Here is a 144179-nt window from a genome sequence, read left to right as displayed (position 1 = left end):
TCAGAAAATCCATGCCCATACCCACCCACTGTTCCCACCTTATCCTTCTTTCTCGGGCTCTATCGGCCGCTCACATTCTTCAGCAATGGGAATTGGTGACCCATTCCCAGCCCAGGCTCCTTCTACAGCTGCTCTTGTCAGACATCTCCTCTGCGGGAGGCCTGCTTGGTCCTGGCTTGGAGGTGCTGAGGGAGTGGGGGAGGACAGTCATCACCTCTCCCTCTTACTCAGGCAAGGCAATTTGTCATTAAGAGAGAGACACCTTTAACCTCCTAGAAGTCACCATCTCCCCCGCTCACGGTGTGACAGCTGGAAATCATTCGTTTGGTCAAGCGTGAATGCCAGAACCTGGCTGTGCATTCCCACAGTGCATGTGTGTGTGAGAGAGAGAGACAAAGCTTGCCCTTTCAGGTTTATTTTGCCTTTCAAGTAGTAGGGCAGGCCCAGAGCAGTGGCTCAAGATGGCTCTTTTGCTGTTTCCTTCTGGTTAGAGCCATGGGTGGCTCAGTGCTAGAGTACCTGCTTTGCATTCAGAAGGTCCCAGATTCAATCCCTGGTATCTCCAGGTAGGGCTGGGGAATGTCCCCCCTCCCTAAAAACCTGGGGAACCGCTGCCAGTCAGCGTAGACGATACTATTCTAGATGGACCAATGGTCTGACTTGGCATATGGCAGCTTCCTCTGTTCCTACCACTTATTAGCATCTCTGATTCATAATACTTCATCATTTACAGTACACTGTATAGTGCTTTCGAATGATCAAAGTGCTTCACAAACATTATCTTGTTGGAATCCTTACAACACCCCTGCAAGGTATGGCAGCTTTATTATTCCCATATTACAGATGTGTGGGGTGGGAGAGAGTGGGTTGTTTAAGGGGACTGAGTTCATAAAAGGTCCTTTTTTAAGACTCTGGAAGGTCTGAATGTTCATTTGAGGATGAGGTGAGACATGAACTAAAGGCCACCTGCTGTCTCCTAGTCAACCACATTACACCTACTCTCAAGCATGGATGATATTGGGAGGTGCTCTACAGAACAAAGGAATGACAGACGCTCTGCCCTGGAGCATCACATGTAGATCTGGGTAGGTGAAAAGACAGGCCAAAGGCTAAGAAGCAGAGCCAGCCCTATCGTTAGACAAACTGAGGTGGCTGCCAGAAGTGACAGGTGCTGGTGGCAGCAGCAGCCCCTACAATTTTCCAGGGCTCCCCTAAGGTAGCCTGCTGGCCTGAGGTGTGGTGGAGGATGTTGGATGCAATTAGCAGTTATGAGAATGGCTTTTAAAAAATAAATCGTAGGTGCATAGGGCTGCGTCTGGATCTAAACCCTGGCATGGGTGGGGTAGAGGAGCTTTGACCCCTATTGCCATCCCACTCCAGATCAGGCCCTGTACCTGCTATTTGCATTGGGGGGGGGAGAAACTGTCATTGACTCGAGTGGGTGTCTTTTTCCCTTGCAAATAACAGGTGCTAGGAGTGCAATCTGGGGGGAGGGACAAAGAATTAAAGCCCCCTGCTAACCCCACATCAGGTGTCTAGCTGGACATGGGGTCCTGCACCTACAGTTTACTTTGTAAAAGCCATGTGTGCAATTGATGATGGTGGCTTGAATGGCATCTGGCCTCGTTTGGTCCAAGTGTTCTAAAGTCAAGGCCAAATGATATTGTCAATGTGCTATTGATTACATTGAACGTGGCTACTTTTAAGGCAAACATAGCTGCCATGGAGGAGATGGGAATCAAGATCTGAACCACAGCTTCCTGCCTGGAGCAGGGGGTTGGATTCAATGTCCTTATAGGCCCCTTCCAACTCTACAATTCTATGCGAGGGGGAGTTTATCCTTTCCGCCCCATCACAGCCTCTACAAAAATCACGCCCATCCCCAGAGCTGTCGTTTGCATCAGGAGGTTGATGAGCTTTAGACCTGAGTCACTTACATGTCAGCTGCAGTCACGGAAATCCAGCACATCTGAGGACTTCTTCTCCCCTGCCACCTCCTTCGGCTCTTCTTTTCTGTTTCCCCCCCTGAACATTTCCAAACGTCTAGAATGCCAGGTCTTCTTTGAGAAGGAGACAGCGCCATACGCCAAGCTCATGCAGAATCAGATCCTCTCCCTCCCCCATCCCCAGGCTGGACTTTCTTCTCCAAGCCCAGACCAATCTCTTTGACTCTTGTAAGTTTTCACTGACATCATGTTTCTCTATTGTTAATTTAATGACAATGTATGATCACGTAGAATTACTATTTCCGGCACTAATGAAATGTGCTTGAATTTATCCTTATTTCTCTTTCTTTTCCACTCCCTCCTTCGCACCCATAACCTTAAAGCCACAGGAAACATGAAAATACAGTTTCGGTTCGTTAGAGTGTCCTCTTAGCTAAACAACAGAGAGCAAAAAAAGGGGGGCGTCCTTTTAATTGTGCCAGATGTCCTTTTTATTGCGCATTCTTTATGATTTGTGCTCATGATGCTATCGGAGCAGTCACACGTGATCCCTCTTTCAATACTGCTTGTGCCTGCAAAGGTTTTGAGGTGTCTACACTGCTTCATTTCAAATCAGTGCATCATACTCTGGTTTCTCTCCAGATAGTATAAATTTTAGCCTTTTCCTGCAACATGTTCTTGATGCAATAATAGAGCATTAGTGGTAGATTTTTTTCCTGCTTTATTCATTGTTCTGAGATGCTTTCCCATTGCTATCACATTTTATTGCTGTCTGGAAAGGCTATGGCACAAGAAAAGTGGGATAACTCCCCCCCCAAAAAAACATTTGTGGTATGAAAAGTTATGTGATTTCATCAGGACGTTACAAGATTTGCACTGAAGTTGCCTAATTTGCCTCTAATTTACATCCCTGATCAATATAGATAAGGGCCCCTCCATATGTCATTTTTATTGTACTTTCATGATTAATTGTGCTCATGATAGTGGGGAGGGAGTTTATATGTGATCACACTGTCGATACGTACATTTTGGGGTGGATATTCTGCTTTCTTTCCAAGCAGTGCTTATGTGTTTTTAAATTGTTGTAACCCACCCTGGAATCTTTAGGTGAACAACAACAACAACAACAACAACAATATCCTGTAATTTCCTCCTAAAATCCTGTAATGTTTTATACCACAAATGATCTGGTTTGTTTTATTTTTTGTCCTGATTTTGTTGAGCTATAGTGCCCCTCAAGGCGGCAATAGTGTAATAACATTGGAGGAGCATTGCAGGAAAATTAATAAAGTGGAATGATGTATGGATGGTCCAGTATGAACCCATCAGTAATGGACTATTATTTGTGTCAATGACTGTATACACATGTCAGTTTAAAGTGGATTCGATGCATCCCATGTGTACATGTTTGCATGTCATCCACACAACACTGACCTCATCCGTGTGGCAGCTCACACTCCTCCCCCCATTTAATTTGAATTTTCCTGATCTGTGGTAAGGAAAAAAAATCCAAAAGAAAATCACGTTACCCAACTGTGGATGTACTGAAGTGCATTGGGTGTGTGGGGAGGGGGGGAGTTCAACATGCTTGGTGACATTTTGCTGGGTGTCATCTTTCACCACACTCCCTACTACCGTTGAGGAGGCACTCCTCAGTAGGAAACGTTGAGAAAGCGCTCAACTGAAAGCGCTCATGTGTGAACAAATGTGCACAAAAGCGCCAGTGGAAACATTGGGTCTGTGTCTGCATGAACACTTTGGGGTGTATACAAACGCAGAGCTTGGAAAAGTTACTTTTTTGAACTACAACTCCCATCAGCCCAATCCAGTGGCCATGCTTCAAAAAAGTAACTTTTCCAAGCTCTGTACAAACGACAACATCTTGAGCTACACATCTGCAAAAACGAAACAAAACGCCATCAGTCTGGAGAAGCCCCGAGAAGTGTAGAAATGAAGCATTAAGCAGAACAGGACGCAGGAGGAAGTGTGGACTTCACTAGCTTCCCTGTGCAGGCTTTCAGGTGTGAGTCATGTAAAATTGGCTGATGTAGACATATCCCCTCCTTGCTTTTTTTTTCTTTAGTAAGAAGCTCCATTCTCCTCCACCAGGAAGTGGGGTTTATTTCAGGGCTCATTTTCGTCTGACTTCACCTCCCAGCTGTTGAACCTTATAATGGTTTTTGTCTTCAAGCCCAAAAAGGCCTCCAGTTCTCTCCTGGCTTATTCTACTGCTATCAAATTTCAAATGCACTCTAATATTGAGTGACTCTGTCCTTTTCTGTAATTTGGGGGATGTGGGGGGGCATGGAGACCTGCAGATGGTGAGTCAAGACCAAACAGCCAAGATCCTTTGTATATCTGACAGTCTGGAAAGGGAGTGGGGCATGTCTGGTGGTTGGGGGGGGGCAGAGGGATCTCAGTTTAGTTCTGTCAGTTTGAGGCAAAAGGGGGGAAATCCCCAGCGTTGGGTCCCGGAATCACTTTACAATGAAGTATGCAAACTCATGATAAAAGAAGAGGGTGCCTCAGAGCATGTGAAGAGTTCGTTACCAATACCGCCACAACCAGTTCTGGAATTAAGCAGAGCGCATAACTTGTAAGGGACTCAACCTCAGCACCTCTGATGGTATGACCTACCATCACCCTAGGCTTGCCACCTGTTCCTTATTTGAAGGCGGGAGCGGTGGGCAATCTTTTTTGGCCCAAAGACCACCTTTATCCTTTGTCAGCCCTCTGGGGCCACACGTCAGTGGTGGGATAAGCAAAAATGGATGTGACACACACAACAAACAGTGGAGGCTGATCTTTTAGGGCAGATGGGACACTGCCCTGTCAGTCTCAGTCTGCCGTCAGCCAGCTCCACCTGCCTGCCTTCTTACTTAGAACTAGTCAAGAGATGGTAGTGCCTATTAGCTTCCTCCTCCTTAGTTTCAGTGTTGCCCATGTAGAACTCAGCAGGGAGGAGGATGGGGACAAAACCAGAATTAGTTGGCTCTGCCCATCATTGGCTCAGGCTCCACCTACGGTTGGGTTCCTTACCTTTCCGCCCCACCAGTCCAGTGCACAGCAACCATGACAGCCTCTCCTCATCAGCAGCTCCGTGAAGATCTGCTGAGGAGGGGATGTTATCACTCTCTCTCTGCTCATCAGATGATCACCGTGAGCTCCTTAAATCAGGATTGAGCAGACTTCATGCTTGCAGGATCCACTTGGCTTTTTTCTTAGATCTGCAAGATCCACCTCCTGCTGCCTGCTCTACTGAGCCACTGTGCACTTAGAATGAAAGAAATCTAAAGGGTACCTCTGAGCATATGCTCAACCCCAGGACTGACCCAAGACATCTTGCTGCCCAGGCTGAAGGACAAGATGGCACTCCCTCCCAATTCTATGAACCCCATCAAACATGAGGCAGCAGGTCAGATTAAGGAGCTCAAAATAGGCCAAGTGGCAACACAGAGGAATGGCTGGGTGGTCAGGAAGAATACCCTGGGCTGCAACTGCTGCCCCTGAACATCTGCCCCTGACATGGTTGCCCAGCAGCAGGGCTGGCCCTGCGCACCCTAACAGTAGGGTCAGCCCTGCCCAACCCAGGAATTTTGTTTCAGTGCTAGAGCTAAGCACAACCTTAGCATGCCAAAATCCACTGCTGGCTTTCCCTCCCTCAAATTTTCTTTGTCTCAGCAGCCCAAAAGAGAGCAAGAGAGCTAGTTGTTGCTATTGTTAAACAGTTGAAAATCAGAAACCCTTGCTAGTCTACTGCGCAAGTCACTCAGAAACCTACCAGGAGATCTTACACCACAGATGGGCCATGTTTTTGGACTCCAAATCCCATCATCCCTGATTGTTGGCCATGCCAGCTGGGGCTGATGGGAGTTGGAGTCCGTCAACACATGGAGGTGTCACAGGCTGCCCATTTATTCTGCCTTAGGGAAAATGTGGGATATCAATAAAATCAATAAGAGCCCGTGTGCTGTGCCAGTTTGAGGATTCTAGGACTCGAGCAAGATATGTGCCGTGCTGACAGGCAAGCAAAGAAGCAGGTGGCAATGTCCTCCTCTTCCGGCAACGCAGTTCCTCTCTTTTGGCAATGCATAAGTCACCCTGCTTTTCAGCTTGAACTGGCCCCTCTGACAGCAGTGGAGCCCCCAGCAGCAGCAGTGCTCCAACCGCACTGGGCAATGGACTGCCACTTTCAGTAGGGCTGTGCATTGGATTCGACTGAGGCCCAAGCCAAATCAGGCCCATTTGGATATTTGGGGCCTCAGTGTCTGACAGCCATGGATCGTTACAGGTCAGATTTGATGAACTAGAGAGACCGGGCTATCGGGGTGGGGCATTAGGCAGGAAGAAGAGGCAGCCACAGCCCTCCTTCCTGCCTGATGAGCAGGGGCAGGGATCCTCTGGGGAACCTCTGCAGGAAAGAGCTTGGCAAAACATTATCCCCAGGATCGCTCCCTCCTGGGCAATGTTTGTCTTGCAAAGGGTGGGGAATCATCCTGGAAGCTGTTGTTTTGCAAAACAGCACCTCCCAGGCCCACTCCCTCCTGCATGATGATTGTGAAGGATAAATTGAGGCCGCTCTCAGAGGGGAAGGGGGAGGAGACAGAACATCTTCTTCATCTGTCCTGCCATATGTTTAATTAGGGTTTTAAAATCTAAACGTAAGCCCTGCCCCTGAACTTATTCGGGAGCGGCTCTGACCTGGGCTGGGTGGTCCCCAGGTCGACCCAAGACAGGTCAGCCTGATGTCTGCCCTCCTCTGGATTGGAGCCACAGGGCGGATAGAAATGTCTCTGTGCACAGCCCTAATTTTAAGTTTCCCACTTTCCTAAGGTGTTACTAGATGGGAGCACTGAGGGAGATTAAAATGGTGACTCAGCATCTGCTGAGCAGAACCTCTGGAGCGGGTATCAGCTTCATACTGATAAAGGTGGGCCCTTCCAGGGCTCTGGGGCCTGGCAGCTGCCCGAGGATACCATGTGCTCATGCCAAGCCTTCCCCCTACGCTCCCTTCTCCTTTGCCTCTTCTTACTCCATTTGCCCCGATCCAGGAAATGCGGTCCAGATTTCTGCACACGGATGTGCCCCTCTAGCTATGCAAACCCTGCCATGTGGGCAGCAGCATCCTGTAACCTAGTACCGTTATGCGGAAGCCCACTCAATGATTTCACCATGAGGCAGCTTGTGCACCAGACACCCTGTATCCATGGGTGCTGCACTGTGCACATGGAAGTTCCACTGGCTCACCGCCCCCCACCCTTGATGCACTGGCAGAGAGCATCAGAGGGCAAAATGAGAAAAGAACCATTTGTATCAACGAGATGCAAGTGGAAATCAGAACAGTGGCAGGTGTTCCCTCCCCTTCCCCCCCCCTTTTTAAAAAGAGCATTAACTGTTGGAACATTTGCTAAAAATACGTCTGAGAAGATCATAATGCCGGCAAACCAAATCCAGATATTTTTACAGAATGATGTTAAGTTGATTAACGAGACATATGGGTCACTTCCATTAAAGCCATCACTTCAGAGAAATCATTTGTGCCGTGAGAGCCTTAGATTATCCCTGTGTTTCTAAGCAGAAATGGGGAGGGGGGGAGAGAGAGAGAGAGAGAGAGACATAATGAAATGTCTCATATGAAGCTATGAAGATAATTGATGTGACTTCCTTGCACGTAAACTCCAATCACTTTGGCCTCCAACCTCCAATGAAAACGGTAATGATCTTCAAGGGGGCACATTACAACAGTCAGAAGGGAGACTGGGGAGGTACAAACGGTTGCGAGGTTGCAACCCAGAGGTGTGAGCTAGCCTTTATTCTAACCATAGATTCCATTCTGAATGCAGTTGCTTATGTAGCCAAAACAGCACTATCCACACACCAGAAGGAGGTAACCACAGGCTTGGGGGAACCCCAACATCTGCAGAAGTCCAAGGGTAAAAAACCCTAAAAGAGGCGGGGGGGAAACTCCAAAAATAGCTAATTGAGGACTGAACATGCCCAGTGGCCACAGAACACATAGAACATAGGAATCAAGCCAGTGGCCCATTTAGTCTAGGACTTTGTCCTCACAGTGGCCAACCAGATGCCCACGGGAAGCCCACAAGCAGGACCTGAGTGCAACAGCACTCTCCCCACTTGGAATTCACAGGAACTTGTGTTCAGAGGTGTACTTGGACAGTGGAGGCGGAACATAGCCATCATGGCTGGCAGCCATTGATAGCCATATCCTCCACGGACTTGTATAATCCTCTTTTAAAGGATCCAAGTTGGTGCACATCATTAGAGTAAATTGCATACTTAACTCTGCACTATGTGAAATACTTTCTTTTAGCCTGTCCTGAATCATCCAACATTCAGCTTCAATGGATGTCCACGCATTCTAGCATGATAAAGGATAAAATATTTTCTCTTTCCACTTTCTCCACCTGTTTATCTTCCTGCCTTCCACCTTATCAGTCCCAATGGGCACCAGTTGCCACTAAATATTTGTGCTTATTTAACAAATATGCAGCTTGAACATAAGATGGAGGGTGCAACTTGAAACACTCCAACAGACAGCAGAACTTGCAGCCGAGTTCTAGTCTTATCAGAGAGGGAGAAAAACTTTTCTCTATCCACTAACACTTGGTGTCTGTTGCAGGGGTGGTGGAAAACCAGGGGATGGTGGAATAGAGTATCCTGAAAGAAGGTGTGGCTGGCTCGAACCCTGGACAGGAGTTCTTCACCCTGCAACATTTATTTTGGGAGCTCCAACTTGCAACTTTGAATTCCTTGATGCACCAGGAGACAAAGCAGCCATCGTTCACAACATGTTCCTTCCACAGTCCAATCGTCCTTTTCCCAAAGGGTAGCAGATACCTGCCTTGTCTCCCACTCTGTCCAGGGAATTCAAGGCACTGGCACAGATCAGATTTCCATACTGCAATCTTCATTCTCTCTCCCACCATGGCCGTCCCACACATGAAAGGAGGCAATGCAATAAAGCACACTCCCATTTGGGTCTCAGATTTGATCCTCTAAAACAGCGTTACCCAACCTTTTTTGACCCAACGCCTCTTTGCAAAATCTTTTTGTGCCCAACGCCCCCCTCAGATTAAGTATATGCCAATGCTTCCTATTCTTCCCTTAAAATATGAGTAATGCATAAAAGGTATTTTCAATTATTATTACTGCTCGTTTTTCTCATGCCCTTTTATTGCACTTAGATTACACATTGAATTCTTAGTATGATTTATTAATTTACATACATAAGCAAAAACTAATTAAGTCCACACAGTATGAACCAATAGAATACACTGTGTTACTTAACAACAAACTCATTCAGTTTACCGGTATTGTTTCGTTAAACAAGTTCATTTAAACATCACAGAAACAACGGGTAGCGAGCGTGTCCCATTCCTGAAGAAAACCAGCGAATAACTGACTGTCTGCGTCACCCATTTGCACACGACACTCATCCGTTGGAAGAATGCGCCCTCCACCAATACACCCAGCTTATCAAACACTCTCGTGATTGGTTCCAACATCCCTCAAGACAGCATCGGAACATTACTCTAGTGCCGGGGTGTGGCTAATATCCCCATTCCTTGATATGCCACTGGCTGCTATTCAGAATTTCTTTACTAAAGAGCACACACTATTTATAGTGTTATTTCCATGAATTGAGACTATTAAATACATTCTAACTGTGGACAAAACAGTTTAAAAATTAATGATTTGTGTATTAAATAAAATTAAACTTAAATGCTTCAACTGTCCATCAGACCGCCACATGTCAACACCCCCCTAATGAACCCAAACGCCCCCCCTAAAGTTTGTAGTCACGCCAACGCCCCCCTGAAAGGCTGTAACGCCCCCCAGGGGGATGATACCGCCCACGTTGGGAATCGCTGCTCTAAAACAAGTCAAAAAGCTCATTAGACATTTAGCTCTCCCTTCATCACTGCCAATCACCACTTACTCCAGAACTTACTCCATCTCTCCATGTCTTCCTTGTCTTGCATACAAGGCACCCAGATTTAAAGCTGATCTCTCTCTCTGCTGCTTTAAACGTCCATTGCCTAACTTGTCCTTTCTATAAATCAGTCACACCTTTATGGTTTTCTCTCGTATTTATATTTCTCAAACTTTGTGAACTTGAGACTCATTTCTGAATTACCTTTATATTGCATGCCCAGTCCCACACACCCTTGCTGTTCCATTTGCTCTGCTGCTGAATGCCAAAGATCGGTGGATTGGGGGACTAATCCCATCACGGGCATTGAAAAAGAAATAAAACAGGTTATCTCTGACTGCCACCTAAAACTACACCCAGGGTACTCCCTGATATTAGAACAAATCAGTAGCTTTTCTTGAGCATGGCCGGCTCCAGCAGGTGGCAAGATTGGGCATTTACCAGGGTCCCAAGGCACATGGAAGGTCCACTGTCCTAACAGTCCTACCATTTCCACGTTGCACATAGTGTTTCTCAACCAGGGTGTCATAGGAAGATCTCAGGGTGTGTGTGAGAGTATTTCCAAAAAAGGAAGTACAATATAAGTAAATATTAAAATATAAAAGTATGAAATGTTATGTTCAGAAAATGAAAAGATCATACACAGCTTCATGTGTGATCTGCACATCATCACAAATGTGTAGTAGTCTGACATCTCACAAGCATTATCTTGAAAGCTTGTGAGGAACCCTTTTACCACTGACGTTTAGTCCTTGGCAGAGCATCTCCAAGAAGGAGTTATTGGAACTCAAGTTTGATTGAACTGCCAAAGATAATTTCAAACAATTCACTTTGGAAAAGTTTTGGTTGAAATATCTCCTGGTATACCCCAAAACAGGAGTGCAGGCTCTGTGCAGCATAATTCCATTTTCATCGAGATACCTTTGCAAAGCTGGTTTTTCTACTCTTATGGCTATTAAAACAGAACAGCGCAACAAACCGATGTTGCAAGTGATCTGTTGGAATGTATGAGGTTCAACTCCAACTTGTGGGTTGAGGCTGCATGGGGCTAAAGGCGTAGCTAGAGAGAAGACCTCTTGGTTGCTAGGCTATACCTGTCCTTTGATCTCCTGCTGTCTCTTCCTTCCTGCTAGACTGATATGCAAAGGATGTTGAACTCAGTTCCTTCCCTCCTTCCCAGTTTTTCTTCTTTCTCGAGAGGAGAGCAGACATCTTTCCTTTGTCTCTCCTTTCCACCAGCATGAGGGCAAGTACTGGGCGCAGTGCTCATTGTTCCAACATAACTAGTTAGCTAGATATAGGACTCTTTCCTATCAAACATGTACTTCCAGAATAAAGTAGTTCTTTCTTATTTTAAAGCTTAAAGTTTCTGTCTGACTAATTTGCAGGGAAGGTAGAATCTTAGCAAAGATTCAAACACACACACATAAGCTCGCTCAAAACTCTCCGTTCTGCTACGCAACTCTCTGTAGGGTCCTACAGGACATTGGGCCCAACATCCTATAGGTTATTGGGCCCAGCCTCCTATATGATCTAAGATGTGCTCTGTCTTCCATGGTGCCCAGAATCCAAAAGTATGCAGCATCAGTGCTCACATTAAAAATAATTGAAGCTGACTCCTTGAAATTTAAAAATTGATGTGGTTGTTTTGCAATTTTAAATGTACATGTTGATTTGTTTATAAGCCCAAATGTTTATTTATAAAGAAAAGTCACATTATTTCAATCCTTTTGAAAATTCAGGTAAATTAGGGGATCCAGGTTTGAAGGGGTGTATGGGATTTTTTTGCTAGCTAAAAGGAGACATGGGTTTAAAAGGGTTGATAAACAATGGCATTAAAGTATCCAAGAAGATCAGACGCAGCATAAGAGAATTCCCTGTTTGCATGTCCCACCTCCTCCAGGTTAAGGAGGCCTGCTGACAATGCCTTGCCTGAGGGCCTGCCACATCCTGAAGACAGCACTATTCTTAAGCATCCTCAAATCAGGCTGGGATGATGGGAGAACATGGGATGAAATTATAGACACTGATCCCACATGGACCAATGAGAGTCCTCTGCATAGGAGATTGTGAGGAGGTTTCACCAGCCTCAGGATCCTACTTTTTAAATCAGTTTGATTTTTGTCCCACCTTTTCTCCAAGATGCTCATGATTATTCATTTTTCCATTTTATTCTGGCAACAACTCTATGAGGTAGGGTCAGGCTGAGAGAAAGAGTGAGCAGCCCAATGTTATGCAGTGGGCTTCAGGGTCGAGCAAGGATTTGAACTCAGCTTTCCCTTGAATGTTGTAGATAGAGGCTCCTGCCTCATAGTTTAAGAAGTGCTGTCCTAAGTGAAGCACTAATCAGTTAGGTTGATGCAAAGTTTCTTAGGCTGAAACAAAACTTTGTAAACTCCAGTTTAGCTCTTCTTAGCAGTTTGTCCAAAGTTAATTAAGATAACTCTCCTACATCTGAGATCATTCAGATCTCAGAACTTGTAAACAGAGCTTCTTGAACCTTCATTAGCTCCTTATTAATGAGTGCCTTTGTGGATCACCCAAGCAAATGCTGGCCACTCATGCACAGCAAAAAAAGGAGGAAATGCATCATTTTATTTTATTTATTTTATTTGTTTCATTTATAAACCGCCCATAGCAAATAGCTCTCTGGGCGGTGTACAAAAAGGTTAAAATACAAAAATACACAGTAAAATCAGATTACAAATGATAAACACAAGCAACAAAACAAAATAATATGTTAAACAAAATATAAAAGTTTAAAAGTTATGAACATTAAACCTTAAAATGCCTGGGAGCATAGCCAGGTCTTAACAGAAGAGACAGACACAGCTTTGTGTAAAATTTGAACGTGCCTTTATATGTATAGATGCAAACTAAGAAATAATTGCAGTCATTTAAAGAGAAATACAATTCATCTCACTATGCGGTACAAGATCTTGACCTGTGTTTCTGCTTACTCTGCTGTTCAGATGCTAACTCAGGTGTGGGAAACCTTTGGCCTTCCAGATGCTGCTGAACTCAACTCCCATCATCCCTGGCCATTGGTCATGCACCATGCTTGCTGGGGCTGATGGGAGTTGTAGTTTAACAACATCTGGAAGGCCAAAAGTTCCCCACTACTGTGCTAACAGTTGATAGGCTACTTCAAGGTCCCTGCTCTCCCTTCTTGGGTATCTTTCCACCAGGCCTGGACCAGGCAGACCTTCAAATTAAAACACCTTGAAAGAGAGCAGGGCTAGGGAACCTTCTTCAGCCCAAGGGCCACAATCCCTTCTGGGCAACCTTCTGGGGGCTACTTGCCATTGCTGGGTGAAGCCAGAGCCAGAAGTGGACAGAACAATAAATGTCACTTTTTACCTTTGAACAGTAGGCTAGTTATTTATCCTTCACTCACGTATTCTTCTCTATCCTCCATCCAGGCAAGCAAGAAGCATTACTGGAGGTCAAGAACACATTCCAGCCAGGCCAAAAAAACCCCTCCTTCAAGGAAGGTGTGAAGCATGGGCTGGTGGCTCGAAGGATATATAGCTTAGGGGAGAGTCCCAAGGGCCAGATAGACCTGGGGGACCTGAGGTTCCCCATCCCTGAAGGAGAGGACTGTCTCTTCCAATAGAGAACTTTCCTAGCACTTCCGGGAAGGGTGACTTCACTTGTGCCTGCTTTTGAGACGGGCTCCCGCCTCAAAAGAAGCTTATTCAGATATAAATCAGTCAGAACATTTTTTTTTTGACTGATGAAATTTCTCCCGGGCAGGGAGAAACGTAGAGATCAACCTCAAAAGCCTGTTTTTGTTGGGAGGACTGGATTTCATTAATTTATGAGAAAAGGTCCAGCCAGCAATGCCGGACGGACTTCCGAACAAGCTCTATCTGATTAATGCAATACGTTTATCTTTTCTTCAAAGAGAAAACGGACTAACAGGCAAGCACCCTTCTTTCTATTATTTTTTTTACTTGGTTTAAATTGTTGCAGCAAAAAGAGATTTGTCAAATGAATCAGCTTTAAAGAACTTCTGGGTGAGCTATAACTCTTCTCTGTTATTCACGAAATTAACAGCTTATCTCTGTTTCTATTGCAAAAAGCTGTCCTGGAAGTGCATTCTAAAGATATAAACAGAAGAGGGATTTCTATTCCGAGGAACATTATATTGTCTGGGACTATTCTCTTTTTGGTCTATTTTATTTTGACGAATCTGCTTCTTCACGACGCCACTAACTGTTTTGATGCTGGGAACTAAATTTGTTTTGTGTTCTTGAACATAGAGAGATAAGGCAGGCTGCTCTGTTTATACTGTGATGTCATCAAGCCTGGAATATTAACCCAATTGTTGCTGAAATAAGAAGTGGTTCTTCTTTATTTTTGTTTTGTTTTGTTTTCGTGGTTTTAAAAATGGCAATCAAGAAAGTGGCTGAGAATCTGGAAGTAATTATGTTTCAGAAAATAATGGATGAGATTGAGATAACGAAACAAACCCTGTGACAGGGCAGTAAGGAGCTGAAAATTGAACTGAGCAAAATGACGCAGGAGCTTAAAGAAATAGGGGATCCTGTGAGAGAGGAGAATGAGATCAGAGATGAGAAAAGAAAAAATAAAGGGGAGATACAAGCCCTGGAGATTGGAACAAATGTGGAATTGGAAAAAGATCTGGAGTTTATGGATATTAGAAATAAAATCTACTGTTTGGAATTTAACGTTATCTCTGAAGAAATTTATGAAGATATTAGAGATAAAGTTATCAATGGCTTGGATAATCTTCTGGACTGGAATGACGTGATGGAGCTTGATATAGAGAAAATCTATGGAATTAACTGCAGCCATGTGACAATGGAAAAACTCTCAAGAGATGAGCCAGTGCATTTTGTAAAAAAGAAGAACACAGATATGACTTTACAACAATATTTCAGCAACTTATTCAGATCGATGGCAAGAAAATATTTGGGATAGAGGAAATTCCCATCAGACTCTTATTATATGACTATGGCTATGACAGCAAGATTATTATGGAATACTGATAATGGAAGATTGGACACTGAAATTACTGGACTTAACAGGACTATTGAAGATGGAAGATGGAATTAATATGGATAATGGAATAATGGCTATTGAAATTATTGGACCTAACAGATTTTGATGAGATGGATTAATCAATATGTTTATTTGGACTATGGTTATGACAATAAGATTATTATTATTATTAACGAGATGGATTAATCGACATGTTTATTTGGAGAAAAATTGATAGATATATTTCTTAAAGAATTGAAACCTCTCTTTGACTTTTTGTGGAAAGAATAAAGTAATGTTTATGAGATTTGATGATTAATTAAGATAACTACTGGAGGAAAGTGATTTTATAATATAATTTAAGAGACAGGATTGTTATATATTGTAGACCTACAACTGATTTGATCTGCGACAAATGGGAAGTCAACATTTTATTTTTTTGTTTAATCATTTTTGTTTTGTTTTGTTTTTTGTCTTTGAATGTTTTATGATTTTGTTTTGTATGTTTTAGGAAAATTTGAATAAAAATTATTGTAAAAAAAAAAAAGAACTTTCCTAGGCAGGCAAGACAGAGGTATATTTCAATGTACCATTTAGAATAATAGTCCAGTCGACTGCTCAGCCTTACTGTGTTGTCACGGGGAGCATCTTTTGTGTATAGCACACATTTAGAGATGAATGGAAATATTTCAAGGTCTGCCCTGGCTTCCTGACTTGCTTATGGGTGAAGTAGCAGGAGGCTTAGATCAGGAGCACAGCACATGCTGTGGTTTGGCTTTGCACTTTAAAGTCCCCGATCGGGAGCTCTGGCATCTCCAGTGAAAGGATCTCAGGTCGTGGGCTGGGAAAGATCTAGTGTTGCCAGTGAACTTCGCCTACAATGAAACTTGAGGAAAAAGTGGGTGTTCCAGCTTGGGCAAGACATCCTAGGAATGTCAAGGGGGTGTTAAGAAATCTCACAAGTGAAGCTCTGCTGGGGAAAGCATTTGAAAAGAAAAGGGTTTTTGCAACTGTAGACAATAATCTCAGCCTTACAGCACAATCTTACGGAAGAATCTGTAAATGTTGGGTTCTCTCACTTTCTCATTTTTCCACTCTTAAGTTCAGTTCGCTCCACTTTTGCAGTTTCCCTATACAAAAATTTATATGTATTTTGTGCACGTTTCTTCTAATATATATGTTTGTGTACATAATTTTGCTTTCTGTATAATTTTTGCAAGCCATGAAGAATGGCGAATTTTGAGGGCTAGCGGCATTTTGGTTTGTGTGGATTAGATGGGATTGTATTAAAATGCAAATAGAAACAAAATTCTCCCCCATCTCTACTTAGAGGTAAGCTGAGTTCAGTGGGCCTTGCTCAGAGGTAAGTACATATAGGATCATCCAGTGCACACTTACCTGGAAGCAAGTGCCATTGAATTCAATGGGATTTACTTCTGAGCAGACACACAGCTGTGTACACACCATACATTTAAAGCACATTATTTCCCCCAAAGAATCCTGGGAATTGTAGTTCATTAAGATTACTGGGAACTGTAGCTCTGTGAGGGGTAAACTACAGCTCCCAGGATTCTTTGGGGGCAAAAAATGTGTGTTAAATGTATGGTGTGATATGCAGATATAATAGTTATAAACATATCTAGGCTAGAGATTTGGGCAGGACCATTGCAGATAAAAATGTGAGGCAGGTTTCCTATGTTAATTAGATTGTTTTTGTGATATTCTGCCTTAAGGGATGCTTAGTACAAGATACTATACCACTTGTAAAATCTTGCTGGATTGAACAGGTTTTTTAATTCTGTTAACACAAGTGAGACCTGCAACAAAATGTTGCAGAGTGGAATGCTCCTTCTTTGGGACTCCAGCCACTTCACTCGCATAACATGTACATAGAGTTTTCTGTTTTTTTCCTCTCAACAGAACATTATGTGGCCACTGAGCACGTTCAGTTCTCCACAAGCTGTTTCTCTAATCTCTTTGCATAGTTCAGAGTTCCCCAAACCCTTCTGATACCTCACTCTTCTACATGGCTGGTGACATTTTGGCTACATAAGCAAAGGCATGAGGGGTGGGCAAATCTGTCCATTTTGGTTTCTCTCATTTCTCATTTTCCACTCTTAAGTTCAGTTCTCCACATTTCCACGTCAGTTTTTTTTTAAATCTTCATATAATTTCATCAGTATTTTAGCCTGAATTTCTCCAAATGCAAACTTTTTGTATGCAATTTTTGCAAAGCAAGTTTCCCTAATACAATGCATGTTTGTATGCTATTTCCACTAATACATGCATTTTACTCTAGTATATGCATTTTTGTATGCATGGATGGAGATGAGAATTGCACTGCAAAGTTCAGAGAAGTGCGAATTTCAAAGAATGGCTATATTTTGGTTCATGTACTGTTTCAGAAAATGCAAATTAGTGTGCATATTGATTCGGAAAGTGCAAACTGAATCAAATTTTTCCCCATCCCTATATGACACTCACAGCTTGAACACTGGAAAATGAGGGACAGTGCAATCCTATGCATATCTGCTTAGAAGTAGCTCCAGGTAAGTAAGTCTACAGTGCAGCTGGAATGATTTGATGCTAAGCAGTGTAATGTTGATCATGCAGATTTTTCTCATGTGTGGGAGATTCACTGAAGTTCAGGCTTTACTTTCTGGAATCAAATTATGGAGATTATCAGCTAACAGGAATAAGGCTGTTGTTTGATTTTTCTTACTTTAATCTCAGATTATTTTGGTGACACCATTCCAGGATCAATGCATTTTTGTGGGTGTACAATAACTTTAGGTGTCTTGAGGGTGGAAAATGGCGGCACTTCCAACACCTAGGAAATGGGTCCTTAAAGTACTGGAAATTACTGAAGTGGATACGTTGACCTATAAAACGGGTGAGGAGCCTCCAGCCCAGGGGCCTAATTAGGTCCAGCAGGGGTTGTAAATCAGCCCATGAGGCCACTGAAGCCCAAACCACCCCCACTTGCCCTATGCATTGTATATCGCATCAGATGACAGGCAGATACAGATATGGCTGCAAAGGAACAATCAAGAGCCTTAAAGTGTGATCCCAATCGTTCCTTGGCAAGCGGGGCTTGTATTCAGCTCCTTTCAAATTTGGCACCAAATGCAAAGCCCGCTGTGACTGGTTCCATTCAGAAGCTCCCAATCAGGAGGTGGAGAAAGCAGCCCTAAGCAAGCCAACTGTCCTGAGGTGCGGCAGAGGATGCTGGCCTGTCACCAACCTTGATTTGATTATCAGTCCAGTCTTCTTCTGTACACATAAAATGAACATAAGAACAGCCCTGCTGGATGAGGCCAGTGGCCCATCTAGTCCAGCATCCTGTCCTCACAGTAGCCAACCAGATGCCTATGGAAAACCCGCAAATGGGACCTGAGTGCAACAGCACTCTCCCCTCTCGCGTTTTCCAGCAACTGGTATTCAGAAGCATACTGTCTCTGACAGCACTGTCTTCTCCTTAAGAAGCCAACTGTCTTGGGATCAGCCCCTAGGCCTGGGCCTAGTTTGGTCCATATGTGCTATAAAACAGCTTTCCTTTTTTCTCTCCCCAAAGCTGATTAAATCTGCACAAATTTTATAAAGGCAATTTACTAATTGCCTGTAGAATAAAAAGAACAGTTGGGGAATTTATGTGTGTGCAGTTGAAGAAACTTGAGAAAACCCGAAGAAAATGTCAGATAATTGGCTTTCTTTGAGGACATAAAGAGATGATTTATAGTACCCTATGGAAGGAATTATCTTGACCCTGACATACACACACACACACACATACACACACACATAAAAGAAAGGGTGAAGGAGAAGGCAATTTCATCAAGATGTGACTTTGTTCACTCAGAAAATGGTTTTGCAATCTGGAATAGATATTGGACCCCTCCATTGGAAGTAGGAGAGGAGAGCACAGGTCTAATACTTGTGTGTGTGTTTGCATTAGAGCAATGTTCCTTAACCAGTGGGCTGGTACCCACCAGTGGGCCTTGGGCACTTTTCAGGCCCAGTGCCTCCTCACTTGCCTGTCCTGCTTGGAATAGAAAGGAAGGGGATAAGAGAGGAAAGCTGTTATAGGAGGAAGAAGTGAATTTAAAAGAACCAGGAAGGAGGGATAAAAGAAACTGGCAGTTTGGGGGGAGGGGAGGGGAGAAAGTGCAAGTTGAGTATGACAATAGAATGGGAGAAGAAATTACAGGAGATGAGTAAAAAATACTTTGTGGGGATGGGAAGGGAAAATTATTTTTAAAAATAAGTCTTCTTCACTTAGCCTCTGAATAAGCAAATTCTACAATGGGGAGGCTGAGTCAGAATTCCTCCAGATTACATCTGACCTTAGCTTGAGGAAAGCTGAACTATGGAACTCCTGGCCACAATGAAAATGATGTAGGAAAGAATATAGCAATTTCCAAAGATGAATTAGATATCAGTAGAATATGATGTCAGTACTCACCAACAGATTATGCCAAACTGTGCCTCCATCTGTGACCATTTTGTGCCTGGATCTGCCCCTGCACCATTTTGTGACGGGTGGGCCTTGGTAATTTTCAGCCATCTCAAGTAAGCCCTGGGGGTAGAATGTTTGAGAACTCCTACACTAGGGAAATTTCACTTGTGAGGTGAATTCAGGTATATTGTGTTAATTTCATATTTATTCTTAACTACATTTATATCCCACCTTTCCTCCAAGCAGCTCAAGGAACTATATGTGGTTCTCCTCCCCATCCCTTTTATCCTCACAGCTACCCTGTGAAGTAGGTCAAGCTGAGAGATAGTCACTGACCTAAGATCACCCAGTGTGCCCCATGGCAAATGGGGATTTGGACCCAGGTCTCTCCAGGTGTTAGTTCAACACTCTGACCATTACATGATTAGAAGTCAGCACAGTCACATAGCAGTTGCAACAAGTTAGTCTGCTAAGATCACTGGTAAAGGTGAGAAAGAAAAGGTAAGGTTTATTACTTGTATAACCATCTGTCTTGTGTTCACAACATGAGGAAGAACAAAATAAAATGTGTGGTCCGGGAAGAAGCAGGAAGAGATGCTCAAAAAGAACACACAAGTTTACAAGGTGTTCAGTGAGAGGAACACAAACACTACTCTTTCTGTCTAGCACCCCCCCACTGGTTCAGGTAACTAACTACAAGCATTGTTGTCTCATTCCAACATACAGTACATCACACTGGCTGTCAACATCCCAAGTAAGTTGCAACATGTGGCAGTGGAAAGTGCTCCTGTTCAGGGATCCAGCCAGCCATGCCCTCTTACAGGATGTTCCATTCTGCCTTACCCCATTTTCCCATCCCCCCCCAGCAATAGACACTTGGCATTCTGTGGCCACTAAGCAATGCTCAGTCTTCACTGGGCTGCTTTCAGGTTCCCCATTACCACCAATTTTTTTGTACTTTACAAACCTTGGAGTCCCCCCAAGCTTGCTGATTTCTCCCTCTTGTGTGTGGATGCTGCCATTTTGGCATCGTAACTATTGGTATTTGGAGGAATGAGTACAAAGTTTATTTTAGTAGTGGCTGGTCCATTAGGGGTGTTGCACAACACCCCAAACTCCACATGGTACGAGACTTCCAGGGATTCTTGCACTGTACCCAGGGTTTGGTTTCTTGGAAAGAAGGTTGGTGGAGTCTGTGGTGTCTTTGTGATTCATGGTTTATTTACCCACATTCACAGCCTGAGCATAAGAAGGAGGGGTTCTCAGCATTATCAGTCCATCAGATCTTGCTTCCCAAGGCCCATAGCAGAGACAGAAACACACTCACTGTTCTGCCAGTTCCAGTGCATCTTTACTTCTCTCTTCTGAAAACTGGGGCACATCTACTGAAACCCTCCCCCTTTTTCCTGTGAAACCTGGTGAAAGCAGCTTGAGTGCATGAGTTTTTTAAAAAAAAATGCTTCTAAGAAATTCCACAACTGATCGGCAGTTCCCGCTCCAAGCCTTTCCTCCAGTTCATTCTTACACAGACACACAAAACTACTTCCTTATTGGGGGGGAGGCCTCTCTCTCCTGAAAAGAGTTCTTAATGGGCCACATTGCTTCCCTGGCAGAATCTTACACTTGTTAATGGGGGCACTTGACAGATGTGGCTGAATCCATTAACTTATGAATGGAACTAGTCTGACCAGTGGAGCATGTTTCTTCCTTGCATCCCCCAAATTCCAGAGGCAAGGCTTGAAGGGGACCCAAATAAATCATCTATCTCAACCCTCAATCCCATAACAAGGGGGAATGACCCCAGAACCTTCAGTCTGCCCTCATCCAATCCTGATCTGCCTGCCTTCTTGCTTACAACCAGTCCAGGATTGGTACTGGCTGTCTCCTCCTTTGTTGTTGTACCATTGCCTTCCTGTAAGCCTACGGCACCCGGTCTTCCCAGGCGGTCTCCCATCCAAGTACTAACCAGGCCTGACCCTGCTTAGCTTCCGAGATCAGACAAGATCTGGCGTGCTCAGGGTAGTAAGGCCATAGATTGCCATCCTAAAACTCAGCAAAGAAGAGGATGGGGGGCAAAACTAGAATGATTTGGCTTTGCTTGTCATTGGCACAGACTCTACTTATTGTTGACCTTCCTGCCTTTTGCCCTACTATTTCCAATGGGCACCAGCAGCTGCCACTGTTTCATTGACAGGATTCTGCCTTGAAATACGAGATATAAAGAGAGCACTCTTATGGTGAAATTGCCCGTTATGTGGGAAATCTGTGATTGGCTTCCTATGTTTGTTTAACTGGAAAGGAGGGGCATGCGGGGAGCGTTTCTTTGAACGGCAGCAAGGTCAATGAAAGGAGGAAAGTTGATAACCCCCCCTTGCCCATGCTGGGGTGGGGAGGAAGCAATTTTTAGGGCAGCTGTGGTTATCACTGGAAAATGGGGGAATGCCCCTTCCCATCTCTGCCATTACTTCTCCAAAGAAACTGGTCGCCGCTGCATTTCATTTGAAACAAAAAAGTTGGGAGATCCAACCATGAATTTTTCTGTATAAAGTGCAGTTTGGTCCTCAGTCCAGGAGTAATTTTGGTGTGATACGTTTAACTACTTTGCCTACTGCATACACAGTCTTCAAAAAGACGGGATGCTCCTTTTGAATTTCTGAGCTGTCTTGGTTGAGCAGGATGGGGGTCAGGGTTTTAAGTCCACCCTGGGTACAGCAATCCCCCCCTACTTTTTTATTTACATTGCCTTATGGTGGCCATGGAAGACTACAGGGACACTGATGTGTATTTAACACATTTTACATTTAAAAATAGTTCTACGCCACTTATAGATGGACTGAAGGCTATGGAAGAGTGACGTTGAAAAGGCCATAACTAAAAGCTGTGTTCCCCCTCCCCCCCTCCCCCGCTCCCCAGAATGCAGTTTCCTTTGGCTGTTCAGGCAATTGGGCTTTAGATGGCGATATTTCACCACAGTGGATAACTTTTCCTTGACCATTCATAGGACACAGAAGAGAATTTTTACAGTCTGCCACTCTGAATACCTGTCTTGCAGTTTGTTTAGGAATGGGTGAGAAATTCAATTCAGTTCACATTTCAAGCCAAATCTATCAACTTTACACTTTTTGAAATATGTGAACCGAAACATAGCCATCCTCTGAAATTCGCACTTATTCCAATTTTGCAAGGCAGTTCCCCAGCCGAACAATGTTTACAAAAATGCGTATGTTAAGGGAAAGTGTCCATAAAAATGAATATATGAGTGAAAATAACATACAAAAATGCAGTATACAACAAGAAATTGCTTGCAAAATATGTACATTAGTCAGGACTGCCTACAAAATGTTTATTAGGAGAAGTTCATACTAAAATGCTGGAGAATTTTCATGGGGATTTTTTAAAAAAACAACAGACACATTGCTACAGAAATACAGAGAACTGAATTTGAGACCGGAAAAATGAGAAATGAAGAGAACCGAAATTGTCAGTTTTCCATCTCTAGTGGACTCAGCTATATAAATTTAACAAACAAAATATACATTATGAGAACTCTGACAGGAAAAAGTCCACAAGGGGTCTGGTTTCTCTCTCTCTCTTCTTACACTTTGAACTCTTGAGTCTCTCTGACTGTTTTGTGTATCACCATGAACATTCAGAAAGTTGTTAAGCAAGCACTTCTGAGTTCAGGACTATACATTTTGTAAGGTTTTGTTTTGAAATGAGCTTATGGGAAGCATCAGAATGGCATGGGGGCATTTTCAATTTAACATTGTGGAATGCGAAAAATCCATGCTGGCTATAGTATATAGTCACACTTGTGGCTGTATAATAAATAAATGTAAATAATGTACAGATGATGTAGTAACAGTAGTGCACTCTGTACATGCCCAAAGATCCTCTTTTCAGTTATTATTACACACCATGTGGCTGACCCTTGGTGAATCCTGATGGCAGTGATTGGAGAGAGAGGAGCTGGGAATCAAGCCTACTGGAGGAGACACTCACTACTGCTGTCTCAGAGGTTTATCCCTAACTGCAGATCTGCAAGGACAAGGTGCTCTTCCAGGCCAGAGTGTTGGCAGTGAAACAGGTTCTGAGACAGAATTAAGCCTCAGGCCCATGCTTCAAAGGGGGGAAAATTAGACTTTCTACTTGGACCCTTGGTGATCACCCGGGGGCATGGGAACCCAGCAAGGGGTGTGGGGATTGGGTGATGGCTGCCAAGAAACAGCTAAAAATTGCTCACCCCATCAATCAACATGACCACAAGGCTCCCCTCAACCTCCAGGCCTTCTGCCTTGGCGTTATTAGTTTGGTGGGAGTCTGGTAAAGCAGAAGCTGTTTTCCCACCAGTAAAATATACTGCAGAATAAGAAAGGAGGAGGAAATGGGTAGCTTCTGGCTCCATCTCCGCTGAGCCGAGGCCTACAAGATCTTCTGCCCCATAGAAAGAAAGGGTAGGATGGGGTTCTTCCTACGGCATGGAAATCTCACACTGAGAAGCAGGTTAAATAAACTGCAGTGAGAGAGAAGGCAGCTGCTCAGCCTTGAAATCTGTATTTAGTACCAAGGCATTATACTTCAGTGTGTGACATCATTATCATTATTACTGTGGTCGTGCAACAAAATGTTGCAGTGTGAAGCACTCATGTCATGTTTAGTGTTCTAGCTGGCTAGTCATGCCCTCTTCCAGGATACTCCATTCCTTCCACCACCACCTAGTATTATGCCCCACCCAACAGTCAGCCAACATTCTGTGCCCACTGAGCGTCCCCAGTACTCATAGGGCTATCATTCCCCACTGCCACATTAGAGTTTTTTAAAAATATAAATATGTTTGTACTTCTGCAAACCTTGTGGGTCCCTGAAACATGCCCCCCCCCTTGTGTGTTGATGATACTGCTCTGGCTACAGAAGGAGAATGAATTCACTATTAGAATAGAGGTTGATTTATTTATTACACACATGCATACAGTGTTGTCAATGTACCTAGTGTCTTATTAAAGCTGAAATCCTATGCATGCTTACCTGGAAGAAGTTTTTAGCTGAACTCAGTGGGGCTTACTTCTGAGTAAACTTATACAGTAGATAGTCTTGCCACCGTCAGTTACATAGACAAAAACAGTCAGGTCTCTGAACCCTAAGAGCTTACAATCTAAAACAGACAATTGTTTTAACTGATTAACTGATGTTAACCTCCTTCACCTCTCTGAAGTTTGCTTTAGGGACAGCGAACATTTTATGGAAATTATTCCAGTGGATTAAAGGGCTCTGTCATCTTAGCACAACAAATCCACTTGTTTCAAATTGAAAGAAAACACACCAGACTTTTTGTAATATGAGAAGTGATGGGGAAATGCGTTGGAAAATATGGGACTGATGAATGACTACATGGGAAGATGTGTAAGCAAATCAGGATGAATGCAGGATAAATGCTTATATAACTGCCATATAACTACCCCATAAACAAATCAGAATTAATGTTTGGTAAGGACCAGGGAGCCAGTGTGGTATAGCGGTTAGGGTGTTGGACTACAACCTGGGAGACCAAGGTTCGAATCCCCACACAGCCATGAAGCTCACTGGGTGACCTTGGGCCACTCACTGCTTCTCAGCCTCATGAAAACCCTGTTCATAGGGTTGCCATAAGTTGGAATCGACTTGAAGGCAGTACATTGAAGGCAGTGAGAGCAGCAAAGAAGCAATACTTTGCTGTCTCTATTCAGTCATCTCTTAACCGCCCAGCGGAACTTTATAAAGTTGTCCGGGGACTTTTACACTCTGGTCCCCAGGACGCAATAACACCATCAATTGCCCGCTGTAATGAGTTTGCGCGACACTTTCGTGATAAGATCATGAACATCCGCCGGGACCTTGACTCCATTATTGTAGCAGTTGATCCTAATGAGGTGTCCAGAGCACAGTCTTGTCCTGTTTTACTGGATGAGTTTCAGTTGGTACAGCTCGAGGATGTGGACAAGGTGCTTGGACAGGTGCGGGCGACCACTTCTGCTCTGGATCCTTGCCCCTCATGGCTAATAAAAGCTAGCAGGAATGGAACAGCCGGCTGGGCCAAGGAGGTGATTAATGCCTCTTTACGAGAGGGAGTGGTCCCACCCTGCCTGAAACAGGCGGTGGTGAGACCGCTCCTAAAAAAACCCTCCTTGGACCCTGATAATTTGGACAACTATAGGCCGGTAGCAAATGTTCCATTCCTGGGCAAGGTCCTAGAGCGTGTGGTCGCTCGCCAACTCCAGGCTCTCTTGGATGAAACTGATTATCTGGACCCATTTCAATCGGGCTTTCGGCCGGGGTTTGGTACAGAAACGGCCTTGGTCGCCCTGTATGATGACCTCTGTCGGGAGAAAGACAGAGGGAGTGTAACTCTGTTGGTTCTCCTTGATCTCTCAGCGGCGTTTGATACCATCGACCATGGTATCCTTCTGGAGCGACTTACGGATTTAGGAGTGGGAGGCACTGCTTGGCGGTGGCTCTGCTCCTATCTCGGGAATCGTCTCCAGAAGGTGATGCTGGGGGAACATTACTCGAGTCCCTGGGTACTCCAATATGGAGTCCCGCAGGGTTCAGTTCTGTCCCCCATGCTTTTCAATATCTATATGAAGCCGCTGGGTGAGGTCATCAGGAGTTTTGGAGTGCGTTTCCAGCAATATGCTGATGATACGCAGCTCTACTACTCCTTTTCATCTTCGTCAGGTGAGGCTGTTGATGTACTAGACCGCTGCCTGGCCGCGATAATGGGCTGGATGAGAGCTAATAAACTGAAACTCAATCCTAACAAGACTGAGATGCTGTTGGTGGGAGGGCCCTCTGCCCAGATGGTTGACGTTCGACCTGCCCTAGATGGGGTTACACTCCCCCTAAAGGAGCAGGTACGTAGTTTGGGGGTCTTATTAGATCCTCTCCTGTCACTTGAGGCTCAGGTAGCCTCGGTGGCACGGAATGCATTCTACCAGCTTCGGCTGGTAGCCCAACTACGACCCTATCTGGACAGGGAGAATCTCGCCTCAGTTATCCATGCTATGGTAACCTCTAGATTGGACTACTGTAATGCACTCTACGTGGGGCTACCTGTGAAGACGGTTCGGAAACTTCAGCTAGTGCAAAATGCTGCGGCCAGAGTTCTCACTGGGACAAAGAAATTTGACCATATAACACCTGTCCTGGCGCAGCTGCACTGGCTACCGATATGTTTCCGGGCCAGATTCAAAGTGTTGGTTCTTACCTATAAAGCCCTAAACGGCATCGGACCGCAATACCTGGTGGAACGCCTCTCTCGCTATGTACCTACCCGTTCACTACGCTCGATGTCGAAGGCCCTTCTCCGGGTCCCAACTCATAAAGAGGCCCGGAGATCAACAACTAGATCTAGGGCCTTCTCGGTGGTGGCCCCCGAACTATGGAATGCCCTCCCAGACGAGATACTCCTGGCGCCTTCTTTGTTATCTTTTCGGCGCCAGGTAAAAACCTACCTTTTCGCCCAGGCTTTTTAAACATTTTAAATTTAATTTTAAACCTAATATGGATTTTAATTTATAAACTCAATGGCAATTCTATTTCGGATTTTTATCATGTTTAATGTTTTTATAATTGTATTATATTTTTCACACTTGCTCATATTTTAATTGTGATTTTATTTGTTGTACACCGCCCTGAGAGCTTTCTGCTATAGGGCGGTCTAGAAATGTAATTAAATAAAAATAAAAAATAAAAAAAATAAATTTACATTTAAGGACCAGGCATAGTCTTTCCCAACCAGTGTGCCTCCAGATGTTGTTGGACCACAATTCCCATCTTTCCTGACCATTGGCAATGCTGGCTGAGGCTGATGGGAGTTGTGGTCCAACAACATCTGGAGGCACACTGGTTGGGAAAGTCTGGTCTAACCACTGTGAAAGATTTGTGTAAAGAGATCAGGATGAATGCTGAATAAATGGAGTGTCTGGAGGAGGCCTTAGAATCTATTTGAGAACAGCATTATCATAAAGTACACTTGCCTGCTCAGAATAACAACAGGCTTGGAATTCCCTTCCATTACTATATCTGTAGAAAGGCTCATATTCCCAGTGTGTCTGGAGGCTGGCTCAAATGTAGGCCTACTCTCCTCAGCCTTAGATACAGTTGCTAGGTTTCATGAATCTGCATACACAACATACATTTAAAGCACATGGGCATGGACTGCCTTCAAGTCAATTCCAACTTATGGCAACCCTATCGATAGGGTTTTCATGGTAAGCAGTATTCAGAGGTTTAGCATTGCCTTCCTCTGAGGCGGAGAGGCAGTGACTGGCCCAAGGTCACCCAGATGATGATTTGAAAAATCCATGCAACCACTCAGACGTCAAAATGGTCTCTCAGGTGTTCTCTTACTTTATTTAGGGAATAGTAAGGTGGTTTACAACCATTTAAAATTGCAGAAGATTTGCAGAAGTATAAAAAAAGTTATTGCGACAAAAAAAAAACCACCCTAAGGGAACGGGAAACCATGAGATAGCTCAATGAGGTCTGAGCATGCTCAGTGGGCATGGAATGCTGATTGATTGCTGGGGGGCGGGGAAATGGAAAACCAGGATAGTAGAATGGAATGGAGTATCCTGGAAAAGGGCATGGCTAGATGAAAGGAACCCTGAACCAAGAGCATTCCACACTGCAACATTTTGTTACAGCCTCGCAGGTCGCACGTGACCATTCTGATACTCGTCTAGATGCCTTTGTTAATGGGAATTCAGATTCACGTCTCAGGCCACTAGCTGTTGCACATGAACAGGTATGAGGAGTTAAGGCCAGGCATGCCTCTACAGCTGGATTGCATAAGCATTTGCTGCGACAGGGCACACAATCTAAGAATGTTATTGGCTATGTTATCATCTCTCAGTCTCAGGTCAAGGAGGTAGAGACTCTGTGGTCAGTAGGAGGTGTTTAAGTGCACCCCATTGGATTTCTCCACTTGGCAGGCCTGGCCAATAAGAGACCGAAGAAATATTTCCAGTGATTGCCTATATGCAAAGGCAGTCAGGGGAGCAGCTTCACATTGGTTGCAAATCCTGCTTGCAAGCCACAAGTGGAGGCCCAAAGTAGCCAAACCTGTAATTTTCGGTTTGACAGGAGCATGGTATGGGACTGCAGTGGTTAGAGAAGAGGTGTCTATTTCCAGCTATGTCACGGACCTGGTGGACAACCTCAAGGGAAGAAAAATCAGATGTTCGAAAAGAATGTGGAGCTAGGCTTTTGAGGGATGGATTTTACAGTGCACATACAAAAGTAGACCAGCCCCATGGGAGGAAAAACTGAAAATAAAGGGTAGGAAATAATGTATGCATGAGCCACTGGTCTCAAGTTCAGAAAAAGAATCTGTCTACTAAAACCATATATAATAAGCAATGCATTTTGCATCACCCACCCACCCTAAAATAGGTGTGAAGGTCTAGTGTGAAGCTCACTGGGTGGCCTTGGGCCAGTGGCTATCTCTAAGCCTTACTTAATTGACAGAAGTGATGTGAGAATAAAATGGGTGTGTGTGTAAGGTAGAACCATCTATGCTGTCTTGATCTTGTTGGAGAAAAGGTAGGATATAAAGTGAAGTGAAATGAAATGAATAAATAAAGCTGCTTTCAAACTTCAAATGGAGAATTATATTGTATGTGTGCATACCAAGGCTCATTGCAATATCTTCATGTTCCTGGGAGATCCTGCATTTCAGTGTTGCAGGCATGGGAGGTCATGCTGGGGTTTTGAACTTGAGAAGAATAATGTTGCCCTAAACATGCACAGCAATTTTCACTCCAATGTCTCAAACTTTGTCAGGTATTACATTACAATATAGCAGGCGTGGGGAACCTGTGGCCTTCCAAATGTTGTTGGACTCTGATTCCCATCATCAGTGAATTGGCCGCTGGCTGGGGGTGATGGAAATTGCAGTCCAACAACATCTGGAAGGCCATAGGTCCCCCCATCCCTGCAATTTAGCTCGCATTTTCCTTCCTCCACTGAAATCGAGACAGAGGCGAAGCTGGTTTTCAATCTGGAAGTGTGGAATTGTGTCTTGAACATGAATCCCAAATGTCATTTCAGTGGTGTTACATTTATTAAAAAGATTTCTAGTAGGCTGTCAGTGGGTGGTTTACCAAATTAAAATTGCAATTCCAAAACAAAGATTTCACAGCCAAAGAGCAATGACCACAAATTTAAAACAACGTACAGCCAGTCATAAATGAACCAAGCAATAAAAAACCATCAGATTAAAACTAATATTTTAAAAATTATCTTAACTAAAAACCGAATGGAACAAATGGGTGTTCAAGGCTTTTGTGATTACTGATCAGGGATGGATAATCTGTTTCCAGTCTGTGTGAATTTTGCATATGTTCAGTCATAGTTCTGTCCTACTTCCTCATTAATCTGTGATTTCTTTCTTTTTACGTCCACATGAAGATTCAAAATGCTTCTGTAAACAGTGTTTTATCCCAAAAATATATGAAATACCTATTTTATTTTGATACTAATGGTGATTTCTAAATGTATTTCTCCTAAAATACACGTCTTTTTATGCATGTTAGAATTTTATTGCAAAAATTGGAGAAATGCAGACTCTGAAGGATAATTATGTTCTTCCCTGTCTATTCGTCTGGGAGGTGTAAATTAGGTTGCTTCACTTAAAACGGCAGACCTAACAAAATTCTCCTCCATCTCTAGGGCTCCCAAATGGAAGATAAGATACCAAACTGATATGAGGGAGAGAGGAAGAGAGAGATCGAAGAGTTAGCAATCCAGAATCCAGAAAGTTTTGCCATAGATGTTGGTCTCAGGAAACGCCCAAGAACTCAACATGCCCGTATTTCGTCATATCCAAAATAGTTCACCCAATGCAATGTATATATTATATATTGTCAAACCAAGAACACTATAAGCAATCATCTCGTATTTATTACAAGCAGACAGAATTCTAATTATGCCAATTCATGTCGCCAAACACCTCCTCTAAATGGGTCTGGAAATGAAGGGATTGGTTTGTACTAGTAATTATGGTTTACCATTAAATTACTTCCCCCCTCCCCCCACCATTTCATCCAGGTTAAATTGGCCATGGCTGAGTTTATATTTATATTTATCCGACCAGGAGCACGCAATCCAAACAACAGGAGACCGGGTGGGGCACTGAGTAGGACTGCAATTAAAGTATGGGAAGGTTTGTGGGTTTTCAGAGGGGCTAATGCTACCAGCTCCCTTTACAGGTGAAAGTTGCAAACGTGGGAAGGAAGTAATAAGAACACACACACATACAGAGAGAGAGAGACTCTGAGCATGTATGGAGTGCCCCTGTTGAATTATCACAGCCTGCCCACACACACATTTCAGATTGGGAAAGAAGTCTTCAAAGCCAGGAGATGTGGCTTTCAGGGGGCTTAATCCATGACATCTGTCTTTTCAGAAATTAGCACTGATTCACACAACCTTTTTAGAGTGGCAAGATGCAGGTTTGGGGCAGGAATAAGAAAACTTCCTCCATTTTGTTCCTTTACTGTTTCATTCTGCCCTGAATCATACTCATAGTCCCCCAAATACATTCACTCATGCACTTACATTCATGCACACACATATATATCTACTCATAATCATGCACACACAGGATCATCCCTAGTTAAACCCTGAAGTGATTGTTCATTGGCCTTACTACAATTCCTTATGTCTGGTTGGCAGATAGTGGCATGGTATTTGCTTATTGATCCAGTCCAGATCTAGCAAACATCAGAAAGCCACTAACATCATATCCTCTTAATTTTGTACAGATAAAACTAACTTGTAACACTCTAAATTGGTTTGGTTACTATTTTAATAGTAAAGCAAGGCATGAATATTAACGAAACTAAAATCATGTCTGTCCCAGTAAATTCACTGATTCATTGAAACATTGATTAAAGCCAGAATTGCTACCTTGCTGAAAAAGAATTAGTATGGCTTCTGCAACAGAACTTCCTGCCTCATGAAGCTTTTAGAATTCTTTGACATTGTTAAAAAAAACCCATGTAGATAGAGGTGACCCAGGAGACATTATATGCTTGGAAGGGTCCTCACCCCAAACTCCTGAATAAGCTGTCATTTAAGGCTCCTCCAGGCTGATTTTTTTTCCAGGTGTATTGCAGGTGTAGATCACTGATGCAGAAATAGTGTATTAGTGGTGGATTTAGGCAGGACGTCCCCGTTATCATTCCACTTTATTAGTCATTCTGTGATGCTTCCCCACTGTTATTGCATTATTGCTGTCTGGAGTGGACAGGCACTCTCGTCTTATAATGCAACAAAAGCAGGAAGTTGTAGGACACTCACCGATTGGAAACGAAATACTATGTTTGCTCAAAAACGTTTGCAGGTGCAAAAAACTGGGATCATATGTAAGTGCTCCAATACCATATAAGCACAAATAATCATGGATAAAAAGGGCATTTGGAGGAACCCAGAGTAAGGGGGCGGATCTTCTTGGAATCAGTAATTCAATAAAGAACTGGAAGTAGAAGGTATGAATGAACAGTCAGTTCTCACAAAGGAGAGAGGTAACAAGTCCCCGTCCCCCCGGCCAGGGGTCTGTACTGGGACTAGGGTGATATTGATTCTCCCTGAAGTCAATTGTGACTTTTTGTGGGAGGGGCACTAGCCATGGTGATGGTTTTTGACATTCCCCCCTCCCCTTTAAACAATTTAGAAGTTACCAAAGCTACCAGCACAGAAAGCAGGTTTTACCTTTTTGTAAAAAAAATATTATTATGGCGCAGGCTAGGGTACTTTGTACATCTTTGTGTTCAGATCTGCATGACTTTAGGAAAAGACAGACCCAGCAATGAGCAGAACCATTCGCTTCATAATTATAAACCTCGTACAAAATATGCCTTAAGCTGGTCAGACTATGGGGGAGGGCGAACAACTCTTCCTGCCCACGCCCTGTGGCCTGGAAGCACGACGGCAGAGGCTCCATGGGACCAATGAAATGAATTTGTTGTGGCTTCACTTATCACTTTGCAAAAACCCACGGAGGCTCTCTGGATACGACATGGTCACGATTTCCTGTTGCTATTTCAGCCTGGCTCCATCCGAACAGGACAAATGACTGCAATGACAAGAACAACAACAGCAACAAAAGGGGGGGGGAGGCACAATTATTATTGTCCCTCAGGGCCACTTCAAACATTTCAATGAGACAGGTTTGCCCAAGCAGGCCTGTGGAGGTGATCTGCATGCAAACTCTGGGCTGAGCATTTTGCAGATTCCTGGCACATATGAGCCCTGTCTGTACCTGTGACAAAACAGGTGTGTGTACAAAGAGATCTATGCATGCTTTCTTCTAAGCAGATGGATTACCCGTGTGTGTGTGTGTGTGTATGTGTTGTGTGTGTGTGACATCTAAATAAAGACTGAAACATCCAAGCTGCTGCCCTTACCCCCTCCTCCCCCCTTGCTGTTTTCTAATCCAGGTACACAGCAGGTGGGGTCAGAAGGTGTACCAAACCATACTCTGTTGTGCTGTTTTTATCACATGGAAAATTTATTCCAGTTGTCCAGATGGGGAACTGAGGCTGAGAGAGAAAGAGACTTGGCCAAGAAGACCACCCAGGGAGTCCATATGGCAGAGGTGCCAGGGTTTTTTAGGTGCTGTTCAGGTTATAAAAGTGGTCACTGTTTAGTTTCTTTAAAAGAGAGCTCAAACTGGCCTGTAAATAGTACTCTAAGTCTGGCCTGAGTAGGGCTGCCATGATTTCCTCACGGCTCTGCCAACATTTTTACCAATTTCCGCTCCTCATTACCTCCAGGGCCCCTAAAAAGCATCACCGGATGCTTCCCCTCCCCAATTTGAAGTATTGTTAAAAGCCCAGTAGCAGACAGGATAGTTTCTCTTGGTCACTTGGCAACCCTAGTACAACACAGACGTCCTGTGGGTTGACAAATTCCCGGCTCTACAAGGAGGTTTACACCTGGTGCTAGTCAGAATAACTCCCCCACTAAAAGACCAAGTCCGCAATTTGTCAGCGCTCCTAGATTCGGTGCTGACTGTGGAAATCCAGGTAACATCGGTAGCCAGGAGCGTATTTTATCAGCATCATGTGGTGTGCCCACTGTGGACCTTTCTGGAGTGGACAGGCTTAGCCATAATGATCCATGCTCAGCTTACGTCCAGACTAGACTACTGTATTGTGCTCTACGTGGGGTTGCCTTCAAAGCTCACCAGAAGGTGAATGGAGTATTGCTATGTTATTAGAGCTCTGACTCTTAACTGATTTTTTTACACTTGTCATTTTTATTGTTGCAAGCCATTCTGGATGGGCTTCGCTAGGAAAAGTTGCATATAAATATGTTAAAATAAAATAAAAAATAGTCGTGTGGAAAAACTGTCTCCAGGTCTTTAAAGCTGTAGATAAATTGGAATGAGTTCAGCGGAAGGCCATGAAGATGGTCAGCAATATGGAAAACAAGTCCTATGACGGAAGGTTGAATGAACTGGGTAGGTTTGCTTACCCTGGGGAAGAGAAGACCCTCTTCAAAGACCTGAAGGGCAGTCCTGCAGAAGAGGGCATCTCTGCTACCCCAGAGGATAGATCGAATGGGATTGTTAGAGGAAGATGGTACATTACATGAAAGTTCTTGAGTGAGGCTGGGGATGGAACCTCAGGCCAGGAGGCCACGTGTGACCCTCTAAGGTTTGAGACTGTCCTCTTGCACCACCACCTCCCTAGCCGCCTCCCTTCTCCCCAGGCCATGCACCTCATTGGCCCTGCTATGCCCTCTCCTTGAGTGTTCTTGCCTGGCTGGAATGTGTCCCGGAACTCTGACCATGCCTCTTGCTGGCCTGGCTGGTGGATGGAGAGGGGCGAGTGAGTATTCTAGAAACTAGCCTGTTGTACAAAAGTCAAATTTACATTTGTTGCTCCACCCATTTTGCCTCTGGCCCCACCCACCATTGGCTTGTGGTGCTTGGAAGGCCATCCAGAAGGGCATGCAGGTGGCCCTTAGGCTGAAAAGGGTGCTCCACCCCTGTTCTTGAAGATAAGAGCAGTTCAGGAATGAATAGCCAGTTAGATGGAGGACTATGGGCCTCTCCTTCACTGGATGTCTTCAACAAAAGGGCACATGTGAGCAGTATCTCACTGCAAATGCACTCCTTTTACCTTTGAATGTGGTTAGAGTGGTCAACACAGCAAGCTCAATTCAAGCGGAAAAGCTGGTTGTTTTCCACACATACCTGTGGGCATTCCAGTGGGTTGGATTAATCCCAATGTTTGCTTGCTGCCCCGCCTTCTGATCTGCTATCCCTTCATTTGCAAATGAGCTGGGCGTGTGTAATTGTGCACTTCTGGAGCAGAGCAGGAGTGGAGGAGAGCAGAGTAGCCAGACCCTCCACCTGATGGGAAATTCTAGCTCTGTATTTCCCGCCTTGAGCAGGAGGCTGGAGTCATAGAATCATAGAACAGTAGAGTTGGAAGGGACCTACAAGGCCATCAAGTCCAACCCTCTGCTCAATGCAGGAATCCAAATCAAAGCAGTCCCGACAGATGGCTGTCCAGCTGCCTCTTGAATGCCTCCAGTGTCAGAGAGCCCACTATGTCTCTAGGTAATTGGTTCCATTGTCGTATGGCTCTAACAGTTTGGAAGTTTTTCCTGATGTCCAGTCGAAATCTGGCTTCCTGCAACTTGAGCCCATTATTTTGTGTCCTGCACTCTGGGATGATTGAGAAGAGATCCTGGCCCTCCTCTGTGTGGCAACCTTTCATGTACTTGAAAAGTGCTATCATATCTCCCCTCAGTCTTCTCTTCTCCAGGCTAAACATGCCCAGTTCTTTCAGTCACTCGTCATAGGGCTTTGTTTCCAGTCCCCTAATCATCTTTGTTGCCCTCCTCTGAACCTGTTCCAGTTTGTCTGCATCCTTCTTGAAGTGCGGAGACCAGAACTGGACACAGTACTCAAGATGAGGCCTAACCAGTGTTGAATAGAGGGGAACTAATACTTCACGTGATTTGGAAACTATACTTCTGTTAATGCAGCCTAAAATAGCATTTGCCTTTTTTGCAGCCACATCGCACTGTTGGCTCATATTCAGCTTGTGATCAATGACAATTCCAAGATCCTTCTCACATGTCGTATTGCTGAGCCAAGTATCCTCCATCTTATAACTGTGCATTTGGTTTCTTTTTCATAAGTGTAGAACTTTGCATTTATCCCTGTTGAATTTCATTCTGTTATTTTCAGCCCAATGCTCCAGCCTATCAAGATCCCTTTGAATTTTGTTTCTGTCTTCCATGGTATTAGCTGTGCCCCCCAGTTTTGTATCATCTGCAAATTTGATAAGCATGCTCTGTACCTCCTCATTCAAGTCGTTAATAAAAATGTTGAAGAGTACTGTGCCCAGGACTGAGCCCTGTGGTACCCCACTCATTGCTTCTGCCCAGTTTGAAAAGGAAGGAGTCGATGGCCTATAGGTCTCCCTTCAACACTATGATTCTACAGCAGGGGAGAATCTGAAGAGTTCCCCCCAATATTACAGGTAACCAGAGAAAGGTGAAGAGAATCAGGTCAGCAATAGTGAATTGACAAACGTTTTCATCCAATCCTGTAATTGTCAGTGAGAACGGAAAGTTGGGGATGCACCATTTAGTTTCAAGTCAGGAGGGGATTACAAGGCCATACAGATCAGCATCTGAGCAAGAGATGTGTTCCTTTACATTGTGTGAGAGACTCGGAAAAGCACGAATTATGTGTGGTGGTAAAGCACATTAACTAAAGCAGGAGTCGGTTTTCAAGTGATCTTTAAAGCGTTTGAAAACACAGATGTCATTTCAACCCTAGTAATGGGAAAAAGCACTGCGTACTGAATTTACCCATGTCAGAGACACCTATCACTTTCTGGTAGGATTCAATCATATCCTGGCAAATTCAGGTTGTGCAATTATAGCTGATTATAAACAAATTGTAGTTTGTCTTGCGTGACAAACCTGCTTCCCCAAAATACTGGACTTCTTGCAACAAGAAAAGTGATAGGAAAATGTGGGATAACTCTTGCTTTGACACAACTTCACCTAACCTCTCCAGAAACAAATCAGGATGAATAAATAAAAAGGCCATTTGGAAGTGCCAAGACTCTGTTAAAGGCACACAAGCAAGAGTGGGGTGGGGAGTGGTGGAGAAATGGTAACTGGACTGTCTTCTGCAGTGGTTAGACTGCCGGGGTCTAACCTGAGAACAACATTCCCTTCTGGGCCACCTTCTGGGAGCCAAATGCTGATGATGGGCAGAGCCAGAGGCAAAAGTGGGTGCAGCAATAAATGTAAATTGTACAGTTGGCTAGTTTACCCAACACACACACACCTCTCTATCCTCCATCCAGGCAAGCAGCAAACATGATCAGAGTTCAAGAATACATTCAAGACATCAAAAAACAATTGTGGAGGGTGCAAAGCAGGCCTGGTGAGGGGGTGGGCAGGGCTGTTATGGTGACAGCACTTACTGGTACAGAGTACCGGCACCTCTGCTTTTTACTGCCCATGCCAGCCATTTTATGCTGGCGCCCACAGTACTTTTATCAAGATATGAGTATCGGCACCACATTCTTACCAAAAAAGGCACTAGGTGTAGCTTGGGAGGGGGGGTGGCCTGGAGAGAGTCTGAAGGCTCAGACAGAGAGGCCTGGAGGGCCACATTTGGACCCTGGGCCTCGGTTTCCCCATCCCTGGGCTAGAGTGTCAGACGAAGACTTTGGACAGCAGGGCTCAAATCCTAACTCAGCCATGAAGCTCATTGGGTGACCTTGGGACAGTCACTCTCTTTCAGCCTAACCCTTTCACAGAGAACCATCTTTGTACACCACCTTGAGCTCCTTGGAGAAAAGGTGGGGTATAAATGTAATAATAATAATACATACAGCTCCTCCTATCCTACTCAATTTTTAAATGTTTTTAGATGTTTTTATTATTTTTAAAAGCTTTTAGATGTTCTTAACTGTTTTTAAATGTCTTAAATATGTTTTTGCTTTATTTTTAATTGTATTGTTTTATTACTTCGCTGCTTGCCACCCTGGGCTCTTTTGGGAGGAAGGGCAGGATTGAAATTTGATAAAATGTAAATATAAATAAATAAATTCCTCTCTGGATTTGAACATCGGACTGCATGTCATTCTGTGAAATGTATCCTCAAGGCTGTGAGATCTGCAGGGCCTGTGGATATTTACCACGGTGGAGAAACTTACCTCTGAATTCCTAGCCCTGACTTGGACACTCCCTCCTCTCTGTTTTGTCATGTGATAGGATGGTAACAGCTGAAGCCACAGAACTGGAGCCCGCTAGGGGCCATCTCCCAGAATACCTCTCAGGACTCAAGACATCTGCCACCACCATAACCTTCTCTATGAATCTGCATGCTTTGTAAAGACCCTGGCCATTCCCCACATCCTGTATCTAAGGGGCTTTCAGGACCTTGGTCTGAAATCTTGGCCAATGCTACCTCACAGACTCCATGTTATGTTTGGCTAGAGAATCGCTGTTTCCCTTACTGGTTCCTCTTAAGGCCTATGTGTGAGGTCTCTCTTTCTCCATCCCCCTTCCCTCTTCCAAAAAGGCAGCTCCAAATGTGTTTTTAGTAGAATCTATGTGGCCCATGAGCCACCTGGCAACTGCCTTCCCTTCCCCGATTTTCTCTTACATATCCTGGCTTCTGATTCAACTTCTTCTCTCCAACATAGTCTCTCTTGGGACAGGGGCTGCTTTCTAAATCTGCTAACAATTTACACATAACAACATCTCCTCGCCTTCCAGAGAGTAACCCAGATGAATTAGGATGCATGGGTGACTCTTTCTTGCCATCTTGTTCTCTCTTCCCCACAAAACCCTAGAGCAGTTTATCATCCTTAAAGAGTAAGGCTGCGTACACAGAATACCATACACTTAACAGCACATTTAAAGCACATGGCTTCCCCCAAACAGCCCTGGGAACGGTGGTTTGTTAAGTGTGCTGGGAATTGTAGCTCTGTGTGGAAAAACTACAGTTCCCAGGATTCTTTGGGGGAAGCCTTGTGTTTTGAAAGTATGGCATGTATGCAGCCTAAGACCTAATGTATGTAGGAGGCGTAGAAGGGCCCCTTGCAAAGTAGGCAAGGCCTCCTATTCTGCAACTTTAAGGCTATAATTCTGCAGGGGTGGGCAAGCTGCAGCCTGGGGGTCGCAAGCAGCCCTCAGCCTAACTTTGTGCAGGTGGCAAGAAGGGGGAAAGGGGGTGCCCTGCCCAATGTGGGCCCTGGCATGCAACCCTCCCAACAAATATGCACGTTGGCATGCATGTACACCATAATTTAAAGCTCTTACTTTCCCCAAAGAATCCTGGGAAATGTTAAGGGTGCTGGGAATGGGACCACTGTCAGGGCTAAATTACAGTTCCCAGGATTCTTTGGGGGAAGCCATGGGCTTTAAATCTATGGTGTGGAGGCAGGCAAGGAGATGATCCCCCTCCCTGCTCTATAGACGTTCCAGTCCCACTGAACTCTGTAGGAATTGCTTCTGAGCAACCGCATGGAGGTCTCGCCTATAAATCTGCAACTGAAATGGGGAGATGTGATGAGATAGCCCTAGTTTCTTCCTCTTGTTCCCAATCCTGACATTGTTTTACCTATCCCCCTCGGAACCCACCTGCTGTACCTTAAAAAGTGTAATTGCTGGATCTTGGAGATTAAAGTACTGGAGGGCTTAGAGGGAGAGAACAGATTTATTCGAGGAAAGGGATGGAAAGCAAATTAATCATGGTAGGCAAATGCAATCAATTTGAGGGCAAAAGCAGGAAAAGGGCAAAATGAACGTACTTCTGGAGCATAAATTAGTTGTTAATCATAGAAAGCAATGAAAGCAATTGAGGGAGGTAAAGGTGGGTGTGGGTTGGTTCTTACTGCTTCTTAATGGATCAGAAAAGAATAAAGTCACAGCTTCTTCATTAAAGGATAAATGTTTATTTATTTATTTATTTGCTTTGGCAATGCCCGTTTTTATACTTTAGCCACACTGACGTGACATGTGGCCCCCGGAGGGTTGGCCATGGGACAATGTGGCCCTTGGCCCAAAGCCACCCCAGTTCTTGGACTTGGGTCAGGAAATATAACTTTTTAAAAAAATGCCAGCTGGCTTCTATTGTGCCTGGTCTTGAGCCTATGAAATTCTAATGGAGCTCTTGCCACCTTTGATGTGCTTAGAGGACTTGCAGCAAACACATCCCTTGCATATTACTCACACTTATTTCTATCCAGAATTTCTTCGTTGTAGAAATGGCAGTATTTACAGTATGGCAGCTTGTCACCAGGAGAACTTGTCCGTACTGAGTAGCGGCTGGTGGGGCAGTGGAATCCACTCTGGGTTTTAGTCCGGATTTAGTAGTGCTGAAACACCTTGAACAGCTCCTTGAAAGTTTACACTAAAACCCGATATGATTTCACTGTCCCACTGATATGAAGCCACCATCCACCACTGGTTGAAAGAAGAGAAGATGCAACTATATAGCTGTCCTCCAGACAGCCTGCTTATTGAGTATTCATCCTGATTTTCTAGCACAACGCTCATATAGAGATAAAGACAATGTCTGGTCTTTCTTGAGCATTCATCCTGATTTTTATAAGGCAGTTATATGGCAATGAGTGTTCATCCTGATTTACTTGCATGGTGGTTAAAGTTCTTCCTATTAATCATTCATTTATCCCACACTCTTTCATGCATTTCCCTGTCACTTTACTAACCGCAAAAAGTCCACATTTCTTTTAAAGTGAATTTGTTGCACCACCAGAGCATGCACACCATATATCGAAAGCTACTGAACGCACATTATTTCCCCCAAAGAATTCTAGAAACTGTCATTTGTTGGGAGTGCTGGGGATTATAGCCCTGTGATGGGGTAAATTACAGTTCCCAGGATTCTTTGGGGGAATTAATGTGCTTTCAGTGTATGATATGTACAGAGAGTGCTTTAATTCTCTTTAACTATGCAAACTTATTATCATGTCCACACCATACATTTAACGCATATGGCTTCCCCCAAAGAATCCTGTAAACTGTAGTTTACCCCTCACAGAGCTACAATTCCCAGCACCCTTAGCAAACTATTTATTTATTTATTTGTTTATTTATTTGTTTATTTATTTATTTATTTTGTATCCCGCCCTTCCTCCCAGCAGGAGCCCAGGGCAGCAAACAAAGCACTAAAACACTTTAAAACATCATAAAACCAGATCTTAAAATACATTAAAACAAAACAGCATTAAAATCATTTTTAAAAAAACAACTTTTAAAAAGGATTAAAAACATTATTAAAAAACATATTAAACAATTCTGACACAGATGCAGACTGGGATAGGTCTCAACTTACAAGGCTTGTTGAAAGAGGAAAGTCTTCAAAAGGCTCTGAAAAGATAGCAGATGGCGCCTGCCTAATATTCAAAGGGAGGGAATTCCACAGGGTAGGTGCCGCCACACTAAAGGTCCATTTCCTATATTGTGCAGAACAAACCTCCTGATAAGATGGTATCTGCAGGAGGCCCTCACCTGCAGAGTGCAGGGATCGGCTGGGCATATAAGGGGTAAGACGGTCTTTCAGGTATCCTGGTCCCAAGCTGAACTACAGTTCTCAGGATTCTTTGGGGGAAGTCAAGACTGTTAAAGTGGTGTAAGTGCACTTTGAATGTATAGCGCGGATCAGTGGAGGCTGGTCCATTAGGGCTAATGGGGCACTACCTCACCAACGTCTGTCTGCCCTTAGCCAGCACATACCTGCATGCTTTCTTACTTACCGGTCCAGGAGGTGGCACTGCCTGTCACCTTCCTCCCTCTCCTTTGTCTCGGTGTTGTCCTTGTAGAACTCAGCAGGGAGGAGGATGGGGACAAAACCAGAATTGGTTGGCTCTGCCTGTCATTGGCTCTGGCTCTGCCTACTGTTGGGCTCCCTGCTTTCCGCCCCACTGGTCCTAATGGTCACCCGCCACTAGTGGTGTGGGTGTGACCCAGGTCTCTACAGGTGGATCTGCTGTACTGGCGGCCATGCGGAAGAAGGAAAGGAGAGAGAAAGGGCCAACATCCAACAGAGGCGTTGCTCCCCTGTTTTTACTTTGAGACTAGAGATGGTACACAGGAAAAAAAAACCTTCCACATTAAGGATCTGAGCAAATTGCACAGTCCAGAAAGAGGATGGGATGGTGGCTGCATTTTTTCCCCATTCCAACCTCCAGTTTTAAAAGCCAGAAGGAGCTCGCCCTTGTCTAAAATGGAGTGCCATGTATAGCTTGCAGAAATCCTGCATGTTAGCTAGCCGATAATTTAGAACCAGTGTGTTTCCTGTGTGGTATAGATGCCTCCCGGACCACAGGAGTTGAAGTTGTGTGTCTGTGTGGTCGCCAGGGCTTAATCTGTGCAAAGGCCTAGTAGCTATGAAACCTGATTTCAGTGTGTGATGTGTCAGCCCTGGACTGGGCTGCTAAAGTATACAGACAGACACCCAAAGAAACAGGACCTCTGAGCATGTGCAGAGTATTCTCCGCACATCCCGAATAATCACAATCAGACTTTATAATCTGGGACTAGAGGGAAGAGGACTTGACCCCAGAAGAGTTTTTTAGTGCTCAGGTTCAGTCCTGAGAATGTGGTATACTAATAAAGAGAAAACCTCTGAGCATGATCAAAGTATATTTTCCTAAGAAGCAGGTAACCAAGACTAGCTCATACCTCACACTTCAGTTTGTGAGAAAGGAGTTTAAAGGCAAGCTTGAACCACATTACCTCTCATATTTTCAGTCCCACCTGAAGAAGGAAATGCAGAGATAATCCTTGGATATTTAAAAAAAAATGAATTATGGCCACCCTAGCTCACCTGTATTGAGCATCTCCCTACGTTAAACGTACAAGTGGGACCTACAATAAAATATTGCAATCTGTAGTGTTCCTGTTCAGGGTTCCAGCCAGCTGTGCCTTTTTACAGGATACTCCATTCCATTCTCTCCAGGGTTTTCAGATCCCACCCCCAACAGTCAAGCCAGGTTTATATTGCAGCCCCTTGAGTTTGCGAGACAGTACTGTGCTGGAATTTCTTGCAAACACAATTGCTGCTTGTGGGGCACATTGTATAGAATACCACACTATAAATTCCTTGTTTAAAACATGAGTCTGGTCCCACTGGAGAGGTGCCATTGGAAACATAATAAAATTGGGAGGATGTACGTGATGTTTGAAAGGCCTTATTTTCACCCATGTCCATGCATGCAGATATGTGCATTTGCGCAGACAGGTATGTACAGACAGTAGATGTCTCCTCCTCCCCAATGTCATTTTTTCTTACTCACTGACCTTTAAAAATGCATTTGTGGTCCCTGTCACTGAATCTGGAGAGGTCAGCTTGACACAAATTAAAGTATATTTGTTGCATATTTTCCTCCTTCCTATAGGTATCAATGTCTGAACACTTATATATTTGTCCCATTTATTATTGATACTGCTATTGGAATATTTCAGTATGGTTCTGCACTACTCTGCCGTTACTATTCCATCATTATTCCGTCATTGTATTCACATGTATAATTGTATATTTATTAAAATATATATAAGAAATACTCTTAGTATTGAAAATGACAGAAATAAAGTGTTTGAGATAAAGCCAGGAATGTTTATAACTTTCTCCATCTTGTTTGCAAAACCAAGTGCAGTGTCTGTTACATCGCTTGCATGCACTACAGAACCAGCTAGTTGCCCAAGGCCACCAAATGACAGAGTGGTATTTGTTATGATAGCATGGAGAGGATGTGTAGGTGTGAATGAATTTCTCTTTCTAGGGCTTATGGCTGAAACTGGAGGCGTTGAAGGTTATCAAGATGACAACAACTGGGGGGTGTCTGGAATACATCACACATAGACAAATGTTATAATTCTAATGTAAGTCTAAGTACCCTAAAAGAGATCTTGTGACCAGGGCCTTTAATAGGCTCCAAGCTGGCATGGGAAAGAGAAGATGCAGTCCTGAGAACACAGATGTGCCAAGAGACTGATGCCACTACAAGTGCCAGCTGACCGATTGTTGGACACTGGGACTCAGTGAAGATATCAAAAGGACATCAAAACATTATCTGACTCTAAAGACACCCCAACTTCACCAGAAGATTTGAGAGGTTTTCTACCACAGTCTACCACCTGACACTCTGTGAGCTTGCCTCCTCCCCTTCTCCCAAGCCTCTTCTTCCTCACTACAGTATTGATTGGCCACCAGCAACTTGCGTGAGTGTGTGAGTATGAAAGATCAGGACTATTGGGCATATCTAATTTTGCATTTTACCATTCCTGCCATGGGCGACTCACAAGAGCACCCCAGGCTCTGTCAATTGGACATCTTTCAATAAATCTTTTAAAACCTTTTATCTTGGTGCGGTCCCAGCACTGCTTCTCCTCGTTCCGCTGTCTCCTGGCTTGATCACCCAGGAGTGGCTTTGGGTTCATTGGTAAGACCTAATTCCCTGACACTACATGTCAAGCATGGCTGCCTTTACCTTGTACAATGTCCATTTGTCTTCAGTCAGTGAGCAGCACCCGGTCTGCAAATGGTCCCAGTCCTAACTGTCCTGGAGTGGGGGGGGCACACCCAGTCCCCAGCCAAGGTGCACAACATAAACTCATATAACACCATTCCCATAATGCAGTGGTTCTTAACCTTTTCCACGGCCAGCACCCCTTGGATTTCCAAAGTATGCTGTCGTACCCCCTGAAAAAATACCGCTCATTTTTTATTTTATTTTAATTTAATTTAATTTTAATGTGTGTTTTAGCCTAACTTAGCTAACATTAAATGAATTTTTAAAATCTCTTGGACAACACCTTGCACCTCTAGAAAAAGTGTCTCACACCCCCGGGTATACGTGCTCCCCAGGTTAAAAACCACTGCCATAATGGAACTGAAATGGTCATGAGAGTTAGGGGGATAGTGAGTGGGGCACAATGGTAAAGGCAGAGGCAGCCAGCTATCAGAGGCTTTTGATGGCTCCTTCACAAGCACTGCTCCACATAATCCCTGCCATTGCTGATCACTGCACAGCCAGTCGCCTCCTGTTGCTGCTTCTCTCTCTGCTAGTGTATACCTCATTCCCAACAGGATGAGCAGTTCAGTATGCACCTTGCATCTCTTCAAGGAAGCAGCACCGATAGCAGCACTGGAGCTGTGAATGTTGCACAGGTGTGCTTTGAGAAGTGTGTGTATGTGTGTGTGTGTCTATATTTATGTATTTATTTTAAATTAAATTTATATCCTACCCTTCCTTCCAGAAGGAGCCCAAGGTGGCTAACCAATGACAGAACACTAAAAACATCTGTAAAGCATACTAAAAACACACCATATTTAAAAATATCGTAAAAACAACACATCTTAAAAACAAAACATCTTTTAAAAAAACATACTTTAAAAAATCTTTCAAAACATCTTAATAATAATTCCAACACAGATGTGCACTGGTATAAGGTCTCTGCTCCTCTGTTGAAAGAGGAAGGTCTTCAGCAGATTGAGGGTACTGTTCTGCTGGTTCCAGTGCATCTACATCACCCTTTTCTGGAAATGGGCACATGATGCTAGTCAAACCCCACCCTTTTTACTGTAAAACCTGGTGGGATCAACTTGAGTGCTTTTTTAAAAAAGAATTAGCTTCAAAGAGATTTCACAACTGATTGGCAGATCAGCCCGTTCTACCTCCAGGTGTGGCCAATGGAAACAACTAGTGTGCTGACAGCCAGATATAGATGTAGATATAGATATCATTAATATTTCTGTTTGGTCAATGGGAATAAAATAAAGGATAAACCTTCCCACAGATCCACTCTAAGGATGGGGCAGGGGAGGAAGATAATGAGAAAAAGATGCCCCACTGGTTCTGCAGGAAAGAAACGCTTCCTGCCAATGTCAACAGTAATCCTGTGCAGCCAGTGCACATGAGATGCAGAGTGGTAGCAAAACACAATAACTAGAAATAAATAAATAATACTTGGCGTAAAAGCTAGTCTGAGAAGTCTTGGGTCACAAGTAGCAGTATCCACACAAGGGGGGGTGAGCATCATGTGCAGTATGAGGTGGCAAGAAGCATCAATGCCGATCATTTTTTAAAAAACTGTTAATTTGCCCTCAGTCTGCATTCCATGCCCACTGAACATATTCAGTCTTCCCTGAGCTAGTTTGGGGGGCTTTGTTTTCCCATAGGTTTTTTTGAGGAAGGGGGCACTTAGCAAACCTTGGGGGTTCTGCAAGCCTTCTATTATCTTCCACTTTTGCGCAGATGGTCTTGCCTTGACTATATTAGGATCAGCATTCTGAGAATGAGTTCTGTATTTGTATATATTTACTAATATATAGTATAGTCCATGGACCACAAGTGGTCTGCAAACTTCATTTAGGTGGTCTGCAGCGTGTCTGCATTAAATATTCATATTGATCTTAATTATATTTAAATAAATAAATACAATTAAATGCAATATAAAAAATAAAAGAAGCTAGAAAATGCAGTTAAAAACCATACAGCATCTACCACAGTGCATTACAATTGCTGCAACAGGCAGAAAAATGATTAAGGGCCTCCGCCGCGGGGGCATGCATGTGGGTGAAGGAACAACATGCTAGATCCTTGGCTCCATCAGCCCAATTCCTTTTAAACACCTTTTGTGTCATTTTGAGAAGTGATGAAAACAATATAACTAGATGCTAAATGGGATTTACTCCTGGGCATCTGGAACACTAAAGATTATTAAAAACCTGCCCTTTTTAAGCTGATCTCGGAACTTTCAAAAGAAAAAGGCTTAGGAACAAACAGCTCCAAAATGGTGGCAAGAATGGCCAGAACAGCTAAGGAAGATCAAAAGCAAGTATTAGAAGCCGAAAATGATCCAGTCGCAAATCAAATCGTGGCACTTCAAACTAACTTACTGAGAAAATGGGACAAAGTTTTTAAATTACTGGAAGAAAAGATCATGTCACTAACAAATAGAGTAGATGAAATGGCCAAAGTAGCAAATGAAGGACTGGAGATTAGAATCCAACATGTGGATCTGCTTAAAGATATTATTCACAGCCAGGTTGATCTGTTAAATTGTATAGATGACTAGGAGAATCAGGGCTGTTGCTAGACCCTTGGGGTCTGCGGGATTAAAGAGTGGACAGGTCACAAGGACATCATCCAATTATTAATAGGTTGGTGGAAAAATCTATTCCCAGACTAGGACATCACCAAATCTGATATAGAATGCTCTCATCGGAGTCTGGGTCCTCGCCCTAAGAATAACGCTCCTCCCAGTGATATAGTGGTGGCATTCTATAATTTTGCTGAAAAGGAAGCACTCCTTAAAGCTGTATGTGAAAAAGGTCAAATAGAATATGTCAGCTTACCACTTTTTTAACAGGATCTGAGCGCAGAAACATTATGCCGCTATATTAAGGGAGGCAGGCATCAAATTCCTTTGGGGCTTCCTGTTTGCGCTGATGGTAGATGCTGGTGAAGTGTAACATAGAGCTGTAAATAAGAAAGAAGTGGTGAGTCTGCTGGCATTATTCAATATAACATCATCTTGGGATAACGATGAGCTTGAATCTGATGACTTAATCAACATAGTCCTGGCGGGAGAAGACTGGAAAACTTTCCCTCAAGCCACAAAATGCAGAAAACATCCAAAGGAGACATACCCACCTCACTCTCCAATCTTCAGAGAGCCACAAGATCGACATGTACAGGAAAGAAATAACTGTTAAGAGTGGTAAAATAATAGCATCACTTCTCTATAAAGGAGTTGGGGTTTTTTTGGAAAGGAGACAAATTCATGTGGAAGAAGTCTAATTCAACTAATTTGAATGTCTATTTCGTTAGCATATATCTTTTAAAGTTCTATATCTTGTTAACATTTTGTAAGAAAATTTTGGTGCAAAAGGTGTGATTGTGCTGTTCTCTTTAGTGTAAGAGTTGGCGGAGGCAGGGGATACTCAGGTGGTATTACTGATATTTTCTATATAGTTTACAATCCTATCACATCCTCATGCTATATAACCCCCCCCCCCAAAAAAATTGGCCCACTAACAGCAGGTCTGCCTTAGGCAATACCTGCAAGCAGGGAGCTACTTCATGTCTTCATTTAGTTGGGCGCAGGGGTTGGTTGCAACCACAATGAGAGGATACTGTATAATAGAGGCGGTAAAAAGAAAACGTAGAATTGACCCTATTAAAGCCCAATTGTTAAAGGAAGTAGAATTATTAGAAACCAAACATAAGAAAAAGGGCTCCAAAAATATTTTTGATGAACTACACAAAAAGAAAAAAGAACTAGAAGCCTTAGAGTCTAGAAAAATAGCTAAATCCATCTGGTACATAAAACAAAAATATTATGAATCAGGCAATAAAAGTTCTAAACTTCTAGCTCATGCTCTCAAGACAAGCCAACTATCGTCACAAATTCTAGCAATGTCCCATTTGAATAAAGTAACATATGATATTAAAGAAATTAATAAATATTTTGCAGAATATTATACAAAACTATATAGCCCCAAGTCCACCAAGTTAGAAGATATTAGAACATAGCTTCATAGGTTCTCACCTCCTAAACTCTCATATGCTCAGAAAACATTTTTAAATCATAGTATTTCAGAGAAGGAAGTTATAGACTGATAAACTTTTTAAATCAGGATCAAAAAATATTCACAGCTATTATAGCAGCCCAGCTCAATTCAGTGATAACCGACTTGGTGCTCTCAGATCACACAGGTTTCATTAGGGGAAAACATATATCAGATCCCATCAGAGGCTTGCTTAATTTCATACATCATGCTAAATATTCACAGAAGTCGTTGGGAATTTTATTGTTAGATATTTATGAAGCTTTTGACTGTCTGAGCTGAGACTATTTAAAAAGGGTTTTGGAAAAATACCAAGTGGGAGACTGTTTTTTAAAAGTGATAGACAACTATACAGCAAAACTACAGCAGTGGTCCGCACTAATAATCTAGACTCCAATCCAGTACCAGTAAAATGTGGTACGAAGCAGGGGTGTCTTTTATCCCCATTGTTCTTCGCCCTCTCCTTGGAACCGCTGGCTAGAAAAATACGATCTCGCAATAAAATAGCGAGATGCCGGGGAGACGGCAAAGAAGAACTCTTAATAAATCTATATGCAGGTGATATGACTTTAATGTTGGGAAATCCATCTCAAGCAGCCCTGGATCTTAAACTAGTATTAAACGAATCTGCATAATATCAGGGCTTAAGGTCAGTTATGACAAATCTACCATAATTTTCTTCAGACCTACCCTGAAGATCAATTATTGGTTCGTAAATCACTAGGAGTCAACATATGTAACACTGCTTTTAGATATTTGGGGATATTAATACCAAAAAAATTTCAAAACTATTTTCAATTAATTATCACCCATGAATAAAGATATAACAAATTGGAAGAAACTTAATTTATCTGTTCTAGGTAGAATAGCTTCAATACATGTGAAAATAATCCCCAAATTTATTTATTTATTTTGAGTCCTCCCCATACTTATTAATTATAAAACAATTCATAAATGGCAAAGCAAACTAGATACATTTATTTTTCAAAATAAAAAACCAAAATTGGCTGTATCTTCTTTTTATACTCATCCTAATTCTGGTGGATGGGGACGCCCTAATTTACAGTTATATTGTATAGCATTCCACCTTTGACAATTGGGATTTATAATAATGAGAGCAAAAAAGGTTTGCATAAGATTAGAAGAGCAAATGTTAACCTCAGGCAAACTATTTACCTCCATTTTTGCCCATTCGTAACTCTTGATTAAAAAGCATTACAAACCCCTTCGCAAAACTACCTTTACAATATGAAGTAATTGGCAATCTAAATTATCTCGTATTTACTCATCCCTGACTCCTTTTCAAGCTTATCCAAATTTTGGTGATGGTTACTTAAAAAGATGGAGTTGGGAAGAGAAAGGATATTTTCGCCTAAGAGACTTCTTTCCCCAGGGACAACCAGTATCTATCCAACAACTCAAAGTAGATATCCTGACATGGGGATTAGGTTGGTTGCATACTTACCAACTGGAACACACTCTGAATGACCCGCAAGTAAAATCATACGCTACAAAACTCACTACACCTTTTGAAAGGATTATATTGGACAAATGCTTGAGTGGTAAGGGTCTGGTTTCCACTTCAGGGTATATGAAGTATTAGTAGAAAAACAATCAGGAGGATTTTTAGGTTTAAAAAATCAATGGGGAAAAGATCTGGGTTTGGAACTGGACGTACCTGATTGGATAGCTCTCTCTCTAGTTGAATATAATAAAACAATTTCTGCCAATCATAACAAAATTATGCTGAAAATATTTCATAGATGGTATCTTATACCAGTTCATCTCTCTCACATATCTTCGACTATATCACCTTTGTGTTGGAGAGGATGTACCCAAAAAGGAACCTACTTTCATCTTTGGTGGACATGCCCAAAGATTAATACATTTTGGAACAATGTTCACAATGGGCTTAACAAAATCACTAAGGAAAACATACACTTAAGCCCAGAGTTGTTTTTATTATCTTTATTCAAGGGTGAAAATAATAAATTGAAATCCAAAAGCCTTATTGCTAAATTACTACTAGCAGCAAGAATATTGGTATTGAAACAGTGGAAACTCCTAGATAATCTGGATATTCAAGCTTGGTATAGAAACATCTGGATGACTGTGATTCTGCACAAACTCACATTGTATCTCTGGTTCCTGCAAGGTAATGCGAAACCAGAAGCTTTTATGTCTGTGTGGGAGACATTTATAGATCCTGCTACTCAATATGATCTACACGAACAGCTTTCTAAGGCAGCTAGATATATTTAGTTATCCTGAACAATTATCCTAGACCACTTACTTAATGGTTAATCCGGTCTTTTAGTCCTATAGTTTTATAATTGTTGTCTGTTTCTACTGACCCTTTCCTGTATTACTATAATTACCTGTATGATCCCAAATTATACTGGTGGCAAATTATACTGGTGGCAATTGTCAATAATACCCTGTGGCTCCAGGGTGGAAGGGGGTATTGGCTGATTATATTTATTTCTGTACTTTGTTGAATAAGCAATAACAGTTTATTTTTAAAAAAATTAAGCCTCCCCCGACCCTCAGCAATTTTCAAGTTGTCCACAGGGGTGGAGGGATGTTTGGGAACCACTGGAGCTGATGGGAATTGTAGTCCAAAAAATCTGGAAGGCACCAGGTTGGTGAAGGCTGCCTTCAGGCAACACCTGACCAAAGTCTAGGAAATAAATGCCCCCCCACCTCCTAAGGATGATGTAATTGATGTAATCTAGAACTGTGTGTGAAGGGAAACAACAGAAACTGCCGTTTGAGTCCAGGTGTGAGGTAGGCTAAAGGACTCATAACACAGACAAAGCAGAATTTTGGGGAACACTATAAGCCAACCCAAGCAGCTTCTTTCTGAAGATCTGATGTGACAGGTCTGGCTACCTCTTAGAATGTTTTGGCTGTACTTCCATCTATGCTCAGCCTGTATATTTGCAAATAAACTCAAATAATACAAGGCACTACGAACCTCCAACGTTCTCCTTCAATTGATAGTTTATTTGCCTTTTACTTTAAGACACTGGAAATTATTTATACCTTCCCCATCCTTGGTAAACATGCGTTGATGTTGCTTCAGCCCTTCCGTTTGAAAAACAAACATCTCTTGCTACTCTACAGCGGAGCTGACACCTTTTGACTCCAAGATGTTGCCTGACGGTATCACAAAGAAGCAAATACTGTCCCTGGGTCAGAAGAGAGGGCAACCCCAATCTTACTATTGGGAACTGGATCTGACCCAGCATACTTTCTTTCCTCTTCTGCTGTTGAGGAATGTCAGAGTCAGACTTGCTGAAGACAAATGTGTTGTTGTTTTAAAAAAAATCCCACATTTCTTATGTCTTGGAACTCAAAGCAGCTTACATGGAGTTTCCCAGGCCATCTGTCAACCAAGCACAGACCAGAGCCAGACCTGCTTAACTTCAATCAGATAGCTATATCATGTACCCTTAGACCAGCCTTTCCCAACCTTGGGTCCCCAGATGTTGCTGGACTACAATTCCCATAATTCCTGACTATTGGCCATACAGGGAGTTGGCTTATGGGAGTTATAGTCCAGCAACATCTGGGGACCCAAAGGTTGGGAAAGGCTGCCTTAGACCAAGGCCTGGGACCAGTAGTGTAGGGGCAAATTTAGAAATGCACAGTCCCTTCATGATAGTAACAGCCACACCCACGTCTGAGATAATATAACCTATGATTATAGAATAATCTGGCCAGGCTTGAATACTGCTTTCTCCCTCTCTGACACAATTTGTCTGTCCTTTCTCACTGTCAGAGATATTGCTTGGATTGATGAATTCAGTGTCTACACATTTGTCGCCTGTTACTACCAAACTACTTGATGGTGTAGATGGTATGCTGTCATCAGGATTCACTGTCTCTTCTGCATTTACAAAATTCTCACTCTCCACAGCTTGTCTTGGCTTTGTTAAGTAGGAACTAACAAGACTTGCTTGTAATTGACACTCATTGGGACATGCATAACTGACTCAGAAAACCTTACAGCAATAAAGAAAAACACATTTTTTAAAAAAAAAACTGCCGGATGCATAGTTTCATCCCCCCCTTTTTTCTGAGGGCTTTTTTGCAACTGGGTTAAGGCAAAGCAGGAAAGAGCAAGGAAGCATGTTGGAAGACTCCTCTCAGTGGCCAACACACTCCCCTTTTGTGCTGATTGTCTCACAGGATGCTAGAGACATAGGGACCCTGCCGGGATCTGGATCCCCCAAAAGTAAGGGATCTAAGACCCCTTGGGATCCTGTACACCCCTGCCAGGGACCTATGGGTTTTGCATTTGAAACCAAAACTTACCTTATTTCCCATCATTCCTACGTCTGGCACACACGCTAAAGTGAAGCCAATGAACTTAACCCACTGTTGTGTATTGTTATTGCCAAGCAATTATTACCCAAGACAGCATCCCCTGCCCTCAGCAACATTTCCCATTTGCATAGCAGAAAACAAGTTGTTGACCGCAGTCAGGCATCTTCTCTACTTGTTAACCCACAGGAAGGAATTTATTGTGACTTCTCGTGCCTGCGGCTGGAATCACAGAGGATGTGGGCAGGTTAGGCTGTGTATCAACAACGGGAAAATAGTCTTGGACCTGTTGTCGTCTTGCAGAAATTTGTTTGAACTCCCTGACTTGGTTCACACACACAATTATTTTCCAATGCTTAGGCCATGTGGTTTGGAGAAGTCTCGGTCTGGATTCTGCTGTAACTTTCCAGGGAGAACCTGAAGAGGTTCTTCTTTCAGGATCATGAGGCTTTTCCACGTCAGGAGCACAAGAGAATGGAAAGCAAGTGTGTGTGCATTGCTTGTAGGAGAGATCCTGACTCAGAGTCAAACAGCATTTAATGTTAAGTGTGTCTCAGCATCTAACATGCAGGGTTTTAAAATGCAAATTGCATCTGTTGATGGGGGGCTGGTGACAATTAATTGGATCCTATGCAGAATCCCTCTTCTGAAGATGCTGTTTGCTTAGGGGGAAATTTCCCATTGGCACGGACCACTGGTTACATTTCTGTTCCACGCCTGCACTTGCACTAAGTTGCAAGTATAGTTTAAATTTAAAAGATGTTAAAATAGCTAAATAAGAGTGCCTCCAGACTGTTAGCATTTTGCAGGAGAGATTCAAGCGCATACTAGAGCTTTAACCCTAGTGCAATTAGAGATGTGAAGGCCTGGAAAAAAACTTGGAGGGGGAGGACATTTTTTCCCTTGGTTTTTCCAAAAAAGTGTGAAAAATTATTTTGTTTTTTATTTCAGATTTTTCCAGTTTTTCTCAGCCTTCACATCTCTAGTTGCAACAAACATTTAAAAAAACAAACAGACTTTTTGCAGTTTGAAAAGTGACAGGAACATCCACTGAAAAGAAAAAAATCTATGCCAGTGCAAAAGCTGAGGTCCAAAGAAGAACTAGAGAACCTAAGAACACCTTAGCTCAAGAAATCCAGCACTTTGCAGATGCTCATGATGCACGGGGCTTTTTTAATGCCACAAAGGCCATCTATGGACCAACAAATTACAGTACAAATCCCTTATGTTCAATGGATGGTAGCAAACTTCTAAAGGATAAAGAGTCTATTGCACTGCACTGGAAAGAGCATTACCATGACCTCCTTAATCGTAACTCTATTGTGGCTGATGAGGTCTTCTCGCAAATCCCACAACAACAAACTTGGGACGAGCTTGCAGTATCCCCTAATTTGGATGAAGTTAGTAAAGCCATCAATCAAATGAAGAACAACAAAGCTAGTAGACCTGATGGGGTTCCTGCTGAAGAAGGTGGGCCTGAACTTACACAACAACTTCATAAGCTCATCGAAAAAATCTGGATGAGGGAGGAGATCCCAGAAGACTTTAGGGACACCATAATCATCACCCTTTTAAAGAAGGGTGATAGAACAGAGTGCGGGAACTATCGAGGTATCTCTCTTCTTGCTACTGCAGGTAAAATCCTTGTAAGGATCCTCGCAAATCGCCTCCTGCTGATCTCAGAGGATGTCCTCCCCGAATCTCAAAATGGTTTCCGCCCTTCCAGGGGGACAGCGGACATGATCTTCACTGCACGACAGCTTCAAGAAAAATGCCGGGAGCAGAATCGACCTTTATATATAGACGTTTATTGATCTGACGAAGGCCTTTGACACGGTGAATCGAACCGCTCTCTGGACCATCCTTCTGAAAACTGGATGCCCTGATAAATTTGTGAATATTTTGCGACTCCTTCATGACAACCTGACAGCAACAATTTTGGACAACAATGGCTTTCAGAGCGATCCATTCAGAGTTGGATCAGGGGTAAAACAGGGATGTGTCATTGCTCCTACCTTATTTGCTATTTTCGTTGCTATGATTCTACACCTTATTGAGGGGAAACTTCCTACTGGTGTGGAAATCATATATCGAACAGATGGAAAGCTTTTTAATCTCAGTAGGCTGAAAGCAAAAAGTAAGGTAATGTCAACTTCTGTCGTACAACTTCAATATACCGATGATAATGTAGTCTCTGCACATTCAGCGAAAGATCTTCAAACTATCCTAAATGTCTTTGCAGAAGCATATGGAAAGCTTGGGCTCTCACTTAATATTAAAAAAACCAAAGTGCTTAATCAACAGCTGTGAACTAGTCCCTCTGTAGCACCATCAATCCAGCTTAATGGTATGATGTTGGAGAACTTTGATCACTTCCCCTATCTCGGCAGCCAACTCTCTGTAAAAGCTCACATCGATGCTGAAATTCAACATCGTCTGAGCTCTGTGAGTGCCACATTCTCCCGAATGAAATGTAGAATGTTCGAGGACCAGGATATTCGCAGGAAGACCAAAATGCTTATTTACAAAGCCATTGTACTACCGACCTTACTGTATGCCTGTGAAACATGGACCATTTATAAACGCCACACCCAACTTCTTGAAAGATTCCACCAACACTGCCTCTGGAAAATTCTGCAAATTACTTGGGAAGACAGACAGACTAATGTTAGCATTTTGGAAGAAGCAAAGACCACCAGTGTTCAAACAATGATCCTTCAACATTAACTTCGCTGGACCGGCCATGTTGTTCGAATGCCTAACCACCGTCTTCCAAAGCAGCTACTTTACTTCCAACTTAAGGATGGAAAACGGAACATCGGTGGACAGCAAGAAGAGGTTTAAAGATGTTCTTAAAGCAAATCTAAAAAAATGTAACATGAACATCGACAAATGGGAAGTCTTGGCCCATGAACGTCCCAAATGGAGGTTGGCTATTATCAAAGGTGCTGTGGACTTTGAAGAAGCACAAATACAGGGTGAACAGGACGAACAAGCTAAGCGGAAGGCACGTCAAACAAATCCTCATCGCGACCATCTTCCATCTGGAAACCTATGTCCTCACTGTGGGAGGCTGTGTGGATCCAGAATTGGACTCCACAGACACTTACGGACCCACTGTTAAAGACCTTATCTTGAAAGACAATCTTACTCGGCCACTAGTGATCGCCAATGAATGAATGAAAAATTATCACCACCACACAAGCAAATCAGGATGAATGCAGGATGAATGTTCACTGTTGTATAAATGCCTCATAAACAAATCAAAGCAAATGCTATATAAAGACTAGATATAGTGTAACTTTCATACCAGCTTTGTGCAAGCACATCAGGATGAATGCTGAATAAAAAGTCATGTGGAGGAGCCAACCATGAAGGCTTGAAACTTAGCCCTGTCTTCATACCATCCCGAGGCACTAACTGACTTGGCATTTCTGGGTTCTCATGCTATTTCTAGTGATGGGTTGGAAGTTCCAGTGCAAGCTCTAAGCCTTGTACCACACAGGCAAGAGTGCAGAGGACCAGTTCATTCAAGGAGTAGTGCTACCTTCTATTCCCTTCTGTGCCAACCGACATGGGAGGATTTGTGATTCACACAAACAGATTAGCATGGCAAACATGGGTTGAGTGCATCCAGGCTAGGTTTGCGCCCAAGGGAAAGGTGCCCAGGCCATGTGACTGCCTGCTCTTTAATCTATTATAGCAAGAGCGCTAAGCAAGAGAGCAAGAGAACAGTGAATGAGGCAGCGTGGCAGTGCTAGCGCCAGACTTGAGGAGGCCCTGAGCATGGTGCTGCTAATGCCTCTGTTGCTAGAGATCTCATACATCTATAGGCCAGGGCATTGCATTTGGGTCAATTAAAATGGCAGATGACCACTGCAGATGGGAGCTCACTTTGGCTCTCATTCAAAAGCGGAACTGCTGTCCACCCATTACTACAATGGCCTTCTGAGTGACCGGTGAGGAGAGTGGTAAGGTGGCATAGGGTCGGGCCAATGAGGGGCCCTTTGGAGCCACTGGGGCCCTTGGCCAATGCCCAATCCAACTGACCTCTGGCACTGGCCCTGCAGAGCAGTTATTAATTTTATAAGGAATCCCAGACTTTCTTTGCCTTCAACTCAGATCAGTCCAGATATGTTCAACCCCATCGCCTAATACCATTTCCATCAAACCAGAACATGAATTCTTTGGATTCAGAAGCTGAGACCTCTGGCACTTGACCATCACCAGTATGGATTTTGCTAGTAAAATTTAGCCTCCAGAGTCCCTCATTTGGGCTTCAGAATCCAAATGTTGACCTCAACATTCAAAATGTTTTCTGCTTGGTTAACTGAAGGAACAGACACAATTAGTGTAGCTATACATTTGCCATGTCAGCCATCAAGCACTGCCAAATACTGATTGCTGTTGTTAAAGTGCTGAAACTGAATACAAAACATTCAACTATCTAGAAAATATTCAGAAAACATGCACCATTGGAATTTGCAGAATTTACAAAATTTGCAGAATTTTGAAGAATTTCAGGGAGTGGGAGAAAGTAAGATTCATTTCTGTTCCCATCATCCCCACCTCCTTCCAGCCCCTGAATAATTCCCAGTCCAACATTTTGGTTGGCCAGGAGCTGTAGTGGGGAACTGGATCAGACCAATGGGCCAAATCATTATCTCTCTCACTCCTTGCCGGCCAAGTTTGATTGGTGAGTAGCCCCACCACCTGTCAGTCACCTGACAGCACAATGAGCATCAGCTGGTTGCTAGAACTTGTGAATTCAGGTGTATAGTGGTTTGCACAGGGCTTTGCAGGCACCACTGATATAGAACATTCTCATTCAGAAACTGCTAAAGACTCCCGAAAGGCTCACCCTTCACTGTAGCCCACCGTGTTCCCATTCTCCTGCCTCTTATTGTTAGACACTGACATCAGCATGTATGCTTCAGCTGCCAGTCTTGGGCCCACAAACAGGTAAACCAGACCCTGAGCTTTTATTTTAACACGGAAAGTAAGTTTCATACCCTCATATCTCCTCGGGGTGGGGGTGGGGTAGAACTGGAAGAAAATAACACTTGGTCAATTATACACTAATTTAATAAGTGGTCATCATCACTTTGAAATCAAAGTAGTAACTTCTAGCAGTTGTCCAACAAATCCATAAGATTTGTTGGAATCCCTGGGGTCAAGTTTCTAGACCTTAAGGAAAGCTTTAAAATGTGCAAGTAGTTGATGACAGCTGTACCTTCTGTAAAACAAGTAGGAATGGATATATCAGCCTGTTTCTGGTTCATGTCACACTACCATGAATGTGTACATTCCCAAGTCAGTTCTGTCTTGTCTACATTCTGTCTGCATTGATCTGTATTTTTTTTTTAAAAGCATGAAAATTCATATTTAAATATTATTTTCTGTCAATGCACACATTTCCAAACATATTTCATCTTTAAAATGAGCATTTTAAAAAACATTTTTGAGCCAAAAACTACATCGCAGAGTTAAGAGAAGTGCAAAATCCAAAGGATAACTACATTCCTATCCATGCATTCGTCTGATAAGTGTGGTCAAGTCAGGTCGTACTGGAATGAGCACAGACTGAATTCCTCAAACATCCCTACACACAAGTCCACCTCCTTCCAGTCCCAGAAGTGTGGGAGCAGCTTGTGTTAATTCAACAATGATAGAAAGGTATTCTTTCTGTACATACTCAAGGGCACTCTAGTGTCGCTTCACAGGTTGCAGCACGGAGCTGAAAGATGCTGCAGGGCTGAAATAGAGCTGGAAGTCTCTGCACTGACCTCTTTCAGGCACTTGTCCCAACCTCCCCATGAGTAGATCCTTGCCATTCCCTCCAATCAACTACATGGACATATGCCTGGTCTGTTTCATGGCTGCCATATGTTTACAGAAAAGCAAAGACTGCACAGCTGCCAAGCCTGATTGAGAAAATGTGTCCTGACAGCAGAGGATAATGACTGAAATACTAAGCAGGAAAAAACAGTGCACACTTCTACTCGGTCTCCATCGCAGAGAGAGCCAGGAGACCAAATTTTGTTTCAGAGAAGGAATGAAATATACAAACAGCCTTGTAGGAAGTGAGACATGCCTAATGCATTCAGGCGGCCAAATCAAACTCACTAGCATTCTGCTAAGCAACCATCTGGCCTCATCAAAGTGCCATGTTACTTTCCCTGATGTAGGAGCATCGTTATTGTCTATCCACTGTGTATCTTCCAAAAGCTCAAAGATAAAAATATAGTGACATCCTTGTAATAAAACCCCAATTCTCATAACAAGGATTGCTGCCTCAGGCAAATCTCCCCACTGTCACCACCATGATATATTGCTGAATATTCTATTCCATCCTCTGTATATGTTATATTCCAGGAGATCCCAACCTTTTGGGGCCTGGAGAGCCAAGGGCCCATTTGGAAATCTATGAAACTGTTGCAGGCACCACAAAAATACCCATTTCACAGAAGAAAAAGTAGTGATGCTCAGAACCTCCCCCCAACAAAATCAGACAAAACATCTACATACACCCCAAAACAAATAAAACATGAACAAAAAAAAGGCAACACCACCAACAAAAACAGATAACCTTCCCAACAAAAAAAGCATTAAAAATGAAATTGGGAGGGGTGAGGGTCTTGGTGGGCATCAAAAGGCATGCCAGATGGCACCATCATGCCTATGTGCACCATGCTGGAAACCTCAGTTATGTTTGTTTACTTGGCCTTAAGGCCAAACTATAAACTATATTAAATGGGTGATCACATATAAGGCACTTCTGTTGTTCTTAAAAAAATAGTCACAGGGATGGTGTGTTTTATTGTGATTTTATTTAATGTATTTTAATTTTACTTGTAAGCTGCTTTAGAAGAATTTGAATCCTTAAAAACTGAGTATACAATTGGCCACCTCCTTATTGTCTTTTAGGTGGCCTTAAAAATGTCCTTCTTTGAGGTGGCTTTTGATTGTGGGGGTAGAGAAAGTGTCTTTGTTTTTAGGGGCCTATGTTACAGCCCAATCCTAACCACATCTACTCGACGATTTCATTTCACATCTACTCAGACACAAATCTTATTGAACTCAATGGGGCTAACTCTCAGGTAAGTGGGGTTAAAATTGCAGTTATTGGCTGCATTCCTAAGGCCATTTGCCTGGAAGTAAGCCCCATTGAACTCAATGGGACTTACTTCTGAGTACGCATGTTTTGGATTGCGTCCCCTCCCAATGCAAATATCAGTTTTGGGTGGGGGTATTTTTGTCAGAACCACAGAACAGGAGAAAGGGCAAAATTCATTATATTAGGGGAAATCACTTGCAAAAATGTATATAATAATATCTGTTGTTATTTATTATTATTAATACATCATCATCATCATCATCATCATCAAACGTGTATATTAGGAGAAATGCACCCAAAAACACATACGTCTGAACAACGTTCAGACTGTTTTTTTTTTAAAAGTAAACTGATGAGGAAATGGGGCAGACTTAAGACTAGAAAAATGAGAAACTGAGAGAAGCCAAAGCGGATAGATACTTCCATCCCTATAATGAAAATATTAGCTCAGTGTGAAGTGAAAAAGCCAATTCCCTGCTAGGGACAGACAATAAGATGGTGATTATCATCATGCTTTTATGTAAATTGACAGTACCGTTGCATTTGGAATCCTGGCTACAATTCTTGTTGCCCCTTCACAAGAGGGATATTGCAGTGCTGGAAAAGGTACAGAAAAGAGCAACCAACATGATTTGGAGCATCTTTCCTACAAGGAAAGGCGAACGCTTTGGGGTTGTTTTTAGGAAAAGGAAAAGGAAACATTATTTATTTATTTGTTTGTTTGTTTGTTTCATTTATAAACCGCCCATAGCGAGTGACTCTCTGGGCGATGTACAAAAAGGTTAAAATACAGAATATCACAATAAAATCAACTACCAACAGTAAACATAAGCAGCAAACAAAAAATAAAAGATTTAAAGTTATAACATTAAACGCTTAAAATGCCTGGGAGCATAGCCAGGTCTTAACCTGGCGCCGAAAAGATAGAAGCATCGGCGCCAGGCGTACTTCTTCGGGGAGGCTGTTCCACAGTTCGGGGGCCACTACAGAAAAGGCTCTAGATCGAGTAACTGTCCTCCGGGCTTCCCGATGGGTTGGTACCCGGAGGAGGGCCTTAGATGCTGAGCGAAGTGACTGGGTCGGTTCATAGCGGGAGAGGCGTTCCACAAGATATTGCGGTCCCACGCCGTGTAAGGCTTTATAGGTCAAAACCAGCACCTTGAATCTGGCTCGGAAACAAATGGGTAGCCAGTGCAAACGGGCCAGAACAGGTGTTATATGCGCTGACCGGCTGGTCCTCGTCAGCAGTCTGGCTGCTGCGTTTTGCACTAGCTGAAGCTTCCGAACTGTCTTCAAGGGCAGCCCTACGTAGAGTGCATTACAGTAATCCAACCTAGAAGTTACCAGAGCATGAACAACTGAGGCGAGGTCATCCCTGTCCAGATAGGGGCGTAGCTGGGCTACCAACCGAAGGTGGTAGAACGCATTCCTTGCCACCGAGGCCACTTGCGCCTCAAGAGACAAGGAAGGATCGAAAAGAACCCCGAGACTACGAACCTGTTCCTTCAAGGGGAGTGTAACCCCATCTAGAACAGGGTAAACATCCACCATCTGGGCAGGGAAGGCATTCACCAACGGTGTCTCAGTCTTGTCTGGATTGAGTCTCAGTTTATTAGCTCTCATCCAGTCCATTATCGCGGTCAGGCAGTGATTCAGCACATCCACAGTCTCACCTGTAGAAGATGAAAAGGAGAAATAGAGCTGCGTGTCATCAGCGTACTGGTGGCAACGCACTCCAAAACTCCTGATGACGGCACCCAGAGGCTTCATGTAGATGTTAAAAAGCATGGGGGACAAAACCCATGGAGGTGTATAAAATGATGCATAGTATGAAGAAAGAGAAGAGACAGTTTTTGTCCTCCTCTCTTAAGACTAGAATCCAGAATAACCCAATGAAACTGATTGACAGGAGATTCAGGACAGACAAAGGGAGCACTTCTTCACACAGCGCATAATCAATCTATAGAACTCCCTGCCACAAACTATGGGGATGGCCACTAGTTTAGATGGCTTTGAAAGGAGATTAAATAAATCCATGGAAAATACTATCTATGGCGATTCACCATTGAAATGCCAGGTTCAGATGCAGAATACACCTGCCTACCAGTTGTCGGGAACAACAGTCTGTGTGGGTTTACACTTTGTGCTCCACTTGAGGGTTTCCCAGAGGTATCTGGTTGGTCACTGTAGGAAGCAGAATGCCATACTAGATGTTCCTTCCAGATTCCCTGAAGGATCTGTAGTGGGACCAGTTTTTTAAAACTTGTTCATAAATGATCTGGAGCTGCAGATGGGCAGCCAGTGAGATGGCCAATGTTAGGGATGACACCCAGTTGTTCAGGCTGGTAAAAATGAAATGGGATTTTGAGGCAGGAGCAGCATGTGTGGTGGGGCAGAGCTGCAGGACTGCCCTCCCAACACCAGTGATGATGATGCTTACCTGGACAGGGTTTGGGTAGGACAGAGGAGAGGGGAGAACTGTACGGTAGCACCAGCAAGACTGCCAGATTGACCAGCAGTGGTCTCATGTGTGTAACTGCACAGCCCGGTCCCATCCAGATAAGCAGCAGGGATGCTGGTGATGTTCCATGTTGCTCCTGAGTGGAAACGCAGTCGAAGCTCTGCTCACGGCCGGAGTTCGATTCCAACGGAAGGAGGAAGTCGAATCTCCGGTAAAAGGGGTCGAGGTCCACTCAGCCTTCCATCCATCCGTGGTCGGTAAAATGAGTACAAGGCATATGCTGGGGGGGTAAAGAAAGGCCGGGGATGGAAATGGCAATCCCACCCCATATATATGGTCTGCCTTGTAAACATTGCAAGACGTCACCCTAAGAGTTGGAAACAACTCGCACTATAAGTGCAGGGACACCTTCACCTTTACCTTTTACCTGTTGTGAGGAGCTCAGAAAGGATCTTTCCAAACTGGGTAAGTGGGCATTCAAATGCAGTGGCAGCCAGTGGCTTCATGTCAATGGGTCAGTGAAGCACCTTGAAAGTTTGGACTAAAACCTGGAGCAGATTCCTTTGCCCCACTAACATGGAGCCACTGGCCACCATTGTTCAAATGGCAAATGTGGTTCAGTGTAAGCAAGTGTAACATGCTGCGCATTGGGGCAAAACATTTTAACTTTACATGTACAGTAATGGGGCCTGAACTGTCAGTGACTCTGGCCAGGAAGAGATCTTGGGGTCACGGTGGAGAGTTGAATGAAAATGTTAAGTGTGCAGCAGCTGTGAAAAATATATCAGGGATCATTAAGCAAGGGCTTGAAAATAAAACTGCCAATTTTTATACCATTGTGGCATTATAGAAATCTGTGGTGTGGCATCACTTGGAATACTGTGTTCTGGTTACATCACCTCAAAAAGGTCATTGTAGAGCTGGGCAAGGTGTAGAAAAGGGCAACTAAAATGATCATGGGTCAACTCCCCTATAAGGAAAGATTACAACATCTGGTTCTGGAGCTTTTTATCTTAGAAATAAGGTAAAGGAGGCACATGACAGAGGCTACGGACAACACGGATACAGGCGATAAAGAGAACGTTTTTTTTTCGTTCTGTCATAACTCAGAGTCCTCCAATGAAGCTGAATGGTGCAAGATTCAGGACACACAAAAGGGAGCACTTTTTCGCTCAGCGCAGAGTTAAAGTATCATCATCACCATTTATTACCCACCCTTCACCCAAAGGTCACAGGGCAAGTTACAGCAATCTTGAAAGGGACATTAAAAACAATTGAAAAATAACCTAAAATATGGAATTCACAACCAGTCGATGTGGTGATGTCCACATCTGGACAGCTTTAAAAGGGAATCAGACAAATTTGCAGAGGATAAGACTTTCGATGGCTACTAGCCATGAAAGTGATGTTCTACCTCCCCTACTGGAGGCAGTATGTCTCTGAATACCAGTTGCTGTGAATCACAAGTGGGTAGTGCCGATGTGTTCAAGTCCTGCTTGTGGGCTTTCCATAGGCTCTGGTTGGCCACGGTGAGAACAGGATACTGGAGTAGATTTAGTGGGGCTCTTCTTAATTTTCTTCTTCATCCTTGTCCAGAAGAGGCCTTCTTCTTGTGGTCTTCTGTTCACTTTCCTGGCCCCCAACTCCTCACCTTCCCCCTGTCCTTGTCAGAGCAGAAGCAAAGAGGAGAGGAAGCCAGCCTTAAATCCCTACAAATAGCTTCACCCCTCGAAATGAGGGTGTAATTATGTCAAATTGGAGACTTATTTCAGGCTTAAGGAGGTTAGGGAAAAAAATAAACCACGAAAGCCTAAGCTTTTTTCTGCAAGCTGGATTTATGACATGCAAACGTGAAGCAGGTTGTGTTTTATAGCGGAGGGGAGGAAGGAAGCAGAGAAACGGAAGGAAGGGAAGAAGGAAGAAAAAAAGATTAGATACAAATAGTCTTGCAGGAGCCAGGCTGTCCCAAGGCCGTTCCCGCAGGGGGTGTTCTGCTCAGAAAGAATCCGAATGAAGGATGACCTCATTGTGTGTATTTGTCTGGCCAGGCGTGAGCTGTTTTCTTAAGCCATGGAAATAACCTCACGCCACAGGCACTACAAAAATTGGCAAAGCGATAAAGGGACACACAGTTTAACTTGGGGGCCTGATAACCCACCATGTAAACAAAACTGGCCGGCCCATGCTTGTCAGGAGAAGGTCGGAAAGGACACGGATGGACTGGAAAGACGGATTTAATGGAAAAATACCTCGAGAGAGAAGGCTGGTTCTGCCCATAGCCTGTAAAAGACAGCCTGAAGAGGGGAATGGGGATTGTCCTGACCCAGCCACACAACACAAGAAGAAGATTTACTTGGCCTAGTTCAACAGCCCCGGGATCAGTGCTCAGTCCTGGGACAGCACTGTCTACACTATACATTTACAATTTACATTTACAGTATCATGCCACTTTAAACAGTCATGGCTTCACCCAAAAGAATCCTGGGAACTATAGTTTGTTAAGAGTATTGAGAGTTAGAAGATCCCTCTTTCCCTCCTGGAGCTACCGTTCTCAGAGTGGTTGAACAGCCAATCCCTCTTCCCAGGGAACTCTGGGAATTGTAGCTCTGTAGGAATGGGGAGAACTGCAATGCAGTTCACATTTCAAGTTGAATCTATACAATTTGCACTTTACAAAACAATACGAGAACCAAAACACAGCTATCCTTTGAAATGCACTCTTATTCAAATTTTGCAGTGCAATTCGCCAACCAACCAACATTTACAAAAATGCATACGCTCTGGGAAAGTTTGCATAAAAATGAATATATGAGTGAAAATAACATGTTGAAATGCATTAGATGACAAGAAATGGCTTACAAAAATGTGTACATTAGTCAAAACTGCCTACAATGTGTTTATTAGGAGAAATTTGCACTAAAAATTTCATGAGGATTAAAAAAAAAATCACAAATTGCTGCAGAAATATGGAGAACCGAATTGAAGATTAAAAAATGAGAAATGGAGGGAACCGAAACTGACAGATCATTCCATCCCTATAGCTCTTTGAGGGGAAGAGGGGTCTCCTAGCAACTCTCAGCATTCTTAACAAGCTACAGTTCCCACGATTCTCTGAGGAAAGCCATAATTGTTAAAGTGGTATGGTACTGCTTTAAAAGTATAGTGCAGATGGGGCCAGATAAGAAAGTCAGTAAAACTGAGAAAGGGCCTTTCTGAGCCTGTGCAGTCTGCAGAGGGCCTTTCTTTGACCACTGAGGTTAGTTTCATGTCCATATTTGCAGTGTGGTAGCAGCTTCACCAACGTACTGGGGTGGCAGCAGTCCTAACCACATGTCTCTGGGCAATAGTCTGTCACTTCCTTCCATGTGCTGAGGTTGCTGCTGTTACCATTGTGTGGCCTGCAAGCACAGTGTATTCACTACACCGTCAGTTTAAACACAACAACCCAGCCTCCATACTTCACCCTCCCTCTCTTCCCTTGGCAGGATTGAGGAACCTGCTTTCTCTTTAGCTACCCAAGGATGCCAGATGCTGTCATGAGCCCTGAGTTTCTCTATCAGCCTCTTTCAGGGACATTCTAAGCCATGCAAGAGGGAAGCTGTGGCCCTCTCAATGTTGTTGGACACAATCTCTGTCACTCCTGACCATTGGCCATGCTGGCTGGGGCTGATAGGAGTTGGCATCCAACATCTAGCAGAGCTAAACGTCTCTTGTCACTGTATCTCGGCAATGCCTGTCACATTGCCCAGAAAGGGCCTAAGGAAGGCAGAAGGCCCGGCACCAGTAGCTAGCCTGCAGCTGGGAGGACAGTGATGCCCATTGTGGAGCAGGAGCTCTGCTTTCCCAGCCAACATCACCCCTGCACACACACAAGCAGCCGGTGGGCACTTAAATACACCCGGTTGTTTCACCAAGAATGCAAGCATGCATGCTGGTGTGTGAGGTGGGCACAACCAGATGTATTTAAGTGTGTGTGCACACACGCACATAGGCGCTCATGCACCCACCTGCACACACAGGGGGAGGGGGGCCACGGTGGGCTGGTGCCAGCCCTGGAAGGCACAGTGCTTACATACACACACCATATTATTGTTGTTGTTGTTGTTGTTACATCCCACCATTTCTCCCAGAAGGAGCCCAGGGCAGCAAAAAAAAAAAACAACCACTAAAAACATTCTAAGACATCTTAAAAACAGACTTTAAAATATATTAAAACAAAACATCCTTAAAACATATTAAAACACAACAACTTTAAAACCAGCTTTTAAAAAAAAAACTTTAAAAAAAATCTTTAAAAGCAGTTCCAACACAGACACAGACTGGGATAAGGTCTCTACTTAAAAGGCTTGTTGAAAGAGAAAGGGCTGCAATAGGTGCTGAAAAGATAACAGAGGTGGTGTCTGTCCAATATTTCAGGGGAGGGAATTTCAAAGGGTAGGTGCCATAACACTAAAGGTCCACTTCCTATGTTGTGAGGAACAGACCTCCTAATAAGTGATTGCTTAAGGGAGCTGGAAATAGAGCTGTGAGGGGTAAACTAAAATTCCCATGATTCTTAGGAGAAATAATGTGCTTAAAATGTGCTTTAAATGTATGGTATGTGTAATATTTGCAATGATAATGTTGCAGTACCTTGCCCAGCCACTCTTGCCTACCCCGCCCCAGGGTGACCTCATAGCCAGAGGACCTAGATGCCTCTCTGCAATGCTGACAATAGAATAATGATAGTTCATGAGCTGGCAATCTCTCCCCTTGACTCTTGCAACCATCTATGGAACTCCCTCTCCCAGAAGGTTTGTTGTAACCCTCTATGTTGAGTTTCTAGGCCAACATGATCGTAAAACCCATTTCTTCAGTCTGAGAGAATTGATGCTGTTCTAGGTCAGATGCATTGCTGCAGTTTTGGGCTGCATTAATGTGATGGTTAGCTTATAATTTTAAATTATTTTATTGAATTTATTGTTTATATTTCTGAACACCACCCTGGGATCCTTACTAAGGAAGGATGATATTTATTTATTTATTATGGCACTTATAACCCACCTTTTCTCCTCACAACAAGCCTGTGAGGTAGGTTAGGCTGAGGGGCAATGACTACCCCATGGTCACCCAGTGAGCTTCATGGCCGAGTGGGGATTTGAACCCTGGTCTCCCAGGTCCTAGTCCAACACTCTAACCACTTTGCCACACTGGCCAAATTGGGCAAACAAATAAACAAACAGTATTTTCTTGTCACATCTATTGAAAACCCCACTGCAGATATTCACCTCTCCTGTTATTCAGATTGTGACCCCTGCCCAACCCGCAGTCTACGCTGACTGGCAGTGACCCTTCTGGATTTCTTTACCAGCCTTGTTATTGGAGATGTTTTAACTGGAGCTGTTGGGACCTTCTGCAACAAAACATGCTCTCTGCCACGAGCTATGCCCCCTCCCCACATCCCTGTATTGGCTTTCTGTACTCCATGATCAAGTCCATACCACACATTTAAAGTACATGGATTTTCTGAAAGGATCCTGGGAACTGTAGTTTGCTAAGGATGCTGGGAATTGTAGCTCTGTGAGGGGTAAACTACCATTCCCAGGATTCTTTGGGGAAGCTATGAGCTTTAAGTGGGTGTGACCAATCCACACACAGACTCACCCTTCTTTTTAAAGCTCTCCTTGCCCTACCATTCTGCCCTTATTTCCTAACATATCCCTCCTTATGATCTGTGCTCCTCCAACTCTACCATTCTCGCTTGCCATATGGCAAGGAAGGTGGAACCATGGCTCTCTTGATCTTGTTGGACTATACTTCCCATCATTCTTGGCCATTGGCCATGCTGCCTGGGATTAGTCCAACAAATATCTGGAGGGCCACAGCTTCCCCACTACTGCTCCACTTGTAAATGAAGCAAATATTACCCAGAATGCAATATGTTTCCTCAAATGCCTTGTGAGAGGGCCTGTGTGACACCACGTCTCTACCTTCAAATCCACCCTCAAAATCCACCTTTTCTGTTAAGCCAGAGATGGTGAACTTTTGGCCCTCCAGATGTTGCTCAACTCCCATCAGCCCCAGCCAGCATCACCAATGGCCAAGGATGATGGGAGTTGTAGTTCAGCAACATCTGGCATGCCAAAGGTTCCCCACACCTCCTTTACATTGTAAGAACCTTGGGGCAGGGATCTGTTGTTTATATGCTTATGCTGTAATGGCATGTATTATGATGGTGCTATATAAAATAATGATAAATTATGACTGAGCATGATCCAGCTGAAGTGCAATCTCATACACATCTACACAGAATAAAGCCACACTCAGTTTAATGGTACCTACTCATCATAGAATTTCAGAGCCTAAAGGTCCATAGCTCAGTAGTAGAACATCTGTTTTGGATGCTGAAGGTCCCAGGTGCAATCCCTGGCATCTCCAAGTAGGTCTAGGAATATCTCCTGTCTGAAACCCTGGAGAGATCAGCTGCCAGTCAGTGCGGACAATGCTGAGCTAGATGGACTAATGGCCGGACTCAGTATAAGGCAACTTCCTGTGTTCCTATGACTTTGTAGGTCAACTAATCTAATCCCCTGATCATTGCAGAATCTATAGTACAGGATCTTGCAACTACATCATCCCTGACCAGATGGCCATCCACCCTCTGCTTAAATACTTCCAGCAAATGGGAGCCCTCCTCCCCCCTCCACTCCAAAGAGTCAATCACCTCTTATTATCATTAGGAAGTTTCTCCTAATGCTTAGCTGAAATCTGCTTCTTTGCCATTTGCAGCCTTAAAGCCACACTGGTCTCAGTGGGAGAGTCAAAGAAGCACATGCTTTAGTCCTGATTCCTATACATGTCTACTAAGAAGTAAACTCCACTGAGTTCAATGGGGCTTACTCCCAGTCCCAGAGAAGAGTGCAAAGGTCTGTAGACGTAACTTCTCCTACTGAAGACAATGCTTCAGGTTGACTGGATCATACTGCTTGTGTTCACAGGCAGGCGTTTTCTCCCACCTCGGATCAGCTGATGACAACGTGTCTGTTTTACCTTCCCTCTGTGGCGTGTGGCTTGGCTCACTTGCTTGATTCCTGTGGCATCCAGAGATGCTGGAGCAAGAAGTTTGGACAGGACAACTGTCTGTTTTTTCCCCATCCTTATCCTGTGACATTTGCTTTATATGACAGGAGGGGAACCTCAGGAGCTGGATGCGGCCCTCCAGACATCTCTATCTGGCCCTCAAACTTCTCCCCAGCCCACATCCCCACATCATTCTCATCACTCCTCCCAGACAACACCCTTCACTGCCCCTACTTCATGCGCTCCTTTAATATTTTTGCCTGTTGGGAATGTCTCTTTGAACTCCCATAATGCCTCTTGCTTGCCTGAATGGAGGATAAGAGAAATTTGTGCAAGTGTGTGCAGAACTTAGCCTGCTGTATAAAAGGTGAAATGTATCACCATTTACATTTATACGCTACTTTTCTTCCATCAAGGAACCCAACGCAGCATACATGTGGTTCCCAGGCCCATCCAGGCATTGACCAGACACAGATCTGCTTAGCTTCAATGAGGTGGTAGCCTCATGTGCCTTCAGATCATAGCTTGGAATTTACGTTCATGGCTCCACCCAACTTTTGCCTCTCACCCTGCCCACCACTGGCATGATGTGACACACACACTCCGAATGTTGCTCAAATGGGAATGTGGCCCTCAAGCTGAAAAAGTTTCCCCACCGCTGCATTACGCTTACCAAAAACCCACAACCAAACACCAGCCATCTTTTTCCATGGACATGACTTTATTAATTTAATACCTTTAGGAATATATCTGTATAACTCTGAAACATCAGGCTAAGTATCTGAGGAGCACAACTGCCCACTTGCTACAGGAGGAAAAACAAAGACAAAGAAACAAATTGCATAAATACTTTTTACAGGGAAATAAATATGCTGTTTTAATCTTGGAAAATGCAGCTTTTTCATTGCCAAATCCGCTAGTGGAAACAAAATCCAAAAGGCCACACATCACACGAGTCAAAGAAATAATGAGGCAGGAGCAATCAGGGAAGGGATGTACCCAGATCTGAATTCTGTCTTGATATCATTTGCAGCTTAACCACATACAGTATATATACAGCTAGTGGCTTTCCAGTAACAGTGTAAACTCAAGGACAAAGGAAAGGAATCTGAAGAGAACTTCTCTTTCTCTAAACCGGGCCTGGAGAACCTGTGGCCCTCCAGATGTTGTTGGACTTCAACTCCCATGAGCCCCAGTCAACATGGCCAATAGTCAGCGATGATAGGAGTCCATCAACATCTGGAGGGCCACAGGTTTCCTAGCCCTGCCCTAAATTCTATCTCAGTTTTCTAAAAAAACAAAAACAGGGCTTACTTTGAGCATAGGGCTTAGTCCTGGCATTTATTTTCAATATCTGAATTGTCCCTTGGAACAAGAGAGGTAATTCTTTTTAAAAGATTGAGTCAATAAGCATGTGCAGAATGCATTTACTTCACCACCCTCTGGACAGGGCAGGGACATTTGGCAAGAGAGCATAACATTCAAGCAGGAAACCCCAGCATGTTTACATTGGTGATTTTTTAAAAGAAGGATTGGCGTGCAACAACATTTGGAGGGGCACAGATGTTGTATGGGCCCTCCAGATGTTGATATATGGGAATGCTAAATGTACAGGGAACATGAAACCAAGTGCATCTGAACTCATGCACAGTGCATGTTTCTTACCACTGAATAACTAAGTCTCACATATCTGGATTTAAGGAAAAGGTGTCCAGGATAAGGGAATGACCTCCAAGGAGGCTTGAGGCCCGGGCACTGCTCATTTCAGAAATTGAAGATGGGGGTAGCTCGTTGCCTTTCTCTCCTTTTTCCTTTAATTCCAATGCAGCAGAATTTACAGCACATTCAAAGCTCTTTGGATGAGCCCTAGGACATCTAGAATCGATCTCCAGTAGGTAGTATACTATATATTATTGACTGAAAGCTGGGTCCAAATCCTGGCTGTCATAAATCCACTGCGTGCAGTCACAGTCTCTAAGGCTGGAGTTCTATATCCACTTACCTAGAAATAAGCCTCATTGAAATCAGTAGGACTTACTTCTGAGTAGACATATATATGATTGGAATGTAAGGATGCAATCCTAAACACATATGGAGAAAGCCCCATGCAATACAGTGAGACTTACAGCTTGTACTGGACAATATGAGAACGTCTATGACATCTTGCACAAAGGTTTTATAAGGATGATCAACACCGCTCACAGCACCGTAAATGCAATGGAAATTCTTTATAATATGTATTTATTATTGCTGTTATGCATCACCCAGAGAAAAGGTCTTCCTCAGCATTTTAAAATTAGGTTTTCTAGACCTCATCATTGCAGAGAACAACTTTTAAAACTTAAATATATATTAACAATGAGGATTAAAAACAACATTGTGGTTGTAATACAGCTAGAGTGGGAGAAGAAGATGGTAAATGGACAAAACACACTATACTGAGGCGGATCAGATCAATGGCATCCTAAAAATGAATGAACTGTCCAGACGATCAAGGGAGCGCCAGGCTTGCTCCTTATGTGAAGAGGGTGAGACACCTGTTGATAAACACTGCACTCATGAAAAGCGTAACAGATTTCTAATTTCTGCACAGCAAGTATATCCAGGTCAAGGCCAGAAATCTGTTTTCACAGACAAGATTGAATCCACTTTACTAGAGCAAATGAATTTGGTTCCCCTTTGAATTGCCTTCTTGTTTCCAAAACTCCTCCCCTCAAAAATAAATAAATCTGCCACTGTGAGGACTAGAAACTTTTTTTTGGCCTTTGCCTGTTTCTTTTAAAAGTTGGGATTCCCAACAGTTTACCCACAGAGATGGGGGCAGGGAGCATTAGTTGATGGACATAATGATTTGTGAAATTGACACATGCGTGTGCCTGGCATGCATCTGGAAGTTGAAGTGATCTCATAATTCCATGTAGGGAAAGTGCAGTGTTGTTTTCCACGCACGATGATATGCAGAGGAAAATATACATGTGTGTAGGGTTGGCTCCAGATTTTGAGGGGCCACTTGGGCAAGGTGCCCACTCCCTTGCCACTGTCATCACTGCCCATAAGCTTGCCTCCTCCCTCTGGATCTAATCTGCTCCTTTGCCCAGACAGAGAAGACAAAGCTGCTTCATCTCATGCTTGGAGAGTGGAGGTGAACAGGCAGCAACAGCAAGAAGGAGAAGCCTGGTAAGGGGCGAGGGGAGGGGAGTCAACACAGTGAACCCCATACTAGTGTGTGGGCCTCAGTAGGTTCCCAACTATGCTGACCCTTATACCAGCCCTGCATGTATTCTTCTTTTCTACACCCTTGTAGGACAAACATTGTTGGCAAAGTGGCTCTGCAGGTGCTAAATGTCAGAATCGTGCTTCCTATGGTGGTTCCAATCCCTATGGCAAAGCTCCTCTTTGACCACCTCTGTGCCTTGTGTAGGAACATCAGTGGCGGCTGGTGGCTCCATGTCAGTCGGGCAGTGAAACCACTCCGGTTGTTAGTGCAAACTTTCAAAGAGCTGTCCAAGGTGCTGAAAGTGGATTCAGTGCCTCACTGATATCAGAGGCACCTGCCTCAACTGGATGCATGGAATATAGAAGCCAAAGCTTCATTTCCAAAATGAGAAGTGTCAGAGAGACATTACTCCCACACCAGCGTGTGGGTTCTCTGGTTATTATGACCTCTCATTGGGGAACCTAGGAAGCTGTCTTCTGCTGAGACAGACCATTGGTCTATCTAGCTTATGGTGCTTTACAATTTAAACCAGAGTTGCTTTGCACATAGTATGTTGGCAAAGGCGGGTGCCATGACATGGCAAGGAGATGTGGTCCATCCAACATGAGATGGCTGTGGCCAACATGTACTTGCCATGTGATCACTTTACATTTTGAGACTTATGTGTCAAAACACTTTATGGATGCCCCTGAAAAAATATAATGAATAAAATAGTCCTCCGTTTCCTAGAAAAAAATATATCAAGCACATGCTTTATTGAGACGTTGATAAGAATAAGCTAGCAATGGCTCTTTGGAAGAGCCTCACATGGCTTCTCCACAATCCCCCTCTGCTCTCATCAAAGGGTTTAATATCTTTTTTATATATATAAAGATGATTGTGTGCACAACCACCTTTACACACACCCCTGATGTTTTTCTGTTTGTTTTTTAATTTGCATACTGCTGCCTATTTTGCTGTTCCTAATAGAGATGCCTTTTCAAGGTTTTGCGACCCCATTTTTTCGTTTCCTGATGTAACTTGCCCCTGCAGTTAGCTGTCTATGAAGAGATATACATTTGGCACCGTGCAATATGGCATGGATTTTAAACTCTCCCTTTTCCTGACCAATGTGGAGTGCAGCCCAATAGATCATGGGAAGAGGAAGCAAATATATACCATTGACAAAGAACAAAGCGCATAGCTCAGGCAACACTGCGGCACAACACATTAATGCGCAACCCACGAAGAAGCAAAGTGTTAAGCACAGCAATTGAAGGTGTGCAGGTGAGCACACACCCTTAGAGATGTCACTCAGTTCTAAATTGATGTATGTTTGCTTTCACAGAGAGGTGCCAGTCCTTTGTCAAACAGAGTAAGGACAAGGTAGTCTTGAAGAATGTAGTGGTGCAACTGAGCCCCCCCCCAACCCCTTTGGCCATTTGAGTCGCACAACCCCCTTGCTAACCTCTGAGCAACTCTGCTCAGAGCTGCTTCCTCCAGCTCAATTTCATCCTGTTTCCCCCCCACACCTCTCTCATCCAACTACCTCAAGGAGAGTCTGAGAGCTTTTGGCTGCATCAGCTCTGAACCTCCAGCCGGGGCAGCAACTGTGGCTGTGGCCACCCCTCACCCCGCCCCTGCTCACTCTGTTCCATTTTGATCCCGTTGCCATCAATAAGGGGAAAGTGGGTCTTGCAAAAACAAAAACTCCGCTTCTAGGCTGGGCCTTGCCAAAGGCCCTCAGCTAGTAGGAGTTCTCGAGCTCCGGCTGGTTGGCCTTACTGCCCCTGGCCCTGGAGAGGCGTGACTTTTTGTTGTTCTGAGGCGGGGCAGTCTCTTTGCTGAAGTCCTTGAGCTGGGACCGGTTGTGGGAACGGGTGTACCGTTTGCACTTGCAAGATGTGATGGTTCTAATCTTGATAGTCCGAATGTCCTCGTCGGGGCAGGCTAGCTGGATGCGCTGGGAACGATTGTGCGCTGGGATGCAGCGGTAATCCAGAGCGTTCTGCCGCCACCATTTCCCCTTGCCAATTGAATTGGGAAGGAGGTGGGATGGAAGGCATTGACCAGAGCAGACCAGCTCCCTGATTGGTTTGATGCTGCGGCATGGGCCTTCAGTGACATAGCGGGTTGAATACATTTCCCGGCAGCTGAACTTCAATGGTTCTAGAAAGAAGGAAGTATGAGTTATTTAGAGATCAGAGGCACATTAGCATCAGAGCCATTTTGTGCCAAAGAGGGAGCCAATCAAACCATCTGGGATGACTTGACTGAGCACATCAATGCAAAACAGCTATGGGGAACTTGCAGCCCTCCAGGTATTGTTGGATTGCAGCTCCCATGAGCCCTAGTCAGGGGATGATGGGAGTTGTAGTCCAGCTACATTTGGAGCGCCACAGCTTCCCCACTCCTTCCGTATACAGAATTTAGTCTCATCTGTCTGGAAGCAACAGGACATTTAGGCTGTGTACACATGACATTTTATTCTACAATCAATGGAGATTGAATACTTGTTTTTCTATGTAGTCCACACACAATGTAGATCTGCTGCACATTTTTTGCTCCTGAAAAGCACTTCATGAGAAACAGGTTTCATTCTGAAAATAAAAGCTCATTGCAGGTTGAGTCTGCATTACCCTGCGGTGTGTCCATTTGAAAACAGATGAAAACAACTGATGTGGGTGGTATCCATACCTTCCCAATAGCATTGGGGTGAGAGTATACCAAGATTGCAATCACCACTTCATTATTCACTCACCTGGGAGATGCACAGGGAGGAAAAGGAGTGGATAACTTACTCAAGGGGAGGGGTTTCAAGGGCATATCAAGTAACCACACCCACCCTTGTGGATGCCAGGACCTAGAATCAATTCAGTTTAAAAGCGGCATATTAAGGACAAGGATGAACGGTTCCAGACTGAGAACAACTACAGTTTTGTACTACAATTAGGTAAATGTGTAGGCAGCCTTGGTCCAATCCACCTGCTGCCAGGCAATATCACTCAGGCCTTTACAGATAGATGGCTTCAGATTGTAAAGTCCTTGGAGGCAAGGACTGGTGACACTTGTGGAATTATCTGAAGTACCATCATTCTCTATTTTTTCAATGTTCAGAGAAGAATTCCTTTGCTTATATAACTAAAACTGCACCATCCATGCACAAATGGAAGGTATCAGGTTCTGGAGAATACCAAGATTTGCAGAAGAAGTGCAAAAAAAAAAGTTCAGGAAAAAACCCTAAGGAAGGGGTGTCTCCTCCCCCCCCCAAAAAAAGGCCAAAGAGGACTGAGCATCCTTGATGCACTCTACCAGTGAGCAACAGGCCATATTCGCACTATACATTTGTTCCAGTATTATTCCTCTTTAAACAGTCATGGCTCCCCCCAAAGAATCCTGGGAACTATAGTTTGCTAAGTGTGCTGAGAGTTGTTAGGAGACCCCTACCCCCTCACAGAACTACAATGCCCAGAGTAGTTTAACAGTTAATCCCATTTCCCAGAGAATTCTGGGAATTGTAGCTCTGTGAGAGGAATAGCAGTCTCCTAACAACTCTTAACACCCTTCACAAACTACCCTTCCCAGGATTCTTTGGGGGAAGCCATGACTGTTTAAAGTGAAATAATAGTGGAATACATGCTTGGTGTGAATGTTGCCAGTCTCTCCTGTAGACTTGTCATAAGAACCTGTAGAGACTGGGTGAACATCTGAAGCGCATCCCAAGGTATGAAATCTGGACAGGAAAGCTAGACTCCTGTAAAACACCTAAAACACTTGCCTGAACTAAAACGATCTTGTAAGGAGTTTGGCACTTTCTCACTTCCTCCTTTACCTTTACCTACTAGAGTCTTTGGCCTTGCACTCTTTTTGCTTTTGCCCTATCTACCACCCGTATCTACCAACCACTTTCCCCCAAGGAAATGCAGCCTTTAATCCTGAAAAGGTTGTCCACCCCAAACTAGATGTTCTGAATGTTCAATAAGAGGCCTGATCATAAAAGCAGGCATTGGACAGCTGAGTTCTCAATGAATTTTGTTGGTTACCAGATCTAACTATTATTTGGCAGGAGTCAAGTCAGCCAGAATTTCCCACTTACTGTACGTCCTGGACAGGCTATGAGCTCACAGGCCAGTTGACAAAGCCTAGAGGTGGCTGACCTGATGCGGGAACTGACTGTCAGTGGGGAGCTGGTATCAGCATGTTCCAGGTTTGGACAAATGAGAGATGTGGCCGGGGGGGGGGAGCTGTATCACTTCAGACTGATGGAGGGGGCTCATGGAGTTGAAAATTCTTTCATATAAAAAACTAGATGCTGGGGGAGGGGGGAAAGTGAAGCTAGAACCAACCTGCAGGCTGAAGTGGTCCAACCCAGAAATAGGTTTACCATCTCCTTGTCTTCTGGGTATGAATTAGGCCTTAGGGAGACTCCTCAGGACCTTGGAGAGCTCCTAGGGAAAGGAGGTGTTGTTCCCTCTGTGCCCAGAGGTCAACAGAGAAGTGTAGCAAGTGCAGTAGTTTTGCTACCTGCCTGCCTCCACCTCTCAGCTAGCAGGAATTTAAGGGACAGAGCCCTGCCTTGGAGCTGGCCACTTTGGCATTGCTAGGTAGCCCCCAGTCCTGCCGTATGCTTTATTTTCATCAGGATATTACAGGGATGTCACAGAGTCCTTGGTGACAGCTGGTAATAGAGTGAAGCTGAGGAATCAGATTCCTTGCTTGAAGAGTCTGAATCCTTCTTCACCAGGCAGAGCAAAACATCATAATGAAACTTGGATGGCTTTAAATGGGGTTTTGACAAATTCATGGATAAGCTTATCAGTGGTAACTAGCCATGATGGCTATATACTTTATGGGGAAGAGGTGTAGCTCAGACCTCTTCAAATACCCGAAGGGCTGTCGCATAGAAGAGGGCAAAGAATTGTTCTCTGCTGCCTCAGAGGGCAGAACTAGACTGTGGCTCAGTGGTAGAGCATTGGCTATGCATGCAGAAGATTCCAGGTTTAATCACAAGTGGGGAGAGCACTGTTGCCCTCAGGTCCTGCTTGCAGGCTTCCCATGGGCATCTGGCTGGCCACTGTGAGAAAAGGATGCAGAACTAGATGGGCCTTGGCCTGATCCAGCAGCAGAAAGCAACCATGGATAGTCAGATCCAACAGCATAATAGCAAACAGCCCGCATCACTCATGAATTTAAATCCCTCTTGACATTAGGCTACTTTTACAGACATCTTCTTCCACATGTACTCCCTTTGAATGCCCAGAGTCTTATGCTCAGGAGTGGGCAGAAGGCAGATCTTGATCTACATCTACTGGTAGCTATTTGGATGATGAGCAGCAGAGCGACAAGAGTTACCAGTTGACTCCCAAATCCACAACAGCAACAACTAAAAAAACCCCACCCTTAAATTAGGTTGCTGGAAAGAAACTAACAGTGGATTTTGTGTGTGTGTGTGTGTGTGTGTGTGGGAAAGGACTTGGAAACTTGGTTTTGGTGCTGATCCCAATTTCCTGGGCACAGCATGTGCTTGGAGGCACCCAATTCCTTAATTCTGAGCATATGCCTGCCTGGGTGAGCCACTATTTTGCACGGACTCTTGATGGGTGGACCTCTGGCTTCCACTTAAAAAAAAAGAAGCAAAGTAGATCCTGCAAGTCTGAAGTCTGCCCACCCCAATCTTATAGAACATCCTGACCCATAGCTCATATCAGAGGGAAAAGAGAGATGCAATCTCTGTATTTCAGGCATATAGGATGCTTCAGTCCAGGTCAGGGAGAAGAAGGGAATTTAATAGATCAGCGACCCAAGAATGGGGTAAGTTGCTTCTAGGGCATTTCCTAAGGCTTCATTTGCATCAGCTCCCCCTCTCATATTGTCTATGGGGCAAAAAACAGACACAAACAGCAGATTCCTTTTGCAGCTGTTTCCCACATTTGCAGCCCATTTGGGTAAAGAGTTAAAATTACTTATGGGTAATGGCAGGGGTTCTTACTCGTGGGCAGATCTGTTGTCAGGAAAGGAGAGATCCATGAGAGATCCATCCTTCCAGCCCCCATTTCTAGCAAGCTTGTGGGGAGCAGTATTACTGTTTGGGATGTGACATTGCAATAAGCATGGCAAGGAAGTTAGCAAGGATGGGCCAAACGGGCAATTTCAGTTTCTCCCAGTTCCTCGTTTTTCCAGTCTTAAATTCAGTTCTCTACATTTCCACATCAGTTTGCTATTTTAAAAAAGTCCTCATAAAAATTCATCTGCATTTAAGAGAACATTTTTTCAAAGCGGTTTTACCCATTACAAGGCATTTTTGTATGCTATTTTCACTAATATATGCATTTATATACAAACATTGTCCTAGTATATGCATTTTTGTACACATCACTTGGCTGGAGAACTGCATTGTAAGCAGGGGTGTAGTTGTTCAGGGTCTCGGGGAGTCTTAGACCCCTTACTTTTTTGGGAGCAGGGGCTCAGCAGGGCTCTCATGTCTCCAGCCTCCTATGAGCCAATCAAAGGAGAGTATGTTAGCCACTGAGAATAGTCTTCTAACATACTTACTGGTTCTTTCCTGCTAATTAGAGTGAATCAGAGTGAAAGGAGGTGAGCCAGCCACTGAGAAGACTCTTCTCAGTAGCTAACACTGTTCCCTTTCATGCTGATTAGCTCCTAGGAATGTCTTTGTTGTGAGAGAAAGCATTAACAAGGATCTCATTCTCAACCCAGCGGGGGGGGGGAAGAGGATGGGGGATGGCTATCATGAAGGGACCCTGCACTTCTGAATTTGCCACGACATGACTGATTGTAAGATTCTGAGAAGTGTGCATTTTGAAAGATGTCTCTCTTGTGTTTTCTGTATTGCTTCAGAAAGTGTGAATTGGGTACATTCGTCTTGAATGCAAACTGAGTCCAGTTTCTCCCCCATCCCTAGAAGTTAGCACATCATTCTGTCCTGTTGCAAAACCTGGCAATGGAGCCCTAACTGAAGGCATCATCCCAAAATACGGGGCATGGTTCCCAGGACATATTCCAGGACAAATAGCTTGTGGGGGTATAGTCTAAGAGCGTTTTCACACATGTCCTTTTGCAAGTATTTATGTTGCTTTCTCATCATTGTTCATGCAAAGTAGGAAACGGAGGAGAGGCATTTGCAATGCCAACAAACATTCTGGCCAACTTAGGTTTGATGTTTTACAAACCTGGTTGAAATGAGAGCCTTAAGTCTCATATATGAAAATGGCTTCGGAGAGACCAAATGGCTGGAAATGTTTTATTGGCCTATTGAGGGTGAAAGCTTTCGTGTTACACAGAGACCTTTGCCAGTCCCAAAGGTGAGGATTCTTGACCATACCCAACAAACAAGGCAGATTACAGGAGACAGAGGGCATGGTCTGGGCATGTACTGCAGCAACCTTACTGAAGCAAAGCAGGTCGGGATCTAGTCAGCGTCTAGATGGAAGACCACATGAGACTATCATGGTCCCAGGGCATGGTGGGAAGGCACAGGATGCCTTCCACCTTGAGGAAGCCAAGCAGATCTATCTGTGACTGGCCAGTGACTGGATGGGACACTACCTGGCAACACAATGCATGCTGCCTTTCATTCCATCCCAGTGGAAAAGATGGGATAAATCATAAATGTAATGATTAAATAGTCATTTCAGGAGCCTAACTGCTAAGTCTTTAGCACCTGAAGTGTAGGAGAACCATAGCTCAGTGGTAACCATAGCTCTTTGCATGCAGAGAGTCGCAGGTAGGTTCAGCCCCCAGCATCTCCAGTGAAAGGATCTCAGGGCCGTAGCTCATTGGCCAAGTATCTGCTTTTCATGAAGAAGGTCCCAAGTTCAATCCCTGACATCTCTGGCATCCCTGGAAAGCTGCTGCCAGTCAGTGTAGACAATATGGAGCAAGATGGACCAATGGTCTGACTCAATATAAGCCAGATTCTTATGTTCCTCTATTATTCCGGGTGAGGAGAAAGACCTTTGCCTTCACCTTCAGACTCTGGAAAGCCACTGGGAGGCACAGCAAGCCAAGGCTGGGGAATCTGTGGCCCTCCAGACCTTGTGAGACTTCATCTCCCATCATCCAGCTTGCTGGCTGGGACTGATGGACATTGGAGTCCAACAACATCTGGAGGACCCCCGATTTCCCCATCCCCCATCCATGGAGTAAACAATATTGGGCTAGGCAGCCAAATAGTCTGACCTGGTCCAAGGCAGCTTCCTATGGGTGTGCTATCCTGCATCCAAAGGCGCCTACCCTTGCCCAGGGTTGGTTGTGAGGGCCAGCCAGAGATGCCCGCACACCTGAGAGTCACAAGTGGTCTTACCTGTCCTGCCCAGAACAACCTGGGGGTGCCTGTCTCCTTGCTGCGGCCGGTTGTTCATAGTGTCATTGCCGTTCTGGGTGTGCAGTTGCTTTGCTGGCGGCTCAGTATTCTCTGGGAACTCGGGGACGACTATCTCCGTGGCATCGTTTTTAAGCTCTTGCCAGCCTCTCCCGGAGGGAAGGAAGACTTGGAAGAAGATGCAGAAAGAGCAAAGAGCCTGAGACGTCTGCATGTTCAGCCAGGCAGCAGCGGGAAGGCCTGGGATGCCTCTCAGTCTTCTTGTCCTCTAGGAGCCTAAGCTGTGCAAAAGCCATGTCTCCTTTTTAAATTCCTTCTTAGAAACCAGCCAGCCAATGATGGGAGAGAGGGAGGGGCCAGGCGTGTGGGGGGTGGAGAGGGGGGTACATTCATGCCAATTTGTCTGCAAAGAGAGAGGGAGAGATTGGAGTTTGGAGGGAGGAGGAGGAGAAGGAGCTGTGGGCTGAACATCTACAAACTATGTTTATCCTCCTTACCCATTTTTTTCTCACTTGCTTCTTTCAAGGAAAGAAAAATTGGCAAGGGAAACAAACAGGTCGTCAATGAGAATTTTCAGGATAGATTTGCCAGACATTTTCCTCCCCCCCCAAAAAAAAGTCACGATTTGGTGGGTCTCCTTGCCTTCCAAAAGTTTTCTGAACATTTGTGAGTTTAGCTGCAGTGTCCCGATTAGAATCCTGGGATTGTAGCGTTTGAAGGGCTGTGTGAAAGCCCATCAACTAGAGAGGCAAACACCACCACCCCCTTCCTGTGCTGGGGAAGCTGCACACAACTCCAGACTGGGAAAATGATGCATCCAAGAATTTCAAGTGGCTACCATGTGCTCAACAGTTATCTAGAGTAAATCTAACCCAAGCTTAATTCTCTTGGGCCAATCTGGCAGGTGATTACCAATTACAAAGTCTCATCCTGACTCAAGGAGGCTAATCTATGATCATTTTTTTCTAGCAGAAATCCCATTTGGCAGGGAAGAAAATCCCAAGGGATTGAAGAACATAAGAGGAGTCCTGCTGGATCAGGCCAGCTAGTCTAGTCTCCAGCTAGGAAGCCCACCAGGAGGGCACGAAGGAGGCAATATGATATCCCTCTCCTAGGGTTCCCCCCCCAACCGCCTCTAAATGTAGTGATTGTGTTTAACCAGCATTCAGGTAGCTGTTGACAGTGGCCTCTGTGAATACATCTAGTCCCCTTTTAAAGCCATATAAGTAAGTAACCATCCCCACACCTTGTGGCAGGGAGTTTCACTGTTTTTACTATGTGCTAAAAAAGAACTTCGTTTTGGCTCTCCTGAATGTACCACCAGTTCATTTAATTGGAAGATCTTCACTGATAGTATTATGAAAATCTCCCCCCTTGTTCTCTATTGCCTCTCCAGCATGTATAATTATCATTTTATAAGCCTCTATAATATCCATCTTCATCACCTTTTTTTCCTGAACCTATGGTGAATCTAGACCACCATTTTTTTCTGGCACATTTTCTTTTGCTTCACTTTGTTCCATTGCTCACTTCATGCATTTCCAATGCATACGTACTTCTTGCTCCTAAAGTACTGAACTTGCATTTTTTATCATTTGTTGTTGTTTCTCAATAAACAATCTGGAATTTGCAAAATTGTACCCATGCACCTGTACTCAACCTGATAAGTAAATTGAGACAGCAAGGAGATCTTAAAATGATATTGTCATGAGCCTAGTTCATTTTTATTGTTTCAAAAGGAAGGAATTTGCAAAGTAGACACTAATGAACATCCACAGCAAATTCAAGAGCAAAAGAGGATCTGATCATGAGAATGAGAGGCCAGAAGATCTCAGTTCAGAACTGGGAAAGGCCATAGCTCAGTGGCAGAGCATCTGCTTTGCATACAGAACGTCCCAGGTTCAATCCCTGGTATCTCCAAGGTAGGACTGGGACAGACCCCCCCATCTGAGATCCTGGAGAGCAGCTGCCAATCAGTGTAGAGACAATACTGAGCTAGATGGACCAATGGTGTTAGTCCCAGGGGTGTAGTCATCCAGGGTCTTGGGGGGGGCCTTAGACCCCTTACTTTTTTGGGAGCAGGGTCCCAACAGGGTTCCTATGTCTCCAGCATCCTCCAAGCCAATCAGCATGAAAGGGGAGTGTGTTAGCCACTGAGAAGAGTCTTCTAACATGCTTCCTTGTTCTTTCCTGCTGATTGGAGCCAATTGGAGTGAGGTGAGTCAGCCACTGAGATGGCTCTTTTTCAGTAGCTAACCCTCTCCTCTTTCATGCTGATTAACCCTTAGGGACTTTTGTTGTTATGGGAGCAGACATTAAGAAGGATCTCATTCTCAATCCAGCAGCAAAAAGGGGGGGAGAGGGTGTGGCTGTGACTATGTTAAAGGGACCCTGCACTTCTGAATTTGCCACTACACTACTGGGTGTGACTCGGTATAAAGCAGCCTCCTATATTCCTAATTCCAGATCAGCCTTGTGTCTCTTTAATGAAGGGCTAGCTTTTGTGGGGAAGGACCCGCAAGGTTATGAACAAAGGGTCAAGCTACATGGGTTGTATTCAACTAACTTTTACTCAGAGTAGACTGATTTTAATCCATGACCATGACTAACCATTTAAGTGGGTCTACTCTGAGTACAAGTGTGGCTTGGCCCTAAATGCAGTTTTTTCCCCATAAGCAGACAGTCACAGGAGGAGGGGCTGATGCAGATCAGGATTCTGGCATGGGGGTAGGAGGCTTTGCCCCTTGCAAGAGTCCCAGTCCAGATCAGGAGGGCTATGTCTGCTATTTGCAGCGGGGAGGAAAGAACACTTTCTATCTCCTATGATTTTAGGTCACTATTGCCACTGAAAAATATATCTGGTCTGGAGGCACCTCCCCCACCCCAATAATATTTTGGAAGATAAAAGGGAAAACAGGCTACATATGCTTTCCATTTACATCGACTGTTACATTCTGATGCTTTTTCATATATTGAGTTTCAAGAAACTGCTCGGGTGTCAGATTCTCCATGTCCGTGCAGGAATATTATTTATTATCTTTCCCCACTGTTTAGGTAAAGCTTTTTCAATGTGCTTCACATGAATAATCAGAATCAAGCAAATGAATATGCAAGCTTTTTCAGTCACACAGAACACTTCATCAGAAGAACCACAGGAAGCTATGTTGTGTTAGTGAAAGGAACAGCACTCTTAACTATGGATAGACAGTTACCTTCTAATTGCCGTACCTCACCCTCCGTCCCTAATTCAGTTTTCGCCTCAGTCAGTCAGTCATTGGGTAGCCTTAAGCAAGCCACTAATCTCTCAGTTTGCAACAATTCCATCTGTGGTATGGAGGTAATATTAGCCTGCCTTATAGGATTGTTGTGAGACTTACTGAGATGTGCAAGGAAATAGTGGTTTTGCCTATTAACCCTCCAAATAAAATGAAACAAAATAAAAATTCTCAGATAAACACAGGCCGCTTCCTTTGAAACCCTCATAGCTATAGATTGTCAGAGCGCTGCCTCAGCATATGAACATGAGCTCTCCCTAGACATTGGCTTAGCTGCTGACTGAGGTGTCATGGAATGTTTGTGAACATCCCAACTGCTCAGACATTTAGAATGCCAGCAAAAAAGTCCTAAGAACAGATAATGTTGTGTAGTGTTGATGGGAAGGGGTTCATCAAGGAAGAGAGTATGTTAGGACTCTGAAAGTGTTTATCAACTGTTCCTGTCTGTGTGTGTAGGAGAATGGCATGCAAATGACATGTGTCTTTATGTCGACATTGTGTCTGAGAAATGTGAATGGCTTGTGCATTTTTGAATGGGGAAATGTGTGGCAGAGAAACAGGAATAAAAGATATTATATTCAAGAAAATATAACTTTATACTCCAAAATCCACCACTCTACTCAGGTGAAGTGGAGATTCACTATTCTTAACAAAAGATTGGTGCATATTTATATTTCCTGAGCAGAGTTAAAGTCCTTCAAAAATAAACTGTGTTGCACAAGGTCACAGTCACACCATATGTTTAAAGCACATTTATACCACTTTAACAGTCATGTCTTCCCCCCAAGAACCCTGGGAACGGTAGTTTACCACTCATGGTGCTACAATTCCCAGCACCCCTAAGAAACTACCATTCCCAGGATTCTTTGGGGAAGCCATGTGCATTAAATGTGTGGTATGGATGTGACCCACATCTGTGCCCTCTAAAACAAATGATGTCTTCTGGTTTACCTGACAGTGCTGGGCATGTCCCATACAAATGAGTCTCTCTCTCTCTCTCTCTCTCTCTCTCTTTCTCTTTCTCTTTCTCTCTCTGCTCCCAACTTTAAAATGACATGCCCTGATCCAGCTAAGGGACATATATGCCTTCAGACATTGGTTTCTGCATGCCTACCCCTTGCTGGACAAGAAATGGTGCAAGCAGGTGAAACTTACGCAGTCCCTCCCCTGAGCTGCATGTACATAACTATGATAGAAATCAGCCACAGCACCAGTCACCTTTGGTATTGCAGTGCCAGGGGAGTTAGATTTAGCCCCTCTGCCCTCCCCTTACTAAGTATCTTATTGGTGGAATTGCCAATTGCTTGACAAGACTACTCATGCACAGCTCTGGACGTTGCACATGTTTGGCTTTGGGGGGGGGGGCTCCAAGCACAACTCAACTGCTGACACTTTTCCTAACAGAGCATCAGACCCAAACACAGAACAGAATGGAACGTGAACATGACTCAGCAGCACATGTGACTTGATGATAAAAGCACTTCCGAGCAGTTACAAAGAACTTTGGCTGATTTACCACAACCTGCCTTCAGACATCTGGAGCTGGGAGAAGGTTGTTGCAAAGGAGGGGGGGTATGAAGCCTGTTGCTGTGATGCATCCATTATGCATATACACACACAGTTTTAAATTATAATAGGTTGTATCCAACTAAATTCTACTCAGAGTAGCCCCACTGAAATTAATCGACCTACGTTAGCTATGCTTATTACTTTTAATCGGCTTACTCTGAGTAGAACTAACACTAACATCTGTTATTCCAGTATCAATGAGGACTAGAAACCTGCACTTAAAATCTGAATCTCACACTCCCTTCAATATGCATCTGGAACCTTGCAGAGATTAACCACAACCTGCCTTTAGTCATCTTGGACTGGGAGAACAGTTTCCAGCTCAAAAGTTGTTGCTTAGGTCCCACTACTTCTCATTTTGGAAATTAAGCAGGGGTGGGGGATATGAAGCTTGTTGCTGTGATGTATCCATTACACACACATAACACACACAAACAGAGAGTTTTAAATCATAAAGATCTGTTTTTACTATACCACTAAGGACTAGAAACCTGCACTTAAAAGCTCAATATCTCTCACCCTTTAAGTATGCATTTGGAATATAGCAGAGAGGAGTGGCTTGAGGGAGTAATTTGCAGGAGGAAAATGGGAGGCAGAGAAAGGCTTAGCTGCTTTTCCATTCCAAATGTACCCTAGCTTCCCTAGCTTTTCCCTAGAAACAGTGATACCACTAGAGCAGGACTTTGAGGAGTAAAATTCTAGGGCAGAATGACCTCAGCAGAATGATCAGGAGGCTTCCAAAACACAGCAGGACTGGCTCACCACATTTTGAAATAAGACACATGAAGTAATAGGCATTTCTTTAGCTTGGCCTTTGATACTTGAAATGTATGTTTTCAGGACCCACCATATTCCTATAATTGTTTTTAATATTGAATTTTAAATGTTGTAACCCACCCTGGAACCTGCTGGAGAAAGGTGGTTAATAAATTTGCTACTACTGCCATGATCATCATTACTTAATTAATTAATTTTCTATCCTGCCCTTCCTCCCAAAAGGAGCCAGGGCTGCAAAGAAACGACAAAACACTAAAAACATCTATAAAACATATTGAAAACAAAACAACTTTAAAAACATCATAAAAACAAAACATCTTTTTTTAAAAAATAGTCTTAAAAACAATTCCTGCACTGATGTGGACTGGGATAAGGTCTCCACTTAAAAGGCTTTTTTAAGGGGAGGGAATTCCGAAGGGGAGGTGCCATAACTATGTTGTGTGAAACAGACCTTCTGATAAGATGGTGTCTGCAGGAGGCCCTCACCTGCAGAGCGCAGTGATCAACTGGGTATGTAAGGGGTAAGACGGTCTTTCAGGTATCCTGGTCCCAAGCTGAAGAGAGCTTTATGCATCAAAACCAACAACTTGAACTTGTAGTTATTATGATCTCCCACCTTGACTGGGATATCATAATAACAACAATAATAAACATCCAAGGAGTCCCCCCCTCCATAAAGCCATTAAATCCAGAATCTAAAATTACCTAGATGCACCACTGCCTAGAGGAAAAAGCTTTTATGGTTTTAGTACAGGGCTAGGGAACCTGTGGCCCTCCAGATGTTCTTGGATTCCTGCTCCCATCAGCCCCAGCAAATGTAGCTAATGGTCAGGGATGTTTGGAAGCTGCAATTCCAACACACCTGGAGGGCCACAGGTTCCCCATCCTTTCATTAGACCCAGGGTCATAACCAGGCCAGACTGGGCCCTTGGGCACCTGCCTGCCCACCCTACCTCCCTCTTCTTTCGCTTCATGCCAATTCCCTGTGCACTGCACGCACATGGCTGTCATCAACCAAGATGGCGGCAGGGGCTTCCCTAAGGGGCTGATGCCCCACCACCATCTTGATTGATGGCACACATGAATACTACGCTACATGCACACATTCCTGCCATCAACCAAGATGGCGCCGGGGCATCAACCCCTTAGGGAAGCTTCCCCCACCATCTTGGTTGTTGGCAGGTATGTGCACGACACGCACAGCATTCACAGTAACGGGAAGGGTAGGTGGGGCATGTGGACGGGTGTGCCAGGCTCACACAGTCTGTATGGGAGGGCATGGGAGCTCCCTCGCTGTGATGCTGCCACGGATCATGGAATGGGAGCGCTACCCTCCCACCCCTGAGGAGGGGACCTTCAGGGGTCCCCTACGGACCATGTGAACATTGCTGAGGGTTTTGGCAGACCATTTACTGATTTTCTGCCTGTTGTAGCAATTGAAACAAGCTGTGCTAGATGCAGGCTGATTTTTATTTGCATTTTGATTGCCTCTTTTGTTTTTTATATTGCATGTTACTGTGTTACAGCTTCCATTCCACAGAATTCAAATTGTAATACAATAAAATACAATATCAGAAATAAAAGCAATAAATACAGCTAAAAATCAGTATGAACACTGAATGCAGACATGCCACAGACCACTGCGATGAAGCCCACAGGACACTGGTGACCCATGGCCACAGTTTGGGAGCCCCTGCATTAGACTGAAAGCCACCTCTGGAGAACTCAGAAGGCTTGTTTCCCACTGGTCATCCTCTCAAATGATGCCATCAGGGGAGAATCTGGGGGCAGACATCCAGGTCCCCGCTCAGCGGAATGAGCAGGAGAGTCCTCAAATGCAGCTAGGCTGGCTTAACACACTTTGAAGACAACATACGTTTAGTGGCGGCAGCTGGCTCCATGTCAGTGGGGCAGTGAAATCCACTCCAACTTTTACTCAGAACTTGAAAGTTTGAACTAAAACCCAGAGCGGATTCCACTGCCCCACTGACTTGGAGCCACCAGCCACCACTGCATACATTACCATCAAAGGCAGGGATGAGGAAGCTGTGGCCCTCCAGGGGTTATTGAACTCTGGCTCCCATCAGCCCCAGCAAGCATGGCCAATGGTCAGGGATGATAGGCGCATCAAAAGCTGCCTTATACCAAGTCAGACCATAGGTCCATTAACTTCAGTGTTGTCAACACTGACTGGCAGCAGCGCTTCAGGGTTTCAGGAGATATTCCTAGCCCTGCCTGGAGATGCCAAGGGCTGAACCTGGGACCTTCTGCATGCAAAGCAGATGCTCGATCCCTGAGATGCAGCCCTTCAGTGACATCTGGAAGGCCACAGGTTCCCCACCCCGCTGTTGTAGATGCATTTGCATGGAATGTCAAGGAGTGCTTCAGCCTTCGTTAGCAGCTGCCTGCGCCTTCCTTGTTCCGAAACATAGGCTCACCTGCACCTCCACCGGAACTTGTCCTGCTGTTTTGCATTATATCCGCACTACATTTCCAGCTGAGATCCTAAAAGCAGATGTTTAATTTGCTCAGTTTCTCCCCTTCTGTCTCCTCTGTTCATCTTGCCCCAGACAGTTTCCCTTGCGTTTATTTATCTGGGATTGTCCCCCCCTTTCCTGTTTTCTTCATGAATGGGGCTCCCTGTTTGTCCAACGCTTCTCCGGAAATCGTCCACTGATATAAAGCATCACTGTGGCCAGCTTTACTTGGATATTTAAGCAAACATTCCATCCCCATTGTTTCCTTTTCCCTATAGGGGCCTTTTCTGCAAAGCTCTTGCCATAAGAACTTAATTGCAGAAGTCTGGAGGTGATGTGGAGCCTGGAGCCTGAGGTGCCTCCTCCAGCCGAAGTAGGTGTCTCATTTCACTCACTCATACAAACCTCAGGAACGTTTAACATGCCCTGTGGGCCTTTTATTCACAGTGGCTCGTTTCCCCAGAAACAGACTCAGACACACTTTGTTCTTTCTTTATTATGATTTCACATGTTCCAAGGCTGAGCATTCAAAACAGGTTTCAGAGGCTGGACCTTATCTTAAAAACATGAGCTGTCATTTAATCCTGCAGCACGCCTAAACAATTTTGCATTTCCATGCAATTTAGTGGTATTTATGTCACCACCAGAACCAGTTTTACTTTCTCCAGAGTATTTGTGAGAGGAAAGTTAACTACACTCATAAATCTACCAGTTAGGAATTTTTAAAAAGAAAACTGCCCAGTATACTCCAATGCCCTTGAGCAATGTTCAATTAATTCTACTGCACTGAGATAGCAAAGCAATTTAAATGGATGCCAAATGGGGCAATAATTGTCATTACACAGCTACTCCAGCACAGATGGGAAGTAGAGCAGCCAAAGTAAGGTTTATTAGGGCCTTTAGAGTCCAACAAAGTACTTTAGGCAGAGTGCCCATAGAGGTAAGCCCTTTGTTAAGTGAGAATTGTACTGTTTCTGACCAAATTGTGATCTACCAAGCTGAAGGTAGCCCACTAGCTATATGCCCACCAGGGATTTTAAGAACACAACAACATCCCTGTTTTGGCTGCCTGTGCAGGACTACAAAAATCAGTTGCCAAGCCACTGGCAGACCACAACATGATGTGCTGTGGTATGCTTGGTGCTCCCCAAAGTGTTGCAATGCTGCACAAATTATTGCTGCTCTGCAAAACCAAAGCAGGAAGCAGGGGTACCACTGTATAGACTATAGACAAACCTTCAGTGGTGGATGGGTTCCACGACAGTGGGGCAGAGGAATCCGCTCCGGGTTTTAGAATGAACTTTCAAGGAACTGTCCAACCTTGGACAGCTCCTTGAAAGTTCAGCCTGAAACTCAGAGCCAGTCCCCTTCTTCCACTGACACGGAGCCACCACTGCAAATCCTCCAGGTTTTTCTGCCTCTAGGAACATCGGAAGCTGCCGTACACTGAGTCAGACCTACAGTTCATCTTAGTAACATCTACACCAGTAGTTCCCAAACTTTGGGGACCATTTGAAAACTGGAGAGGGTCTTAGCAGACCATTTCGTGATTTTTCTCCCATTGTAGCAGTTGCAGTGCACAGTACTAGATAGCTTTAATTGTATTTTTATTGCTTCTTTTGTTTTATTTTTCTATTCAGCTGTCATAGAGGAAAATACAATAAATAAAAGAAGCAATGCAAATTAAAAATCATTATATTTAATGTGGACACTACACAGACAACCTGAATGAAGCTCACAGACCACCGTTTGGGAACATCTGGTCTGCACTGACTGGTGGTGGCTCTCCAAGATTTCAGTCAGGGGCCTTTCCCTGCTCTGCCTGCAGATGCCAGGGATCAAACTGGGGACCTTGGATATACAAAGCAGATACACTACCACCGAGCTACACCCTTCCCCAGTTTGTGATTTTTTAATCAAGGTGAGAAGTAAACTTGGCACGGATGTAGATTGTTTCAAAGAGTGCTCCTAGCAAAAACATTGGCTCCGATGGTTTCCTCCCAATGCCAATAGCAGCTTCCGAGGGGTTTGTTTTTTTTAATGAGGATCAAAGAATGGTGGAAAGGGTTAAACTCCCCTTCCCTGTTTGCTGCAGTCCTGATCATTATCACCTCCCCTCTCTCTGTCCATGGCTGATTTTTGCATTGCAACTAAATGCACAAGATGCATTTAACGTCACAATCATTGTAAGCTCTTAAAAACAAGAAGTTGGACATATGTGGTAAAAAAATAAAAATGGGTCTAATGTTGAGGTAAAGAGTGAGTCCTGGATCCAAAAGAGGTGAAGGCTTCTGGTCTGGACTCACAGTTGAATCTGCATGTGTACTCAAAATACGTAATATGTACTAAAATGGCTTGCTCCATCTTAGGACCCCTCTATACCGATTTGTTTTCTTTTGGTGGGGGCAGGTATATTCTGCAATATGCCATAGACGTGCATCATAGTGCATTAGTGGTGGGTTTATACTGGACCGTACACACATCATTCCACTTCATTAGTTGTTCCGCATTGCTTCCCCATTGTTACTGCATTCTTGCCATTTGGAAGTGGATTTTTGTGCTATAGCACAACAGAAGCAGGATACTCACCCACTCAGAGCATTTGTGGTATAAAAAGTTACAGGATTTCAGCAGGAAGTTATGAGACACATGCTGACCGGAAGCAAGCAAGGGGCTATGACTGCCCCAGAACTTTTGCAGGTGCAGACAAGCACGGAAAGTAGGATTGCCCATAACTGCCCTGATGCCATCATGAACACAAATCATCATCAGTGCACAATGAGAAGGGCGCCCAGAGGGGTCCTGACTCCCACTTATCCAGGAAGTGGAAATTAAATCCTAGGACAGGAAACATGAAAGCAGAGAGGAATGCTTCAAGGGTAGGAGAAAAGGAAGAATCTCCTGTGCTGGAATGGGAAATGGAGACAGAATAGGAACTGTACTGATTGATGGCACAAGATTTACAAGCGTGCCTTGGGTTTGAATCCGGCAGAAGAGCAAGAGGGAAGAGCAGACTGTCATGTTGGACTACAATAAACAGCTGTTGCGGCATGTCTGAGCTTTAATTTCACTTGCAGGGTGATCACATGCATGGCTGCTCAGATGCAGGTGCTGTCAAGTTCCATAAGGCTAAGTCCCAGGTAAGTGTCTAGAGGGTAGCAATCTTACTTACCTCTTCCGTTTCCCAGGCAGTAAAAATAAATGGTAACTAAAGCACCTACTGGGCATTTAGGCTTGCATGCTTAAAGTGGATCAAAGGGCTCTGCTGCCCTAGCGCAACAAATCCACTTTAAAAACAGAGCATTTGCTGTTGGGAGAGGGGTGGGGAAATGCATTGAAAGGTGCGATGGGAGATAAATAGTATTAATGGAAAGACATAGAAACGCTCCGCAAACCAGTCAGAAGGAATGCTCATTGGCACAGAACAGCCTTGCAAACAAATCAAGCGTGGGAATTCAAATGCTAAGCAAATAAACTCGTGGGGGGCACCGAGTTTTGCAGCTTGTAAATCATATCAGTTTTCTCTTTGATTGCTTTTATTTTGAAAGAGAGAAAGAACATTTCTAGACCTCAAGGTTGTACAGATAAGCTGAAAGCGAGGTGCTGAATGGCCAGAAGGCAGGATTTCAGTGCCTTTTCTACCCTTGGCTCCTGCCTGTGCCTAGCAGACAGGAGACATCCTGCCAAATAAACAAACATGTGCAAATGTGTTTAATTTGCATAATATAGGCAGGTGGTAGAATTCTTTGCACAAAATTCAAGTTAGTCCTGATCATCACAGACAGCTGGGAGGAGGCAGACAGGGGTGAAAGTCAGGCTGGGGTCAGAATAAGCAGGAGACGATGCACCTGTTTTATTTATTTCATTATTGGATATAAAGCAGGGCCATTGACCTAACTGGAAAACTTAATTAGGGGGAACAGACTTTGCAGCATTAGAGGATTGTATAGGGCTCTCACTCTGTGCAGCTATCCCACTGCTGTGAACCACTTGAAAATAGACTAAGGGCCACATCAGCCTACGGGCTGCAAGTTACCCAACCCAGACTTAAAAGAACAATGCGAATCTCCAGGTTGCAAGCAACCCTAGGCAAATCCCAAAATTTTTAAGGAGTGCTCTCTTTCTGGAGCTGCTTCACTTTTCCAGCACTGAAATAAGTGCAGTATTTGTGCTGTCGTGGAAATTCAGTTCCCCTCATCATGACTATGTTGTTGTGCAAATGTTGTAGGCACACCACCAGGGTAATGTTAGTGCCATGGTGAGCGTAACAAGCATCAAGCTAGCACACACACACCCTTCCGAATGTCTGCACCATATCAAAAAAATGTTTGTTGTTGTTTTTACCTGTAGCAAATGAACATGCCTTCATGCAGCTCTTTAAAACATGTGGCACAAACCTTTTACTTACTTACTGAGTGACTGACTTAATGGCGTGTACACATCCCCTTTCTGCTAGTGTGCTTTAGTGGTTTGCAACTTGAAAACAATGGCTTACAATCAGAGAGGTGTGATGTAAGAAGAAAGAGGGGATGGGTAGGGAAGAGGAAAATAAGCACAAGTCAGTTACCAATTTGGACACAAGGTAACATACTTGTTATAGCAACGGTTATTTACAGAATTATACCCAACACCTTTGACAAAAATTTACACTCCCAGGGAACAAAATAGTAAGATAAAAGTACAATAAAAATACAAAATAATAAAATAAGGCAAAGTAAAATAGTAACAGTACCTTCAAATAATGGCCACTGAGGAATAGGGATGGGTGAATCTATCTATTTTGGTTTCTCTCAGTTTCTCATTTTTCCAATCTTCGCTTTTCCACATCAGTTTGTGATTTTTGTAAAAAAAGTCCTCACGAAAATTAAGCATTTCTCCCAATGTATATACATCCTTGTATGCAATTTTACCTAATATACACATTTTTGCAAAGCGATTTCCCCAAATATAATATATTTTTGTATACTATTTTCACGAATATATGTATTTTTATCTACACTTTACCCTAACATTTGTATTTTATACACATTGCTTCTCAGCTAGAGAAAGCCACTGCAAAATTCAGAGAAGTACAAATTTCAAAAGTGGAGGTTTTATTTCACATCTTGTTCACAAAGTGCAAATTAAGTGCATCTTTAAATGTGAACTGAGTTGAATATCTCCCCCACCTCTACTTAGGCGGCTAATTCTATGAGGGCAGGAGTCAAATAGCGGTTGACCCTCGGTAAGCTGATGAAGTCGTCCTTGCCTGTCTATTCAGCATTCATCCTGATTTGCTTGCCCAAAACGTATGCTGTGGCTAGACTATGACCAGTCTTAATTCAGCATTTGGTTTCATTAAGACTGAACCAGGTGGACAGCAATGGGGCCACCCGAGAGCACATCAAGGGCTGTAAAGGCCCTAAGCCCCAACAAAAAATAAACTATCTTGCTGCAAAGACCCCAACAAAAGTATTTTATGGAGAGCTGGGTGTGTGTGGAAGGGGAAGCATCTTTGAGAGGCATGGGAGTTTACAGGGAGTAGGTTTTTGCAAAGGCAAGAGTATTCATTCCCTCCCATACCCCCTTTTAAGCAACCCATTCTACATTTGTATCAATTTGCAAGAGGAATGTAGAGACCAGCTGCCCCAGCTAGTGAAATCACTGCATATGCTCCATCATCATGATCTTTATGACCAGACTTTACAAGGCCTCGTGCTTTCCTCTGGCTAAAACGACAGCAGTTGGCAACCTCACTCCATCCATCGTATTGTCTTGGTGCTGACATCAGTTTGGTCAGACCTCCTTACCCTCCTGGTTCCGGGCATAGGAGTCATAAGAGAGACTCTTTTCTGGATCTCGTTTGAAGAAAAGCAACCTTTTACATTGTTAAAAAATGTGCTTTACTTTGTTTATTTGAAAGTGGTTTTATCCTGCTCTACGGCAAAAAAAAAAAAAAAAAAAAAAGCTCTCCAAGTGACTTACATACAGTATATTAATGATAAGACAGTCCCTGATCCCAGGCTTATAATTTTTCTAAAAAATGACCCAAGAAGAAAAGGGATTGAGAGAGAGGAAAAAACTATTTCTTAGTTACAAAATTCTTGTTTTAATTGCTTGATGGTGCAATCATTCCTGATGTAGGATGAGCACCAATTAACTGTTAATGCACAAGCTGCAAGATATGCATATTCCTAGAATACACACACAGAGAGGCAGGCAGGCAGGCGCACATGCACACACCATCTATCGTTTGGATAGCATCACCTCTGTTTATCCTGTATTTTTTCACCTCTCATGCATATACTATGAATGCAAGCCAGCAAACCATAGGCACAGCATATATGCATTGTGGGGAGTCCTTTACGCTCATTAAACTCCTGCTCTCCTTCCTCCCTGTCTGTGCACACACATGGCAAATGAGGTGTGACATTTGGGCAAATGGGATGTTTGCGCACACCTCCCACATTTCCATCCAGCCCCGCACAGGGCCAGCCTTACCATTAGGTAATGTGAGGCAGCCACCTCAAGAAGCCAAGGCCGGGTGGAGGAGAATGAACAGTAGGGCTGACCCACGACATTTTGCTGCCTGAAGCAAAGGACAAAACGGCACCGCCACCCTACCCCATCTACCAAGGCTCACAAGGCTGGTAGCTGAATTTCCTCCAACAAGGGCACGGGAAACAGTGTCCTCCACTGCTTGTGAGGGCAGCAGGCTAGCTTAACAAGTGCAAGGCAGGCCATGTGGCACAAACAGCTCTGTTCTCCAAAGCCTCACCTAATACATGCCATGCTGATGCCAACACCAACAGGATAAAATTGGAAGGAGAAAAGCCCATGTTTATTTACCACCTTTAGCTCCTTAGAGAAAGATAGGATATATATGCAATAAATAAGTTGAAAGCTGCAGTCCATCATCCTCTGTGACATGGGTGGCTTATTGGTCTAGTCCAGGGGTGGGGAACCTTTGGCCTTCCAGAAGCTGCTGAGCTACAACTCTCATCAGGCCCAGCAAGCATGGCTAGTGGCTAGGGATTATTGATTTATTTATTTAAAATATTTCTATCCCACCCTTCTACCCTATAATAGGGCACTCAGGGTGGCTTACAAAAATAAAATCAAACATAGCATTACAGGAGTTGTAGCTCAGCAACACCTGGAGGCCCACACCTGGTCTAGACTTAAGGAGCAGGATTCTTGCTTTGGGATGCAAAAGGTCCCTGCTTCTGCTAGATTTTACCATTCTGTCTTGCCCTCTTGTTTCTGCAGCGTTAACATATTGCTTTTTAGTGTTGCATTCTAATACACAAGCCAATGTGGGAGCTTTTAACTAAGAATCAGTATAAAATATGCCAATTAAATTAATTAATATAGCAGCTACATGCTATATTATAGACCAGCTCACATTTAAGCTTCTCAGTGTTTAAGCTTCTCAGCATGATTAATCATTATCATTGCATGGAGGAATTTAGCCAGTGGAGACTAAATGTCAGTGGGGCAGTGAATCCACTCTGGGTTTTAGTGCAAACTTTCAGCACCTCGGACAACTCCTCAAAAGTTTTGACTCAAACCCAGAGAGGATGGTCTACAAAGATACAAGAATTGTGCTGAACGAGAATTTCGTCTCATAAGAAAGCTATGGATTGTAAGAAAAATGCTGGCATGTATGCCGCCACCCCCAATGTGGAATGAAATTTCTATACAAAGATTGGGTTTTGTAGACCAAATACACCTAATGTGTTTGATACAGAAAACATGGGCGTCCATCCTAAGATGGAATGAGATGGTAAGTACACAATCATCTAGAAGCTAAAGATGAAAATGCAGCTCTTCTTGCCCAAGAACAAAAGTGTTATGGCGCCATCTGGTGCCAAAAGAAGGGTAACTATCAAAGACAGCATGACTTCTTTCCTACTCATATTAACATACCGCTGTCCTACATTTCACAACATAAATGTTATGCTTTCCTGACAGCCCTTTAAATTAAGTGGTGTGCAGCATTCTCTCTTGCACAGCACTGTCAACTGGCATCGCTAGATTTACCGGCAGCATGCTTGGGGATAGGGATCCTGTTGCTTTCAGCTCTCAGTTTTGGAGGGAGTGGGCAAAAACACTCTTAATCACACTAATTGTCATTTGAAGTGCCTGGGAGGCATCCATAAAATTTGCTGTGGCCCTGCGGGCTGGAAATGTCTGTACGCTTGAGAAATGCTGCCATCCTGTGGACAGTTTGGAACTGGCTTCAGAGAGCAAGGGTTGTAAGTTAACATCCTCCTTAGAGTCAGTAGGGGAACAGAAGTGTACTGGATTTTTGAACTCAACAGCAGCAGCAGTTCCAAAAGACCAGCAGGATCCTTTTCTATCTTCTTCTCAAGCAGCCTACATCACAAGAGTCCAGGTACTAGAGTGTGGCTTAAGACCACTAGGTCCAGAGTCTAAAATTACCTTACCGCGCTACTGCTGCAGAAAGCCTAGGACAAAACCCAAATTCCTCCTAGACGATTGCAAGAGACCACATATCACAGGAGCACAATGCCACACAGAGAAAGATTTTATTGGCCATTTGTGGATCATCTCCCCTCCCACAACATGACCATTATCACCTCAAACTGAAAAAGGTGACAACAGTAGCACAGATCCTTCTGGCAAGTTAATTCCCCACCCCACCCCACCTTCATCGTCAGACATGGATACTGTCCACTGACTGCTCACCCCCTTTCTCACTGAAACAACCCCCCCAGAGCATCAATTCCAAACTGCTGATTCTTTTACCCAGTAAGTGAATGCAATACCCTCCAGCATCCATCAGGCTGCAGCAGGCAGTTTGGGGCTTCAACAGAAGGCAAAAGCAGAACGCAGAGAAGCCATGGTCAAATACTCAAAAGCAGCACGTCCAGAGAACAAGGTTTACTCAGAGCAAGTCGCATTCATTTTAAAAGGTAACTTACACATAAAACTGGACTGCAGCTGCACAGCTTGATCCTAATACACGTTTACTCAAAAGTCAGTTTTACTTGGTTAGACGAATAGGGCTTGCTCCTAAATAAAGATGCATCCAGTGGGGACTAGTGGCTCCAATGTCAGTGGGACACTGAATCTGCTCCTAGTTTTAGTTCAAACTTTCAGCACCTTGAACAGCTCCCCAAAAGTTTGGACTCAAGGAAAGTAGGGGTGCCAAGTACAAATATGCACAAATACCCAGGAGTCCTCAAGGAAGCCATGTGGGACAAAAGGGCATTTATTTAGGTGGATATCCTGCCTTTCCTCCAAGAAGCACAAAGCAGTCAACAAGATACCCTTCCCACAATTTTACCCTCCAAATAACCTTGGGAGGTAGGCCAGATCAAGAGACAGTGGCTTAGTTTCATAGCCGAGCTAACCCAGGGGCTATCGGCCAAAGGCTGATTAGAGGCAGGAGACCAACTCTGTCTGGAAGAACGCTCTGCTGGCTACCCCCTGCCCTAACCACTGTCCCATACTGCCTGAACAGAAGCTGGAGGTGAGCTTGAACAGACGCAGGCACTATGAGAACCATCCCTAGGGCTGGGAGATGGGAGAAAGACAAGGAAGAGAGGGAGGGCAGGGACAGAAAATCTTCCCCCTCGGATACCTTTGAACTCCAATTCCCATGAACCCCAGCCAGCACATCCAAGTCAGGGATAATGGGAGTTACAGTCCACAGGATCTCCACCCCTGAGGTAAAGGGTGGAATGCAGAGAGCAGAATCAGACCCTCCCAGCCCCAATCAGGGAAACAGGGAATGGCCTAGTAAGCCATGCAAGGCAAAGAGTGGAGAAATCACCTTGCTGACAAAGGTCTCTTAGTCATGCTTCCTGTGCCAAAATAGGCTTCCCTTCTGCCCTACAGTAGTGTAGTGTAGTGGCAAATTCAGAAGTGCAGAAGTGTTAGTCAGCCCCCTCCCATCTGTTTTTTGTTTTGTTTTGTTTTTGCTACTGGGCTGAGAATATGCCTTCTCCCACAACAACAGTTGTCCCCAGGAGCCAATCAGCATGCAAGGGGAGTGTGTTAGCTACTGAGAAGAGACTTCTCAGTGGCTGACTCACCTCCTTTCACTCTGGCTCCAATCAGCAAGAAAGGACAAGGAAGCACGTTGGAAGACTCTTCTCAGTGGCTACCACACTCCTCTTTCACGTGAATTGGCTTATAGGATGCTGGAGACATAGTGACCCTGCTGAGACCCTACTTCCAAAAAAGTACAGCATTTAAGACTCCTCCAAGACCCTGGATGACTACACCCCTGCTGCCCTATTCTCTGACCTAACCCACGAGCCCCTGGGAAAACCTAGGCATGAACCTCTGCCTGACCATGGTGTTCCTTGCAAAAAGATCCCCTTATCTCAGCCTCTGTTGCTCCACGCCTCCCCATTTCTCTCTTTAAGATGGTCTTCAGATGCCTACAGGACAAGAACAAAGGGGTTTGACCGTGGTTGCAGGTAAGGGTGGGGGAGAAATTCAGTTGGGTTCGTGTTTAAATGCATACTTCTCTAATTCACATTGCCCAGAACAACAGGTGAACCAAAAGGCAGCCATCCTTCAAAGTTCGCGCTTCTCTGAATTTTTGGGATGTGGTTCTCCAACAACAACAAAACTTGTACAAAAATACATATACGGGCAAAAATAAGATACAAAAAATGCATTGTATTTGGCAAAATTGCATATATTAGGAGACATGTGCACGACAATACTGGCGATTTTTGTGAGGACGTCCGCAAACTGAAGTGGAAGCATGATTAACTGAATTTAAGACTGGAAAATGAGAAACTGAAATTGGCAGATTCAGCCAACCTTGCTACAGCAAAGAGGGAAAAGCCTGGCTGTTTTTCCTCCACTGTCGGAGGCAGTACGCCTCTGCATGCCAGTTGCTCTGAACCACAAGCAGAGGAAGGGCTGTTGTGCTCAAATGCTGCTTTGAGGCTTCCCATAGGCATGTGGTTGGTCACTGCGAGGATAGGATGCTGAACTAGATGGGCCATTGGCCTAACCCAGCAGGGATTTTGTTATGGTTTGGTACGCTGTGATCTCCCTCTCTCCACTTTTAGCATAATCGGATAATCAAACAGGAGAGAACTGAACTGGGAAAATGGATCCAATGGAGTGAGTCAGGAACACAAGTAGCTGTCTTATACAGAGTCAGACCATTCATCCATCCAGCTCAGTATTGTCCACACTGACTGGCAGTGCCTCTCCAGGGTTTCCAACAGCAGTCATTTTCAGCCCTACCCTGGAGATTGAAACTGGGACGGTTTGGATGAAATGCATGTCCTGTACTACTGATGGGATTCCGTCCCCAATGCCAACAACCCAAACACATATGCAGTCTACCATTTTGCATCCCACACAATAACCCAGACCTAGTGATGATCTGAGGCACTGCAGGAGGTGGGGTGGGAAGGATGCTGAATGCCATACAAAAAGAAAAGTGTCTTCTATTTCTAGGGCAGTGAAGAAAAAAGGGCTTAGAAAAAAATATCTTCTGAAAAGTTACAGCTCAGCTCTGTGGCATGCAGCAAATAAGCAGTGGTGATGAGATGCATGCTCAAAAGCAAAGAGAAACAGGGAGAATTCCATGTGATTCAGCTCTCAAACAAAGTTAGGCATACTCGCAGCCCAGATTTTATGTTGCCAGAATAAATTACACTAATTAAACATCTGTATAGATCAGCTTAGTTTGGCTCATTTGTTTTACTTCCTAAACTGAGGGTTTCCAAATTACCATTATTGGTGAAGGCCAAGCAAAAGAAAGCATCTGATTGTTAATCTCTCTTATTAAAGGGGTGGGGAACTGGTAGCCCTCCAGAAGCTGTGGAATTCCAACTCCCATCAGCCCCAGAATGGCCAATAAGGAGGGATGATGCAAGTTGCATTTCAACAACATCTGCAGGATCACAAGTTCCCCATCCCTGCTTTTATCGGGCTTCAACAAGAAGCCATCTGGAGTGTAGCTCAGCACTGTCCACAGTCATACCAACCACACGCAGGCAGAAACAACATCCTGGTGACTTAGGCCTATGGTCCCCAAGACATCAAAGGCCACACATGCTTAATGTGCCATTCCAGATGTTTATGGCCTGTAAAAATAATAGTAATAATTCTGAGCACAGCTATATGAACAATATATATAGAAAAGGCTACTTGCATTGATAGCGTGTTCTCAAATGGCTTTTTTCATTGCTTGTGTGCATATTATATATATATATATATATATCTAGTAGTATATTATATATTCTATATCCACAGATTGGTATGAAACACAGAGCTATACAAAAAGATCATACGGTTACAAGAGACAGTGCTCCTATGTATTTACAATAATATAACTTTCCCATCTCATAATGCTTTTAGGGGTTAGACTTCAAGCATGAGCCATGAGTGGAGGAGATATGTGATGACTCATGTTTCTCAGGGGGCAAAAGTGCATTGGGAGAGGGCCAGCTTTGCCACTCCACAGGTGTGCTGCCCACTCCAGCCCCGCTCCCTGATTTACTGCTCCTGGCAGACTCCCTGTGGCAGCCTCGTCCCCATGAGAAACACAATCAGGAAGCTGCTGTCCCCAAAACGAGAGTGCCCAGAATCGCTGCTAAGCAGCGGTACAAACAGAAGCTAAGTGAATTAAGTGGTGCTCCAGACAAGCCTGACTCAATGGGGTGGGGCCGTCTGCTCTGAAAAACCTTGCAAGGTCTAAGCAATCGGAAGAGAGGGCCAGTTTAATTCACAACTGATCCGCACAGAGAGCAGAAGCCCAGCATCCAATCAGCTTGTTCGTCCAAGGTCGCCAGCGAACAGCGGGGGCTTCCCCAGAGCTTCTTGACAACAAGCAGGAACCCTACTAAAAGCCCAGATGGAACATATGGACTAGAAACCTGACTCCCTTCAGCCACCACCTTTGGCACATATTGGTAGCCAGATAAGGAGGGATGGGAGATAGCCCTTGGCCCTTAACATGTAAACAAAAAAAAGTCCTCTAACTTAATCACAGAGGAGAAACTATGCTGACCTGTGGGGTGGGGGGTGGCACAGGAGGGGCCAGCTGCACCAGTGGTGGGCATCTGGTAGTGTGAAAATTTGAATGATCAAGAGCATTCACAGCTGTGCTACAGAAGTGCCCCCAAACAAAAGCACAAACACAAAATCACATGTGTTATATTGGGCAGATTCCAAAATAAAAAGACAGAGGAGACAAGCTAAAGCCTGGGTGGAGTCTGCCACTAATAGCATTTCAATATTGCAGCACTCACATGTGTTCTCTTTAAAAACAAACAAACTGGCCCACCTATGGTGGAAGAAATAAGAAGGGAGTTCGCCTCTCCCTTCCTCGTGTGGCCTGGCCATTGAAGTTGGCAACCAAAAGCAACTAACGGAAGTTCTGACAAGAGAGGGTGAGCAACGGCAAGTGCTGCTATGGTTTCTTCAGCTTGCCTTCCTTCACCAATCGCTCGTTGAGCTGACAGAGCTGCCTCAAAAAGCCATCGTTGGGGCCAATCTCCCGCTTTTGCCGGACGGTGCTGACGGCAGACTTGACATCCATGTTCTGCCGGAGCATGAGGTAAGCGATGACCAGTGTCGGTGAGCGGCTGTACCCTTCGCGGCAGTGGACAAACACCCGGCCTGAGTGGCAAAGAAGAAGAAAACAGATCAATTCTTGTACTTAGGGTATGCAACAATTTGGGGGGCTCACGACAGCTTACGTACCAAATGTGTGTGCGATGGAGCCCTGATGCCAAGAGGCAAGGCGCTATCAAAGGAAAAGCAAATGGGGGGGGGATTTTGAAAGGATTACTGTCCCCCACCCACCATTCTTGTAGGGTATCATAAGAAGCTGTCTAACACCATTGGTCTATCTAGCTCAGTATTGTCTCCAGCGACTGGCAACAGCTCTCTAGGATTTCAGGCAGGAGATATTCCCAGCCCTACCGGGGATTGAACCTGGAACTTTCTGCATGCAAAGCCGATGCTCTTCCACTGAGCTACGGCCCTTCCTCCATGTTTACCAATGCTCAAATGACTTCCAAACACATTTGGAACTTTCTGGGGGAGATGGAGAAGAGACGGCAGGCCAATCTAGAGCAAAACAGTTGGCATGGGGGAACAATTAAAGATGACAAAATGTCCCAATGTAATCCTACCAGTCCCAACATTCACTGCTTCTGACTTTTTCCATATCAGAGGGCACAGATCCCAATCAACACCCCTCCCACCCTAGCGCCTCACTTATTATTATTTAGACAGGATTTAGTCGATCTAAATGGGGATATTTGTGAATGAGATGCTAAATCCAGGACACACATCTCTCTAAAGCGTAAGGATAAACTGAGATTGGGAGAGGATATTCCTATTACAAGGATGTGTTCATGTTAAATATATATATATATATTTATAAGCTGCTCAGGGTACTTATTGTAGATGAGTACAGAAATACTAAATATCAACCACAAATAACAGTAATTTAAATGCCCGAGGGAGCTCTCACTCTCTTACAGAGGCAAACTGGCTTTCTTTGTTCAGAAACAATCTTCCAGGTACAGAAAAAGGTTAAAGAGAACAGCTGGAGCTGCTTTCAGAGGAAAGTGACAGAAGGCACACGTGTGCTCCAAATCAACAAGTTAAACCATAAACAATTTTGCGACACCTTGAAGACCACAACACATTTATTAGGACATTTTTTTCATGGACTAAAGTTCACAAAAGCTTATGCCACAATACAGCCATTCCCAACCTGGTGCCCTCCAGATCTTGTTGGACTACAACTTTCATCATGTAGAACCTACCTGGACCCTGTATATTTGTCATCCAAGGCCCTTCTTCACGGACCACCTCCGAAGGGAGTGCAGAGGGTGACAACACAAGAACAGGCCTTTTCAGTGATGGCTCCCCGGGTGTGGAATGTTTTCCTAAGGGAGGTGTGTCTGGCACCATCATTATCAACTTTTAGGTGCCAGGCAAAGATGCTCCTGTTCACCCAGGCATTTGATTTTTCACTGGAATCATATGGCAGGATGATTCTCGAGCAGTTGTGGTGTTCATCTTTTAGAGGGGTGAGGCAGTTTTGTCCTTTCTATAATGTTGCAGGATGTGTACTTTTATTAAAGGAGGTTGCTTTATTCTTTAACAAAATGTATTGTTATTTCTAACTATGTAATATTTTTCTAAGCCGCCACACCATCGTGCAGCGCCACATGGCGGTACAATAGTAGAGCGGCAAGTGAGGCAAGGGCATGAGGGGAGCAAGGATGGCTGGCAGGGGGCAAGGGTGACCAAGCGAGAGGGACAGCTGGATGTAGGGTGAGTGAGGCAAGCGGGCAGCTGGGGGGTGGAGGGAGGGTGTGGAACGAGCAGGCAAGTAGCTGCAGTGGCTGGGGGGCACATGGTGGTGACAACAGCAGCCTGTGTGGGACGCAGGTAAATGGCCTAGGTGGGAAGGTAACCTAGGGGCGCTGTGCGGAGCTGCACAGTTGGCACCATTTATCAAGGAGGCAGGGCAGTGCCGGGCAGCAACGCAGTGCAGAAACAGACAAGGAGCATTAGCAAGCCCACGGTGGCTGGCACATGCCAACACCTAGAGTCACTGGGGGGAACTGTGAGGGAGTTGACGAGGGAAGTGGGGTGCCTGGAGGTGTGCTTGGAAGTGCTTGGGGGGTGCACTTCCGTGTGTTTCAGAGTCTGTGTGTGTGTTTGGCCGTGGATGGCTGGCGAGCAAAGTGAGCAGGGAGGGCAGAGCCCCCCTAGTAATCAAACATATTTGTACACTTTTTACAATTGTAAGTTTCTGCAACACATTTTATGTAGGAAGCAACAAATGAATGTAATAAATGCGATGAGTCATCCCTGACCAGAATCACTGACCGGGTCTGATGAGGGAAACATCTGAAGGGCATCAGCCCCCAAATGTCCAGGGGCAGTGAAACTACCATGAGAGACCCCTCTTACCATTTTAACATCCAAGAAAGTCTGTAAGTAAGGAGATGATCTTTCAGATATTTGGGTCCTAGGTTGTTTAAACGCTAATGTGAGCATCTTGAATTGGGCCTGGAAACGAACTGGCAACCCATGCCGCTGTTTTAAGACAGAGGGGTTCTAAATGGAACCCCAGTCAGTAACCTGGCTGCTGCATTTTGGACCAGTTGAAGTTTCCAAGTCATCTTCAAGAACAGGCCCCACATAGAGCGCACTGCAATAATCCAATCTGGAAGTTGCCAGAGCATGGTGTACAGTGGCTAAGGCTTCTCCGTCCAAAAGGGGCCATAGCTGGAAACAGGCACTCCTTTCTGCCGAGGCCACCTGAGCCTCCAGTGACAAAGCTGGATCCAGGACACATCAGCCTTGGCCATAGCCATTCTGACAGCCCCACCAGCCTCACCCTCGTGGTAGCAAGTGTAGCTTAATGCCTAAGAGAATAAGCTAGGAACCATAAGCCCCTAATTCGAATTTCCCTTAAACTCTCTAGGGGCATCTGAGGAAAAACACAAATTGCTCAACCTGAGCTTCCCATCACAGCATAGAAATAATACTACCGGACAACCCTATAGGGCTGTTGTTACCAAGACAATCTATGTGAATCACGTGGGAAAAGGCAATATAAAATGCTAAGTATTATATAATGATTATTGTTCAGGAGTGCCAGCAATCATCAGCCCACCACGTTTCTCAAAGCCTTCCTTCCTGACTCCTGGCTCCCCGCGTATGAAGCACATACACTGTACAAAACTGTGAAACATGCCAGGCGGTCGACCCCCAGAATGCAGATCATTTTGGTCTTCTGCCAGATCCTAGAGCAGGGCAGGGAATCCTGCAGTCCTCCAAATGTTGTTGAACTCCAACTCCCATTGGCCCCAGCTGGCATGGCCAATGGGAGCTGTAGCCCAACAACATCTGGATTCCCAATCCCCAACTTAGAGACAATCATGATATTCAGGGCCATCCCTTTCAATAGCATCATTGTGTTATTTACTACATTTTATATCCCGGCTTTTCCACCATGGAGATCATTGAAGTACATGTGGTTCTTCCCCTCCCCCTTTTCATCCTCACCAATCACAACCCTGAGAAGTGGATTAAGCAAAGAGATAGTAATTCCCTCAAGGTCACAGAGTGAGCTTCATGGCTGAGTGGTGTCTTTCTCCCCACCCCACCCCCACCCCAGCAATTTAACCACGAACAGTTCAGACTGGTGGCTCCGATGTCAGTGAATCCGCTCCAGGTTTTGGCTAAACTTTCCTTGAAAATTCAGGCTAAAACCCAGAGCGGATTCACTGCCCCGCTGACATCGGGGCCACCAGACTACATCCACCACTACTTCACACTGGATCATAGCTGGCAGCCTGAGGAGGAAGATCACCACCGGATCTCAGTCCAACCTTGGAACAGCTCCAGAAGTAAGGGAAGCGCCACTAAGTCGGCCAGAAACTGGAAACAATTGCAAGGGAGGGGCCACAGATCTTCCTCCATCCCCCCAGTTCCGACAGAAAATCGGAAACAGGTGCTTCGCCCAGGCTGTCAAGCTACAAGCAGAAGAAATGAAGAGCTGGACTTTTCACAGTTCTCTTTCCTTCCTCCCACCCCCCCAACTCAAACATAAAATGTGCAGAATCCACCAGCAAACTGACAGCGATCTACAGCAAGCAGACAAAAGCTGTACTCTTGGCAAGATTAATTGGGGATAATTTACATGTTTCTCCTGTTAACACTCCCACGCTACCATTGATTCCCACCCCCACTTCTCGTGTCCCTTAAACTCCCCCCTTTGCAAAACAATATATATATACTAGTCACAGAGATGAGCTGCGAAGGATCACAAAATCCAGAATAAAATAGGAGCAAGAGGCTGCCACGTCCAGACCAGCCTTCCCCAACCTGGTGCCCTCCTGCTGGTTTGGACTACAATTCCCACCGGCCCCAGCCAGCACAGCCTGAAGGGAGTTGTAGTGCAAAGAACACCAGCTTGGGGAAAAGCTGGTCTGGACTCTCCAGTCCACCCTCCTGTGCAATCAAGGCTACAAGGCAATCAGTGGTGGCTGATCTTCACTGGGACTGGTGGGGTGGAAGACAGAGAGCCCAACACTAGTGGAGCCAGAGCCAATGACAGGCAGAACCAACTAGTTTTGTCCCCATCCTCCTCCCTCCTGTGTGGTACGAGGGCAGCACTGAGGCTGAGGAGGAGGAAGCTGACAGGCAGTACCATTCCCTGGACTAGTTGTAAGGAAGAAGGCAGGCAAGGTGGGGGCTGGATGGAGGCAGACTGAGATTAGTAGGGCAGTGCCCCATTTGCCCTAAAGGATCACCATCCACTGGCTACAGCATGAGAGAAACAGCAGCCAAATGCCTTTGTAAGCAGAGGTCAAGGAACTGGCAAGGGAGGGCCAAACCAAGCTGGCTGAATGACGCTGGACAAGTCTGGCAAAATGGCACGGTCAGGTATGGGTCTGACCTATGGATCAACTTATTCTATAGGGGCTCCCAGTCAATCTGAATGTGAGAGATCCCTGAAGGGCAAGTTGACATTTGCTGCTTCCTTCAGTGCTGGAGGTGATCTTTCATAGAAGCTGTGGAGAAGGAGGGAGTACTTAATCTTTTCCCATAGCAGCCATTTCCCAACTCTGAATCTCCCTGAACTTACTTAGCCCCTCATTTGACCCCCCTTCCTCAAGGCCTCCAAGAATTCACCAAGCTTTGCATGCATACCTTCAAATCTATCTTTTAGCCATAAGGACTAGAAACTTTAAAATAAATAAAGGCAAGATTCTCAGAACACACAGCTCTGTTCCCTGTACCAAGTTCCTTGCTTGCACAGAATGGTAATCATCAGAAACAGTTTAAGCTGCAAAGAACTGCTCATTGCTGCACAATGACAGATTTGAGGATCTTTACCTGCTTCTTCATTTTAGATTTGAAAACCGGTTGTTTTGTCTCAGGTAAACACACAAGAATGTGCTGTGTGAGTTGCGTGCCTCAAGACCCAACAGCAACAAGGAGCAGAAGTTGAGGCCAGGGGCTGGAGAGTTTTGTCCCTGGCCATCACCTACTTCCAAACACCGACAAAGAATGAAGGCATCTCCCAAGAAACTAAACAAACAACAGGCAATACATTCACATAGCGGAGAAGCAGGTTCTTCAAGATGGGCGAGGAGCCTTACCATCTTTCTGTGCCAGTGCCTTATCAATAAAATCGGCTGCTTCCTCAAAGTAGCGGCTGAGGTTGAACTCCTGAGTGTCATTGGCCTTGATGCCATGGTACATGATGCCGGTGCCTTCATAGAACTCAGCGTTTGTGTTCACGTGCATGAAGGACTTGCCCTCTGCTGCATTCAGGACATGGGTGATACCCAGGCGTTGCAACCGCATGACATTTTTAGCTATGAACCTATAAAAAGAAAATTAAGTCACAAAGGGAAGAACAATTAAGGATGGAGGGCTACTCCAACGGCACGGCTGAGAGACCTGCAACTTTAGGTGCCTCCTCTCCTTGAACTCTGCCATTCCTGCTGGTCACTAGAGCAAACTGCAACTAAAAACTTGAACCCGAGTTTGGTTATTTCCTCCTCCCTCTCAATCCATTCTCCTTTGCTGTCATGTCCTTTTAGATTGTAAGCCTGACAGCAGAGAGTACCTCCTCTCCCCTTAAAGGTTCTATAAGGTGCCCTGGGGATTTTTTTTGCACTAAGGAGAAGGATTTTTAAACAAAATAAATAAATAAATAAATATGAACCCCCTTGCTCCTCCTGAAGGCATGCCAGACATTTCACCAGACGGTATTTTGTAAGGAGATATTTGAGTGCATTTGTAGGCAGGGGAACAGGAAGGTTGTTTCAGGGCCTGACTAATTGCTGAATCTGGGGTCAAGAACTGGGGTCTTCTTCTCCAGGCAAGAAGAGGTGGCCCTCATTCATTTCCACTGTGTATGCTTTGCTTTTGCTCTCCTCCCCATCATTTTGAGCAGGGCACCATTTTCTCCAATTGTGGCATAGGAACTGAAGAAGCTGCCTTACACCAAGTCCTCTCCAGCATTTGAGACGGGGGGGCGCTCCCAGCCCTACCTGGAGAGGATGGAGATTGAACCTGCAGCCTCCTGCATGCAAAGCAGATGTTCTACCACTAAGCTATGGCCCTCCCTCAAGGCATTGAGTGATCTTGTTCAGGCATAATGCTAAGTTAGAGACTGGGAACCCAAATTGTGCCCAGTCGCAGGGTTGAACCAGATGGAATTTGGATCCATTTGTCCTCCAGATTCCACGTCTCTGAAGTAAGGTGAACATGGCACCAATTGACGTTTTAAAAAAAGAAACAGCACCGGGAAGGGTGACTTAGCCTGTGCCTGCTTTTGAGACGGGCTCCTGCCTCAAAAGAAGCTTATTCAGATATATCAGTCAGTTTTTTTTTTTTTTTTGACTGATTAAACTTCTCCCGGGTAGGGAGAAACGAAGAGATTAACCTCAAAGCCTATTTTTGTTGGGACGACCAGATCTCATTAATTTATGGGACGAGGTCCAGCCGACGAAGGTGGGACGGATTTTCAACAGCAAGCTCTATCTGATAAAGCGAACGTTCATCTTATCTTCTAAGAGAGAACGCACTAACAGGCAAGCACCCTTCTTTCTATATTTTTCTTTTACTTGACTTAAATTGTTGCTGTTTAAAAGAGATTTGCCAGATTGATCGGTTTTTGACATCTCACTGGGGAGCCATAACTTCTCTCTGCTACTCACTAATTAATAGCTTATCTCTGTTTTTGTTGCAAAAAGCTGTCCTGGATTTGCATTCTAAAGATATACACAGAAGAGGGATTTCTATTCCAGATTTTTATTTTGAAGAATATTATATTGTCTGAGACTACTCTCTTTTTGGTCTATTTTATTTTGACGAATCTGTTTCCTGACGACCGCCATTAATTGTTTCGATCCTGGGAACTGCATTTTGTTTACTTAAGCATGGAGAGATAAGGCTGTCTGCTCTGTTTATACTGTGATGTCACCAAGTTTGGAGTATTAACCCAATTGTTGCTGAAATAAGAAGTGGTTTTCCTATATTTTTCTTTTAAAATGGCAATTAAGAAAGTGGCTGAGAATCTGGAAATAACTATGTTTCAGAAAATAATGGATGAGATTGAGATAACGAAACAAAACCTGCGACAGGGTTGTAAGGAGCTGAAAATTGAATTGAGTAAAATGAAGCAGGAGATTAAAGATATAGGGGTCCCTGTGAGAGAGGTGACCCTGGAAGGGGTCCCTGTGAGAGAGGAGACCCCGGAGATTGGAACAAACGTGGAACAGGAAAAAGATTTGGAGTCTATGGACTTTAGAAACAAAATCTATTGTTTGGAGACACAGGAGATTAAAGGGGTCCCTGTGAGAGAGGAGACCCTGGAGACTGGAACAGGGGTCCCTGTGAGAGAGGAGATCCCGGAGATTGGAACAAACGTGGAACAGGAACAAGATTTGGAGTCTATGGACTTTAGAAATAAAATCAATTGTTTGGAACTCAATGTTATCTCTGAAGAAATTAATGAAGATTCTAGAGATAAAGTTATCAATGGCATGGATAATCTTCTGGACTGGAATGATGTGATGGAGCCCAATATAGAGAAAATCTATGGAATTAACTGCAGCCATGTGACAATGGAAAAACTTTCAAGAGATGACCCAGTGTATTTTGAAAAAAAGAACAGAGATATGATTTTACAGCAGTATTTCAGCAACCTATTCAGAATGGATGGCAAGAAAATATTTGGGATAGAGGTAATTCCCATCAGACTCTTACTATATGACTATGGCTTTGACAGCAAGATTATTATGGAATACTGATAATGGAAGATTGGATACTGAAATTACTGGACTTAACAAGACTACTGAAGATGGAAGATGGAAAATGGAACTAATAGGGATAATAGAACAATGGCTACTGAAATTACTGAACCTAACAGATTCTGATGTGATGGATTAATTGAAATGTTTATTTTGACTATGGTTATGACAATAAGATTATCATAATTAGTAATGAGATGGATTAATCGATATGCTTATCTGGAAAAAAAAATTGATAGATATATTTCTTAAAGAATTGAAACCTCTCTTTGACTTTTTGTGGAAAGAATAAAGTAATGTTTATGAGATTTGATGATTAAGTAAGATAACTACTGGAGGAAAGTGATTTTATAATATGACTTAAGAGACAGGATTGTTATATATTATAGACTTATAACTGATTTGATCTTTGACAAATGGGAAGTCAATATTTTACTCTTTATTTTTTATTTTTGTTTTTTTTTCTTTTTTTCTTTTTGTTTAACTATTTTTGATTTTGTTTTTTGTCTTTGAATGTTTTATGATTTCGTCTTGTATGTTTTATGAAAATCTGAATAAAAATTATTGAAAAAAAAAAAAAAAAAAAAGAAACAGCACCAAAGCTATAACGATCGCATAGCACTTCAAATGTCAAGTCTCTTCCCTCTTGAAACTGCTGTATTGACAAGAGCAATTTGCTCTCAGAGTGATGAGGAAGCTTTATGTTCAGGAGCAACTTTTACATCAGGGGTGGGAAAGAGAAATAAAATGTGATGACCAGCAGAGTCTTGCAGGCACACACTATTCCACCCCTGACCCTCCAGCCACCGAGATGGATTTGGATGATGGCATCTCAGGTTAATAAGCTGATATACAAACTAGTGTTTTGTTCGCACACAGATCTCCTTGGCTACTATCTTTGGGCAAGCTACAATTAAACCAGGAAGCCTCTAATTTCCCTAATTTACCTCTAATTTAGTTTCCTGTTTTGTCCAAACTAAGACTCTGCAGCAAGCAGCTTCAAAACAAGCCAAGATTTCTAACCAACTTCAAAGCATGGTTTAAGATGCTCGCTGGTTCTAAAACTGGTAGCCATAGTTTCCTGGTTCAAATGAAAACAAGACACTATGGTTAAACGGAAAACTCCCTCATGCTAAAGGGAGAAGGGGCTGGCTGTACAGGAAAAAAGGCTCATTCATATTTTGACTTAAGCCAAAATATGATCATCTGGATGTGGTCACACTTTCCAGCAAATATCATGTGCATGCAGAAATAGGAATGGTTGTCAGAGTAGTGCCTACATGTGATAAGAGATGGGGACTGTAAGAATTTCAAGGGGTTTTTTTTTGGGGGGGGGAGAACTCTCTGTGTGTGACTGATAGAGGTTTGGGTCCAACACATCAGTTGGCTAGAATCATGTCTTACCTACAGTACTGTTCATAAAGATTGGGAGAAAATGCAAGCATAAAAATAGACAGCTGGAACATAAACTACCATGAAATAGACAGCTGGAACCTTTTTTAAAAGATGTTTTGTTTAAATGTATTTTAAAGTCTGCTTTTAAATATGTTTTAGAGTGTTTTTAGTGTTTTTGTTTGCCGCCCTGGACTTCTACTGGGAGGAAGGGGGGATATAAATTTAATAAATAAATAAATAATAAAAATACACCCTGTTGTCCAAAAAGTCATCCCTTATGGGACAGTTTTAAGGAGGTGCGCAAGATGTTTCTTTTTTATTGGCTCAAACTCAACTTTTCAAATATCACAACTGTCTGCCTGAACCACAGTTCACAACCCAAACCATGGCTCAAGTTTCCATAAGTACAGGCAAGCCAGTTTACAACACACTAACATTCCATGGGACTTACTCCCTTGCAGGCTAAGAACTGCAAATCCACAAGGGATTATTTGTTTAAAATATTTTATTCTGCCACTTTCAGTTTGACAATTTCCAAGTCAACTCACATCTAACATTTACACACAAAAACAAAGAGTACAACACAAAAATATAAATACAATTAAAGACAGTGAACTAGAGCAAATCAGCAGAAGAAAAACCAGTAACTGCTCAATTCTCTTTGCTCAAAAAGTCCTGCTGAGTTCAATGAAACCTACCCCCAGAAGTATGCACAGAACTGCAGCCTAACAATGCAATTAACAATAGATTCCTATGTGTACTTATCCCAGAGTAATCCTCACTAAATACAGTGGGCTTTATTTCTAAGTAAACGTGCCTAGCATTGGTAAATAAAAGTCCTTCTCATGATGCTGGAATGTTGTGAAAGATGTGGTGCCAAGCAAGCCTCTCTGGGGAGAACATTCCACAACCCAAAAAAAGCTCTTTCCTCAGTCACCATCACCTGCTAGCCTCTGAAGGAGGATGACTTTGGCACAAGGACAGGTTCTTGTGAGGACTTGACTCCTAGCAGTAGAACACTGTACAGTTAAATACTCCAGCACCATGAATTGTACTTTCCTGCTTTCTTTTCCCCCATCTGCTAGGCCAGGTGTACCCAGCATGGTGATCTCCAGATGTTGCTCGACTCCAGCTTGCATCAGTCCTAGCCCGCATGGCCAATGGTCAGGAATGATAGATGTTGTCCAGCAATGTCTGGAGAGCACCTACGTCGATGATCCCTGTTCTAGGTACTCCTCCTGATACATCTCCAGAGGCAGAGCAACAGCTATAACTGTGATGTGTCAATTCAGGGACACTACCTTAACGGTAGCCCTCTTCAGGCATTATCCATACAGCTCTGGACAATATCTAAGTGGATCACGCCAAGAAGTTCCTTCTCCTGCCACTGTTGTGTTGAGGGCATATACCTGAAGGGAACCTTTGCGCATACAGCTTCCGTGTGATCTGGAACCCTACGCTACTGGGGTTCCAGATCACACAGAAGCCTACCTTGGCGAAGGCTCCCTTGCTGGTTTTAGAAGCTTGCTTTGTTTGGGCCAGTGCTGGGGGGGGGAGACGAATCAGCACAGCACCACTCAAGTGGCCTCGGGAATTGTTAAGTTTAATGCCTGAAGAGGGTTAATGGTTTTAACTGAGCCACTGCCCTGTTCTAAAAGCCTTGACCGACAAAAACCCATAGAAACTAACACAGCCCTTTATGCTGAAACCAGCAGCTCTGGAGAAGGGCAGGAGAGAGAGAGACAGACCTTTCCTGCTGTCATCTCCAAGGAGAGCCATGGACTCTTGCCTGCTCTAAATGTGGAGCTTGCCCCAGGAAGCCTTGTAATATTACTCCAGCCCCCAGATCAGTGTTACCCTCTGCAGAATATTATGCTAGCACAGAGAGACTGACCGTTCCCAGTCAGAGAAATAATGGAAACATCTTAGTATGAGCCTGTTTAAGAAACAGAAGATTTGCCATAGAGCAGTAATTCACAAATTCACCTCTGTCATGTCTATTTTAACAAGAGAATATATTCCCTGGCCAATACTTATATGAATACAAGTCAAGGTAGCCTATGAATTAAATAAATCTATTACATACATATAACTCTTTTTTTTTTAAGGTACAGTCCAGTGGCTAATAGATTCATCTCCACAAGCAATGACATTCACAGACTGGGTATCTGTAGATATATACATCAATTAAAATGAAATAACATGGGCAGTTGCATGAAACAAATATTTTCCAAGCCACTATCTGTAGCCCGATGAGTTTTGACTGATCACTCATCTTCAGTAGCAGAGAAAGAATACAGAACACCAGCCTGAGCATGAATGCAGAAAGTATAATCATATTTATGATTGGCTGCAACTAAAAAAAAATCTTTCAAAATTGAAAGATGTAGACCTTTTAGTCTTCAAACAGGCAGCAATGGGCACTCCACCACCCCAGCAAGCTTCTTTTCATATGACAGTATGAAAGAACAATCCTTGTGTGTGTAAAGGGGTGGGGGGTGTTTTGTATTTTATATCTGCATGGTGTCTAGTTTGGGCCCTTAAGCTTTCGGCATCTTGGACAGCTCCTGGAAAGTTCAGACTAAAACCCAGAGCGGATTCCCTGCCCCACTGACATCAGAGCCACCAGTCTCCACTGCTCTTAAGAGGCCACAATAGGGGATGGCAGCCTTCAGGCTTGTCAGATCCACTTTGATTTTTACCTGAACCCCAAAATCTACTAGCCAGAGCCAGGTGCAAAAGACATTCAACTTTGAATTAAAAGCAAAAACAAAAATGGCACCTCTGAGCACATTCTAAGGCCCCATCTGCACTATATATTTAAAGCGGTATCATACCACTTTAAATAGTCATGGCTTTCCCCCAAAGCATCCTATGAACTATAGTTTGTTAAGGATGCTGAGAGTTGTTAGGAGACCCCGTCTTCCCCACACAGAGCTCCAATTCCCAGAGTTTCCTGGGAAGTGGGATGGATTGTTAAACCACTCTAGGAATTCCTAACAATTCTCAGCACCCTTAACAAGCTACAGCTCCCAAGATTCTTTGGGGAAAGCAACAACTGTTTAAAATGGTATAATACTGCTTTGAATGTATAGTCCAGATGGGGCCTCAGCCTAGGTATGAGTTTTCAGTACAAGAACCGGTCAGAACTTTCACACAGAAGTCAACCCCTGGTTAGCTCTCTTCTTCTCAGCAGCCTCATTTTGGTAGGAAAAGTAATTTTGTTGTTTAACAGTGGCAACTGGGAAGCCAAACCCTTGTTGATCTACTGTTAATGACCCAGAGATCTATCTATAGATTCCTCCTCTATTTTTTGCCTAGCCCTAATCTACATTATACTACCCTGGTTCATTTGAACTTTGGCTTGCTGCTATTTCTGCTTACTGATATTTCCCCTTACTTTTGGGATTCAACTAAAAGCTTCCCACAGCTTGCAGGAAAGGAACCGTAACATGGCAACATATTGCCATGGCAATAGTTCTGAAGACTTCCTCCCCCACCCCTTCTCCTGTAACCGCTGTGCTGTCAAGCCTGAAATTTCCCCTGCCTCAACCCCCCACCCTCAGAACAAACCCTTTCCAACTTATCCAAGATTACTATGCAAGATGCCTGACGACACAGAGTGTGGAGCTCAAAGGAGGCTGGAGAAATTAATATGGGATAGGTCTGTCAAATGGCTAATAGTAATGTTGGACTCTCTGAACCTCCAGTTTTAGTGACAGTATACAACTGGTTGTATAACACTAAACCAGAGATGAAGAACCTGCATGCTGCTGGACTACAACTCCCATCATCCCTTACCACTGGCAATGCGGATCAGGGCAGATGATCCCCAACCTTGCAAAAACCGACAGCTATCTGAATTAGCTTTGGGCCCATGTGCTATCCACTCCCCTCTTCTCCTCAGATGCAGCAATGAAAAAGCAAGTGAAAGCAGCTACGTGCTGTTTTTCAACCAACCAAGGTTCATCCTTGCATCCGAACCAGGTCAAACTGCAGTCAGTTTTAACTATGGTTTATTCAAACAAGCCAAGATCATAAACCACACCTTGAAGTTGGCTTGTTCAGACAAGCCACAGTTAAAACTAACCACAGTCCATTACAATTTGGACAAAACAGCAAACTGCAGTTAGTTGAAAAGCAGGAAGCAAACGCTTCCCAACTCCTTAGAGGAAAAGAGGAAACCAGGTTTATGCATGTAACTCAAAGTATTGTTTAAACAGAAGGATGGGAAACCTGTGGCCCTCCAAATGTTGCTGGATTCCACTTCCCATCAGCCCCAACCAACACGTGAGAGCTACTCACCGAAATCAATAGAGAAAACCCCAAATTTAATTTAGCTGTGACTAGGCACTTCTCCCACCCCACCCCACCCAAAAGCAGAAAGAATAGGCAAAGAAAATAGTTCCTGCTTTTTCTTATTTAGTGTAAGACATTATTTTAAAACTTCTAATGCAAACTCCAGCAGAAATGTGGTCAATTTTCCATAATGCAGAATGGAAGGGGGTGTAAAGGTAAAGGTGTCCCTGCACTCGTAGTGCGAGTCGTTTCCGACTCTTAGGGTGATGTCTTGCGACGTTTACTAGGCAGACCATATATATGGGGTGGGATTGCCAGTTCCTTCCCCGGCCTTTCTTTATCCCCCAGCATATGCCGGGTACTCATTTTACCAGCCACAGATGGATGGAAGGCTGAGTGGACCTCGACCCCTTTTACCAGAGTTTCGACTTCCTCCTTCTGTTGGAATCAAACTCCGGCCATGAGCAGAGCTTCGGCTGCGTTACCGCCGCTTACCACTCTGCACCATGACAACCCTGCTGTGTAGCTTCACACTGAATACTGTAGTTCAAGCACGGAATGGTTTACTCCCCTGTTACAACAGCTCCACTGGCTGCCAATTTGTTTCCGGTCACAATTCAAAGTGCTGGTTTTGACCTACAAAGCCCTATACGGTTCAGGTCCAGGCTATTTGACAGATCGTATCTCCCTACATGAACCTGTCTGGGATTTGAGATCTTCAGGTGAGGCCCTTCTTGTGTTCCCCACACCTTCGCAAGCACATATGATGCAGACACGAGATAGGGCTTTTTCGGTGGCCGCCCCTAGGCTGTGGAACTCCCTTCCGAGTGAGGTGCGATCAGCTCCCTCCCTGCCGTCTTTCCGGCGACAAGTAAAGACTGTTTTATTTCAACGGGCATTTGGGATAGAGAACGACCAGGATTAAGTGTCATAGGTTTGGTGATTACATTATATGATTTTATTATTTTAAATTGTCCGCTGTTTTTAACCAATATTTTATGGTTTTAATTTTTCTCATAGTTTAATTCTTTTTTAATAATACACTCTGTATGTTTTAATGGTGTTGTTTTTAGTTGTAAGCCGCTCTGAGTCCTATTGGAAAAAGGGCGGGGTAGAAATAAAGTTTATTATTATTATATTATTACAACAACCCTGCAGTGTTGTCCTGTGATATTACCCCTCTATAGCTGGTTCAGCTGAAGATGAGAGAGAACAATAACCCTGCCATATTATCCTTCCCATACTGCAGATTGGGCTAAGAGAGTAATATACAACAATTCTGCAGTGCAGTCCATAGTTATACCGATACTTCAAGCTGGAGGGTTGTGCTGAAAGAGAAGCTTACAGTAGCTCTGCAATATATTCCAATGTTAATATTGCAGGTTAGAGGTGGGGTTGAAGTTGGTTTGAATTCCCAGATGAAAATTTCTTGCTAGTTCTCAGGTTATAGCAACTTAAATTGCCTCCCCAGACTTCCTCCCAGGTCAAATAAAGCCACCACTGGCATTCAGAAGTCTCATGCTTCACCGACTTGCAGGTAGAGTTGTTGCTCTGTGTACATGAAGAGAGACCCAAATTAGAGCAGGAACTCCTGATTTTGATAAGGTTTGTTTTTTCCAACCCCTTTCAGCCACAGGATCAGGTAATACACTTCTGCCTTAAACATGTTCAGTGTCTATCTTTTGGACCTCAATAGCCCAGAGACTGTGCAAGAAATTATGTAACATAAGCAGCTGTTAGGGGCCTCATGAATGCACATATTTGCCTTAGTACTAAACATGCAATCCAGCGTCACTACCATGATGTCGGGGCCTTTCAGGTGGTAGAGAAACAGATCAGCCTTGCTGCAAAAGAAGTTCTGTTCACTATTTACGACAAGAGAAATCAGGGGAGTGGATACCATTTTTAAATAATTATTATTAAGGGGAAAATCTGTAACAGGGAAGGGGATCCTGAGGCCTGAAAGCCAAATGTGGCCCTCCAAGCCTCTCTATCTGGCCCTTGGGACACACCCCAGGCCACACCTGCCCTCCCCAGGCTATGCCACTCACTAATCCTGCTTCACACCCTCCTTTTGTGTTTTTGCCTGGCTAGAATGTGTCCTTGGATTCTGATAATGTCTCTTGCTACTCTGGAGGGGAGTGTGTGTTTAGAAAGTAGCCTACTATACAAAGGTAACATTTACATGCATCGCTCCACCCGCTTTTGCCTTGGGCCCCACCCACCAATGGCATGCAGCCCAGAAGGGAATGTGGCCCTTGGGTTGAAAAATGACCCCCACCCTTGATCTACAAAACTGCAAGCAGAGGAGGAAGATTGCGTTCTTCATTACTAGTGGCATTTCAAGTCACACTCACAACCACATTCCACACATTGCTCACAAACGTAACTGATGCACTACTAGCAGGGGGAGAGGGGGACAAAATTACATTTACCCAGCATGCTGGGAAATTGCAATATCCCTGCAAAAGAAAATAATTTGGGTCCTGCCTTCCCAAGTCAACAACAGCAGTGCATTTACTGCACAAAAAACCAGGGGGCCTGGAAAGATCTTTGAGGGTTGTGACGTCCACACAGAAAGAACCTGTCCCTTAGGAACATATGCAGAAGCAAAAGTATCTAGGTGTCCTTGATTATACCTTCATGTCACCTTTGGGTTTTAATTTTGTTTTAACACTCCTCAATCTTGTTGTCCCTGGACTGTTTCTCTTTTTTGCCAATGCCGCAGTTTCCCAACCTGCTTTTCTAGTTCAGAGAAGTTTGACCTTTCACTTTGACTATATTAAAATGCATAGAGTTCACTGATGCCCTGCTCAGTTAGCAATCCTCTGTCAATGACTTTGTCAGCATTTCTACCAATCAATGTCTTCTTCAAACATCATCTTCAATGACAAAAAAAACCCTTTCTTCCCAATTTTAAAAACATGAGAGAGATGCAAGATAGGAGATGGAAGACACTGAGTCTGCACTATTGAAAATTACAAAATGTATTTTATCAAATTGCCACTTATCTCAATGTGCTCCATCACTGTGTGGAAAGGCTTGGGTTTAAGCTCCCTCCTCCACCAAGTACTCACCGTGTGATCTTGGGCAAATCAACATGGTAGCTGCAAATGGAGAAGATCTACCTCACAGACAAAATCCAGCTATCATGTCAAAGCATAGTTAACCATAGTTCGAAATGACACCTGAATTGACAAACTATAGTTTACAATCTGCAAACAGGAAATAGAAACCATGGTTTGAAGTGAAATTGCAAACCATGATATGTGTGTGCTAACTATGGTTTTGGATGTTGTCCGACTTGGCAAACTAAAGAGCTGCAGCTTTGTCCCCAGAGGTCATTGCATTTAAAACCTGGAGTTCTGAGCAAGCTGTTCAGGGAAACAGGCAAGCCCCTCTAAATCATGGTTTGCCAGTACATTTAGATGCTCAAACAAGGATTTGGGTTCTTAACCAAGGCTAGCTGCATGCAAACCATGGTTTGGCATGATATCTGAATTGAGCCAGGATGCTGTTAGGCAGACCAAAACACTACAATGTGCTTTGGTAATTAAGACTGCTATGTAAATTGATAAGCAGCAGTTCTGTACCAAGATGTAAGAGATCTAACACTAGATCACATTAGATCGATCTACCCATTGTTTCCAACACCATATAGGCAAAACCAGACCTCGCATAGCCATTATATCCCCTGCTTCGATGTAGAGGTGGGAAGCGTGCGATTCCCTAGATACTGTTTGACTCCAGCTCCCATCAGCTCTAGCCAGCATGGCCAATACCCAGGGATGATGGCAGCTAGCATCCAACAAATGCTGGAGGGCCACAGGCTCCCCACCCGTTCTGTGTGCTCTCAGTCACCAACGTGGATTAAAGTCCCACCTCACCTACAAGTACACAATGCCAACTGAGGAGGAAATTCCTTCTTGTACAACCCATGACTGCAAATGCATCAAGGTAATTAAAGGAATTTAAGGGATAATCAATCCTGACTCAAGTAAAAACCCTGAAGGATGGCAAGTTGGTGCCAAAAGCAATTTCCCAAAAAGAGCACCTAGTGACATTACTCATTCTCTCTTTGACATTGAACAGGACTGAGCTGCCAGGTGGATCCAAGCCCATTGTTATCAATGGACTTAAGAGATGCCCAATTCTGCAACAGATTGGACTATATGAGGTGTGCTATCTAAAATTAGTGGCAGGTCTTTCTTCTGGCCAATGATGGGTTATGCTTCCTAGATTTGGCCACATGTGGCAGTGGCCATCACAATATCCTGGGGCAACAGGTTCCACAGGCTAAAATACTTCCTCTGCAACAGAGAAAATTTAGTTTATAAAAAAGCACAATTAAATACGTTTATTTTACAAACAAATGAGGTGTGCGATTCCTTTTTACTGGCTGTGGTTTCATGCACTAAAACAGCAGCCTGACCTACAGAGATGTAGCAGGCATAGTTTTTCCCAACACTTACCTCCACGTCAGCAAAATCTTCCCTGCTTCAACTTATTTCAGTGTGTCAGGTTGCCATGAAAGGTAAAGAGCAGGGTCCTACATGTAAAACAGAGATGGGGAGCCTCTGGGCCTCCAGTTGTTGTTGGACTGCAACTCCCATCAGCCAGCCACAGACAGCATCATCAATAGTCAGGGGTGATGGGAGTTGTAGTCCAACAACATCTGGAGGGCTACAGGTTTCCTATCCCTGACATAAGACAGCCTTGTATTTAACACACTGCCTAGGAGCAATCGGCAACCTGGAATTCCATGCAGGTGAGCAGAAAGGCCGATGGAGGAAGGACAGACTTCTCTATCTCGCCTCTGACAGACCATGCTAGCGCAGAAGAAGGAAAACCCCTTCCCCCATGACCAGCACTGATACCAAAGCAGGCTGGCAGACAAGAGACTGATCTCTCTGCCCCTGCTCTGTCAGTTGGCTTGAGAGAAGTATTTTTTTACTAGCCTCCTAAGGGGCTGGTAGCCCACATTTCCATATTGGTCATAGAAGGAGAGCCTTCCTTTCCTTTACAACCAGCATGGAAACACAGGCTATCAATGGACTCATTTTAAAAAAATGCAGGCTAGTAATTTTTGTGGGCTTATTTACAAGGCTGATTAATATCCACAGCCTATCCTTGAATTCCAAATAGGCCAAAGCCGCAATCTCATACATACTAACCTTAACAAAGCCCCACTGAACTTCGTGGGACTTGCCTCTAAGTAAGCATGCAAAGATTGTGCAATAAATAAGGTCACAGAGATTTAAGAATTCAAGAGCAGCACATCCACACTTACCTTGCCTGGCAGTGTCAGCTCCAGGTTCTGGAGGGCCCTGGGGCAAGACCCACTCCATAGGTCTCCTGCCAGCCAGCCTACCTCCTAACCACCCTTGGCACCGGTGGCTGCTACTCTTCCTCATCACCACTACCATCTGCTGGCTCGCTAGGCAAAGAGCCAACGAGTATGCATTTCCTGCTCATCCTTCACGCCACCACTGTAATCTGGGCCAGAGCAAGAGGCAGGTGAACAAGGTGAACAGGAGAAACCGTTCCAGAGAGCTCTTGCCAGTGGGTCCCTTGCTGGAGTGTGGGCCCGCAGCAAATGCCCAACCATGCCAACCCTTCAACGGGAAAACACACTGTCCACATTTTTAGATAACTTGCTTGAATTTTAAAGATAAGCACCACAGTACAATACAATTTGAAATGAAATGAATAAATATGTACATAATAAACTCTGTGTTTCTATAGCCTAACACTTCTGAACAGCAGATCTAGAGCTAGGCTAGATTAGAGCAACGAGAGTTTTGGTTAAACCTGTTGCCTCTGAGTTTCAGCAGCGGAGTTCAAAATATTAGTTTTATGTTTGATAACCCTATATAGAATTTTTGTCTTTGATAAAATAGCTGTATCCCATTCTTAAGCCGTGGAATTGGGCTACATACTAAGGGGATCAAAGCACCATTCACAGGTATCCCAGCAAGTGCTCGTCAAAATCTAAACTGAGGCCTGGTCTACAGATGCAGCAGAATGAGCTGTCCCACTCAAAGGCAGAAAAGTGGGATGGAGTCTAGAAAAGCAAGGAGAAGTGTTCTAATCAGCCTCTTATTTACTCTGCTCATTTTTTACTTGTAGGGAGTTTTTGTTTGATTAAAAAAAGGGTTGGGGAGCATTCAAAATGATATGCCCCACTTACCATCTGAAGTGGTGCATTCCATTCTGTCACCTCAGGATTCTCGACCTGCTGTATTCAGCCTTAGCTTCCGAGGTGGGAAAACAATCAGTTGTTCTGAGAAGATGCTCTGGGACATAGCCTTAACAACAACAGCAAAACACTTTCCTGCTACAGTAAGCCAGCTGGCCCAGAAAATGCCTCAATGCTTTCCATATTTGGAATTAAAAGCAGGGTTGTGGAGTCGGTATGTCAAACCTTCGACTCCAACTCCCCTATTTTTCTACTGTCCAACTCAGACTCCTTCATAAATGGCAAATGTATATTAATTTTTCTACTGTCCGACTCCGACTCTGACTCCTTCATAAATGGCTAATGTATATTAATGGATTAATATTAATAAATTAATATTAAAATATTAATTTTATTTTGAAGTCGGAGTCAGTACATTTCTACCGACTCCGACTCCACCCAAAATTGTTTCCGACTCCGACTCCACAACCCTGATTAAAAGTGACTTTATGGAAGGGGCCAGAGCTCAGAGCTAGAGCACATATTTTGCATGCAGCAGCTCCTACATTCAATCCACAGCCTTTCCAGACTAAAAAAATATCCCAGGAAGGAGGGATGAGGGAAAATAAAACTTTCTCTCCCTGAGTTCCTGGAAAGTTCCTGCGAGGGTGCTTCCACGCTGTCACTATTTTCAGGTGGAATTCAATCACATACCAGCAAATTCAGGTTGTGCGATTAAAGTTGATTGGGAGGTCTAGCATAACAAACCCACTTCCCCCCAAAACCGGAGTTTTAGCTTTAAGGAAAGCAACACGAAAATGTAATTCCTAATAAATTTATGCGGGTCTTTACAGTAGCTGGCCTTTAGTGTTTTGCTATTGTTGTTGTTGTTGTTTAGTTTAGTTTGTACTGGAACTTATGTTGCTGCACTTGTATTACGCTTATGTATATTCATAAAATCCAAATTAACTACATATACAAAGAGGAATTGCTCTGGGAACTGTGGGAATTTACATGTACTCGATGTAACGTCATCTAAAACTCATCTAAAGGATGAGAGCTCAACAAATAGGTTGTCTGGAAACAACCCTGGTCAGAGGAAAAAAATACAGCTCTGTGTAAGATTGCTTTATATAAATTTATACCAGAAATTTCCAGAACTCCTAAACCTATTTGCCTACCAGAAAAAGCAGGCCACAAGAAAGGATGAACAGGGCGGGGGAAGGTTAAGTAGGTATTCTTTTAGAGCCGGAATGGGAAACCTGCGACCCTGACGAAGTTGTTGGACTCCAACTCCCACCAGCCTCAGCCAGCATCATCAATGGGCAAGGATGATGGGAACTGGAGTCCAACAACAGCTGGAGGCCCTCCCCGTTTTAGAGGAAAGGCACATCACAGCACTTGGCTTGAAAGGTGGCAAGGCAATTGTTAAAAAAAAGTTTGACTCTTCCGAAAACCAAGCTGCATACACACCATATATTTAAAGCACACACACACTCAAGAATCCAGCACTTCAGTTCCCAGCATATTTAACAAACTACAATTTCCAATTTCCAGGATTCTTTATGTGGAAAGGATGTGCTTAAGATGTATGATGTATACACAGCCAGTCTTTAGCCAATTCCAGTTTCCTCTCCAGAAATCCATACAGAAACATTGGGGCCAATTCTTCCCCTATTTCTTCAATGCATACATTTAAAAGCATTTTTACAAGTGGCACCCAGAAATCCTACAGTCTTCTATTCACAAATGTTAATGCAGTACGCAAAGCCCAGAGAGAAGGAAGCACTCCAGCCAACAAAGCTTCCTCATACAATTTACAGATGCCGAAGTCAGGTTTTTTAAAGCATCACTTGTACAAACATTCCAGTACTCAGTCCTAAGCACATGTGGAAGCAAGTTCCAGTGCATTCAACAGGATTTAACTTCCTAGAACATGTACATAGGGTAGTGGTGTCAAATAAGTGACCAGCTCACCCAAAGCCTGTCAAAATTATCACTGAATTTTAATGACTAACATCCATCCTGCTCTGAAGATCTCTCACTCTCTTTAATGAAACACAAGCATGCTTGTTTTTATTTGACAGATCAAGGATGTGGGTCTATTCTCTTAGTCCAGGGAGCCTTCCACCCAACACAGGCCATGTGCAGTAAAAAGGGAGGCACATACAGAATGCATTTCCCTCAGCATGGCATGACCAAAGTTCAGGGTAGAGCACCCACCCTGCATGTAGACGGTCAAGGTTCAAACCCCAGCATCTCTGGTTATAGGATCTGAGGTTGCAGGAGTTAGGAAAGGCCTGAACCTGAAACCCTGGACGCCTGCTACCAGTCAGATTAGACAACACATGTCTAGGTGGACCAATTGTCTGACTCAGTGCAAAAAAATAGTTTCCTATGTTTGCACCCAATCTAGGGTTATAGAGTGAATTTCCAGATCAGACACTGTGGCTACCTGGCAAATTTCATGTTCCAGCCCTTCACCTTTCCACTGCCCTCAGTGCAATCAGTTTGGCAAGGCCCTAGGTTCCCCTCACCTGCAGCCTCCCTATGCGCCACAGGGTCGAGTGACAATCACTTGGCCTCACTTCCCCAGACTTTAAAAAGGGAACAGCAGCCACTCAACCCAGAGGGCAAATAAGGCAATGAACGCGTTAGATGCCCCAAGAGCCCTAGGAAGAGAATAAGTTACGCAACTATACAGAGGGTTTTAACAAAACCTGTCAACTTGAATAAAAACCGGCGGCAGGGGGTGGGTGGGTTCCTAGCTCTTCTACTAGACCAGCTCATGCAGAAGGTCCCAGTTCAATCCCCCGCATCTCCAGATAGGGCTGGGAGAGTCTCCCTGCCTGAAACCCTGGACAACCGCTGCCAGTCAGTGTAGACAATAAGAAGCCAGATGAACCATTGGTCCAACTAGACAGCTCCCTATGTCACTATGGGCTCGCCTTCTGCTTTACCCCACCTCCAGCAGCGTCTTTCCTCTTTTCTAATCAACCCCCCGCAATTCACATTTTGCCAGTTCCCAGGCCTACTACAGACAGCCTAACAGAGCGCGCGGGGAGGGGTCTGCTCTCCCCCAGGCGGGAAGAGAAGCCGACTCACGCGTTGCCCACGTGGATCCGGGGCGCCACCTCGTTGCTGTGCGCGCTGGGGAGGCTGTAACAGCCGCTGCCGTTAGCCAGCAGGTCGTTGAGCTCTTCCACCGAAATCTGGAACTCTGACATCATGGCTCGCTCGCCCCGCCGCTATGGGCAGGGCTGCTGCCTCCCCGCTCCTTTCCCCGGGCCCAGCCTGATAGGAGGGGCTGCGATCAGCTGGTGCGCGGCCGGCAACTCCCCACCCAGCCAAGAGGAAACCGAGCCGGTCGGGCGCCCGGCCAGGAGAGACCGGCTGCCATCAGGACTCCTTCCTTGCCCGCCCCACGTGTACTTAGACCAACTATAACATCTCAGATTATTTTACCCGGGATTAATAACCCATTCCCGATTTACATCGCAATCGTTTGGAAGGATTACATTCCCCTTGGCGTTACATAGCCTTTTCTTTTTTTACTCCGGTTTCGTTAAATCTTGACGTTTACTGTTTCAAAGCTACAAGTGCCGGGAATCGATGCTAACAGGAAGCCCTACCTGGTTCCAGGTGTGTGGGGATAGGCTCTCTGTTGTGTCCCCCTCTCAATGTTAAGGAAAAGGCTCAACAGCTGTGCCTTGATCCTACTTCGCATGTTCCGAGGTGATTTCCAGCCACGAATGTAGTGGCAAATTCAAAAACAAAGGGTCGCTCCATAATAGTGCCACCACACCTCCTTTCCCACTTTATCTCCTCTCCTTGCTCTCCGGGTTTCGCGAGTCCACACCCCGTTACAACAGAGGTCACTAAGAGCCAATCAGCATGAAAGGGGAGGCTGTGTGTTAGCTATTGAGAAGAGTCATCTCTGTGGCTGACTCATCTCCTTTCATTCTGATTGGCTCCAGTCAGCATGAAAGGACAAGGACTTTTCTCAGTGGCTGACAGGATCTCCTTTCATGGTGATTGGTTTGTACATACTACATAGGGACCTGTCTGGGACTCTGCTCCCAAAAAAGTAAGGTGTCTACAACCCTCTGTGATCCTGGATGACTACACTGCTTCTAGAATTGAAATGGGGGGGGAGGAGAGCTGCTGGCTCTGAATAAAACCTTGGCTATGATGACCTTCCCCTGCTCCTGATCTCATTTATGCAGGTAAGAAAGAATCCCACCTGCTCCTGAGGGTTTTTGGTTTAGCCCCTGTCTACACCATGTGGAAATGCTATTCCCAAGAGAGCCATTTTAAAGTAGATCTTGCCTTCTAATTCCTACATGATCAATCGATAAAAAGATGGGTTTTCTTTTATTATTATTTTTTACTCGTGGTGGAAGCCAGGGCCAGCCGACCTGGGCTCCTGCTGGGAGGAAGGGTGGATATAAATCAAATAATAAATAAATAAATAAGGAACATAAGAACAGCCTGCTAGATAAGGTCAGTGACCCATCTAGTCCAGCATCCTGTTCTCACAGTGGCTTTAGCCAGATCTCAGTGGGACTTACTTTCTGGTAAATATGTTTAGGATATCAGCTGAAATATGTGATCCTGTGCATTCTTACTTGTTGTGGGTAAATCCTGCTGAAATCTGTAGCACCTCTGAGAAAAGTGTGCTCTCCTTTTGATAAAGCCACACGACTTCAGAATATTTGATCCATCAAAGCAAGGCTGGGGAACCTATGGCCCTCTTGATGTTTTGGACTCCTGCTCCCATCAGCCCCAGCCAGCATTGCCAATAGTCAGTGTGGTGGGAGTTGTAGTTCTGAAAGGCCACAGGTCTCTGCTCCCTGTACTATAGTTACTAGTACAGACTTCACTGATATATTCAGGGAAAATTTTGATCATGAAAATGGGTCTGGAGACTCAGTCCAGAGCATAAAATCCTTATCTCTGTTTTCGAAACATAAGAAGATGAATATGGTGAAACTGTTGTTTGGTGGTCCCCAGTTGTGCAAGCACAAGTGAGCAGAGGCTCATCCCTGAAACCTATTCTGATTTCACCACATGCCTCTGAACATGTGCAGTGTGCCTTTCCCTTACCACTTTTCCCATTTTTCAGATTAGGCAACAAGACTGTGATACCTCTTTATTTTTAGAAGCTAATCAAATTATATGCCGAGGAAGAGGAATCCTTTCTCTCCCCATCCCCACAAAGTAATTTACATTGTAGCTCTTTGTTTCTCTAGATTATAGATTTGTGCCTTGCTGAAGGGAGGGTATGTGTGACTCATCTTCTGATTCCTTCTTTTCTCCATCCTTACAGTGTTTCTGGCTCAGATGTTCGGAGTGACACCCTTTTGCCAAATTCTGCGGTGTGTCTGGCAAGACGGCTCACCATGGCGCAAGAAGATGCAGCATTGCTGCCCACCTTGAAGCTACTGTTGGTTGGAGACAGTGCAGTAGGGAAATCCAGGTGCAGGGGAAAGTGGGGAGAGTCACTGAACAGGAAGAGGAAGGGCGGGATCTAAATCAAATAAATAAATAAAACAAGAGGGCTGGGAAAGTTGCTTCAGGGAAACAGACGTCTCTTTTTCTCCTTGTCTCCTCCCACAGCCTTCTGCGGAGATTTACTGAAAACCAGTTTGAGCCATACCTCAACCCAACCATTGGTGAGCACTTCCGGCTGCCTCTCTCCTTTGCACTTCCCTTGCCATCCACAATGGCATTTTGACTCTCCTCCAATTCTCATGGGCGTCCCTGGTTCACCATCTCTAACACAGGTCACGTCCACAGCATACGTTTAAAGCACATGGCTTCCCCCCAAGAATCCCGGGAACTGTCATTTACCCCTCATGGTGCTACAATTCCCAGCACCCTTCACAAATGACAGTTCCCAGGATTCTTTGGGGGAAGGTATGTTACAGATGTGCTAATGGCCAAGATACTGTAAGCTCAGCCCAGCCCTTTATCTGCACTATAGGGATAAAAATAGTGTCCTGCCTTACACAGTTGTGTTATGGATTATTATTATTTATTTATACTATTTATGTATGCATAATATTATTATTTGGGGAAGGGCCTTCGCTCAGAGATGGAACAGATGCTTTGCATGTAGAAGGTCCCAGGTTCTATCCTGGCATCTCCAGATAGGGCTGGGAGAGACACTTGCCTGAAATCCAGGAGAAAGAGCTGCTGCCAGCCAGTGTGGACAACACAGAGCTAGATAGACCAGATGTCTGACTCGGTATAAGGTAGCTTCCTATGTTTCTGTACATGTCTTATTATTATTATTATTATTAAATTTTATTTATACCCCGCCTTTTGGCCAAAGGCCCTCAAGGCGGCTTACAAAGAAAAATAAACACAGGTGTAGAAATACAATAAAAATACAATAAAAACAATACAGTTTACAAAAATTAAATTAAATAACAACATTATCATTATTGGCACGGCCAAGAAAGAGGTGGTGGTGTTAGCGGGGACGGCAGCTCCCAAGAGGCAGAAGGGCGACAGGCATTTGTTACAGCAAAGCTGTTTCAATGTTGTCTTCCTCTCCATGTCCTTGGGCTTGCTCAGCTGCTGCTCCCCGGGCTTCTGCAGCTGCTGCTGCTGGTTTATGTCAGGGGGGCGGCTGCGGGAGCTCGGGCTCGGGGACCTGGGTCTTGCCTGGAGCAGGAGGAGGAGAAGGGTGTAGCGGTGGCGGTTGCTGTTGAGCGGGAGGCCCCGTGCAAGTGGCCATGCACCAGGCTGTTGTTGGGCAGGAGGCACTGGGCTCCTGTCTATCCTGCCCTTTCGCCAAGGAATTCAAGTGGCACACATTTTCACCTCATTTTATCCTCACAGCTAGCCCAAAGTCACCCAGTAATATCTTCATGTGGCTGTACGGGGATTTGAATCCAGGTCTCCCCAGATCCTATTCCATCACTTTAGCTGCTACATTGTGCTAGCTCTCATGTTGTGTATTGCTCCATGTTAAGTTGGGCTTGTTGTTGTTATGTGCCTTCAAGTTGATTATGACTTATGGCGACCCTATGAATAAGTGACCCAAGAGCATCTGTCATGAACCAGATCTTGTAAGTTCAGGTCTGTGGCTTCCTTTATGGAATCAATCCATCTCTTGTTTGGCCTTCCTTTTTTTCTACTCCCTTCTGTTTTTCCCAGCATTATTGTCTTTTCTAGTGAATCATGTCTTCTCATGATGTGTCCAAAGTATGATAAACTCAGTTTCATCATTTTAGCTTCTAGTGACAGTTCTGGTTTAATTTGTTCTAACACTCAATTATTTGTCTTTTTCGCAGTCCATGGTACGCGCAAACTCTCCTCCAACACCACATTTCAAATGAGTTGATTTTTCTCTTATCCGCTTTTTTCGCTGTGCAACTTTCACATCCATGCATAGAGATCAGGAATACCATGGTCTGAATGATCCTGACTTTGGTGTTCAGTGATACATCTTTGCATTTGAGGACCTTTTCTATTTCTCTCACAGCTGCCCTCCCCAATCCTAGCCTTCTTCTGATTTCTTGACTATTGTCTCCATTTTGGTGGCCCCATGAAAAAAAGAACTGGGCTCCTAGGTCATGCAGACAACACTGACTGAAATTCTCTCTTCTCCATGACTACTAAAGTTGTAGGAGCCCTGTCTTCTTTTGTTTATATTAATGAAAGCATGAAATATTAAAAGATATTTGCATTCAAGCTGTCTTGGAAGCTATTCTTCCTGACAGAGAAAGTCTGTTTACTAATCCCAGATGTGCAGAATCTGACTGAGATGACAGTGCTGGGGACACCTTGTACATGCTCCGAGGGCACCGTTTGATCTGTTACGACATGCTTTGTTCTAGGGCAGCATTTCCCAACTAGTGGGCCACCAGATGTTGTTGGACAACAATTCCCATCTTTCCTGACCATTGGCAATGCTGGCTGAGGCTGATGGGAGTTGTGGTGTGTGATGCGTCCTTCCCTGGCTCTCCCTGTCAGGTTCCTACCTGCGCATGGCTACTGCCTGTCACTAGGCACCACCAGGGACTCCACCAGTCCGGACCACTCTCTCTTATGGTTTCTCTCCCCGCTCTAGCACAGATCTCAACAGATCCCCCTGCTAGGCAACCACCAGTAACGTCCCAATACTAGTATTCCCAGAGACTCTGAATACTGGTATTGTTATTCTCTTCACCACTGCCACCATTTGTTACAGTTCCCCTTCAGCCTTGGTCATTACCTTACCCTCCCTTCTGGTCTGTGAAACCCCAGCCAAGGATCAGGCCTTTGGTAAACCAAATTAAGTATTTATTAAAGATAACAAAGCTAACAAGATTAACAAGATTTCTTCTTAAGGCACATAAGCATATGGTTTTACTCAATACTAATCCGAACTCCACCTCCCTCCTGGTAAACAACTCTCTAAACCCCACCAAGCAACCCACTCAGTTCTCTTTTCCCCCCAGATTCCACTCTCACTCTTCCTTTTATACATTCAGCCATTTTAAACACTCAGCCAATCATCTCGCATTCTACTGCCCATTCACTCCCCCTCTTTCACTCCACTTACCATGTATCTTCTAAACAACCAACACTTACCATATAGGAACATCACATGGTGCAACAACATCTGGTGGCCCACTAGTTGGGAAAGGCTGTTCTAGGGCTTAGCCCTGGGACTTAATCGCTCTTGGCCCAGGGTCAGCTCAATACGTTTTGCTATCTGGCATCCTCTGTGACTTTGCTTCCATGGAAGGAAATCTCTGGGATTGTATATGGCTTCACTGGCACTCTAAATATGCTACTGTGGCCACTGCTTAAGCTGCTTGTTCAGGCAGGCTGACTTAAATAAAGCTTTGCCCGCGAGCATTAACCAGCCTTTTTCAGCCTGTGGACCACATTCCCTCATGGGCAACTTTCCAGAGACTGCATCCCAGCCGGGTGTGTTGCAAAAGTGGGTGTAGCTAGCCAGATGCACACACCAGTCTCCACCCAGGCAAGCAAGAGATAGGATCACAGAGCAGGGCTAGTGAGTTGTGTGCCTGGGGTGGAGAGGGAGGCCAGGACTGAGTCCCAAGGGCTGGACAGAGAGTCCTGGGTCAAGTTCCCCACCCTTGGGTTCATCACGCATTGCAGATGTTAAAATGTGGGTTGCTGATCAAATTTTAACTAGAAATGAATTCCTGGTATGGAGTGTGAAACATTTGCTGACTACTCTCCATAGTGTGGGGTCCTGGGCCCCATCGGCACTGTATATATAAAGCAGTATCATACCACTTTAAACGGTCATGGCTTCTCCCACAGAATCCTGGGAACTGATTTTTGAAGGGTGCTGAGAGTTGTTAGGAGACCCCTCTTCCCCTCACAAAGCAGAAATTGCCAGAGTGGTTTAACAGTCAATCCCTCTTCCCAGGGAACTGGGAACTGGAGCTTTGTGAGGAAAATAGAGGTCTCCTAACAACTCTCAGCACTCTTCACAAATGATCGTTCTGAGGATTATTTGAGGAAAGTTATGACTATTTCAAGTAATAGGATGCTGGTTTATATGTATAATGCAGATGAGGCCTTGGTCAGACTTCTGATAGGAGACTTAACAACCCCTGGGGTGTTACCCAGACTATTTAGTATGCTCAACAACTATAACCATCACCTTCTGCTGTAGGAGGTCATCATCCAAGGCCTTGTTGTTGACATCCTCTGGGGTTCAGATGGGTAGTAACCAGCATGGTCAAGCACCACTTGCCCCTCTTCTTCATCATTGCAGTCTGATTGTTCATTCATCTCTTCCTCTAGCGTAGGCAATGGTGGTGATGGAGAGGAAGAACAGTAGGTACTACTGCCTGCTTGCTCATTGGCTCTCTGCCTGACAAGCAAGCAGGTGGAAGCAGTGATGAGGAAGAAGAGGAGCAACTGGTGATAATAGCAATGACGAAGGAGACACAGTTTTACCCAAGGCCTCTCCAAAACCTGGAACTGACAGCTATCACCAGGGATAGGGCCTTTTCAGTGGTGGGACCCAGACTGTAGAATAACCTTCCTAGAGACATTTGAGAAGGTAGCATCTTCTCCTAAATGAACCTGCTCACCTGTTCAGTTCATCATCAGATGATCGTTTCTGGGTGTACCTGCTGTCTGAGGTGAGGCAGGTGGCAACAAGAAAAAGGGGCTTATTCTTGGTACTGATGCCTTGACTCCAAAATGCTCTCCATAGAACTGGTTGCTCAGCACCAGTTTAACGCACTGAGTATCAGGATAAGATTTATTAATTTCCTTTCTAAACCTTTTGTACTCAATTTGGTGTTGCTGTTGTTTTGAGTTTTATCTGTTTTTACCGTGTTGTCTCTATCCTTAGTGTTCTCTGGTTAGATATATATTTTAAATACTGTGCTATTTTTTTTTTTTATGAAATGGACTGCCTTCGATTCCGACTTATGGCGACCCTATGAATAGGGTTTCATGGTAAGCGGTATTCAGAGGTGGTTTACTATTGCCTTCCTCTGAGGCTGAGAGGCAGTGACTGGTCCAAGGTCACCCAGTGAGCTTCATGGCTGTGTGGGGATTTGAACCCTGGTCTCCCAGGTCGTAGTCCAACACACTAACCACTACACCACACTGGCTCTTTTTTTTGTTAGTTGCTTTTAATTATTTTTATTAACATAAACCATCTTGAAAATGCTCTGAATGATAAAGTGGGGTTTGTTTAAATACATACAATATATTGGCATACACTGTATCCTGTTTACTTCTGTACCAAGTTGAAATTGCTTTATTTAAAGGCACTTTTAATAATCATTAGGCTGAGGGTCCTTCTATTGTTTGTTAGCTACTAATGCTGTTTAAGAACCTAAGAGCCCTGCTGGATCAGGCTAATGGCCCATCTAGTCCAGCATCCTGTTCTCACAGTGGCCACCAGTTGCCTCTGGGAAGCCCACAAGGAGGACCTGAGTGCAAAGTCCTCTCCCCACCTGCGATTCCCAGCAACTGGCATTCAGAGACATGCTGCCTCTGAAAGCTTGTTTGTTGGTTGGTTATGGTTATTTTGCAGTACAGTCCTAGCCGTGTCTACTCAGAAGTAAGCCACTGAGTTCAATAGAGTTTATTTCTAGACAGGTTTAGGATTGCAGTGTTAATGTGTTGTGGACTGCAATCCTGTGCGCCCTTGATAACCTTGGAGTAAGCTTCACTGAACTGAATAGAACTTGCTTCTGACTATATATGTATAGGATTGCACCACTACAGTGTGCATTTTTATAATTTATCATTTTCACATATATTTTACACACGTGTGCACGTGCACAGCTTGGACACTGGATTGTGAAAAGGCAGAATGGTGCCTGGTAGGCTCACACACCCTTTTTTTCCTGCCATGGCTCTTATCATAAGAATAAGAACATAATCAAAACAGAAGAGGAGCCCTGCCGGATCAGGCCAGTGACCCATCTAGTTCAGCATCCTGTTCTCACAGTGGCCAACCAGATGCCTTTCGGAAGCCCCAAAGCAGGACATAAGCAGAACAGCACTCTCCCCACTTGCACTTCCCAACAACTGGTATTTAGAGGCATATTGTCTCCAACAGTAGAGGTAGAACATAGCCATCATATCTAGTAGCCATTGCCAGCCTTATCCTCCATAAATTTGTCTAAATCCTGATTAAACCTTTCCAAGTTGGTGGCCATTGCTACATCTTCTTGTAATCAACCACATGATACACAGAAACCGAACAGCAGTATTTCCAACATAGAGGCAAGAGACAAGAGGAAGCTTCATCTGTTGAATTTTTTGTGCCTGCCATGCAACATCCAGTAAGCCCTCCCATAATAACTGGTGGGTCTGCTGTGACTCCTCTGTTTCTCTCCCTCTTTGCTTTCCAGGTGTTGATTTTAAAGTGAAGAAGATGGTGATTGGTGACCTTCCCCTGCAACTAGCAATATGGGTAAACAGTTGGGATGGAAAGATCTGTCAATTCCGGTTCTACATAGAAAAATATGAAAGTACTAGACCCAAGCTACAAGCATCTGTTTCTTTTAAAATATTAATCTACAAGTGGGACTTGCAACAAAATGTTGCAGTGTTTCTGCCATGTCATCTTCCAGGATACTTTATTCCATTTTCCCTCCCTCTGGTTTTCCATCCCGTCTTGAGAGACGTTCTGTGGCAGCTGAGCATAATCGGGCTTCATTGGGCTGAGTATTTTTGGGGGGACAGGGGGTGTCTCTCCTTTGGGACTTTTTGCTATAGTTTTTGTAACTTCTGCAAACCTTGCAGTTCACCCAAGCCCACTGTGTGAGCCTTCCTCTTGCGTATGCATGATGCTGTTTTGGCTACATAGAATAACGGCACTCCCTCTGAGCATTGGAAATGGAAGGGATGATGATGATTATCTTATTTCATGGCTCTACAACAGGGGTGGGGGAACCTCAGGCCTAGTGCCAAATGCAGCCCCCCCGACCTCTCTATCTGACCCTCAGAACTCTCCCCAGGCCATACACCTCTGCTTTCAACCCTGATGGCTTTTGCCTGGCTGGGATTTGTCCTTGTGCTCAGAGAATGTCTCTTGCTTGTCTGGGTGGAGGACAGAGAGAGAGAGTGTGTGTACAAAAACTAGCCTACTGTACAAAAATAAAATTGGCATTTATTGCTCCACCCACTTTTGCCTCTGGACCGCCCACCACTGGTTTGTGGCCCTTGGAAGGTTGTCCAGAGAAGCATGCGGCCCTGGGGCTGAAAAAGGTTCCCCACCCACACTTTGTAAGTTCACAAGTTTGTTTGAGGTTGGGGAGGGGGAATAAGTTTTTAAGGGAGGTACAAACAATGTGTAACCCTTGCACAATCGCTTCCAAACCATTGTTATCTTTATTCCCTCTTCTTCACACCTGCCACCTGTTAACTTTATTTTGTTTACACTGTTGTACCTAGAAAACCTAATCAATAAGGAAGATTTTTTTAAAAAAAAAAAATCTGGGGCATGCAGTGGCTGATTGTCTGGATAAGCCCCTCGATCTACCTTAATTGAGTCATTTTTACCTCTAGGGCTACCCTCCCCCCCCCCCAGCAACAACAACAAAAAGCCTAGAACTTGAGAATTTCTTCACTGCCATGACATCTGTATGGAAGGCAGTTGGGTCTTTTGAAAAAACATTAGTTGGTTATTAAATTTAATACTTGTGCTATACAGTGTTTAAATACCTTTTGATCTAAATGCCTTTGTTTCCCTTTGTGTAGGACACAGCAGGGCAGGAGCGATTTCGAACACTGACCCCTAGCTATTATCGAGGTGCTCAAGGTGTAATTTTAGGTAGGTGTCAGACACCACAGGACTGCAGTTAGCACAATTCTGATGTCAAACACATTAAGATGGAGGTAAATGGAAGTGCGTGTTTTCCCCTATAGCTAGCTGGCTCAGGCAGACTTGGAACAGCAATTAATACTGTTGTGCTTCCACACCACTAAGTTGAGGGTTGGCAATTGTTGTTTTCTTGGCAGAGAGGTTGTCCTTCTTAACAATGCTTCAAAGATAAAGCCTTTAGATGCTTGGCTTCTGAGACATTTCCATTTGACATTGATTTAGGCATGAAGTAAATAGTGTTTCTGGCTTCAGGCCTTTTTCCAAATCAAACTGAGACCCCCAACTGCATTTTCATCTTGCTGAAATATTCTCACAAGTTCTCTTTTAAGGGGTGGGGTGAGAAAAGTTTAAAAGTTCCACAAAGTGATTCAGTCATACCAGGATAAAGTTCTATTGCTTGACACTAATTACAGACAATATATGTGCTCGTGACAGTTACAAAACCACACTCCTTGCAGTGATTACTGTTTATTTATTTAAGGCATTTTTACCCTGCTTTTCAGCCAAAAATGCTGCCAAGAATGGCTTACAGATCAATAAAAGTACAAGACAGTCCCTGCCCTCAGGTTTACAATCTAAAAGGCACAACACAAAAGGAAAAAGGGATGGGGAGGGAGGAGGGGAGGAAGCAAACTCAGGCACCACTTCTTAAAGTTATTGTTCTTACAATGACCAACTGTAATTGAAACTGTTCAGTAGCATAATATCTGCTGCTAGGTGACAGTTGAGGGAGAGCCAAAGGCAGGTCTTCTTTCAGCAGTCTGAATTGTGCTGGGTGCACTATTCAGGATAAGGAAGTACATTTTCCTAGATACAAAATGCTGTCATTTGAGAGCTCAGAAAAATATTTCTGTTTGAGAGAAGCTTTACCGACTCTGCTTTAGCAAGTAATAAACCAATCCTGGGGAAAGGTCCTCATGAGACACCTCAGGTTAATATCTAGAAAAAAATCTGAATGACTACCTGATTTACTACCTGTATGACTACCTGATTTAAAAAGCAAATGCTTCAAGGTCCCCTGAGGAAGAAAAACTGGTTCTAATTATGTGGAGTGCAGGGTCTACTGATTGTATAGTGAAGTTTTGAAACTTGGAGGCTGAACAACAGCAGTCTTTAGTCTGGTGATATGAAAATGCTAAAATCAAGTTTCTAGGCTTGTTTGTTGTACAGCAGGTGTGGACAACCTTTGGCCCTCCAGATGTTGCTGAACAACTTCCATCAGCCCTGTCCACTGGCCATGCTTTCTGGGGCTGATGGAAGTTATAGTTCAGCAACATCTGGAAGGCCAGAGGTTCCCCACACTTGTTGAAAAGGCTTGAGAAGGTTCCAACTTGTGAAAAGTCAGATGGGAAGAGAGGTTGAGGGACTCTCAAGTGAGTCATGTGGAGAATCAGATGGCTGTGGAGGAGCAGGAGAGGTGATGCTAAGCTGGTTTGATAGAGGCTTGTGAGAGAAATGGACTGCAGTAAGGCAGGAGAGGCAATTATTTTACTATTACTTTATTCATTTTATAATAACATTTGGATCCCACCTTTCTTCCAAGGAGATCACAGTGGTGTACATGGTTCTTTCCTCATCCCTGTTTTTTTCCTTAAAACAACCCTGTGAGGTAGATTAGGCTGAGCGACAGTGATTGGCCCAAGTTCAATCATTGAACTTCATGGTTGAGTAGGTTTTGAACCATAGTCTCCCAGGCCTAATCCAACACTCTGTCAACTACACCACACTCTGGCTCTGTTCACCTTATGATGAAAGATGGGTAAGAAAGCTAATAATAATTGACACAGTGTTTCTGAGAAAAGTTAGAAAAGGTATACTGAATCCTCTTTTGAAAGCAGAGTAGTACCTTAATCTCTGCACTGTTCTGAGCTCAGGGTAGGGTACATGGTTCTTCACCACCCATCCCAGTTACCAATTTTTATCTTTACAAAAGCTGTGTGAGACAGATTAGGGTTGTTGAGTGAGCTTTGGTGGCTCAGCAGGGATTTGAACCCAAATTTCCCTGTCCTAGCCCAGCAATTGAACCACTATATCACCCCGGCTCTCCGTGTGACTATTACAGGAGTAAAGCCCGCTGCTCTTTCCCTTTCGGTTCTGCCTCTTGTTTGCCCATAAGAGAAGAGTGCAGCTATTTGCCTTGTAGAAAGCAGAGACATGAGTTTTGTGACTGTATGGGGCATCTTCCAGTGGAGAAGGGGAGGATGGCATTATGTGCTCCCGTTCTGAAAACACATGCAAACAATGCAGAAGAGATGCATTTGTGAATAACTCTTGCAGGACCCACTAGTGTTTGATCGTAATCACACGTGAACCCAGGTCACACCCATATCATACACTTAAAGCACTTTTATGCCACTTTTAACAGTCATGGCTTCCCCCAGAGAAGAATCCTAGGAACTGTATCTGAAAGGGGTTTCCTAACTTTAAATGTTTATAATTACTTGTTTTTTACTGTTTTATTGAAAATTATAATGTCTTTTGTAAACAGCTTTGAGGTTTTTCACAATCAAGCGGTATATAAATTTTAAAAATAAAAAAATAGTCTGTTGCTGTTTTAATTGTTTTAAAAATGTTTTTAATTACTTATTTTTAACTGTTTTATTGATAATTTTAATGTCTTTTGTAAACCACTTAAAGGTTTTTTACAGTCAAGCGGTATATACATTTTAAAAATTAATGAAATTAATAAATAAAATAAACTTTAACAAATGGCAGCCCCCAGGATTCTTTGGGGAAAGCCATGACCATTCAAGCAGAATAAGAGTGCTTTCAATGTGCGGTGTGGATGTGTAGTCTCAGCCTGGAGCTGTGATTCCTTAAAAGAAATCTGCCCTGGGAAACTGCTGCAGACAAACCACTTGAGACAGCTTATGCAGTGGGGCACTTGAGTTTTCCCCAGTCTCTCTCACAGGAGTGACAAGGAGCAAGCAGTGGATATTATGCCTCAAAGAGTGGCTCCAGCCCAGCTACACCAGGTCATCCGGGTTGATGGATGGGGACAGCAACTGCTTCTCCCTCCCAGCCCACTCTTTTTATGTGTACACAAAAGGCATCCTGGTGAAGAAGGGTTTCTTTGTTTTGTTGCTTCTGACCAGTTTATGACGTCACCAGGAAAGAGACTTTTGCGGGTCTGGACAGCTGGCTGCAAGAGCTAGAGATATATACAAAGAAGAATGTTGTGAAGATGCTTGTGGGCAACAAAATCGATGAGGTTAGTCGGGAGGCCAGCAGCCTGCTTTGTTTGATTTAATTTGCTTATTTTACAGCCTTTATATACACCTTAATATTTCAAAAATCCCAAAATGGTGTACATCAGAAATGCAGCCTAAAACCAGTAAAACAGCAATATAAAAACACATAAAAGCTTATACACGTGAATAAAAACAGAATATCAAAGGATTCAAACAGGTAAAACAGGGATGTTTAGGGGCAAGCCCAAAGCTGAAGAGAATAAATTTGCTTTTATTTTATTTTCTTATTACATATACATCCCACCTTTCTTCCAAGGAGCTCAAAGTGATGTACGTGGTTCTCCCCGTCACCATTCATCCTGACAATAACCCTGTGAGGTAGGTTAGGCTGAGAGACTGTGACTGGCCCAAAGTCACCCAGTGAGCTTCATGGTTGAGTGGGAATTCGAACCTTGGTCTCTGATGTCTCTGATGTCATAGTCCAACACCCTAACCATTACACCACACAGGCTCTGTTAGATCGGTGTTGACATGGCCTGCCCTGCATCTGACTGTCATGGGGCATTGTGAAGGGGACCACATTCACTTTCTATTATTAATTTGCATACCGTCCAGTCACAACAGAACATAAACTAGGGATGATGACCATGTAGCCTTCCAGACATTGCAGGACTGCAACATCTATAATCCCTTGACCGTTGGCTATGCTGGCTGGGTGCAGGTTCCCCATCGGTGTCCTAATAACTCCAAGAGCTGCACCTGATCTTGTAAAGTTCATGCTTAGTTCAGATGTGTGTCAGTACTAAAACAGATGATGAGCATCAGAAGTGTTAGTTCTCCCACTCTTAACTTACCACTGTCCTGCAGTTTGTTTACTTAGAAAGGCAGGGCTTTACATGTAACAAGTACTAACAAGAGATCCTACTGCAGATTTTTGACATCCTCCTGTGCTTCCTCTTTGTCCATCTTGTCATATTCTCCTCGGGGGTGATGAGCTCCTGTCCTAGGACTGCAGCCTGACCTTAACCGGCTTTTTCTTTCCCCAGCTCCACAGAAAGAGATGAGGGGCACGGAGGGGAATAGCTTAGAGATGCAAATAACTATGGGGGAAAGGAGGTGCAGAGAGGCCTGTCTTTGGGCAAAGAGGAAAAATATAGGGGTATCTGAGAAATAGGATTGCAGAAGGCGAGCGAGGTGTGTGCGTGTGTATGCGTGTGAGACAAAAGAAGGTACCTGAGAATTGGAGGTGCACAAGTGAGAAAACGAGAGAGAGTTAAATGGGATTAGAGGGAGGGCATGTGCGATGGGCAGCAGGGAGATTGACTAGAATGATGTGAATTGTCCACCTGTGATAAAAAGAGGCCACCCACATTTTATGTCTACTGATGGTTAGTGCAGGCTGCATGCAGCCCCTGGTATGGCTGAATTGCAGGCCCCATTAATGGCAAGAAGACTGAAAAGGCTGACAGTAATTGCTTCCACTCCCTCCCACTATATCCTTCAAGAGTCTCTCATCCCAGCCTGCCTGTTTGCTTCTGTTGTTGCCTGCCTCCTACGCTTTGCTAGAGGCACCAGCTGACTCCATACCTCAGCTTCCTGGGCAAGACCACTCCATCTTCCTCTCCCTGTGCCTTAAAGGGCAATCTGTTTAGACTTTTCTTTTGAGAGACTCTTGGTTTTTTTGTTGCTGCTTTTTTTCTAAGACGCTGGATTTTTCTGTTGTTTCAGGGCTTCCCCCCCAAAACAAAAACAGCCCACAGAGCAAAGAGATGGCCACATCACTGCTCTTCCTGCTATCTGCTGCCTTCTCTAGCTCTTTTTTTTTCTTGCTGTACATCTTTTTGGCAAATTGTTATGTGAACAAAGTGTTGCTTCTGACTTTGTTTTTTAGTACCATGATTGATTCGTGGTACAAGTTGAAAATGGTGACTTGCCTCTCAAAGTAGTTATAAAGGCAGAGGAAAGCAAACATGCAAGCAAAATCCCCTCATGTTGCTCTCTATTCATCTGATCTGTAATATAGGTGCACAAGAGACATACACAATTGCAGCAAGAAGCCTGCTTTAGATATGCAGTCAACACATTTTTGGGTGCATGCCCACTTTTCTTCCCAGGATCAAATGCAAGGGGAAAACAGGCCTGCTGGTTGTCAGCAAAGCAGAGTTTACATGGCAGTGATTGACACAAGGGCCAATCAGTCAGGAAGCACGTCTCCTTTTTTTGGGGTGGGGCTGTGCAGTACTGATTGGACAGCACTTGTGTCAAATCACAAAGCTACCTTCCTAGTTCACAGACCAATTTTAAACGTGTAAAAGGTGGGAGGATGATACCTTTAACAAATTACCCTGCCTAAAGCTTCTTCTTGACCCCAGACAAAGCAATTGGTTATTCCAGGGGTAGCCAACATGGTGCCCTCCTGATGTTGTGGACTTTAACTCCCATCAACCCCAGCCAGCATTGCCAATGATCAGGGTTGATGGGAGTTGTAGTCTAAAAAATCTGGAGGGCACCGTGTTGGCTATCCCTGGGCTAGTCCTTCAATTTAGAACAAATTTTATCCTGAACATTCATTTACACATGCTAGTTGCAGACGTTCTCAGTGCAGACAGTCAAAGATGCTTGTGAAATGTCCAGAATAGGCTTCAGAGGGCAGTAAGGGAGGGAACATAAGATGCCTCCTCTCTGTCCTGTTGAATTGTTACAATTAAGATCCAGAACCTTCTATGGATAATAGTCTTGTGCGTACAAGCAGGGAAATCCAGGCTGTTACTGACTCCCATGGCTCATTCACAGATCATTGTGCATTTAAGTCAGCAGCAGCACCAGAAACAACAGCCTTGCTATTGTTTTATCTGGAGATGGAAGAGAGGCAAGTCAAGAGCCCTTCTTCTTGGCTCCTTTCAATCACCAACAAAAGAGACAGAAATGCATTGAGGAGCATGAGTTAACCTAATCAGGATAAATCCTGTAGGCAATTTTTGTACAATGTTGGCTCTAGGTTTTGGGGAAACCCTTTGGCAAGATGACCTGGGGATGGGGGTGGGCAACCTCATGGCTATTGCCAGTTCTTTTGGCCTGCCTTTCTTGTTGCAGTATTTGGCTGTTTGGGATTTAGCAGCTGTAAGCAGCAAAACCTTCCTGTGTTGGTGAATCTGGGAGATGGCAGCCGCTGACCTATTAAGATAATTTAGCAGCATGTTTGCTGATTCAGAAGGAATGGATCGTTCTGATTTATTATTTTTTTAATATGATCCTCCCCTTGTGCCCGATGTCTGATAATACTTTCTCCCTCTCTATAGACCAACCGTGAGGTCGAGAGAAAGGAAGGCTTGAAGTTTGCTCGGAAACACTCCATGCTGTTTGTAGGTATGTGAGGAAATACCTGGGAAGGGGCTGGCTGGTTTGCCAAGGGTGAAATAGTGGAGAACATGCTGGAGTAGTCACCTTTTCGTTAGTCCCACCCATGTGCCATGAACAGCAACCTTGCATGCAGAACATGAGCAGGTGAAGCCTTTTTCCACTCCAAGCAAGGAAAGGGTTCACCTGCTCAGTGCCAGGTCACAGAGATGCAGGGCCAATAAAAGGAAGGAAGGGAGCTGTCCCATGCCAAGCCAGACCATTGGTCCATCTAGTTCAGTATTGCACCGACTGGCAGCAGCTTTCCAGGATTTCAGGCAAGGGACATTCCCATTCCTATCTGGAGATGCCAGGGAGTGAACCTGGGACCTTCTGCATGCAAAGCAGATGCTCTACCTCTGAGCTACAGCTCTTCCCTGCCCAAAGAAAGGTGGTAATCTTATTGGCAGCGGTAATTGATTTCCCAAAATTGGCAGAACCCACAAACTAGCTTCTCATTGGCTCTTCCCATAAGCACTTGGTGAATGGCACTCTAGATATTACTTCCCTTCGCAATATTTTAACTACACAGAAATAAACCAAAGTATTAGTTTTAATTTTTTTAAAGGATGTCTTACAAATCTCTCTGCTTTCTAGTAGGAAATGTGGTTAACTACCACTTGCAAGATGATGCGAGTGCTCTTGAAAGTGAGATCATAAATAGATGGGGCTAGGGATAGATTGGCAGCCATATTAAAAGAAGCAACTTTAGAGTGGTGGAGATGGAGATACAGGGGTAGGGCAGTGGTGGCTGGTGCCTATTGAGACTAGCAGGGCAGGAAAGGCCAACAGGAGGTGGAGCAGAGCCAAAAACAGGCAAAGCCAGCAAATCTTCATTTTGTTCCCATCCTTCTCCCTGCTCAGTTCTGAAAGAGCAACACTGAGACGGAAGCTAACAGCCAGAGCCTCCCTTTGGACTGGATGTGAGTGAGAAGGTAGGCAGGTGGGGGCTGGCTGAGAGCAGACAAAGGTTGGTGGGGCAGTGACCCATTTGCCCTAATGGACCAGGCTGTTTATCCAGGCCTGCAGTCTGAGGTTCATTTCTCACTGAGGTGACAAACCTGTGTGTTTGGCCACAGCTAAGGGCTCACATAATGGGATGTGCGCACACACACATCTTCTGTGTGCAGGGAATACATCAGAGCAGTCTGAAGTGGTACAACTCAGAGATAGGCTTAATTACCTCAGGTAGAACTACATCTGAGTGACCTGAGAGATCTAGTAGTCAGCAGCTTTTCTGCCCAGCCATTGCAGCCCCGGTTCTCTCCTCACTGCTCCTCGCAACCTCTGGATGGGATCTGTCCTCAGTGTCCCCTTCAGCTGCCTGACTTCTGCCTGCTGCATCCATTCCCCTTTTTAGTTTTAACACAGACATGGGAGCGACGGGTCGGGAGGACTTCTTCCCATTGCAGTGGCACAGCTGGACTATTAGGATGCCACTCCAAAGGCAAACCTTGCTGGAAAGCCTAAGTCTTCATGTTCATGTGCAAAAAAGAAGTAATTTCTTGCTTTTTGTTTCTACCTAGAGGCCAGTGCTAAAATGAAGGATGGAGTGCAAAGTGCCTTTGAAGACGTCGTGCTAAGGATACTGCAGACACCAGGACTTTGGAATGTCAGAAAGGAAAACATAAAGCTGGCCGAGAGCAGAGCCCTTAAAGAAGCTGATGCCTGCGGTGCATCTTGTTCTGTTGCTTAAAACCCAGCTCCTTCCAATAAAATAGCTCAAGTGAAACATACCTAAGAGGCAGACTCCTCCCTCGTGCCCCATCACAATTCCTATGTCCTGTCAAGAAAATGGCCACCTTTAGGATGTGTCCTCCCCACTCGCCCAAAGAATGAGAAGTGCCAGAGACACCACTACTGGAGTTTAGTTTTCTTTTGATGAGAGGGTGTTGGAGGCTTAAAGTGTATATGGAATGTTTGGTTATTTACAAATAATACAAGTACGGGAGTTCGGGATCAGACACATTAGCACAGCTGCTAATATCAGGTCCTCAAAGAG

At 44.2% G+C, this 144179-nt stretch overlaps 3 protein-coding genes and 1 pseudogene across 3 annotated transcripts; 1 reads left to right on the top strand and 3 right to left on the bottom strand.

Annotated features, from left to right (window-relative positions):
* Positions 1–21280: 21280 nt before the first annotated feature.
* Positions 21281–21399, bottom strand: LOC133368144 (5S ribosomal RNA; annotated as a pseudogene).
* Positions 21400–69676: 48277 nt separating this feature from the next.
* Positions 69677–88829, bottom strand: SOST (sclerostin). The gene is made up of 3 exons (XM_061590298.1): positions 88556–88829; positions 80479–80899; positions 69677–74324 (listed from the first exon to the last, which is right to left on the bottom strand). Exons 2-3 carry the CDS (start codon positions 80708–80710, stop codon positions 73903–73905), a joined length of 654 nt encoding a protein of 217 aa, XP_061446282.1. The 5' UTR covers positions 80711–80899; positions 88556–88829; the 3' UTR covers positions 69677–73902.
* A 4141-nt stretch (positions 88830–92970) lies between these two features.
* On the bottom strand, positions 92971–125634 carry DUSP3 (dual specificity phosphatase 3). Its single transcript, XM_061589492.1, has 3 exons — positions 125363–125634; positions 107722–107948; positions 92971–102199 (listed from the first exon to the last, which is right to left on the bottom strand). Exons 1-3 carry the CDS (start codon positions 125485–125487, stop codon positions 101991–101993), a joined length of 561 nt encoding a protein of 186 aa, XP_061445476.1. The 5' UTR covers positions 125488–125634; the 3' UTR covers positions 92971–101990.
* A 767-nt stretch (positions 125635–126401) lies between these two features.
* Positions 126402–143951, top strand: LOC133366184 (ras-related protein Rab-18-like). The gene is made up of 8 exons (XM_061588988.1): positions 126402–126483; positions 127587–127736; positions 127877–127932; positions 134116–134177; positions 135467–135539; positions 138686–138801; positions 142081–142147; positions 143704–143951. The coding sequence occupies exons 2-8, from the start codon at positions 127660–127662 to the stop codon at positions 143871–143873; spliced, it is 621 nt and encodes a 206-aa protein (XP_061444972.1). The 5' UTR covers positions 126402–126483; positions 127587–127659; the 3' UTR covers positions 143874–143951.
* Positions 143952–144179: the final 228 nt, after the last annotated feature.

Source organism: Rhineura floridana, chromosome 11, assembly GCF_030035675.1.
Source record: "Rhineura floridana isolate rRhiFlo1 chromosome 11, rRhiFlo1.hap2, whole genome shotgun sequence".
Lineage (NCBI taxonomy): Eukaryota > Metazoa > Chordata > Lepidosauria > Squamata > Rhineuridae > Rhineura > Rhineura floridana.
Note: the sequence above shows the minus strand (reverse complement) of the source record. Positions and strands in the feature narration are given on the sequence as shown.

Excerpts from the sequence above, each read along its gene's own strand:
- SOST (XM_061590298.1), bottom strand. The coding sequence starts at position 80,710 with ATGCAGACGTCTCAGGCTCTTTGCTCTTTCTGCATCTTCTTCCAAGTC. Across the intron at positions 74,325-80,478 it reads GGTTGTTCTGGGCAGGACAG|AACCATTGAAGTTCAGCTGC; the intron begins GTAAGACCACTT and ends CCTTCTTTCTAG.
- DUSP3 (XM_061589492.1), bottom strand. The coding sequence starts at position 125,487 with ATGATGTCAGAGTTCCAGATTTCGGTGGAAGAGCTCAACGACCTGCTG. Across the intron at positions 107,949-125,362 it reads CGGATCCACGTGGGCAACGC|GTTCATAGCTAAAAATGTCA; the intron begins GTGAGTCGGCTT and ends TTCTTTTTATAG. Across the intron at positions 102,200-107,721 it reads GGCACTGGCACAGAAAGATG|GCCGGGTGTTTGTCCACTGC; the intron begins GTAAGGCTCCTC and ends TTTGCCACTCAG.
- LOC133366184 (XM_061588988.1), top strand. The coding sequence starts at position 127,660 with ATGGCGCAAGAAGATGCAGCATTGCTGCCCACCTTGAAGCTACTGTTG. Across the intron at positions 127,737-127,876 it reads AGTGCAGTAGGGAAATCCAG|CCTTCTGCGGAGATTTACTG; the intron begins GTGCAGGGGAAA and ends CTCCTCCCACAG. Across the intron at positions 127,933-134,115 it reads ATACCTCAACCCAACCATTG|GTGTTGATTTTAAAGTGAAG; the intron begins GTGAGCACTTCC and ends TTTGCTTTCCAG.